The sequence below is a fragment of the Eucyclogobius newberryi genome, unplaced genomic scaffold (assembly GCF_026437365.1).
Source record: "Eucyclogobius newberryi isolate DKJ021-1_F unplaced genomic scaffold, fEucNew1.0.hap1 SCAF_12, whole genome shotgun sequence".
In the NCBI taxonomy this organism is placed as follows: Eukaryota; Metazoa; Chordata; class Actinopteri; order Gobiiformes; family Gobiidae; genus Eucyclogobius; species Eucyclogobius newberryi.
The window spans coordinates 36,347,267-36,491,445 of NW_027315746.1; the positions used below are offsets into that span (position 1 = coordinate 36,347,267).

At 43.6% G+C, this 144,179-nt stretch overlaps 2 protein-coding genes, 3 non-coding genes and 1 pseudogene across 5 annotated transcripts in view; 4 read left to right on the forward strand and 2 right to left on the reverse strand.

Moving 5' to 3' along the window:
* Positions 1–9,181: 9,181 nt before the first annotated feature.
* rab36 (RAB36, member RAS oncogene family) lies at positions 9,182–62,920 on the reverse strand. The gene is made up of 9 exons (XM_072440447.1): positions 62,856–62,920; positions 59,025–59,116; positions 58,880–58,954; positions 16,111–16,212; positions 15,935–15,999; positions 15,807–15,858; positions 11,399–11,480; positions 11,187–11,277; positions 9,182–9,363 (listed from the first exon to the last, which is right to left on the reverse strand). The coding sequence occupies exons 1-9, from the start codon at positions 62,907–62,909 to the stop codon at positions 9,182–9,184; spliced, it is 795 nt and encodes a 264-aa protein (XP_072296548.1). The 5' UTR covers positions 62,910–62,920.
* A 46,486-nt stretch (positions 62,921–109,406) lies between these two features.
* Positions 109,407–109,477, forward strand: trnag-gcc (transfer RNA glycine (anticodon GCC)). The gene has a single exon. It is a non-coding gene; the product is annotated as a tRNA-Gly (tRNA).
* Positions 109,478–113,747: 4,270 nt separating this feature from the next.
* Positions 113,748–113,821, forward strand: trnan-guu (transfer RNA asparagine (anticodon GUU)). The gene has a single exon. It is a non-coding gene; the product is annotated as a tRNA-Asn (tRNA).
* A 261-nt stretch (positions 113,822–114,082) lies between these two features.
* Positions 114,083–114,179, forward strand: LOC140356950 (U6 spliceosomal RNA; annotated as a pseudogene).
* Positions 114,180–114,710: 531 nt separating this feature from the next.
* On the forward strand, positions 114,711–114,816 carry LOC140356948 (U6 spliceosomal RNA). Its single transcript, XR_011926251.1, has one exon. It is a non-coding gene; the product is annotated as a U6 spliceosomal RNA (small nuclear RNA).
* Positions 114,817–128,325: 13,509 nt separating this feature from the next.
* Positions 128,326–144,179, reverse strand: part of lamc1 (laminin, gamma 1) — a 142,509-nt gene continuing 126,655 nt past the window's right edge. Inside the window, exons 19-28 of the mRNA XM_072441962.1 lie at positions 144,151–144,179; positions 143,926–144,005; positions 143,715–143,852; positions 143,504–143,648; positions 143,210–143,359; positions 142,737–142,851; positions 137,994–138,193; positions 137,572–137,730; positions 133,043–133,142; positions 128,326–131,279 (exon numbers count right to left, since the gene is read on the reverse strand). The exon at positions 144,151–144,179 is cut by the window's right edge and continues 177 nt beyond it. Coding sequence (XP_072298063.1) covers positions 131,023–131,279; positions 133,043–133,142; positions 137,572–137,730; positions 137,994–138,193; positions 142,737–142,851; positions 143,210–143,359; positions 143,504–143,648; positions 143,715–143,852; positions 143,926–144,005; positions 144,151–144,179 — 1,373 coding nt within the window. The 3' untranslated portion in view covers positions 128,326–131,022. The remainder of the gene's footprint in view (positions 131,280–133,042; positions 133,143–137,571; positions 137,731–137,993; positions 138,194–142,736; positions 142,852–143,209; positions 143,360–143,503; positions 143,649–143,714; positions 143,853–143,925; positions 144,006–144,150) is intronic.

Consider the following 144,179-nt stretch of genomic DNA (forward strand, 5'->3'; position numbering starts at 1 on the left):
TGTGGCTCTCTTTAGTCTCACTATGTGGCTCTTTAGTCTCACTATGTGGCTCTTTAGTCTCACTATGTGGCTCTTTAGTCTCACTATGTGGCTCTTTAGTCTCACTATGTGGCTCTTTAGTCTCACTATGTGGCTCTTTAGTCTCACTATGTGGCTCTTTAGTCTCACTATGTGGCTCTTTAGTCTCACTATGTGGCTCTTTAGTCCCACTATGTGGCTCTTTAGTCTCACTATGTGGCTCTCTTTAGTCTCACTATGTGGCTCTTTAGTCTCACTATGTGGCTCTTTAGTCTCACTATGTGGCTCTTTAGTCTCACTATGTGGCTCTTTAGTCTCACTTTGTGGCTCTTTAGTCTCACTATGTGGCTCTTTAGTCTCACTATGTGGCTCTTTAGTCTCACTTTGTGGCTCTTTAGTCTCACTTTGTGGCTCTTTAGTCTCACTATGTGGCTCTTTAGTCTCACTTTGTGGCTCTTTAGTCTCACTATGTGGCTCTTTAGTCTCACTATGTGGCTCTTTAGTCTCACTATGTGGCTCTCTTTAGTCTCACTATGTGGCTCTTTAGTCTCACTATGTGGCTCTTTAGTCTCACTATGTGGCTCTTTAGTCTGACTATGTGGCTCTCTTTAGTCTCACTATGTGGCTCTTTAGTCTCACTATGTGGCTCTTTAGTCTCACTATGTGGCTCACTTTAGTCTCACTTTGTGGCTCTTTAGTCTCACTATGTGGCTCTTTAGTCTCACTATGTGGCTCTCTTTAGTCTCACTTTGTGGCTCTTTAGTCTCACTATGTGGCTCTTTAGTCTCACTTTGTGGCTCTCTTTAGTCTCACTATGTGGCTCTTTAGTCTCACTATGTGGCTCTTTAGTCTCACTATGTGGCTCTTTAGTCTTACTTTGTGGCTCTTTAGTCTCACTATGTGGCTCTTTAGTCTCACTTTGTGGCTCTTTAGTCTCACTATGTGGCTCTTTAGTCTCACTTTGTGGCTCTCTTTAGTCTCACTATGTGGCTCTTTAGTCTCACTATGTAGCTCTTTAGTCTCACTATGTGGCTCTTTAGTCTCACTATGTGGCTCTTTAGTCTCACTTTGTGGCTCTTTAGTCTCACTATGTGGCTCTTTAGTCTCACTATGTGGCTCTTTAGTCTCACTATGTGGCTCTTTAGTCTCACTATGTGGCTCTTTAGTCTCACTATGTGGCTCTTTAGTCTCACTTTGTGGCTCTTTAGTCTCACTATGTGGCTCTTTAGTCTCACTATGTGGCTCTTTAGTCTCACTATGTGGCTCTTTAGTCTCACTATGTGGCTCTCTTTAGTCTCACTATGTGGCTCTTTAGTCTCACTATGTGGCTCTTTAGTCTCACTATGTGGCTCTTTAGTCTCACTATGTGGCTCTTTAGTCTCACTATGTGGCTCTTTAGTCTGACTTTGTGGCTCTTTAGTCTCACTATGTGGCTCTTTAGTCTCACTTTGTGGCTCTTTAGTCTCACTATGTGGCTCTTTAGTCTCACTATGTGGCTCTTTAGTCTCACTTTGTGGCTCTTTAGTCTCACTTTGTGGCTCTTTAGTCTCACTATGTGGCTCTTTAGTCTCACTATGTGGCTCTTTAGTCTCACTTTGTGGCTCTTTAGTCTCACTATGTGGCTCTTTAGTCTCACTATGTGGCTCTTTAGTCTCACTATGTGGCTCTCTTTAGTCTCACTATGTGGCTCTTTAGTCTCACTATGTGGCTCTTTAGTCTGACTATGTGGCTCTCTTTAGTCTCACTATGTGGCTCTTTAGTCTCACTTTGTGGCTCTTTAGTCTCACTATGTGGCTCTCTTTAGTCTCACTATGTGGCTCTTTAGTCTCACTTTGTTGCTCTCTTTAGTCTCACTATGTGGCTCTTTAGTCTCACTATGTGGCTCTTTAGTCTCACTATGTGGCTCTTTAGTCTCACTTTGTGGCTCTTTAGTCTCACTATGTGGCTCTTTAGTCTCACTATGTGGCTCTTTAGTCTCACTTTGTGGCTCTTTAGTCTCACTTTGTGGCTCTTTAGTCTCACTATGTGGCTCTTTAGTCTCACTTTGTGGCTCTTTAGTCTCACGATGTGGCTCTTTAGTCTCACTATGTGGCTCTTTAGTCTCACTTTGTGGCTCTTTAGTCTCACTATGTGGCTCTTTAGTCTCACTATGTGGCTCTCTTTAGTCTCACTATGTGGCTCTTTAGTCTCACTTTGTGGCTCTTAAGTCTCACTTTGTGGCTCTTTAGTCTCACTTTGTGGCTCTTTAGTCTCACTATGTGGCTCTTTAGTCTCACTTTGTGGCTCTTTAGTCTCACTTTGTGGCTCTTTAGTCTCACTATGTGGCTCTTTAGTCTCACTTTGTGGCTCTTTAGTCTCACTTTGTGGCTCTTTAGTCTCACTATGTGGCTCTTTAGTCTCACTATGTGGCTCTCTTTAGTCTCACTATGTGGCTCTCTTTAGTCTCACTATGTGGCTCTTTAGTCTCACTATGTGGCTCTCTTTAGTCTCACTATGTGGCTCTTTAGTCTCACTATGTGGCTCTTTAGTCTCACTATGTGGCTCTCTTTAGTCTCACTATGTGGCTCTCTTTAGTCTCACTATGTGGCTCTTTAGTCTCACTATGTGGCTCTCTTTAGTCTCACTATGTGGCTCTTTAGTCTCACTATGTGGCTCTTTAGTCTCACTATGTGGCTCTCTTTAGTCTCACTTTGTGGCTCTTTAGTTCACTATGTGGCTCTTTAGTCTCACTATGTGGCTCTTTAGTCTCACTATGTGGCTCTTTAGTCTCACTATGTGGCTCTTTAGTTTCACTATGTGGCTCTCTTTAGTCTCACTATGTGGCTCTTTAGTCTCACTATGTGGCTCTTTAGTTTCACTATGTGGCTCTCTTTAGTCTCACTATGTGGCTCTTTAGTCTCACTATGTGGCTCTCTTTAGTCTCACTATGTGGCTCTTTAGTCTCACTATGTGGCTCTCTTTAGTCTCACTATGTGCCTCTCTTTAGACTCACTATGTGGCTCTCTTTAGTCTCACTTTGTGGCTCTTTAGTCTCACTATGTGGCTCTTTAGTCTCACTTTGTGGCTCTTTAGTCTCACTATGTGGCTCTTTAGTCTCACTTTGTGGCTCTTTAGTCTCACTTTGTGGCTCTTTAGTCTGACTTTGTGGCTCTTTAGTCTCACTATGTGGCTCTTTAGTTTCACTATGTGGCTCTCTTTAGTCTCACTATGTGGCTCTTTAGTCTCACTATGTGGCTCTTTAGTTTCACTATGTGGCTCTTTAGTCTCACTATGTGGCTCTTTAGTCTCACTATGTGGCTCTCTTTAGTCTCACTATGTGGCTCTCTTTAGTCTCACTATGTGGCTCTTTAGTCTCACTATGTGGCTCTCTTTAGTCTCACTTTGTGGCTCTTTAGTCTCACTATGTGGCTCTTTAGTCTCACTTTGTGGCTCTTTAGTCTCACTTTGTGGCTCTCTTTAGTCTCACTATGTGGCTCTTTAGTCTCACTATGTGGCTCTTTAGTCTCACTATGTGGCTCTTTAGTCTCACTTTGTGGCTCTTTAGTCTCACTATGTGGCTCTTTAGTCTCACTATGTGGCTCTTTAGTCTCACTATGTGGCTCTTTAGTCTCACTATGTGGCTCTTTAGTCCCACTATGTGGCTCTTTAGTCTCACTATGTGGCTCTCTTTAGTCTCACTATGTGGCTCTTTAGTCTCACTATGTGGCTCTTTAGTCTCACTATGTGGCTCTTTAGTCTCACTATGTGGCTCTTTAGTCTCACTATGTGGCTCTTTAGTCTCACTATGTGGCTCTTTAGTCTCACTATGTGGCTCTTTAGTCTCACTATGTGGCTCTTTAGTCCCACTATGTGGCTCTTTAGTCTCACTATGTGGCTCTCTTTAGTCTCACTATGTGGCTCTTTAGTCTCACTATGTGGCTCTTTAGTCTCACTATGTGGCTCTTTAGTCTCACTATGTGGCTCTTTAGTCTCACTTTGTGGCTCTTTAGTCTCACTATGTGGCTCTTTAGTCTCACTATGTGGCTCTTTAGTCTCACTTTGTGGCTCTTTAGTCTCACTTTGTGGCTCTTTAGTCTCACTATGTGGCTCTTTAGTCTCACTTTGTGGCTCTTTAGTCTCACTATGTGGCTCTTTAGTCTCACTATGTGGCTCTTTAGTCTCACTATGTGGCTCTCTTTAGTCTCACTATGTGGCTCTTTAGTCTCACTATGTGGCTCTTTAGTCTCACTATGTGGCTCTTTAGTCTGACTATGTGGCTCTCTTTAGTCTCACTATGTGGCTCTTTAGTCTCACTATGTGGCTCTTTAGTCTCACTATGTGGCTCACTTTAGTCTCACTTTGTGGCTCTTTAGTCTCACTATGTGGCTCTTTAGTCTCACTATGTGGCTCTCTTTAGTCTCACTTTGTGGCTCTTTAGTCTCACTATGTGGCTCTTTAGTCTCACTTTGTGGCTCTCTTTAGTCTCACTATGTGGCTCTTTAGTCTCACTATGTGGCTCTTTAGTCTCACTATGTGGCTCTTTAGTCTCACTATGTGGCTCTTTAGTCTCACTTTGTGGCTCTTTAGTCTCACTATGTGGCTCTTTAGTCTCACTATGTGGCTCTTTAGTCTCACTTTGTGGCTCTTTAGTCTCACTATGTGGCTCTTTAGTCTCACTATGTGGCTCTTTAGTCTCACTTTGTGGCTCTTTAGTCTCACTATGTGGCTCTTTAGTCTCACTTTGTGGCTCTTTAGTCTCACTATGTGGCTCTTTAGTCTCACTATGTGGCTCTTTAGTCTCACTTTGTGGCTCTTTAGTCTCACTATGTGGCTCTTTAGTCTCACTATGTGGCTCTCTTTAGTCTCACTATGTGGCTCTTTAGTCTCACTTTGTGGCTCTTTAGTCTCACTATGTGGCTCTTAAGTCTCACTTTGTGGCTCTTTAGTCTCACTTTGTGGCTCTTTAGTCTCACTATGTGGCTCTTTAGTCTCACTTTGTGGCTCTTTAGTCTCACTATGTGGCTCTTTAGTCTCACTTTGTGGCTCTTTAGTCTCACTTTGTGGCTCTTTAGTCTCACTATGTGGCTCTTTAGTCTCACTTTGTGGCTCTTTAGTCTCACTATGTGGCTCTTTAGTCTCACTATGTGGCTCTCTTTAGTCTCACTATGTGGCTCTCTTTAGTCTCACTATGTGGCTCTCTTTAGTCTCACTATGTGGCTCTTTAGTCTCACTATGTGGCTCTCTTTAGTCTCACTATGTGGCTCTTTAGTCTCACTATGTGGCTCTTTAGTCTCACTATGTGGCTCTTTAGTCTCACTTTGTGGCTCTTTAGTCTCACTTTGTGGCTCTTTAGTCTCACTATGTGGCTCTTTAGTCTCACTATGTGGCTCTTTAGTCTCACTTTGTGGCTCTTTAGTCTCACTATGTGGCTCTTTAGTCTCACTATGTGGCTCTTTAGTCTCACTATGTGGCTCTCTTTAGTCTCACTATGTGGCTCTTTAGTCTCACTATGTGGCTCTTTAGTCTGACTATGTGGCTCTCTTTAGTCTCACTATGTGGCTCTTTAGTCTCACTTTGTGGCTCTTTAGTCTCACTATGTGGCTCTCTTTAGTCTCACTATGTGGCTCTTTAGTCTCACTTTGTGGCTCTCTTTAGTCTCACTATGTGGCTCTTTAGTCTCACTATGTGGCTCTTTAGTCTCACTATGTGGCTCTTTAGTCTCACTATGTGGCTCTTTAGTCTCACTTTGTGGCTCTTTAGTCTCACTATGTGGCTCTTTAGTCTCACTATGTGGCTCTTTAGTCTCACTTTGTGGCTCTTTAGTCTCACTATGTGGCTCTTTAGTCTCACTATGTGGCTCTTTAGTCTCACTTTGTGGCTCTTTAGTCTCACTTTGTGGCTCTTTAGTCTCACTATGTGGCTCTTTAGTCTCACTTTGTGGCTCTTTAGTCTCACTATGTGGCTCTTTAGTCTCACTATGTGGCTCTTTAGTCTCACTTTGTGGCTCTTTAGTCTCACTATGTGGCTCTTTAGTCTCACTATGTGGCTCTCTTTAGTCTCACTATGTGGCTCTTTAGTCTCACTTTGTGGCTCTTTAGTCTCACTATGTGGCTCTTTAGTCTCACTATGTGGCTCTCTTTAGTCTCACTTTGTGGCTCTTTAGTTTCACTATGTGGCTCTTTAGTCTCACTATGTGGCTCTTTAGTCTCACTATGTGGCTCTTTAGTCTCACTATGTGGCTCTTTAGTTTCACTATGTGGCTCTCTTTAGTCTCACTATGTGGCTCTTTAGTCTCACTATGTGGCTCTTTAGTCTCACTATGTGGCTCTTTAGTCTCACTTTGTGGCTCTTTAGTCTCACTATGTGGCTCTTTAGTCTCACTATGTGGCTCTTTAGTCTCACTATGTGGCTCTCTTTAGTCTCACTATGTGGCTCTTTAGTCTCACTATGTGGCTCTTTAGTCTGACTATGTGGCTCTCTTTAGTCTCACTACGTGGCTCTTTAGTCTCACTATGTGGCTCTTTAGTCTCACTATGTGGCTCTTTAGTCTCACTATGTGGCTCTTTAGTCTCACTTTGTGGCTCTTTAGTCTCACTATGTGGCTCTTTAGTCTCACTATGTGGCTCTTTAGTCTCACTTTGTGGCTCTTTAGTCTCACTATGTGGCTCTTTAGTCTCACTATGTGGCTCTTTAGTCTCACTTTGTGGCTCTTTAGTCTCACTTTGTGGCTCTTTAGTCTCACTATGTGGCTCTTTAGTCTCACTTTGTGGCTCTTTAGTCTCACTATGTGGCTCTTTAGTCTCACTATGTGGCTCTTTAGTCTCACTTTGTGGCTCTTTAGTCTCACTATGTGGCTCTTTAGTCTCACTATGTGGCTCTCTTTAGTCTCACTATGTGGCTCTTTAGTCTCACTTTGTGGCTCTTAAGTCTCACTTTGTGGCTCTTTAGTCTCACTTTGTGGCTCTTTAGTCTCACTATGTGGCTCTTTAGTCTCACTTTGTGGCTCTTTAGTCTCACTTTGTGGCTCTTTAGTCTCACTATGTGGCTCTTTAGTCTCACTTTGTGGCTCTTTAGTCTCACTATGTGGCTCTTTAGTCTCACTATGTGGCTCTCTTTAGTCTCACTATGTGGCTCTCTTTAGTCTCACTATGTGGCTCTTTAGTCTCACTATGTGGCTCTCTTTAGTCTCACTATGTGGCTCTTTAGTCTCACTATGTGGCTCTTTAGTCTCACTATGTGGCTCTCTTTAGTCTCACTATGTGGCTCTCTTTAGTCTCACTATGTGGCTCTTTAGTCTCACTATGTGGCTCTTTAGTCTCACTATGTGGCTCTCTTTAGTCTCACTTTGTGGCTCTTTAGTTTCACTATGTGGCTCTTTAGTCTCACTATGTGGCTCTTTAGTCTCACTATGTGGCTCTTTAGTCTCACTATGTGGCTCTTTAGTCTCACTATGTGGCTCTTTAGTTTCACTATGTGGCTCTCTTTAGTCTCACTATGTGGCTCTTTAGTCTCACTATGTGGCTCTTTAGTTTCACTATGTGGCTCTCTTTAGTCTCACTATGTGGCTCTTTAGTCTCACTATGTGGCTCTTTAGTCTCACTATGTGGCTCTCTTTAGTCTCACTATGTGGCTCTTTAGTCTCACTATGTGGCTCTCTTTAGTCTCACTTTGTGGCTCTTTAGTCTCACTATGTGGCTCTTTAGTCTCACTATGTGGCTCTTTAGTCTCACTATGTGGCTCTTTAGTCTCACTTTGTGGCTCTCTTTAGTCTCACTATGTGGCTCTTTAGTCTCACTATGTGGCTCTTTAGTCTCACTATGTGGCTCTTTAGTCTCACTATGTGGCTCTTTAGTCTCACTATGTGGCTCTCTTTAGTCTCACTTTGTGGCTCTTTAGTCTCACTATGTGGCTCTTTAGTCTCACTTTGTGGCTCTCTTTAGTCTCACTATGTGGCTCTTTAGTCTCACTATGTGGCTCTTTAGTCTCACTATGTGGCTCTTTAGTCTCACTATGTGGCTCTTTAGTCTCACTATGTGGCTCTTTAGTCTCACTATGTGGCTCTCTTTAGTCTCACTTTGTGGCTCTTTAGTCTCACTATGTGGCTCTTTAGTTTCACTATGTGGCTCTTTAGTCTCACTATGTGGCTCTTTAGTCTCACTATGTGGCTCTTTAGTCTCACTATGTGGCTCTTTAGTCTCACTTTGTGGCTCTTTAGTCTCACTTTGTGGCTCTTTAGTCTCACTTTGTGGCTCTTTAGTCTCACTATGTGGCTCTCTTTAGTCTCACTATGTGGCTCTTTAGTCTCACTATGTGGCTCTTTAGTCTCACTATGTGGCTCTCTTTAGTTTCACTATGTGGCTCTTTAGTCTCACTATGTGGCTCTTTAGTCTCACTTTGTGGCTCTTTAGTCTCACTTTGTGGCTCTTTAGTCTCACTTTGTGGCTCTTTAGTCTCACTATGTGGCTCTTTAGTCTCACTTTGTGGCTCTTTAGTCTCACTTTGTGGCTCTTTAGTCTCACTTTGTGGCTCTTTAGTCTCACTTTGTGGCTCTTTAGTCTCACTTTGTGGCTCTTTAGTCTCACTATGTGGCTCTTTAGTCTCACTATGTGGCTCTTTAGTCTCACTATGTTGCTCTTTAGTCTCACTATGTGGCTCTTTAGTCTCACTTTGTGGCTCTTTAGTCTCACTTTGTGGCTCTTTAGTCTCACTATGTGGCTCTTTAGTCTCACTTTGTGGCTCTTTAGTCTCACTTTGTGGCTCTTTAGTCTCACTATGTGGCTCTTTAGTCTCACTTTGTGGCTCTTTAGTCTCACTTTGTGGCTCTTTAGTCTCACTATGTGGCTCTTTAGTCTCACTTTGTGGCTCTTTAGTCTCACTATGTGGCTCTTTAGTCTCACTTTGTGGCTCTTTAGTCTCACTTTGTGGCTCTTTAGTCTCACTTTGTGGCTCTTTAGTCTCACTTTGTGGCTCTTTAGTCTCACTTTGTGGCTCTTTAGTCTTGCTTCAGGTTGAATTCATGTCTGAACTTTCTTCACTGATAATGATAAATAAGCTCTAGTTTCACTCATGTTCTGGTGCTTCATGCGTTTTATTAAAAACATGTCTGAGCGCTTTGGCGCGTTAGCGTTAGCGCTCAGTTAGCGCTCAGTTAGCTCCAGAACGCCTGCATGGTCTTCAGGCGTGGTCAGCAGCAGCTCGTCTTCAGATCGTGTGCTTCCTCCAGGTCGGTTCCATCTCGTCTGATCTGCTCACGTAAAGTGTGGCTCGGGCCGATGGCGAGCGGCGTCCCGTCCTCCAGCTCGCTCAGGACGCAGCGCTCAAAGGCCAGAGCAGCTGCGCGGAAGAAAAAGCCTTGCACATTTTCTCCTGGAACATAAAAAGAAACGTAATATGAGAATCAGAAAAAATCAGTGGTGGAAAGAGTACTGCACATGTGACATGGCTGTACTCTGTAGTACTCTGTGAACTCTGTAGTACTCTGTGTACTCTTTACTCTGTGTACTCTGTACTCTGTGTACTCTGTGCACTCTGTGTACTCTGTAGTACTCTGTGTACTCTGTACTCTGTGTACTCTGTGAACTCTGTAGTACTCTGTGTACTCTGTACTTTGTGTACTCTGTACTCTGTGTACTCTGTGTACTCTGGGTACTCTGTGTACTCTGTACACTCTGTACTGCTGCCAACATTGCATCTAAGTAAAAGCAAAAAATACACATCAAAGTGACTTTTAAAGCAATTTTAGGAACATTTTGAATCACTATTTTACGCAAAACTTGTTCAATGAAATAGTTTAAACTGAATTAAGTTAATTAAAAAACAATCCACTTAGAGCTGTGACCAATCAGAGCGGGCGATCACTTTTAAATGTAGTGAATGATTATAATTACATGAGTAGGATTTACTCAATTACAAACACAAGTTTAAACTAAAACTAAATATAGTGATTGTAGAACGTTGTGCCGTCCACCAGCTGCTGACCTCACCAGGTCAACTAGTGTTTTTATTGCAATAAGAAAGTCTTAAAGTCTTAAACTGCCCTTTGCACTGTGGTGTACCTCAGGGGTCCATCATAGGCCCAGTTCTCTTCAGTATTAGGATCAGTCTTTAGAAAACAGGATCTCTGGTTCTGTTGCTTTGCTGATGAAGTACAACTCTCTTTATTATGCTCTCCATCTGACCTCCATCTGACCTCCATCTGACCTCCATCTGACCTCCATCTGACCTCCATCTGACCTCCATCTGACCTCCATCTGACCGCTCTTAAACGCTTGCAGTTAGTGCAGAACGCGGCGGCGGCTGCTCACAGGTACAAGGCGTCACCGCACTGGCTCCTCTCGGCTCCTCCTCTCCTCGGCTCCTCCCCTCGGCTCTTCCTCTCGGCTCCTCCTCCTCTCGGCTCCCCCTCTCGGCTCCTCCTCCTCTCGGCTCCTCCTCTCGCCTCCTCCTCTCGCAAACTGTTCACCGCCTTCTTTTTCTTTTCTCACTCCTGAGGACCTGTGGACCCAGATGCCCCTCCCCTGGTGAAGTGGTCCCTGCCCTGTGTGGACGGTCCCTCATCTGCCTGAAGAGTGGGTCCAGCTCGCCTCCGACGGTCCCTCTTCTGCCTGAAGAGTGGGTCCAGCTCGACTCAGACGGTCCCTCATCTGCCTGAAGAGTGGGTCCAGCTCGCCTCCGACGGTCCCTCTTCTGCCTGAAGAGTGGGTCCAGCTCGACTCAGACGGTCCCTCATCTGCCTGAAGAGTGGGTCCAGCTCCAGTCTCCTTGTGTCCGTCTGTCCGTCTGTGAGAGTCGGATCTCTCCTTCACTGGAACTCCTCCAGGTTTCTACGCTTTTTTCCCAAAGAGGTTTTTTTTGTAGTTTTTCCTGGCCGAGAAGGAGAGTCTAAGGACAGAGGACCCTGGGACATCGTCCCTCGCCACCACAGACATTGTCTGACTTCATCACCACCACAGACATTGTTGATTCATTTCTCCCTGTGGCCCTCAGAGGCAACTGTTGTTGTGATTTTGGGCCTTACAAAAATAAATTGATTTGATGATTTGATTGGTGTAAAACTATCATCTATATTTATATATATCCCACCAAAATAATGGCAAAATGAGAAACTCAAACCCGTTATACGCACTTTAATATTGTGAATGCTCTTTGATAAGTGAAAATATTACAAGGTATTTGTTCTGATTCTTTACCAGTTTTGGATGAAACGGCCCAGAATTCTGCATTTATTTCAATTGCCATTTGACTAGCATCTCGTTCTGTTCTCCTCCTTTCTTCTGAGGACTGATCAGAAAAACAGAAAAACACAGCCCTTCTTGGTTTATTGCCTTTGCAAATAAAAGACGTTTCACAATTATATTATATTTGTGTATTTCTGTGACGTTACAGTCTCACTCTCACTCACCAGCAAATCGCTTTTGGTTCCAACTAAGAAGATGAAGCAGGAGCCGGGTTTGTTCTCCCTGAGGGCCTCCTCCAGCCACTGCCTGTGAACACAAGAGGACAAATAAGTCCTCTGCATTTGACCCATCGGCCCAAAAGAAACTGGAACTAACCCATGAATAAAAACCTAGTTTCAGCTCCGCTGCCCTAGGGGCAACTCTGGGGGAAGTCTGAGCTCTGTCCTCTGATAAACACTTATTCTATCAAACTGTATTTCATATTTAAATTCCCTCCCGTGGACCCTCCACCCGCAGGAGGCTCCATAAGGGGCCGGTGCAGAGAGATCTGGGCGGCAGTCGACGGCAGGGGCCTCGGCGACCAGATCTCCAGACACAGAGACTAACTCTGGGGACATGGAATGTCACCTCGCTGGGGGGGAAAGAGCCTGAGCTTGTGCAGGAGGTTGAGCGATACCGACTAGATATAGACGGCCTCACCTCCACGCACAGTTTGGGCTCTGGAACCATCTCCTCCAGAGGGGCTGGACGCTCCACTTCTCTGGTGTTGCCCGCGGGGAGAGGCAGGGCTGGTGTGGGCGGGGCTGGTGTGGGCTTATAACCCCTCAGCTCAGCCGTGTTGGAGTTTACCCCAGTGGACGAGAGGGTCGCGTCCCTTCGCCTTCGGGTGGGGGACAGGTCTCTCACTGTTGTGTCGGCCTACGGGCCGAACAGCAGTGCAGAGGACCTGACCTTCTTGGAGTCCTTGGGAGGGGAACTGGACAAAGCACCGACTCCGTTGTTCTACTGGGGGACTTCAACGCCCACGTGGACAATGACAGTGACACCTGGAGAGGGGTGATCGGGAAGAACGGCTTCCCCGATCTAGACCCGAGCGATGTTCAGTTATTGGACCAGGACACAGGCCGGAGGTCAATGATCGACTTTGTTGTCGTGTCATCTGACCTCCGGCCACGTGTCTTGGACACTCGGGTGAAGAGAGGGGCGGAGCTGTAGAGCAGTAGCAGTTTCTGTAAAGAAAGCCTGACAGACTTGGCAGACCCAAGTGCATTGAGGGTCTGTTGGGAACGTCTTGCAGAGCCCTCTGTCAGTAGGATATTCTCACACGTCCGGGAGAGCTTCTCCCATGTCCCGGGGGAGGTTGGGGACATTGAGTCCGAGTGGACCATGTTCTCCGCCTCCATTGTTGATGCGGTTGCTCGGAGCTGTGGTCGCAAGGTCTCCGGTGCCTGTTGTGGTGCGGGTGGAGACCTGCTGACCTCGACTGTGGATGTCGTCCGACGGTGGAAGGAATACTTTGAGGACCTCCTTAATTCCACTGTCCTGTCTTCCGAAGAGAAAGTAGAGACTGAGGACTCAGAGGCTGACTCGTCCATCACCCAAGCTGAAGTCACTGAGGTTGTTGGCAAACTCCTCAGTGACAGGGCTCCGGGGGTGGATGAGATCCTGAGGACCTAAAGTCTCTGGATGTTGTAGGACTGTCTTGGCTGACACGTCTCTAGAACAGGGCGTGGCGGTCGGGGGCAGTGCCTCTGGACTGGCAGACCGGGGTGGTGGTCCCTCTGTTCAAGAAGTGGGACCAGAGAGTGTGTTACAGCTACAGAGGGATCACACTCCTCAGCCTCCCATAAGGTCTATTCCAAGGTACTGGAGAGGAGAATCCGACCGATAGTCGAACCTCGGATTCAGGAGGAGCAGAGTGGTTTTCGTCCCGTTTGTGGAACACTGGACCAGCTCTATACCCTCCATCGGGTGCTCGAGGGCTCATGGGAGTTTGCCCAACCAGTCCACATGTGCTTTGTGGATCTGGAGAAGGCTTTCGCCCGTGTCCCTCGGGGTGTCCTTTGGGGGGTGCTCCGGGAGTACGGGGTCCGGGGCCCTTTGCTCAGGGCTGTCCGGTCCCTGTATGACCGGAGCAGGAGCTGTGTTCACTGCAGTAAGTCAGACCTGTTCCCATGAGGGACTCCTCAGGGCTGCCCTTTGTCACCGGTTCTGTTCATAGTGTTTATGGACAGAATTTCTTGGCTCAGTCAGGGGTCGGAGGGTGTGGTCAGGGGTCGGAGGGTGTCCGGTTTGGGGACCACAGGATCTCATCTCTGCTGTTTGCAGACGATGTTGTCCTGATGGCTCCATCAAACCCGGACCTGCAACATGCACTGGGACGGTTTGCAGCCGAGTGTGAAGCGTCTGGGATGAGAATCAGCTCCAAATCAGAGGTCATGGTTCTCGACCGGAAAAAGGTGTCTTGTCCTCTCCAGGTGGGTGGGGTGTCCTTGCCCCAAGTGGAGGAGTTCAAGTATCTCGGGGTCTCGTTCATGAGTGAGGGAAGGATAGAGCGTGAGATCGACAGGCGGATCGGTGCAGCAGCTGCAGTGATGCAGTCGCTGCATCGACTGTTGTGGTGAAGAAGGAGCTGAGTCCAAAGCTCTCGATTTACCGGTCACTCTACGTTCTACGACACCTCCTATGGTCATGAGCTTTGGGTAGTGACCGAAAGGAAAAGATTGTGGATACAAGCGGTCGAAATGAGTTTCCTCCTCCACGTGGCTGAGCGCTCCCTTAGAGATAAGGTGAGGAGCTCAGTCACACAAGGGGAGCTCAGAGTAGAGTTCTCCTCCTGGGTGCCTCCCTGGGGAGGTGTTTCAGGCATGTCCCACCGGGAAGAGGCCCCGTGGAAGACCCAGGACACGTTGGAGGGACTATGTCTCTCGGCTGGCCTGGGAACACCTCGGGATCCCCCCGGAGAACCCCCCAGATGATCCTCTCCTAGTGAAGCGGTAGTGAAGATCTGGTTCTCCTCCTGAAGAACTGGTTCTCCTCCTGAAGAACTGGTTCTTCTCTTGAGTGGCTCCAGCTCCACTGTCTCTCTCTCCTTCATGTGGAACTCCTCCAGGTTTATACTTTTCCCAAAGAGGTTTGGTAGTTTTTTCTGACCATCAGGAAAAACGACACGGGATGCTGGGACATTTATCTAAGGACAGGGAATGCTGGGACATTTGTCTAAGGACACGGGATGCTGGGACATTTGTCTAAGGGCAGGGGATGCTGGGAAATTTGTCTAAGGACAGGGAATGCTGGGACATTTGTCTAAGGACACGGGATGCTGGGACATTTGTCTGAGGACACGGGATGCTGGGACATTTGTCTAAGGGCAGGGGATGCTGGGACATTTGTCTAAGGACAGGGAATGCTGGGACATTTGTCTAAGGACACGGGATGCTGGGACATTTGTCTGAGGACACGGGATGCTGGGACATGTGTCTAAGGACACGGGATGCTGGGACATTGCCAAGTCCCTATGGACATGGTTTAATCTGTCCTGGAGGAAACTGCTGTTGTGATTTTGGGCGATAGAAAAAGAAATGGAATTGAATTGAAAGAATCAGACCCCAAACGGTTGGAGGTTTAGTTCATGGACTAAATGTTTGTCATAGTTTCACATAGGACTGGACATTTAGGACTGGACATTTAGGACTGGACATTTAGGACTGGACATTTAGGACTGGACATTTAGGACTGGAGACAGTTTGTGATGAAATGTAGAAAAAAAGTTGAAAATGACATGAAGTCATCAATAAACATTCAATCCAAAATGTAGGGGTCATTTTGTGACAGTTTAGAGCTTTATTGAGATTGAAGATGCTTTTAGTTGTCAAATTATAACGATTGTGTGAGTTAAGGAGGGTCTAAGGACAGAGGACCCTGGGACATCGTCCATCGCCACCACAGACATTGTTGATTCGGCCTCAGAGGCGACTGTTGTTGTGATTTTGGGCCTGACAAAAATAAATTGAATTGAAAATTTAATGGACAAGATTGAGCCCTTTTTCCTGCATATTCTGAACTCCTCCTCCTGTGAGCAGCAGGAGGCGTGGCACCAAGTTCCTCCAGGACACTCACTTTTCCCAGAATGCACCTGGCTCCTGTCTGGACATTGTAGGTCACAGATGAGGAAGAACACCTTTGTCCTGAGGGCTGTTACTCCCCTCACACTGATGGATCCAATGTTGTGACTTCACAATACACTTACTAATTATTATCATTATACTTACAATATAACTAATAAATGATGTTTGAATGTCACATGAATAAATGATGTTTCAATGCAAATGCGTTCTTTTGTCCTGTTTGTCGACATGGTTTGTTTTGTCTGTATTTTTTAAAATATGAATATGATTATTTAGTAAAGACAAACATGGCCTGACTCTTCATGAAGTGAATCACGTGCTGCTTTTGCTCTTAGGACTAAACGTGATTTGATGCTGGGCGACAGGTGATATTACCTCACATCACTGCCACGTCCAACCAGGAAGTCAAATGTGACTTTTAAACTAGCAAGATGTTAAATCAAATCTTAATGTCATGTGCCCTTTAAAGCTTTGTTGAACCAAGTGCATATGAAACAGGACTCACCGTGTATGATCCAGAGACTTAATGTCAGCCATGTCGAACACTGTGACGATCACTGGAAACATAAACTGGACGTCAACTTGAGCGTCAAATATTTGCCTCAAGGATAAAAAAAAATGGGAATAGCCGACCTCGTGCACCTCTGTAATACGCTGAGGCGATGCATTTGAACTTTTCCTGCCCGGCTGTGTCCCAACTGTTTAAAGAGAAGCCAATGTATATATATATATATATATATATATATATATATATAATATCTCCATGTTAGAGGAATGACTGTGGAGGAAAGTTTGATGTCAGAACTCACATCTGCAGAGAAAATGGAACTCCCGACATCTCAAAGCGCTCGATCTCAAAATCCACTCCTATCGTTGCTTTGTAGTCACGCTCAAATACATCTTTACAAAATCTGAAACAGTACATTGTATTAAAGTAGAGTACAATTATTTTCACATCTACAAAAGATGGTTTATCTTTAAAGACTTTCATGTTCTCTGTGCAGCCGACATTTAACAGTGACGTTTTTGGTCTGAAAAGGGGAAAAGAGCTGCAACAATTACAATTTGACAAATTGTGACTACTCACTGTTGTAAACGTTTTGTAATTGTATTTTGATCATTATTGTCTGGACAATACACAACAAACAAAAAATACCTTTTTACAACATATTCATTATTGACTTCAAACCCGGTTGTGGCCTTCGTGACAGAAGCATTACACCAGAAACAAGACTGTGAGAGGTGACTGAGCACACCTGAGGTAATGCTTCAGGAGCTGATGGTGTAAAACAGATGCTCTCACAAGCTAATGCTAATGCTAACGTGACTGACATGACTCACTTGGCTTTTGAGGGGACGGGCACACAGCCGAGCTCCGTCCCGGTGTGGACTGCCCCAGGCGCATTGCTGAGGCAGAGCAGTGTATCTCACACATTATGGATGGATTATGGGAGCTGTCCAGGTGCTGAAATGGTGAAGACTACGAAGAGCAAGATTCTGGATATGGACAATCACAGACAAGTATCTGGGACTGGAGTTGTGGTCACCCCCATTACTGTAGAGAGAGTGCACCGCACGGGTGATAAACCACGAGGCCTGAGAATGAGGTTTCTTAACGATCGTGTGAAGGAACGTGTCAAGAAGGCTGCAAGAGTTAAAGGAGACCTCCAGGGTTAAAGGAGACCTCCAGGGTTAAAGGAGACTTTCTGTACAAAGGCAAGTGCGTCTTCTTTGCTCCAGATGTTCCATACGAGGTTCTTCAACAACAGCAAAAGTTCCACCACATCTGTGAAGAGCTCAGGAGGAGCTGAGACATGGATTCTCTTTCCATGTGACTCTTCTGTGACTTTTGAAGGTAAAAAACACATGCTCAGGACACCAGGAGAAGCAGAGGTGCTCCTCAGAACACCAGGAGAAGCAGAGGTGCTCCTCACGACACCAGGAGAAGCAGAGGTGCTCCTCACGACACCAGGAGAAGCAGAGGTGCTCCTCACGACACCAGGAGAAGCAGAGGTGCTCCTCACGACACCAGGAGAAGCAGAGGTACTCCTCAGAACACCAGGAGAAGCAGAGGTACTCCTCAGAACACCAGGAGAAGCAGAGGTGCTCCTCAGAACATCAGGAGAAGCAGAGGTGCTCCTCAGAACACCAGGAGAAGCAGAGGTGCTCCTCAGGACATCAGGAGAAGCAGAGGTGCTCCTCAGAACACCAGGAGAAGCAGAGGTGCTCCTCAGAACACCGAGAGAAGCAGAGGTGCTCCTCAGAACACCAGGAGAAGCAGAGGTGCTCCTCAGAACACCAGGAGAAGCAGAGGTGCTCCTCAGAACACCAGGAGAAGCAGAGGTGCTCCTCAGAACACCAGGAGAAGCAGAGGTGCTCCTCAGAACACCAGGAGAAGCAGAGGTGCTCCTCAGAACACCAGGAGAAGCAGAGGTGCTCCTCAGAACACCAGGAGAAACATAGTTGTTCTGTAAAAATATTCAAGAGTTATCAACGGTACGATCAATACGATCAACCAAGTACGAGTCGTATCCTTCAATGTGAACACTTACTCCTTTCCTTTTGGCAACTTCTAACTGGACTTAATAAAACTCCTCCCTCCTCGTGTGAAAGAGTCCATCATGTCCCTGAGACCAAAAGAAATGAAGGAGCGACTGAACTGTGCCTCATAGAGACTATTTCTATTCTGAATGTGACGTTTATTCACCTCAATTATGTCCAAAAGAAATAAACTCCCAAACTGAATCCACAAAGATCAGACACAAGAGGACATAAGACCATCTTTACACACAATGAGACACACACAAGACGACATAAGACCATCTTTACACACAATGAGACACACACAAGACGACATAAGACCATCTTTACACACAATGAGACACACACAAGACGACATAAGACCATCTTTACACACAATGAGACACACACAAGACGACATAAGACCATCTTTACACACAATGAGACACACACAAGAGGACATAAGACCATCTTTACACACAATGAGACACACACAAGAGGACATGAGACCATCTTTACACACAATGAGACACACACAAGACGACATAAGACCATCTTTACACACAATGAGACACACACAAGACGACATAAGACCATCTTTACACACAATGAGACACACACAAGACGACATAAGACCATCTTTACACACAATGAGACACACACAAGACGACATAAGACCATCTTTACACACAATGAGACACACAAGACGACATAAGACCATCTTTACACACAATGAGACACACACAAGAGGACATAAGACCATCTTTACACACAATGAGACACACACAAGACGACATAAGACCATCGTTACACACAATGAGACACACAAGACGACATAAGACCATCTTTACACACAATGAGACACACACAAGACGACATAAGACCATCTTTACACACAATGAGACACACACAAGACGACATAAGACCATCTTTACACACAATGAGACACACACAAGACGACATAAGACCATCTTTACACACAATGAGACACACACAAGACGACATAAGACCATCTTTACACACAATGAGACACACACAAGAGGACATAAGACCATCTTTACACACAATGAGACACACACAAGAGGACATAAGACCATCTTTACACACAATGAGACACACACAAGACGATATAAGAGCATCTTTACACACAATGAGACACACACAAGACGACATAAGACCATCTTTACACACAATGAGACACACACAAGACGACATAAGACCATCTTTACACACAATGAGACACACACAAGAGGACATAAGACCATCTTTACACACAATGAGACACACACAAGACGACATAAGACCATCTTTACACACAATGAGACACACACAAGACGACATAAGACCATCTTTACACACAATGAGACACACACAAGAGGACATAAGACCATCTTTACACACAATGAGACACACACAAGACGACATAAGACCATCTTTACACACAATGAGACACACACAAGAGGACATAAGACCATCTTTACACACAATGAGACACACACAAGAGGACATAAGACCATCTTTACACACAATGAGTCACACACAAGAGGACATAAGACCATCTTTACACACAATGAGACACACACAAGACGACATAAGACCATCTTTACACACAATGAGACACACACAAGAGGACATAAGACCATCTTTACACACAATGAGACACACACAAGACGACATAAGACCATCTTTACACACAATGAGTCACACACAAGAGGACATAAGACCATCTTTACACACAATGAGACACACACAAGAGACATAAGACCATCTTTACACACAATGAGACACACACAAGACGACATAAGACCATCTTTACACACAATGAGACACACACAAGACGACATAAGAGCATCTTTACACACAATGAGACACACACAAGACGACATAAGACCATCTTTACACACAATGAGACACACACAAGAGGACATAAGACCATCTTTACACACAATGAGACACACACACGACGACATAAGACCATCGTTACACACAATGAGACACACACAAGACGACATAAGACCATCTTTACACACAATGAGACACACAAGAGGACATAAGACCATCTTTACACACAATGAGACACACACAAGAGGACATAAGATCATCTTTACACACAATGAGACACACACAAGACGACATAAGACCATCTTTACACACAATGAGACAAATAGGTCTTTCCTTCTGCTGCTGTCAGACTCTACAACAAACACTGATAGCCCTGAACATGTGTCATTCAGCTTCAGAATCATGTGCAATACTGTCATAGACATGTGCAATACTGTCATAGACATTTGCAATACTGTCATAGACATTTGCAATACTGTCATAGACATTTGCAATACTGTCATAGACATGTGCAATACTGTCATAGACATGTGCAATACTGCCATAGACATTTGCAATACTGTAATAGACATGTGCAATACTGTCATAGACATGTGCAATACTGACATACACATGTGCAATACTGTCATACACATGTGCAATACTGTCATAGACATTTGCAATACTGTCATAGACATTTGCAATACTGTCATAGACATTTGCAATACTGTCATAGACATTTGCAATACTGTCATAGACATGTGCAATACTGTCATAGACATGTGCAATACTGTCATAGACATTTGCAATACTGTAATAGACATGTGCAATACTGTCATAGACATGTGCAATACTGACATACACATGTGCAATACTGTCATACACATGTGCAATACTGTCATAGACATTTGCAATACTGTCATAGACATTTGCAATACTGTCATAGACATGTGCAATATTGTCATAGACATGTGCAATACTGTCATAGACATGTGCAATATTGTCATAGACATGTGCAATACTGTCATACACATGTGCAATACTGTCATACCCATGTGCAATACTGTCATACACATGTGCAATACTGTCATACACATGTGCAATACTGTCATACTCATGTGCAATACCGTCATACCCATGTGCAATACTGTCATACACATGTGCAATACTGTCATACACATGTGCAATACTGTCATAGACATGTGCAATACTGACATAGACATGTGCAATATTGTCATAGACATTTGCAATACTGTCATAGACATTTGCAATACTGTCATAGACATGTGCAATACTGTCATAGACATGTGCAATACTGTCATAGACATGTGCAATACTGTCATAGACATTTGCAATACTGTAATAGACATGTGCAATACTGTCATAGACATGTGCAATACTGACATACACATGTGCAATACTGTCATACACATGTGCAATACTGTCATAGACATTTGAAATACTGTCATAGACATTTGCAATACTGTCATAGACATGTGCAATACTGTCATAGACATTTGCAATACTGTCATAGACATTTGCAATACTGTCATAGACATTTGCAATACTGTCATAGACATGTGCAATACTGTCATAGACATGTGCAATACTGTCATAGACATTTGCAATACTGTAATAGACATGTGCAATACTGTCATAGACATGTGCAATACTGACATACACATGTGCAATACTGTCATACACATGTGCAATACTGTCATAGACATTTGCAATACTGTCATAGACATTTGCAATACTGTCATAGACATTTGCAATACTGTCATAGACATTTGCAATACTGTCATAGACATGTGCAATACTGTCATAGACATGTGCAATACTGTCATAGACATTTGCAATACTGTAATAGACATGTGCAATACTGTCATAGACATGTGCAATACTGACATACACATGTGCAATACTGTCATACACATGTGCAATACTGTCATAGACATTTGCAATACTGTCATAGACATTTGCAATACTGTCATAGACATGTGCAATATTGTCATAGACATGTGCAATACTGTCATAGACATGTGCAATATTGTCATAGACATGTGCAATACTGTCATACACATGTGCAATACTGTCATACCCATGTGCAATACTGTCATACACATGTGCAATACTGTCATACACATGTGCAATACTGTCATACTCATGTGCAATACCGTCATACCCATGTGCAATACTGTCATACACATGTGCAATACTGTCATACACATGTGCAATACTGTCATAGACATGTGCAATACTGACATAGACATGTGCAATATTGTCATAGACATTTGCAATACTGTCATAGACATTTGCAATACTGTCATAGACATGTGCAATACTGTCATAGACATGTGCAATACTGTCATAGACATGTGCAATACTGTCATAGACATTTGCAATACTGTAATAGACATGTGCAATACTGTCATAGACATGTGCAATACTGACATACACATGTGCAATACTGTCATACACATGTGCAATACTGTCATAGACATTTGCAATACTGTCATAGACATTTGCAATACTGTCATAGACATGTGCAATACTGTCATAGACATTTGCAATACTGTCATAGACATTTGCAATACTGTCATAGACATTTGCAATACTGTCATAGACATGTGCAATACTGTCATAGACATGTGCAATACTGTCATAGACATTTGCAATACTGTAATAGACATGTGCAATACTGTCATAGACATGTGCAATACTGACATACACATGTGCAATACTGTCATACACATGTGCAATACTGTCATAGACATTTGCAATACTGTCATAGACATTTGCAATACTGTCATAGACATGTGCAATATTGTCATAGACATGTGCAATACTGTCATAGACATGTGCAATATTGTCATAGACATGTGCAATACTGTCATACACATGTGCAATACTGTCATACCCATGTGCAATACTGTCATACACATGTGCAATACTGTCATAGACATGTGCAATACTGACATAGACATGTGCAATATTGTCATAGACATTTGCAATACTGTCATAGACATTTGCAATACTGTCATAGACATGTGCTATACTGTCATAGACATTTGCCATACTGTCATAGACATGTGCAATACTGTCATAGACATGTGCAATACTGTCATAGACATTTGCAATACTGTCATAGACATTTGCAATACTGTCATAGACATTTGCAATACTGTCATAGACATTTGCAATACTGTCATAGACATGTGCAATACTGTCATAGACATGTGCAATACTGTCATAGACATTTGCAATACTGTAATAGACATGTGCAATACTGTCATAGACATGTGCAATACTGACATACACATGTGCAATACTGTCATACACATGTGCAATACTGTCATAGACATTTGCAATACTGTCATAGACATTTGCAATACTGTCATAGACATGTGCAATATTGTCATAGACATGTGCAATACTGTCATAGACATGTGCAATATTGTCATAGACATGTGCAATACTGTCATACACATGTGCAATACTGTCATACCCATGTGCAATACTGTCATACACATGTGCAATACTGTCATACACATGTGCAATACTGTCATACACATGTGCAATACTGTCATACTCATGTGCAATACCGTCATACCCATGTGCAATACTGTCATACACATGTGCAATACTGTCATACACATGTGCAATACTGTCATAGACATGTGCAATACTGACATAGACATGTGCAATATTGTCATAGACATTTGCAATACTGTCATAGACATTTGCAATACTGTCATAGACATGTGCTATACTGTCATAGACATTTGCAATACTGTCATAGACATGTGCAATACTGTCATAGACATGTGCAATACTGTCATAGACATTTGCAATACTGTCATAGACATTTGCAATACTGTCATAGACATGTGCAATACTGTCATAGACATGTGCAATACTGTCATAGACATTTGAAATACTGTCATAGACATTTGCAATACTGTCATAGACATGTGCTATACTGTCATAGACATTTGCAATACTGTCATAGACATTTGCAATACTGTCATAGACATGTGCAATACTGTCATAGACATGTGCAATACTGTCATAGACATTTGCAATACTGTCATAGACATTTGCAATACTGTCATAGACATGTGCAATACTCTCATAGACATTTGCAATACTGTCATAGACATGTGCAATACTGTCATAGACATGTGCAATACTGTCATAGACATGTGCAACACTGTCATAGACATTTGAGATACTGTCATAGACATTTGCAATACTGTCATAGACATGTGCAATACTGTCATAGACATGTGCAATATTGTCATAGACATGTGCAATACCGTCATACCCATGTGCAATACCGTCATACACATGTGCAATACTGTCATACACATGTGCAATACTGTCAAACACATGTGCAATACTGTCTTACTCATGTGCAATACCGTCATACCCATGTGCAATACTGTCATACACATGTTTAATACTGTCATACACATGTTTAATACTGTCATACACATGTGCAATACTGACATAGACATGTGCAATATTGTCATAGACATTTGCAATAGTGTCATAGACATGTGCAATACTGTCATAGACATTTGCAATACTGTCATAGACATTTGCAATACTGTCATAGACATGTGCAATACTGTCATAGACATGTGCAATACTGTCATAGACATTTGCAATACTGTCATAGACATTTGCAATACTGTCATAGACATTTGCAATACTGTCATAGACATGTGCAATACTGTCATAGACATTTGCAATACTGTCATAGACATTTGCAATACTGTCATAGACATGTGCAATACTGTCATAGACATGTGCAATACTGTCATAGACATGTGCAATATTGTCATAGACATGTGCAATACTGTCATACGCATGTGCAATACTGTCGTACACATGTGCAATACTGTCATACCCATGTGCAATACTGTCATACACATGTGCAATACTGTCATACACATGTGCAATACTGTCATACACATGTGCAATACTGTCATAGACATTTGCAATACTGTCATAGACATTTGCAATACTGTCATAGACATGTGCAATATTGTCATAGATATGTGCAATACTGTCATACCCATGTGCAATACTGTCATACACATGTGCAATACTGACATAGACATTTGCAATACTGTCATAGACATGTGTAATACTGATATACACATGTGCAATATTGTCATAGACATGTGCAATACTGTCATAGACATGTGCAATATTGTCATAGACATGTGCAATACTGTCATACACATGTGCAATACTGTCATACCCATGTGCAATACTGTCATACACATGTGCAATACTGTCATACACATGTGCAATACTGTCATACACATGTGCAATACTGTCATACTCATGTGCAATACCGTCATGCCCATGTGCAATACTGTCATACACATGTGCAATACTGTCATACACATGTGCAATACTGTCATAGACATGTGCAATACTGACATAGACATGTGCAATATTGTCATAGACATTTGCAATACTGTCATAGACATTTGCAATACTGTCATAGACATGTGCTATACTGTCATAGACATTTGCAATACTGTCATAGACATGTGCAATACTGTCATAGACATGTGCAATACTGTCATAGACATGTGCAATACTGTCATAGACATTTGCAATACTGTCATAGACATTTGCAATACTGTCATAGACATGTGCAATACTGTCATAGACATGTGCAATACTGTCATAGACATTTGAAATACTGTCAAAGACATTTGCAATACTGTCATAGACATGTGCAATACTGTTATACGCATGTGCAATACTGTCATACACATGTGCAATACTGTCATACCCATGTGCAATACTGTCATACACATGTGCAATACTGTCATACACATGTGCAATACTGTCATACACATGTGCAATACTGTCATACTCATGCGCAATACCGTCATACACATGTGCAATACTGTCATACACATGTGCAATACTGTCATACCCATGTGCAATACTGTCATACACATGTGCAATACTGTCATACACATGTGCAATACTGTCATACACATGTGCAATACTGTCATACTCATGTGCAATACCGTCATACCCATGTGCAATACTGTCATACACATGTGCAATACTGTCATACACATGTGCAATACTGTCATACACATGTGCAATACTGTCATACACATGTGCAATACTGACATAGACATGTGCAATATTGTCATAGACATTTGCAATACTGTCATACACATGTGCAATACTGACATAGACATTTGCAATACTGTCATAGACATGTGCAATACTGATATACACATGTGCAATATTGTCATAGACATGTGCAATACTGTCATAGACATGTGCAATATTGTCATAGACATGTGCAATACTGTCATACGCATGTGCAATACTGTCATACACATGTGCAATACTGTCATACCCATGTGCAATACTGTCATACACATGTGCAATACTGTCATAGACATGTGCAATACTGACATAGACATGTGCAATATTGTCATAGATATTTGCAATACTGTCATAGACATTTGCAATACTGTCATAGACATGTGCTATACTGTCATAGACATTTGCAATACTGTCATAGACATGTGCAATACTGTCATAGACATGTGCAATACTGTCATAGACATGGGCAATACTGTCATAGACATTTGCAATACTATCATAGACATTTGCAATACTGTCATAGACATTTGCAATACTGTCATAGACATTTGCAATACTGTCATAGACATGTGCAATATTGTCATAGACATGTGCAATACTGATATACACATGTGCAATATTGTCATAGACATGTGCAATATTGTCATAGACATGTGCAATACTGTCATACGCATGTGCACTACTGTCATACACATGTGCAATACTGTCATACCCATGTGCAATACTGTCATACACATGTGCAATACTGTCATAGACATGTGCAATACTGACATAGACATGTGCAATATTGTCATAGATATTTGCAATACTGTCATAGACATTTGCAATACTGTCATAGACATGTGCTATACTGTCATAGACAATTGCAATACTGTCATAGACATTTGTAATACTGTCTTAGACATGTGCTATACTGTCATAGACATTTGCAATACTGTCATAGACATGTGCAATACTGTCATAGACATGTGCAATACTGTCATAGACATGTGCAATACTGTCATAGACATTTGCAATACTGTCATAGACATTTGCAATACTGTCATAGACATGTGCAATACTGTCATAGACATGTGCAATACTGTCATAGACATTTGAAATACTGTCATAGACATTTGCAATACTGTCATAGACATGTGCTATACTGTCATAGACATTTGCAATACTGTCATAGACATTTGCAATACTGTCATAGACATGTGCAATACTGTCATAGACATGTGCAATACTGTCATAGACATTTGCAATACTGTCATAGACATTTGCAATACTGTCATAGACATGTGCAATACTCTCATAGACATTTGCAATACTGTCATAGACATGTGCAATACTGTCATAGACATGTGCAATACTGTCATAGACATGTGCAACACTGTCATAGACATGTGCAATACTGTCATAGACATTTGCAATACTGTCATAGACATGTGCAATACTGTCATAGACATTTGCAATACTGTCATAGACATTTGCAATACTGTCATAGACATGTGCAATACTCTCATAGACATTTGCAATACTGTCATAGACATGTGCAATACTGTCATAGACATGTGCAATACTGTCATAGACATGTGCAACACTGTCATAGACATTTGAGATACTGTCATAGACATTTGCAATACTGTCATAGACATGTGCAATACTGTCATAGACATGTGCAATATTGTCATAGACATGTGCAATACCGTCATACCCATGTGCAATACTGTCATACACATGTTTAATACTGTCATACACATGTTTAATACTGTCATACACATGTGCAATACTGACATAGCCATGTGCAATATTGTCATAGACATTTGCAATACTGTCATAGACATGTGCAATACTGTCATAGACATTTGCAATACTGTCATAGACATTTGCAATACTGTCATAGACATTTGCAATACTGTCATAGACATGTGCAATACTGTCATAGACATTTGCAATACTGTCATAGACATTTGCAATACTGTCATAGACATGTGCAATACTGTCATAGACATGTGCAATACTGTCATAGACATTTGCAATACTGTCATAGACATTTGCAATACTGTCATAGACATGTGTAGTACTGTCATAGACATTTGCAATACTGTCATAGACATTTGCAATACTGTCATAGACATGTGCAATACTGTCATAGACATGTGCAATACTGTCATAGACATTTGCAATACTGTCATAGACATTTGCAATACTGTCATAGACATGTGCAATACTGTCATAGACATGTGCAATACTGTCATAGACATTTGCAACACTGTCATAGACATTTGCAATACTGTCATAGCCATGTGCAATACTCTCATAGACATTTGCAATATTGTCATAGACATGTGCAATACCGTCATACCCATGTGCAATACTGTCATACACATGTGCAATACTGTCATACAAATGTGCAATACTGTCAAACACATGTGCAATACTGTCATACACATGTGCAATACTGTCATACACATGTGCAATACTGTCTTACTCATGTGCAATACCGTCATACCCATGTGCAATACTGTCATACACATGTGCAATACTGTCTTACTCATGTGCAATACCGTCATACCCATGTGCAATACTGTCATACACATGTGCAATACTGTCATAGACATGTGCAATACTGACATAGACATGTGCAATATTGTCATAGATATTTGCAATACTGTCATAGACATTTGCAATACTGTCATAGACATGTGCTATACATTGTCATAGACATTTGCAATACTGTCATAGACATGTGCAATACTGTCATAGACATGTGCAATACTGTCATAGACATGTGCAATACTGTCATAGACATTTGCAATACTGTCATAGACATTTGCAATACTCTCATAGACATTTGCAATACTGTCATAGACATGTGCAATACTGTCATAGACATGTGCAACACTGTCATAGACATTTGCAATACTGTAATAGACATTTGCAATACTGTCATAGACATGTGCAATACTGTCTCAGACATGTGCAATATTGTCATAGACATGTGCAATACCGTCATACCCATGTGCAATACTGTCATACACATGTGCAATACTGTCATACACATGTGCAATACTGTCAAACACATGTGCAATACTGTCTTACTCATGTACAATACCGTCATACCCATGTGCAATACTGTCATACACATGTTTAATACTGTCATACACATGTGCAATACTGTCATACACATGTGCAATACTGTCATACACATGTGCAATACTGACATAGACATGTGCAATATTGTCATAGACATTTGCAATACTGTCATACACATGTGCAATACTGACATAGACATTTGCAATACTGTCATAGACATGTGCAATACTGATATACACATGTGCAATATTGTCATAGACATGTGCAATACTGTCATAGACATGTGCAATATTGTCATAGACATGTGCAATACTGTCATACGCATGTGCAATACTGTCATACACATGTGCAATACTGTCATACCCATGTGCAATACTGTCATACACATGTGCAATACTGTCATAGACATGTGCAATACTGACATAGACATGTGCAATATTGTCATAGATATTTGCAATACTGTCATAGACATTTGCAATACTGTCATAGACATGTGCTATACTGTCATAGACATTTGCAATACTGTCATAGACATGTGCAATACTGTCATAGACATGTGCAATACTGTCATAGACATGGGCAATACTGTCATAGACATTTGCAATACTATCATAGACATTTGCAATACTGTCATAGACATTTGCAATACTGTCATAGACATTTGCAATACTGTCATAGACATGTGCAATATTGTCATAGACATGTGCAATACTGTCATAGACATGTGCAATATTGTCATAGACATGTGCAATACTGTCATACACATGTGCAATACTGTCATACCCATGTGCAATACTGTCATACACATGTGCAATACTGTCATACACATGTGCAATACTGTCATACACATGTGCAATACTGTCATACTCATGTGCAATACCGTCATACCCATGTGCAATACTGTCATACACATGTGCAATACTGTCATACACATGTGCAATACTGTCATAGACATGTGCAATACTGACATAGACATGTGCAATATTGTCATAGACAATTGCAATACTGTCATAGACATTTGCAATACTGTCATAGACATGTGCTATACTGTCATAGACATTTGCAATACTGTCATAGACATGTGCAATACTGTCATAGACATGTGCAATACTGTCATAGACATGTGCAATACTGTCATAGACATTTGCAATACTGTCATAGACATTTGCAATACTGTCATAGACATGTGCAATACTGTCATAGACATGTGCAATACTGTCATAGACATTTGAAATACTGTCATAGACATTTGCAATACTGTCATAGACATGTGCTATACTGTCATAGACATTTGCAATACTGTCATAGACATTTGCAATACTGTCATAGACATGTGCAATACTGTCATAGACATGTGCAATACTGTCATAGACATTTGCAATACTGTCATAGACATTTGCAATACTGTCATAGACATGTGCAATACTCTCATAGACATTTGCAATACTGTCATAGACATGTGCAATACTGTCATAGACATGTGCAATACTGTCATAGACATGTGCAACACTGTCATAGACATTTGAGATACTGTCATAGACATTTGCAATACTGTCATAGACATGTGCAATACTGTCATAGACATGTGCAATATTGTCATAGACATGTGCAATACCGTCATACCCATGTGCAATACTGTCAAACACATGTGCAATACCGTCATACCCATGTGCAATACTGTCATACACATGTTTAATACTGTCATACACATGTTTAATACTGTCATACACATGTGCAATACTGACATAGCCATGTGCAATATTGTCATAGACATTTGCAATACTGTCATAGACATGTGCAATACTGTCATAGACATTTGCAATACTGTCATAGACATTTGCAATACTGTCATAGACATGTGCAATACTGTCATAGACATGTGCAATACTGTCATAGACATTTGCAATACTGTCATAGACATTTGCAATACTGTCATAGACATTTGCAATACTGTCATAGACATGTGCAATACTGTCATAGACATTTGCAATACTGTCATAGACATTTGCAATACTGTCATAGACATGTGCAATACTGTCATAGACATGTGCAATACTGTCATAGACATTTGCAATACTGTCATAGACATTTGCAATACTGTCATAGACATGTGTAGTACTGTCATAGACATTTGCAATACTGTCATAGACATTTGCAATACTGTCATAGACATGTGCAATACTGTCATAGACATGTGCAATACTGTCATAGACATTTGCAATACTGTCATAGACATTTGCAATACTGTCATAGACATGTGCAATACTGTCATAGACATGTGCAATACTGTCATAGACATTTGCAACACTGTCATAGACATTTGCAATACTGTCATAGACATGTGCAATACTCTCATAGACATTTGCAATATTGTCATAGACATGTGCAATACCGTCATACCCATGTGCAATACTGTCATACACATGTGCAATACTGTCATACAAATGTGCAATACTGTCAAACACATGTGCAATACTGTCATACACATGTGCAATACTGTCATACACATGTGCAATACTGTCTTACTCATGTGCAATACCGTCATACCCATGTGCAATACTGTCATACACATGTGCAATACTGTCTTACTCATGTGCAATACCGTCATACCCATGTGCAATACTGTCATACACATGTGCAATACTGTCATAGACATGTGCAATACTGACATAGACATGTGCAATATTGTCATAGATATTTGCAATACTGTCATAGACATTTGCAATACTGTCATAGACATGTGCTATACTGTCATAGACATTTGCAATACTGTCATAGACATGTGCAATACTGTCATAGACATGTGCAATACTGTCATAGACATGTGCAATACTGTCATAGACATTTGCAATACTGTCATAGACATTTGCAATACTCTGATAGACATTTGCAATACTGTCATAGACATGTGCAATACTGTCATAGACATGTGCAACACTGTCATAGACATTTGCAATACTGTCATAGACATTTGCAATACTGTCATAGACATGTGCAATACTGTCATAGACATGTGCAATATTGTCATAGACATGTGCAATACCGTCATACCCATGTGCAATACTGTCATACACATGTGCAATACTGTCATACACATGTGCAATACTGTCAAACACATGTGCAATACTGTCTTACTCATGTGCAATACCGTCATACCCATGTGCAATACTGTCTGACACATGTTTAATACTGTCATACACATGTGCAATACTGTCATACACATGTGCAATACTGTCATACACATGTGCAATACTGACATAGACATGTGCAATATTGTCATAGACATTTGCAATACTGTCATACACATGTGCAATACTGACATAGACATTTGCAATACGGTCATAGACATGTGCAATACTGATATACACATGTGCAATATTGTCATAGACATGTGCAATACTGTCATAGACATGTGCAATATTGTCATAGACATGTGCAATACTGTCATACGCATGTGCAATACTGTCATACACATGTGCAATACTGTCATACCCATGTGCAATACTGTCATACACATGTGCAATACTGTCATAGACATGTGCAATACTGACATAGACATGTGCAATATTGTCATAGATATTTGCAATACTGTCATAGACATTTGCAATACTGTCATAGACATGTGCTATACTGTCATAGACATTTGCAATACTGTCATAGACATGTGCAATACTGTCATAGACATGTGCAATACTGTCATAGACATGGGCAATACTGTCATAGACATTTGCAATACTATCATAGACATTTGCAATACTGTCATAGACATGTGCAATACTGTCATAGACATGTGCAATACTGTCATAGACATTTGCAATACTGTCATAGACATTTGCAATACTCTCATAGACATTTGCAATACTGTCATAGACATGTGCAATACTGTCATAGACATGTGCAATATTGTCATAGACATGTGCAATACCATCATACCCATGTGCAATACTGTCATACACATGTGCAATACTGTCATACACATGTGCAATACTGTCAAACACATGTGCAATACTGTCTTACTCATGTGCAATACCGTCATACCCATGTGCAATACTGTCATACACATGTTTAATACTGTCATACACATGTGCAATACTGTCATACACATGTGCAATACTGTCATACACATGTGCAATACTGACATAGACATGTGCAATATTGTCATAGACATTTGCAATACTGTCATAGACATGTGCAATACTGTCATAGACATTTGCAATACTGTCATAGACATGTGCAATACTGTCATAGACATTTGCAATACTGTCATAGACATGTGCAATATTGTCATAGACATGTGCAATACTGTCATACGCATGTGCAATACTGTCATACAAATGTGCAATAGGCTTACCCATGTGCAATACTGTCATACACATGTGCAATACTGTCATACACATGTGCAATACTGTCATACACATGTGCAATACTGTCATACTCATGCGCAATACCGTCATACCCATGTGCAATACTGTCATACACATGTGCAATACTGTCATACACATGTGCAATACTGTCATACACATGTGCAATACTGTCATAGACATGTGCAATACTGACATACACATGTGCAATACTGTCATACACATGTGCAATACTGTCATAGACATTTGCAATACTGTCATAGACATTTGCAATACTGTCATAGACATGTGCAATACTGTCATAGACATGTGCAATACTGTCATAGACATTTGCAATACTGTCATAGACATTTGCAATGATGTCATAGACATGTGCAATATTGTCATAGATATGTGCAATACCTTCATACCCATGTGCAATACTGTCATACACATGTGCAATACTGACATAGACATTTGCAATACTGTCATAGACATGTGCAATACTGATATACACATGTGCAATATTGTCATAGACATGTGCAATACTGTCATAGACATGTGCAATATTGTCATAGACATGTGCAATACTGTCATACGCATGTGCAATACTGTCATACACATGTGCAATACTGTCATACACATGTGCAATACTGTCATACATATGTGCAATACTGTCATACTCATGTGCAATACCGTCATACCCATGTGCAATACTGTCATACACATGTGCAATACTGTCATACACATGTGCAATACTGTCATAGACATGTGCAATACTGACATAGACATGTGCAATATTGTCATAGATATTTGCAATACTGTCATAGACATTTGCAATACTGTCATAGACATGTGCTATACTGTCATAGACATTTAGAATACTGTCATAGACATGTACAATACTGTCATAGACATGTGCAATACTGTCATAGACATGTGCAATACTGTCATAGACATTTGCAATACTGTCATAGACATTTGCAATACTGTCATAGACATGTGCAATACTGTCATAGACATTTGCAATACTGTCATAGACATTTGCAATACTCTCATAGACATGTGCAATACTGTCATAGACATGTGCAATACTGTCATAGACATGTGCAATACTGTCATAGACATGTGCAACACTGTCATAGACATTTGCAATACTGTCATAGACATTTGCAATACTGTCATAGACATGTGCAATACTGTCATAGACATGTGCAATATTGTCATAGACATGTGCAATACTGTCATACCCATGTGCAATACTGTCATACACATGTGCAATACTGTCATACACATGTGCAATACTGTCAAACACATGTGCAATACTGTCTTACTCATGTGCAATACCGTCATACCCATGTGCAATACTGTCATAGACATTTGCAATACTGTCATAGACATGTGCAATACTGTCATAGACATGTGCAATATTGTCATAGACATGTGCAATACCGTCATACCCATGTGCAATACTGTCATACACATGTGCAATATTGTCATAGACATGTACAATACTGTCATAGACATGTGCAATATTGTCATAGACATGTGCAATACTGTCATACGCATGTGCAATACTGTCATACACATGTTTAATACTGTCATACACATGTGCAATACTGTCATACACATGTGCAATACTGACATAGACATGTGCAATATTGTCATAGACATTTGCAATACTGTCATAGACATGTGCAATACTGTCATAGACATTTGCAATACTGTCATAGACATTTGCAATACTGTCATAGACATGTGCAATACTGTCATAGACATGTGCAATACTGTCATAGACATTTGCAATACTGTCATAGACATTTGCAATACTGTCATAGACATTTGCAATACTGTCATAGACATGTGCAATACTGTCATAGACATTTGCAATACTGTCATAGACATTTGCAATACTGTCATAGACATGTGCAATACTGTCATAGACATGTGCAATACTGTCATAGACATTTGCAACACTGTCATAGACATTTGCAATACTGTCATAGACATGTGTAATACTGTCATAGACATTTGCAATACTGTAATAGACATGTGCAATACTGTCATAGACATGTGCAATACTGACATACACATGTGCAATACTGTCATACACATGTGCAATACTGTCATAGACATTTGCAATACTGTCATAGACATTTGCAATACTGTCATAGACATGTGCAATACTGTCATAGACATGTGCAATACTGTCATAGACATGTGCAATACTGTCATAGACATTTGCAATACTGTCATATACATTTGCAATACTGTCATAGACATGTGCAATATTGTCATAGATATGTGCAATACCGTCATACCCATGTGCAATACTGTCATACACATGTGCAATACTGACATAGACATTTGCAATACTGTCATAGACATGTGCAATACTGATATACACATGTGCAATATTGTCATAGACATGTGCAATACTGTCATAGACATGTGCAATATTGTCATAGACATGTGCAATACTGTCATACGCATGTGCAATACTGTCATACACATGTGCAATACTGTCATACCCATGTGCAATACTGTCATACACATGTGCAATACTGTCATAGACATGTGCAATACTGACATAGACATGTGCAATATTGTCATAGATATTTGCAATACTGTCATAGACATTTGCAATACTGTCATAGACATGTGCTATACTGTCATAGACATTGCAATACTGTCATAGACATGTGCAATACTGTCATAGACATGTGCAATACTGTCATAGACATGTGCAATACTGTCATAGACATTTGCAATACTGTCATAGACATTTGCAATACTGTCATAGACATGTGCAATACTGTCATAGACATGTGCAATACTGTCATAGACATTTGCAATACTGTCATAGACATTTGCAATACTCTCATAGACATTTGCAATACTGTCATAGACATGTGCAATACTGTCATAGACATGTGCAATACTGTCATAGACATGTGCATCACTGTCATAGACATTTGCAATACTGTCATAGACATTTGCAATACTGTCATAGACATGTGCAATACTGTCATAGACATGTGCAATATTGTCATAGACATGTGCAATACCGTCATACCCATGTGCAATACTGTCATAGACATGTGCAACACTGTCATAGACATTTGCAATACTGTCATAGACATTTGCAATACTGTCATAGACATGTGCAATACTGTCATAGACATGTGCAATATTGTCATAGACATGTGCAATACCGTCATACCCATGTGCAATACTGTCATACACATGTGCAATACTGTCATACACATGTGCAATACTGTCAAACACATGTGCAATACTGTCTTACTCATGTGCAATACCGTCATACCCATGTGCAATACTGTCTGACACATGTTTAATACTGTCATACACATGTGCAATACTGTCATACACATGTGCAATACTGTCATACACATGTGCAATACTGTCATAGACATGTGCAATACTGTCATAGACATTTGCAATACTGTCATAGACATTTGCAATACTGTCATAGACATGTGTAATACTGTCATAGACATTTGCAATACTGTAATAGACATGTGCAATACTGTCATAGACATGTGCAATACTGACATACACATGTGCAATACTGTCATACACATGTGCAATACTGTCATAGACATTTGCAATACTGTCATAGACATTTGCAATACTGTCATAGACATGTGCAATACTGTCATAGACATGTGCAATACTGTCATAGACATGTGCAATACTGTCATAGACATTTGCAATACTGTCATATACATTTGCAATACTGTCATAGACATGTGCAATATTGTCATAGATATGTGCAATACCGTCATACCCATGTGCAATACTGTCATACACATGTGCAATACTGACATAGACATTTGCAATACTGTCATAGACATGTGCAATACTGATATACACATGTGCAATATTGTCATAGACATGTGCAATACTGTCATAGACATGTGCAATATTGTCATAGACATGTGCAATACTGTCATACGCATGTGCAATACTGTCATACACATGTGCAATACTGTCATACCCATGTGCAATACTGTCATACACATGTGCAATACTGTCATAGACATGTGCAATACTGACATAGACATGTGCAATATTGTCATAGATATTTGCAATACTGTCATAGACATTTGCAATACTGTCATAGACATGTGCTATACTGTCATAGACATTGCAATACTGTCATAGACATGTGCAATACTGTCATAGACATGTGCAATACTGTCATAGACATGTGCAATACTGTCATAGACATTTGCAATACTGTCATAGACATTTGCAATACTGTCATAGACATGTGCAATACTGTCATAGACATGTGCAATACTGTCATAGACATTTGCAATACTGTCATAGACATTTGCAATACTCTCATAGACATTTGCAATACTGTCATAGACATGTGCAATACTGTCATAGACATGTGCAATACTGTCATAGACATGTGCATCACTGTCATAGACATTTGCAATACTGTCATAGACATTTGCAATACTGTCATAGACATGTGCAATACTGTCATAGACATGTGCAATATTGTCATAGACATGTGCAATACCGTCATACCCATGTGCAATACTGTCATAGACATGTGCAACACTGTCATAGACATTTGCAATACTGTCATAGACATTTGCAATACTGTCATAGACATGTGCAATACTGTCATAGACATGTGCAATATTGTCATAGACATGTGCAATACCGTCATACCCATGTGCAATACTGTCATACACATGTGCAATACTGTCATACACATGTGCAATACTGTCAAACACATGTGCAATACTGTCTTACTCATGTGCAATACCGTCATACCCATGTGCAATACTGTCTGACACATGTTTAATACTGTCATACACATGTGCAATACTGTCATACACATGTGCAATACTGTCATACACATGTGCAATACTGACATAGACATGTGCAATATTGTCATAGACATTTGCAATACTGTCATACACATGTGCAATACTGACATAGACATTTGCAATACGGTCATAGACATGTGCAATACTGATATACACATGTGCAATATTGTCATAGACATGTGCAATACTGTCATAGACATGTGCAATATTGTCATAGACATGTGCAATACTGTCATACGCATGTGCAATACTGTCATACACATGTGCAATACTGTCATACCCATGTGCAATACTGTCATACACATGTGCAATACTGTCATAGACATGTGCAATACTGACATAGACATGTGCAATATTGTCATAGATATTTGCAATACTGTCATAGACATTTGCAATACTGTCATAGACATGTGCTATACTGTCATAGACATTTGCAATACTGTCATAGACATGTGCAATACTGTCATAGACATGTGCAATACTGTCATAGACATGGGCAATACTGTCATAGACATTTGCAATACTATCATAGACATTTGCAATACTGTCATAGACATGTGCAATACTGTCATAGACATGTGCAATACTGTCATAGACATTTGCAATACTGTCATAGACATTTGCAATACTCTCATAGACATTTGCAATACTGTCATAGACATGTGCAATACTGTCATAGACATGTGCAATATTGTCATAGACATGTGCAATACCATCATACCCATGTGCAATACTGTCATACACATGTGCAATACTGTCATACACATGTGCAATACTGTCAAACACATGTGCAATACTGTCTTACTCATGTGCAATACCGTCATACCCATGTGCAATACTGTCATACACATGTTTAATACTGTCATACACATGTGCAATACTGTCATACACATGTGCAATACTGTCATACACATGTGCAATACTGACATAGACATGTGCAATATTGTCATAGACATTTGCAATACTGTCATAGACATGTGCAATACTGTCATAGACATTTGCAATACTGTCATAGACATGTGCAATACTGTCATAGACATTTGCAATACTGTCATAGACATGTGCAATATTGTCATAGACATGTGCAATACTGTCATACGCATGTGCAATACTGTCATACAAATGTGCAATACTGTCTTACCCATGTGCAATACTGTCATACACATGTGCAATACTGTCATACACATGTGCAATACTGTCATACACATGTGCAATACTGTCATACTCATGCGCAATACCGTCATACCCATGTGCAATACTGTCATACACATGTGCAATACTGTCATACACATGTGCAATACTGTCATACACATGTGCAATACTGTCATAGACATGTGCAATACTGACATACACATGTGCAATACTGTCATACACATGTGCAATACTGTCATAGACATTTGCAATACTGTCATAGACATTTGCAATACTGTCATAGACATGTGCAATACTGTCATAGACATGTGCAATACTGTCATAGACATTTGCAATACTGTCATAGACATTTGCAATGATGTCATAGACATGTGCAATATTGTCATAGATATGTGCAATACCTTCATACCCATGTGCAATACTGTCATACACATGTGCAATACTGACATAGACATTTGCAATACTGTCATAGACATGTGCAATACTGATATACACATGTGCAATATTGTCATAGACATGTGCAATACTGTCATAGACATGTGCAATATTGTCATAGACATGTGCAATACTGTCATACGCATGTGCAATACTGTCATACACATGTGCAATACTGTCATACACATGTGCAATACTGTCATACATATGTGCAATACTGTCATACTCATGTGCAATACCGTCATACCCATGTGCAATACTGTCATACACATGTGCAATACTGTCATACACATGTGCAATACTGTCATAGACATGTGCAATACTGACATAGACATGTGCAATATTGTCATAGATATTTGCAATACTGTCATAGACATTTGCAATACTGTCATAGACATGTGCTATACTGTCATAGACATTTAGAATACTGTCATAGACATGTACAATACTGTCATAGACATGTGCAATACTGTCATAGACATGTGCAATACTGTCATAGACATTTGCAATACTGTCATAGACATTTGCAATACTGTCATAGACATGTGCAATACTGTCATAGACATTTGCAATACTGTCATAGACATTTGCAATACTCTCATAGACATGTGCAATACTGTCATAGACATGTGCAATACTGTCATAGACATGTGCAATACTGTCATAGACATGTGCAACACTGTCATAGACATTTGCAATACTGTCATAGACATTTGCAATACTGTCATAGACATGTGCAATACTGTCATAGACATGTGCAATATTGTCATAGACATGTGCAATACTGTCATACCCATGTGCAATACTGTCATACACATGTGCAATACTGTCATACACATGTGCAATACTGTCAAACACATGTGCAATACTGTCTTACTCATGTGCAATACCGTCATACCCATGTGCAATACTGTCATAGACATTTGCAATACTGTCATAGACATGTGCAATACTGTCATAGACATGTGCAATATTGTCATAGACATGTGCAATACCGTCATACCCATGTGCAATACTGTCATACACATGTGCAATATTGTCATAGACATGTACAATACTGTCATAGACATGTGCAATATTGTCATAGACATGTGCAATACTGTCATACGCATGTGCAATACTGTCATACACATGTTTAATACTGTCATACACATGTGCAATACTGTCATACACATGTGCAATACTGACATAGACATGTGCAATATTGTCATAGACATTTGCAATACTGTCATAGACATGTGCAATACTGTCATAGACATTTGCAATACTGTCATAGACATTTGCAATACTGTCATAGACATGTGCAATACTGTCATAGACATGTGCAATACTGTCATAGACATTTGCAATACTGTCATAGACATTTGCAATACTGTCATAGACATTTGCAATACTGTCATAGACATGTGCAATACTGTCATAGACATTTGCAATACTGTCATAGACATTTGCAATACTGTCATAGACATGTGCAATACTGTCATAGACATGTGCAATACTGTCATAGACATTTGCAATACTGTCATAGACATTTGCAATACTGTCATAGACATGTGTAATACTGTCATAGACATTTGCAATACTGTAATAGACATGTGCAATACTGTCATAGACATGTGCAATACTGACATACACATGTGCAATACTGTCATACACATGTGCAATACTGTCATAGACATTTGCAATACTGTCATAGACATTTGCAATACTGTCATAGACATGTGCAATACTGTCATAGACATGTGCAATACTGTCATAGACATGTGCAATACTGTCATAGACATTTGCAATACTGTCATATACATTTGCAATACTGTCATAGACATGTGCAATATTGTCATAGATATGTGCAATACCGTCATACCCATGTGCAATACTGTCATACACATGTGCAATACTGACATAGACATTTGCAATACTGTCATAGACATGTGCAATACTGATATACACATGTGCAATATTGTCATAGACATGTGCAATACTGTCATAGACATGTGCAATATTGTCATAGACATGTGCAATACTGTCATACGCATGTGCAATACTGTCATACACATGTGCAATACTGTCATACCCATGTGCAATACTGTCATACACATGTGCAATACTGTCATAGACATGTGCAATACTGACATAGACATGTGCAATATTGTCATAGATATTTGCAATACTGTCATAGACATTTGCAATACTGTCATAGACATGTGCTATACTGTCATAGACATTGCAATACTGTCATAGACATGTGCAATACTGTCATAGACATGTGCAATACTGTCATAGACATGTGCAATACTGTCATAGACATTTGCAATACTGTCATAGACATTTGCAATACTGTCATAGACATGTGCAATACTGTCATAGACATGTGCAATACTGTCATAGACATGTGCAATACTGTCATAGACATGTGCAACACTGTCATAGACATTTGCAATACTGTCATAGACATTTGCAATACTGTCATAGACATGTGCAATACTGTCATAGACATGTGCAATATTGTCATAGACATGTGCAATACTGTCATACCCATGTGCAATACTGTCATACACATGTGCAATACTGTCATACACATGTGCAATACTGTCAAACACATGTGCAATACTGTCTTACTCATGTGCAATACCGTCATACCCATGTGCAATACTGTCATAGACATTTGCAATACTGTCATAGACATGTGCAATACTGTCATAGACATGTGCAATATTGTCATAGACATGTGCAATACCGTCATACCCATGTGCAATACTGTCATACACATGTGCAATATTGTCATAGACATGTACAATACTGTCATAGACATGTGCAATATTGTCATAGACATGTGCAATACTGTCATACGCATGTGCAATACTGTCATACACATGTTTAATACTGTCATACACATGTGCAATACTGTCATACACATGTGCAATACTGACATAGACATGTGCAATATTGTCATAGACATTTGCAATACTGTCATAGACATGTGCAATACTGTCATAGACATTTGCAATACTGTCATAGACATTTGCAATACTGTCATAGACATGTGCAATACTGTCATAGACATGTGCAATACTGTCATAGACATTTGCAATACTGTCATAGACATTTGCAATACTGTCATAGACATTTGCAATACTGTCATAGACATGTGCAATACTGTCATAGACATTTGCAATACTGTCATAGACATTTGCAATACTGTCATAGACATGTGCAATACTGTCATAGACATGTGCAATACTGTCATAGACATTTGCAATACTGTCATAGACATTTGCAATACTGTCATAGACATGTGTAATACTGTCATAGACATTTGCAATACTGTAATAGACATGTGCAATACTGTCATAGACATGTGCAATACTGACATACACATGTGCAATACTGTCATACACATGTGCAATACTGTCATAGACATTTGCAATACTGTCATAGACATTTGCAATACTGTCATAGACATGTGCAATACTGTCATAGACATGTGCAATACTGTCATAGACATGTGCAATACTGTCATAGACATTTGCAATACTGTCATATACATTTGCAATACTGTCATAGACATGTGCAATATTGTCATAGATATGTGCAATACCGTCATACCCATGTGCAATACTGTCATACACATGTGCAATACTGACATAGACATTTGCAATACTGTCATAGACATGTGCAATACTGATATACACATGTGCAATATTGTCATAGACATGTGCAATACTGTCATAGACATGTGCAATATTGTCATAGACATGTGCAATACTGTCATACGCATGTGCAATACTGTCATACACATGTGCAATACTGTCATACCCATGTGCAATACTGTCATACACATGTGCAATACTGTCATAGACATGTGCAATACTGACATAGACATGTGCAATATTGTCATAGATATTTGCAATACTGTCATAGACATTTGCAATACTGTCATAGACATGTGCTATACTGTCATAGACATTGCAATACTGTCATAGACATGTGCAATACTGTCATAGACATGTGCAATACTGTCATAGACATGTGCAATACTGTCATAGACATTTGCAATACTGTCATAGACATTTGCAATACTGTCATAGACATGTGCAATACTGTCATAGACATGTGCAATACTGTCATAGACATTTGCAATACTGTCATAGACATTTGCAATACTCTCATAGACATTTGCAATACTGTCATAGACATGTGCAATACTGTCATAGACATGTGCAATACTGTCATAGACATGTGCATCACTGTCATAGACATTTGCAATACTGTCATAGACATTTGCAATACTGTCATAGACATGTGCAATACTGTCATAGACATGTGCAATATTGTCATAGACATGTGCAATACCGTCATACCCATGTGCAATACTGTCATACACATGTGCAATACTGTCATACACATGTGCAATACTGTCAAACACATGTGCAATACTGTCTTACTCATGTGCAATACCGTCATACCCATGTGCAATACTGTCATACACATGTTTAATACTGTCATACACATGTGCAATACTGTCATACACATGTGCAATACTGTCATACACATGTGCAATACTGACATAGACATGTGCAATATTGTCATAGACATTTGCAATACTGTCATAGACATGTGCAATACTGTCATAGACATTTGCAATACTGTCATAGACATGTGCAATACTGTCATAGACATTTGCAATACTGTCATAGACATGTGCAATATTGTCATAGACATGTGCAATACTGTCATACGCATGTGCAATACTGTCATACAAATGTGTAATACTGTCTTACCCATGTGCAATACTGTCATACACATGTGCAATACTGTCATACACATGTGCAATACTGTCATACACATGTGCAATACTGTCATACTCATGCGCAATACCGTCATACCCATGTGCAATACTGTCATACACATGTGCAATACTGTCATACACATGTGCAATACTGTCATACACATGTGCAATACTGTCATAGACATGTGCAATACTGACATACACATGTGCAATACTGTCATACACATGTGCAATACTGTCATAGACATTTGCAATACTGTCATAGACATTTGCAATACTGTCATAGACATGTGCAATACTGTCATAGACATGTGCAATACTGTCATAGACATTTGCAATACTGTCATAGACATTTGCAATGATGTCATAGACATGTGCAATATTGTCATAGATATGTGCAATACCTTCATACCCATGTGCAATACTGTCATACACATGTGCAATACTGACATAGACATTTGCAATACTGTCATAGACATGTGCAATACTGATATACACATGTGCAATATTGTCATAGACATGTGCAATACTGTCATAGACATGTGCAATATTGTCATAGACATGTGCAATACTGTCATACGCATGTGCAATACTGTCATACACATGTGCAATACTGTCATACACATGTGCAATACTGTCATACATATGTGCAATACTGTCATACTCATGTGCAATACCGTCATACCCATGTGCAATACTGTCATACACATGTGCAATACTGTCATACACATGTGCAATACTGTCATAGACATGTGCAATACTGACATAGACATGTGCAATATTGTCATAGATATTTGCAATACTGTCATAGACATTTGCAATACTGTCATAGACATGTGCTATACTGTCATAGACATTTAGAATACTGTCATAGACATGTACAATACTGTCATAGACATGTGCAATACTGTCATAGACATGTGCAATACTGTCATAGACATTTGCAATACTGTCATAGACATTTGCAATACTGTCATAGACATGTGCAATACTGTCATAGACATTTGCAATACTGTCATAGACATTTGCAATACTCTCATAGACATGTGCAATACTGTCATAGACATGTGCAATACTGTCATAGACATGTGCAATACTGTCATAGACATGTGCAACACTGTCATAGACATTTGCAATACTGTCATAGACATTTGCAATACTGTCATAGACATGTGCAATACTGTCATAGACATGTGCAATATTGTCATAGACATGTGCAATACTGTCATACCCATGTGCAATACTGTCATACACATGTGCAATACTGTCATACACATGTGCAATACTGTCAAACACATGTGCAATACTGTCTTACTCATGTGCAATACCGTCATACCCATGTGCAATACTGTCATAGACATTTGCAATACTGTCATAGACATGTGCAATACTGTCATAGACATGTGCAATATTGTCATAGACATGTGCAATACCGTCATACCCATGTGCAATACTGTCATACACATGTGCAATATTGTCATAGACATGTACAATACTGTCATAGACATGTGCAATATTGTCATAGACATGTGCAATACTGTCATACGCATGTGCAATACTGTCATACACATGTTTAATACTGTCATACACATGTGCAATACTGTCATACACATGTGCAATACTGACATAGACATGTGCAATATTGTCATAGACATTTGCAATACTGTCATAGACATGTGCAATACTGTCATAGACATTTGCAATACTGTCATAGACATTTGCAATACTGTCATAGACATGTGCAATACTGTCATAGACATGTGCAATACTGTCATAGACATTTGCAATACTGTCATAGACATTTGCAATACTGTCATAGACATTTGCAATACTGTCATAGACATGTGCAATACTGTCATAGACATTTGCAATACTGTCATAGACATTTGCAATACTGTCATAGACATGTGCAATACTGTCATAGACATGTGCAATACTGTCATAGACATTTGCAATACTGTCATAGACATTTGCAATACTGTCATAGACATGTGTAATACTGTCATAGACATTTGCAATACTGTAATAGACATGTGCAATACTGTCATAGACATGTGCAATACTGACATACACATGTGCAATACTGTCATACACATGTGCAATACTGTCATAGACATTTGCAATACTGTCATAGACATTTGCAATACTGTCATAGACATGTGCAATACTGTCATAGACATGTGCAATACTGTCATAGACATGTGCAATACTGTCATAGACATTTGCAATACTGTCATATACATTTGCAATACTGTCATAGACATGTGCAATATTGTCATAGATATGTGCAATACCGTCATACCCATGTGCAATACTGTCATACACATGTGCAATACTGACATAGACATTTGCAATACTGTCATAGACATGTGCAATACTGATATACACATGTGCAATATTGTCATAGACATGTGCAATACTGTCATAGACATGTGCAATATTGTCATAGACATGTGCAATACTGTCATACGCATGTGCAATACTGTCATACACATGTGCAATACTGTCATACCCATGTGCAATACTGTCATACACATGTGCAATACTGTCATAGACATGTGCAATACTGACATAGACATGTGCAATATTGTCATAGATATTTGCAATACTGTCATAGACATTTGCAATACTGTCATAGACATGTGCTATACTGTCATAGACATTGCAATACTGTCATAGACATGTGCAATACTGTCATAGACATGTGCAATACTGTCATAGACATGTGCAATACTGTCATAGACATTTGCAATACTGTCATAGACATTTGCAATACTGTCATAGACATGTGCAATACTGTCATAGACATGTGCAATACTGTCATAGACATTTGCAATACTGTCATAGACATTTGCAATACTCTCATAGACATTTGCAATACTGTCATAGACATGTGCAATACTGTCATAGACATGTGCAATACTGTCATAGACATGTGCATCACTGTCATAGACATTTGCAATACTGTCATAGACATTTGCAATACTGTCATAGACATGTGCAATACTGTCATAGACATGTGCAATATTGTCATAGACATGTGCAATACCGTCATACCCATGTGCAATACTGTCATACACATGTGCAATACTGTCATACACATGTGCAATACTGTCAAACACATGTGCAATACTGTCTTACTCATGTGCAATACCGTCATACCCATGTGCAATACTGTCATACACATGTTTAATACTGTCATACACATGTGCAATACTGTCATACACATGTGCAATACTGTCATACACATGTGCAATACTGACATAGACATGTGCAATATTGTCATAGACATTTGCAATACTGTCATAGACATGTGCAATACTGTCATAGACATTTGCAATACTGTCATAGACATGTGCAATACTGTCATATACATTTGCAATACTGTCATAGACATTTGAAATACTGTCATAGACATGTGCAATATTGTCATAGACATGTGCAATACTGTCATACGCATGTGCAATACTGTCATACACGTGCAATACTGTCATACCCATGTGCAATACTGTCATACACATGTGCAATACTGTCATACACATGTGCAATACTGTCATACTTATGCGCAATACCGTCATACCCATGTGCAATACTGTCATACACATGTGCAATACTGTCATACACATGTGCAATACTGTCATACACATGTGCAATACTGTCATAGACATGTGCAATACTGACATACACATGTGCAATACTGTCATACACATGTGCAATACTGTCATAGACATTTGCAATACTGTCATAGACATTTGCAATACTGTCATAGACATGTGCAATACTGCCATAGACATGTGCAATACTGTCATAGACATTTGCAATACTGTCATAGACATTTGCAATGCTGTCATAGACATGTGCAATATTGTCATAGATATGTGCAATACCGTCATACCCATGTGCAATACTGTCATACACATGTGCAATACTGACATAGACATTTGCAATACTGTCATAGACATGTGCAATACTGATATACACATGTGCAATATTGTCATAGACATGTGCAATACTGTCATAGACATGTGCAATATTGTCATAGACATGTGCAATACTGTCATACGCATGTGCAATACTGTCATACACATGTGCAATACTGTCATACCCATGTGCAATACTGTCATACACATGTGCAATACTGTCATCCACATGTGCAATACTGTCATACACATGTGCAATACTGTCATACTCATGTGCAATACCGTCATAACCATGTGCAATACTGTCATACACATGTGCAATACTGTCATACACATGTGCAATACTGTCATAGACATGTGCAATACTGACATAGACATGTGCAATATTGTCATAGATATTTGCAATACTGTCATAGACATTTGCAATACTGTCATAGACATGTGCTATACTGTCATAGACATTTGCAATACTGTCATAGACATGTGCAATACTGTCATAGACATGTGCAATACTGTCATAGACATTTGCAATACTGTCATAGACATTTGCAATACTGTCATAGACATGTGCAATACTGTCATAGACATTTGCAATACTGTCATAGACATTTGCAATACTCTCATAGACATGTGCAATACTGTCATAGACATGTGCAATACTGTCATAGACATGTGCAATACTGTCATACACATGTGCAACACTGTCATAGACATTTGCAATACTGTCATAGACATTTGCAATACTGTCATAGACATGTGCAATACTGTCATAGACATGTGCAATATTGTCATAGACATGTGCAATACCGTCATACCCATGTGCAATACTGTCATACACATGTGCAATACTGTCATACACATGTGCAATACTGTCAAACACATGTGCAATACTGTCTTACTCATGTGCAATACCGTCATACCCATGTGCAATACTGTCATACACATGTTTAATACTGTCATACACATGTGCAATACTGTCATACACATGTGCAATACTGTCATACACATGTGCAATACTGCCATAGACATGTGCAATACTGTCATAGACATGTGCAATACTGTCATAGACATTTGCAATACTGTCATAGACATTTGCAATACTGTCATACTTATGCGCAATACCGTCATACCCATGTGCAATACTGTCATACACATGTGCAATACTGTCATACACATGTGCAATACTGTCATACACATGTGCAATACTGTCATAGACATGTGCAATACTGACATACACATGTGCAATACTGTCATACACATGTGCAATACTGTCATAGACATTTGCAATACTGTCATAGACATTTGCAATACTGTCATAGACATGTGCAATACTGCCATAGACATGTGCAATACTGTCATAGACATTTGCAATACTGTCATAGACATTTGCAATGCTGTCATAGACATGTGCAATATTGTCATAGATATGTGCAATACCGTCATACCCATGTGCAATACTGTCATACACATGTGCAATACTGACATAGACATTTGCAATACTGTCATAGACATGTGCAATACTGATATACACATGTGCAATATTGTCATAGACATGTGCAATACTGTCATAGACATGTGCAATATTGTCATAGACATGTGCAATACTGTCATACGCATGTGCAATACTGTCATACACATGTGCAATACTGTCATACCCATGTGCAATACTGTCATACACATGTGCAATACTGTCATCCACATGTGCAATACTGTCATACACATGTGCAATACTGTCATACTCATGTGCAATACCGTCATAACCATGTGCAATACTGTCATACACATGTGCAATACTGTCATACACATGTGCAATACTGTCATAGACATGTGCAATACTGACATAGACATGTGCAATATTGTCATAGATATTTGCAATACTGTCATAGACATTTGCAATACTGTCATAGACATGTGCTATACTGTCATAGACATTTGCAATACTGTCATAGACATGTGCAATACTGTCATAGACATGTGCAATACTGTCATAGACATTTGCAATACTGTCATAGACATTTGCAATACTGTCATAGACATGTGCAATACTGTCATAGACATTTGCAATACTGTCATAGACATTTGCAATACTCTCATAGACATGTGCAATACTGTCATAGACATGTGCAATACTGTCATAGACATGTGCAATACTGTCATACACATGTGCAACACTGTCATAGACATTTGCAATACTGTCATAGACATTTGCAATACTGTCATAGACATGTGCAATACTGTCATAGACATGTGCAATATTGTCATAGACATGTGCAATACCGTCATACCCATGTGCAATACTGTCATACACATGTGCAATACTGTCATACACATGTGCAATACTGTCAAACACATGTGCAATACTGTCTTACTCATGTGCAATACCGTCATACCCATGTGCAATACTGTCATACACATGTTTAATACTGTCATACACATGTGCAATACTGTCATACACATGTGCAATACTGTCATACACATGTGCAATACTGACATAGACATGTGCAATATTGTCATAGACATTTGCAATACTGTCATAGACATGTGCAATACTGTCATAGACATTTGCAATACTGTCATAGACATGTGCAATACTGTCATAGACATTTGCAATACTGTCATAGACATTTGCAATACTGTCATAGACATGTGCAATACTGTCATAGACATGTGCAATACTGTCATAGACATTTGCAATACTGTCATACGCATGTGCAATACTGTCATACACATGTGCAATACTGTCATACACATGTGCAATACTGTCATACATATGTGCAATACTGTCATACTCATGTGCAATACCGTCATACCCATGTGCAATACTGTCATACACATGTGCAATACTGTCATACACATGTGCAATACTGTCATAGACATGTGCAATACTGACATAGACATGTGCAATATTGTCATAGATATTTGCAATACTGTCATAGACATTTGCAATACTGTCATAGACATGTGCTATACTGTCATAGACATTTAGAATACTGTCATAGACATGTACAATACTGTCATAGACATGTGCAATACTGTCATAGACATGTGCAATACTGTCATAGACATTTGCAATACTGTCATAGACATTTGCAATACTGTCATAGACATGTGCAATACTGTCATAGACATTTGCAATACTGTCATAGACATTTGCAATACTCTCATAGACATGTGCAATACTGTCATAGACATGTGCAATACTGTCATAGACATGTGCAATACTGTCATAGACATGTGCAACACTGTCATAGACATTTGCAATACTGTCATAGACATTTGCAATACTGTCATAGACATGTGCAATACTGTCATAGACATGTGCAATATTGTCATAGACATGTGCAATACTGTCATACCCATGTGCAATACTGTCATACACATGTGCAATACTGTCATACACATGTGCAATACTGTCAAACACATGTGCAATACTGTCTTACTCATGTGCAATACCGTCATACCCATGTGCAATACTGTCATAGACATTTGCAATACTGTCATAGACATGTGCAATACTGTCATAGACATGTGCAATATTGTCATAGACATGTGCAATACCGTCATACCCATGTGCAATACTGTCATACACATGTGCAATATTGTCATAGACATGTACAATACTGTCATAGACATGTGCAATATTGTCATAGACATGTGCAATACTGTCATACGCATGTGCAATACTGTCATACACATGTTTAATACTGTCATACACATGTGCAATACTGTCATACACATGTGCAATACTGACATAGACATGTGCAATATTGTCATAGACATTTGCAATACTGTCATAGACATGTGCAATACTGTCATAGACATTTGCAATACTGTCATAGACATTTGCAATACTGTCATAGACATGTGCAATACTGTCATAGACATGTGCAATACTGTCATAGACATTTGCAATACTGTCATAGACATTTGCAATACTGTCATAGACATTTGCAATACTGTCATAGACATGTGCAATACTGTCATAGACATTTGCAATACTGTCATAGACATTTGCAATACTGTCATAGACATGTGCAATACTGTCATAGACATGTGCAATACTGTCATAGACATTTGCAATACTGTCATAGACATTTGCAATACTGTCATAGACATGTGTAATACTGTCATAGACATTTGCAATACTGTAATAGACATGTGCAATACTGTCATAGACATGTGCAATACTGACATACACATGTGCAATACTGTCATACACATGTGCAATACTGTCATAGACATTTGCAATACTGTCATAGACATTTGCAATACTGTCATAGACATGTGCAATACTGTCATAGACATGTGCAATACTGTCATAGACATGTGCAATACTGTCATAGACATTTGCAATACTGTCATATACATTTGCAATACTGTCATAGACATGTGCAATATTGTCATAGATATGTGCAATACCGTCATACCCATGTGCAATACTGTCATACACATGTGCAATACTGACATAGACATTTGCAATACTGTCATAGACATGTGCAATACTGATATACACATGTGCAATATTGTCATAGACATGTGCAATACTGTCATAGACATGTGCAATATTGTCATAGACATGTGCAATACTGTCATACGCATGTGCAATACTGTCATACACATGTGCAATACTGTCATACCCATGTGCAATACTGTCATACACATGTGCAATACTGTCATAGACATGTGCAATACTGACATAGACATGTGCAATATTGTCATAGATATTTGCAATACTGTCATAGACATTTGCAATACTGTCATAGACATGTGCTATACTGTCATAGACATTGCAATACTGTCATAGACATGTGCAATACTGTCATAGACATGTGCAATACTGTCATAGACATGTGCAATACTGTCATAGACATTTGCAATACTGTCATAGACATTTGCAATACTGTCATAGACATGTGCAATACTGTCATAGACATGTGCAATACTGTCATAGACATTTGCAATACTGTCATAGACATTTGCAATACTCTCATAGACATTTGCAATACTGTCATAGACATGTGCAATACTGTCATAGACATGTGCAATACTGTCATAGACATGTGCATCACTGTCATAGACATTTGCAATACTGTCATAGACATTTGCAATACTGTCATAGACATGTGCAATACTGTCATAGACATGTGCAATATTGTCATAGACATGTGCAATACCGTCATACCCATGTGCAATACTGTCATACACATGTGCAATACTGTCATACACATGTGCAATACTGTCAAACACATGTGCAATACTGTCTTACTCATGTGCAATACCGTCATACCCATGTGCAATACTGTCATACACATGTTTAATACTGTCATACACATGTGCAATACTGTCATACACATGTGCAATACTGTCATACACATGTGCAATACTGACATAGACATGTGCAATATTGTCATAGACATTTGCAATACTGTCATAGACATGTGCAATACTGTCATAGACATTTGCAATACTGTCATAGACATGTGCAATACTGTCATATACATTTGCAATACTGTCATAGACATTTGAAATACTGTCATAGACATGTGCAATATTGTCATAGACATGTGCAATACTGTCATACGCATGTGCAATACTGTCATACACGTGCAATACTGTCATACCCATGTGCAATACTGTCATACACATGTGCAATACTGTCATACACATGTGCAATACTGTCATACTTATGCGCAATACCGTCATACCCATGTGCAATACTGTCATACACATGTGCAATACTGTCATACACATGTGCAATACTGTCATACACATGTGCAATACTGTCATAGACATGTGCAATACTGACATACACATGTGCAATACTGTCATACACATGTGCAATACTGTCATAGACATTTGCAATACTGTCATAGACATTTGCAATACTGTCATAGACATGTGCAATACTGCCATAGACATGTGCAATACTGTCATAGACATTTGCAATACTGTCATAGACATTTGCAATGCTGTCATAGACATGTGCAATATTGTCATAGATATGTGCAATACCGTCATACCCATGTGCAATACTGTCATACACATGTGCAATACTGACATAGACATTTGCAATACTGTCATAGACATGTGCAATACTGATATACACATGTGCAATATTGTCATAGACATGTGCAATACTGTCATAGACATGTGCAATATTGTCATAGACATGTGCAATACTGTCATACGCATGTGCAATACTGTCATACACATGTGCAATACTGTCATACCCATGTGCAATACTGTCATACACATGTGCAATACTGTCATCCACATGTGCAATACTGTCATACACATGTGCAATACTGTCATACTCATGTGCAATACCGTCATAACCATGTGCAATACTGTCATACACATGTGCAATACTGTCATACACATGTGCAATACTGTCATAGACATGTGCAATACTGACATAGACATGTGCAATATTGTCATAGATATTTGCAATACTGTCATAGACATTTGCAATACTGTCATAGACATGTGCTATACTGTCATAGACATTTGCAATACTGTCATAGACATGTGCAATACTGTCATAGACATGTGCAATACTGTCATAGACATTTGCAATACTGTCATAGACATTTGCAATACTGTCATAGACATGTGCAATACTGTCATAGACATTTGCAATACTGTCATAGACATTTGCAATACTCTCATAGACATGTGCAATACTGTCATAGACATGTGCAATACTGTCATAGACATGTGCAATACTGTCATACACATGTGCAACACTGTCATAGACATTTGCAATACTGTCATAGACATTTGCAATACTGTCATAGACATGTGCAATACTGTCATAGACATGTGCAATATTGTCATAGACATGTGCAATACCGTCATACCCATGTGCAATACTGTCATACACATGTGCAATACTGTCATACACATGTGCAATACTGTCAAACACATGTGCAATACTGTCTTACTCATGTGCAATACCGTCATACCCATGTGCAATACTGTCATACACATGTTTAATACTGTCATACACATGTGCAATACTGTCATACACATGTGCAATACTGTCATACACATGTGCAATACTGCCATAGACATGTGCAATACTGTCATAGACATGTGCAATACTGTCATAGACATTTGCAATACTGTCATAGACATTTGCAATACTGTCATACTTATGCGCAATACCGTCATACCCATGTGCAATACTGTCATACACATGTGCAATACTGTCATACACATGTGCAATACTGTCATACACATGTGCAATACTGTCATAGACATGTGCAATACTGACATACACATGTGCAATACTGTCATACACATGTGCAATACTGTCATAGACATTTGCAATACTGTCATAGACATTTGCAATACTGTCATAGACATGTGCAATACTGCCATAGACATGTGCAATACTGTCATAGACATTTGCAATACTGTCATAGACATTTGCAATGCTGTCATAGACATGTGCAATATTGTCATAGATATGTGCAATACCGTCATACCCATGTGCAATACTGTCATACACATGTGCAATACTGACATAGACATTTGCAATACTGTCATAGACATGTGCAATACTGATATACACATGTGCAATATTGTCATAGACATGTGCAATACTGTCATAGACATGTGCAATATTGTCATAGACATGTGCAATACTGTCATACGCATGTGCAATACTGTCATACACATGTGCAATACTGTCATACCCATGTGCAATACTGTCATACACATGTGCAATACTGTCATCCACATGTGCAATACTGTCATACACATGTGCAATACTGTCATACTCATGTGCAATACCGTCATAACCATGTGCAATACTGTCATACACATGTGCAATACTGTCATACACATGTGCAATACTGTCATAGACATGTGCAATACTGACATAGACATGTGCAATATTGTCATAGATATTTGCAATACTGTCATAGACATTTGCAATACTGTCATAGACATGTGCTATACTGTCATAGACATTTGCAATACTGTCATAGACATGTGCAATACTGTCATAGACATGTGCAATACTGTCATAGACATTTGCAATACTGTCATAGACATTTGCAATACTGTCATAGACATGTGCAATACTGTCATAGACATTTGCAATACTGTCATAGACATTTGCAATACTCTCATAGACATGTGCAATACTGTCATAGACATGTGCAATACTGTCATAGACATGTGCAATACTGTCATACACATGTGCAACACTGTCATAGACATTTGCAATACTGTCATAGACATTTGCAATACTGTCATAGACATGTGCAATACTGTCATAGACATGTGCAATATTGTCATAGACATGTGCAATACCGTCATACCCATGTGCAATACTGTCATACACATGTGCAATACTGTCATACACATGTGCAATACTGTCAAACACATGTGCAATACTGTCTTACTCATGTGCAATACCGTCATACCCATGTGCAATACTGTCATACACATGTTTAATACTGTCATACACATGTGCAATACTGTCATACACATGTGCAATACTGTCATACACATGTGCAATACTGACATAGACATGTGCAATATTGTCATAGACATTTGCAATACTGTCATAGACATGTGCAATACTGTCATAGACATTTGCAATACTGTCATAGACATGTGCAATACTGTCATAGACATTTGCAATACTGTCATAGACATTTGCAATACTGTCATAGACATGTGCAATACTGTCATAGACATGTGCAATATTGTCATAGACATGTGCAATACCGTCATACCCATGTGCAATACTGTCATACACATGTGCAATACTGACATAGACATTTGCAATACTGTCATAGACATGTGCAATACTGACATACACATGTGCAATATTGTCATAGACATGTGCAATACTGTCATAGACATGTGCAATATTGTCATAGACATGTGCAATACTGTCATACGCATGTGCAATACTGTCATACACATGTGCAATACTGTCATACCCATGTGCAATACTGTCATACACATGTGCAATACTGTCATACTCATGCGCAATACCGTCATACCCATGTGCAATACTGTCATACACATGTGCAATACTGTCATACACATGTGCAATACTGTCATACACATGTGCAATACTGTCATACACATGTGCAATATTGTCATAGACATGTGCAATACTGTGACCGAATGTCAATCATCCTGGTGCAATATTCTCTGTCCGTATAACAGCTGTAAATAAGAGTGTTACTATTGTTAATGTTATTTTATTTTTTATTAAGAGTACAAGAGGTAGTTATCTGTTTTTTATTATTTACTTCTGTACCTACTCTGTATTGCAACACTGGAATTTCCCCATCCTGCGACAAATAAAGGCTTATATTATCTTATACAAAAACAACAAAACAAAGCCGAAATAATGAGTTTGGACGCTGAGAAGGCTTTTGATTCTGTTATTTATTTAAGTGCTAAACACATTTCAAATCAACTATTTAAGTATTAAACAAATATATTGGGGCTCTTTACGATGGTCCAACATGAATAATTTAAATCTATAGTCATCTGACAGATTCACTGACTGACTCTTTCATAAAACACATTTTTTCTGTCAATGTAAATTTGAATGTCTCTGTAGATGCCCCTATTTAGCCTATTTGTTTGTTTGTTTTTTCACAATGAAAAAGTCCAAGCTTGAATGTTTAACAACTTATTTAAATTTGGTCCAAATTGGACTTGTTTTGCTCAAATGGGAGCAATTTTTAGATCAGTAAATTTCAAAATCATTGTCGAACTTTGCGGCTGCACCACACATAGACCGTGAAAGTTCCAAATCATTCTGATAACTTTAGATCCCCCACTTGTCTTGAGGACTCCGCTTGTTTTCATCTTTCATCAAGATGGAGGCCATATGGTTAGTCAGGGGGCGTGGCCACAATTATAGGATTTTTTGGACTGCATGTCCTGAATTTCGTAGCTCATCCCGTTAGGCTTTCCCATCCACTCCCATTAGTGTCTCGAGTGCAGCACGATGTCAGGAGTGTTTAGATGCTGCTGTTGTCAACAATGAGTGAATGGGCCACCACACATGAGCGGCGGAGGGCGTTAGCACGTGTTCGGAAGAGCCGCGCTTTGCACATCCTTACAGACCTCATAGGCCTCTCGCCGGCTTGTGGCGCTCGGGTCTAAATATAAGTGTATCGATGATTCAGGCAGCCACTCGACCAAGTATTGATATATAATGAAAATAGATAGAGAGGGTCATTTTAAATTTGACTAACGATGAATGGGAAAATATATAAGCTTCTCCTTTGGAACATCCTTTTGGCAGCAGGAAAAAGGCCAAAGACAAACCTCACCAATGATCAAGGACTGGACTGAGATAAGAACAGACATCAGACAAATGGAAGGAAAAAAATCACATTCGGACTTAATTTGGAAATGGACCAATTTGACAGACTTTGATTCTCGTTCTCTGGTGATGTTTTGTGTTTATTTCTTTTTTTAAATAGTCCATTTAAAAGCAGACTTGCCTGTTAATAAGACATGTTTTTCCTACATTTAGGTCTCCAACAACCACCACTTTGGACATCTTCTGCCTGTCCCATCTAAAATAACAACATATATTTATTTTGAATCCAAATATTAAAATAGAAATAGAAAAAGAGCAGTGCTCACGGTTGATGTCTGGATGCTCTGTTTTTACAGAAGGCTTCTGTCTGAGGGTTCCAGTCCTGTTTCAGCTGCAAACTGGCTTCAGGACAATAACACTGAAAACACAAGCACAATATTATTAATACTTGCCCTTGACACTCAAACTTGTTCCTTATTTTTTGTTAAAAAGACTTATGTTAAGACATCGCTTTGCGTTATTTGCAGCAGGTGCGTTTGAGAAGATGAACGTAATGCTCGTCAAAATATGAAACGTTTCATATAAAGACTGTTGAAAAGACTTAAAAGCATTTAGCATTTAGATCTGATGTCAGATTGTCAATAAAATTGTGCTAGAGTGCTGCCCAGTGGCCGAGTGGTTAAGGGGGCAGCACACATCACATGCCAGGCTCGCAGCCGGCTGCAGTGTTGTGAGTTTGTACCTGTAACATGCAATAAATTGTCCACGTCAGGATTAAGAGTGCTTCCTGAAGGAGGTGCTGAAACAGCGTGCTGCTCATCCGGGGGGAAGGATAGAGACTGTTCTCTAGCTAAAGCAGGAATCAATCAAAAAAACATTTTGGGCACATACAAGAGGTACTAATAGTACTGTAAGGAGGTGGACTTACAGAGATCACTTGTTTCAGGTCATTAGCAGCGAGCTAATGCTAGTTAGTTAATTGTGTGTCTGCGTGCTCTTACACCCGTGAAGAGCTCTTATCTATCAGAACCACAACTCCTACGGACACAGTAGAAATAGCTCTCATTTTGGCTAAAACCGTGAGACGCAGAAGAGGAAGACGGGCGGGCGATTGCCTTTACCTGGGATTTTCCTCTGCAATGTGAACTCTTTACCTAACAAACTGCACGAACTGGCGTTGCTGATGAGACGTAACAGAGACTTTTCCTCTTCCCCGTGTTGTGCTTCACGGAGACGTGGCTGAGCGAATTCGTCCCGGACAGCGCGGTGGAGCTACAGGGCTTCCAGCTGCACCGGGCGGAGCGGCATAGGCTCCTCTCCGGCGGGAAGCGCAGATCAGAAGCACGGAGAGAACCTTCCGGATTCCCTGTCTTTTATCCTCAGCGATTTTAACAAGGGAAATCTCAATCACGAACTACCAAAGTACAGAAAGTTTATTAAAGTCCTGACCAGAGAGCAGAACACACTGGATCACTGCTACACAACAGTCAGCCACGCCTTCTGCGCCGTGGGCGGAGCCACGCTGGGCGCATCAGACCACGTCATGGTTCATCTGATCCCCACACACAGACAGAGGCTGAAGCTCTGCAAACCTGTAGTGAGGACTTCTGAGAGGTGGAACAATGAGGCAGAGGAGGCGGAGCTACGTGTGTGTTTGGACGTTACAGACTGGGAGGAGCTACGTGTGTGTTTGGACATTACAGACTGGGAGGAGCTACGTGTGTGTTTGGACATTACAGACTGGGAGGAGCTACGTGTGTGTTTGGACATTACAGACTGATAGGAGCTACGTGTGTGTTTGGACGTTACAGACTGGGAGGAGCTACGTGTGTGTTTGGACATTACAGACTGGGAGGAGCTACGTGTGTGTTTGGACATTACAGACTGATAGGAGCTACGTGTGTGTTTGGACGTTACAGACTGGGAGGAGCTACGTGTGTGTTTGGACGTTACAGACTGGGAGGAGCTACGTGTGTGTTTGGACATTACAGACTGGGAGGTGTTCAGAGCTGCCAGAGACGGTTTGGATGAGGACACGGACACTGTGACGTCCTACATTCTGTGAGGACAACATTAAACATCACACACCAAAGTCACATCCAACAATGACAAACCCTGGTTCACACCCAAACTGAGGCTGAGCCAGAAGGAGGCGGAGCACAGGGCGGAGCAAGAGGGCGCTACCAAGAGGCAAAGTACAGGTTTAGCAGGAGGTGTCGAGAGCTAGAGCCCGTTACAATATGTGTCTGAAGCAGCAGTTCTCAAACAACAACCCGCCTCTGTGTGGAGTGGCCCCGCCTCTGTGTGGAGTGGCCCCGCCTCTGTGTGGAGTGGCCCCGCCTCTGTGTGGAGTGGCCCCGCCTCTGTGTGGAGTGGCCCCGCCTCTGTGTGGAGTGGGCTCCGGTTTCTCAAAAACTACAAAGCCCAGAGCCCCCCCCCTTCTGCAGATGACAGAAAACTGGCCAGACAACTCAATTCCTTCTACTGCAGATTTGACCCCCTCCCCCACTGTGGCCACCTCTGCCAACCCAACCCCGGTCCCACCCCCCCACCCCCCCACCCCCCTCTCACAGTCCAGGAACAGGAAGTAAACAGACTATTTTGCAAATCCAACCCACGAAAAGCTTCTGGACCAGACGGTGTCACCCCGGCCACCTTAAGACACTGCGCAGGCGAGCTGGCCCCTGTCTTCACTGGCATTTTAACACCTCCTGGAGTCATGCCATGTCCCAGCTTCAAGTCGTCCATCATCGTCCCTGTCCCCAAGAAGCCCCGGATCACTGGACTTAATGACTACAGACCTGTGGCACTGACGTCTGGAGTCATGAAGTCATTTGAGCGCCTGGTCCTCCCCCACCTCAAGTCCCTCACCTCCTCCCTGCTGGACCCCCTGCTGGACCTCCTGCTGGACCCCCTGCTGGACCCCCTGCTGGACCTCCTGCTGGACACCCTGCTGGACCCCCTGCTGGACCTCCTGCTGGACCCCCTGCTGGACCTCCTGCTGGACCCCCTGCTGGACCTCCTGCTGGACCCCCTGCTGGACCTCCTGCTGGACCCCCTGCTGGACCCCCTGCTGGACCTCCTGCTGGACCTCCTGCTGGACCCCCTGCTGGACCTCCTGCTGGACCCCCTGCAGTTCACCTACAGAACCAACAGGTCTGTGGACGACGCCATCAACCTGGCTCTCCACTTCACCTGCAGCACCTGGACTCCCCTGGAACCTACACCAGGATCCTGTTTGTGGACTTCAGCTCTGCATCAACACCACCTCCTGCTCTGCTCCAGGACAAGCTCTCCCAGCTCAACCTGCCTGACTCCACCTGCAGGGGGAGCGCCGACTCCACCTGCAGGGGGAGCGCCGACTCCACCTGCAGTTGGAGTGCTGACTCCACCTGCAGGGGGAGCACCGACTCCACCTGCAGGAGGAGCGCTGACTCCACCTGCAGGGGGAGCACCGACTCCACCTGCAGGGGGAGCACTGACTCCACCTGTAGGAGGAGCGCTGACTCCACCTGCAGGGGGAGCACTGACTCCACCTGCAGGGCACTGACTCCACCTGCAGGGGGAGCACTGACTCCACCTGCAGGGCACTGACTCCACCTGCAGGTGGAGCGCTGACTCCACCTGTAGGAGGAGTGCTGACTCCACCTGCAGGGGGAGCGCTGACTCCACCTGCAGGGGGAGCACTGACTCCACCTGTAGGAGGAGCACTGACTCCACCTGCAGGTGGAGCACTGACTCCACCTGCAGGTGGAGTCAGTGCTCCCCCTGCAGGGGGAGCACTGACTCCACCTGCAGGTGGAGCACTGACTCCACCTGCAGGAGGAGCGCTGACTCCACCTGTAGGAGGAGTGCTGACTCCACCTGCAGGGGGAGCGCTGACTCCACCTGCAGGGGGAGCACTGACTCCACCTGTAGGAGGAGCACTGACTCCACCTGCAGGGCACTGACTCCACCTGCAGGTGGAGCACTGACTCCACCTGTAGGAGGAGCACTGACTCCACCTGCAGGGGGAGCACTGACTGGCTAGTCCTGAATGAGTCCAGCTTTAGTCCTGGTCTAGTTCTTATGTAGACTTGCTTTAGTCTGGTTTTAGTCCTTTTGCACACAATAACAGGCTTAAACTCTCCATCTTTGTGTCATGAAGTGTGTTTTACCTTTGGAAAGTCCCAGATGGCTCTGTCTTTGCTGATGACCGGAGCAAAGGTCATCGTCCCGTCTGGACACGAGGACGCTGGAAATCACACACTGACCATCAGATCAAAGGCCTGTCTCATCCACGCAGGACACACTTTCCCCCCACGTGACAGAGACCCTATCACGTGACGTCATTCTCCGGGACAAACTACTGACGTGTCGGGACGCGTCTTATACACCACCGTAAGCACTGGCGCGGCGCGCTGCTGACGTCACCGCGAAACGCTCTTTAGCCGAGCTCTGGACAAAACGAACGTGTGGTAACCATGGTAACATCAGCGGGCGCTCGCGCCTCTTTCAAACAGGACGTCACGTGTGCACATCTACTATCGAACACCATATACACCATATACACACAATACACACAACATACATACGCGCTGAGAACGTGGATGAAAACAGGGCGTGTTCCTCGTGCTGCAGCTGCCGTGAACACTCTGCAGGACGTACTGAGGCTCGTCTCTATGGCAACACACAACTTCAGCGCGCATCACGTGACTTGCTACGTACTGAGCTGGAGTGAATATGATCAATGTCAAAGTGACTTTTGAATAAATGTGTCCAACAAACTTATAAAGTCCAAAATCTAAAGTGTGTTTATTTTTACCATTATTATTAGTATTATCTTGTCTCACAATAGCTGTTTTTTTTTATTTAATTTTATCTTTATTTTTCCCCTCCATTCCTTATTCAGAAATGAGAGGTTTTGTCTATAAGAGTTTTGTTTGTAAAAGTTCTTCAATTTAGAGTGTTTTTTAAACTTCCTGTAAGTTTTCTGTTCTTTTCCTCTGGATCTACTGTGTTGCAACAATGAAATTTCCCCATGTGGGACAATAAAGGATTATCTTATCTTATCGCTGATCTCACAAAGTTACACAGGTTTGACAGTCGCTCTTACATTTAAAAAAAAAATCTGAATTTTAGAACAATTAACAGAAAAGACAAAAACCTGAAATAACCAGAGACAGGCTCAGGACGTCTCTCATGGACACATTAAACACACTCAGGACGTCTCTCATGGACACATTAAACACGCTCAGGACGTCTCTCATGGACACATTAAACAGGCTCAGGACGTCTCTCATGGACACATTAAACAGGCTCAGGACGTCTCTCATGGACACATTAAACACACTCAGGACGTCTCTCATGGACACATTAAACACGCTCAGGACGTCTCTCATGGACACATTAAACAGGCTCAGGACGTCTCTCATGGACACATTAAACACGCTCAGGACGTCTCATGGACACATTAAACAGGCTCAGGACGTCTCTCATGGACACATTAAACAGGCTCAGGACGTCTCTCATGGACACATTAAACACGCTCAGGACGTCTCTCGTGGACACATTAAACACGCTCAGGACGTCTCTCATGGACACATTAAACACGCTCAGGACGTCTCTCATGGACACATTAAACACGCTCAGGACGTCTCTCGTGGACACATTAAACAGGCTCAGGACGTCTCTCGTGGACACATTAAACACGCTCAGGACGTCTCTCGTGGACACATTAAACACGCTCAGGACGTCTCTCATGGACACATTAAACACGCTCAGGACGTCTCTCATGGACACATTAAACACGCTCAGGTCGTCTCTCATGGACACATTAAACACGCTCAGGACGTCTCTCATGGACACATTAAACAGGCTCAGGACGTCTCTCATGGACACATTAAACACGCTCAGGACGTCTCTCATGGACACATTAAACACGCTCAGGACGTCTCTCATGGACACATTAAACAGGCTCAGGACGTCTCTCATGGACACATTAAACACGCTCAGGACGTCTCTCATGGACACATTAAACAGGCTCAGGACGTCTCTCATGGACACATTAAACACGCTCAGGACGTCTCTCATGGACACATTAAACACGCTCAGGACGTCTCTCATGGACACATTAAACAGGCTCAGGACGTCTCTCATGGACACATTAAACACGCTCAGGACGTCTCTCATGGACACATTAAACACGCTCAGAACGTCTCTCATGGACACATTAAACAGGCTCAGGACGTCTCTCATGGACACATTAAACACGCTCAGGACGTCTCATGGACACATTAAACACGCTCAGGACGTCTCTCATGGACACATTAAACAGGCTCAGGACGTCTCTCATGGACACATTAAACAGGCTCAGGACGTCTCTCATGGACACATTAAACAGGCTCAGGACGTCTCTCATGGACACATTAAACACGCTCAGGACGTCTCTCATGGACACATTAAACACGCTCAGGACGTCTCTCATGGACACATTAAACACGCTCAAGACGTCTCTCATGGACACATTAAACAGGCTCAGGACGTCTCTCATGGACACATTAAACACGCTCAAGACGTCTCTCATGGACACATTAAACACGCTCAGGACGTCTCTCATGGACACATTAAACACGCTCAGGACGTCTCTCATGGACACATTAAACAGGCTCAGGACGTCTCTCATGGACACATTAAACAGGCTCAGGACGTCTCTCATGGACACATTAAACACGCTCAGGACGTCTCTCATGGACACATTAAACACGCTCAGGACGTCTTTCATGGACACATTAAAAACGCTCAGGACGTCTCTCATGGACACATTAAACACGCTCAGGACGTCTCTCATGGACACATTAAACAGGCTCAGGACGTCTCTCATGGACACATTAAACACGCTCAGGACGTCTCTCATGGACACATTAAACACGCTCAGGACGTCTCTCATGGACACATTAAACAGGCTCAGGACGTCTCTCATGGACACATTAAACAGGCTCAGGACGTCTCTCATGGACACATTAAACACGCTCAGGACGTCTCTCATGGACACATTAAACACGCTCAGGACGTCTCTCATGGACACATTAAACAGGCTCAGGACGTCTCTCATGGACACATTAAACAGGCTCAGGACGTCTCTCATGGACACATTAAACACGCTCAGGACGTCTCTCATGGACACATTAAACACGCTCAGGACGTCTCTCATGGACACATTAAACAGGCTCAGGACGTCTCTCATGGACACATTAAACACGCTCAGGACGTCTCTCATGGACACATTAAACACGCTCAGGACGTCTCTCATGGACACATTAAACAGGCTCAGGACGTCTCTCATAGACACATTAAACAGGCTCAGGACGTCTCTCATGGACACATTAAACACGCTCAGGACGTCTCTCATGGACACATTAAACACGCTCAGGACGTCTCTCATGGACACATTAAACAGGCTCAGGACGTCTCTCATAGACACATTAAACAGGCTCAGGACGTCTCTCATGGACACATTAAACACGCTCAGGACGTCTCTCATGGACACATTAAACACGCTCAGGACGTCTCTCATGGACACATTAAACAGGCTCAGGACGTCTCTCATGGACACATTAAACACGCTCAGGACGTCTCTCATGGACACATTAAACACGCTCAGGACGTCTCTCATGGACACATTAAACACGCTCAGGACGTCTCTCATGGACACATTAAACATGCTCAGGACGTCTCTCATGGACACATTAAACACGCTCAGGACGTCTCTCATGGACACATTAAACACGCTCAGGACGTCTCTCATGGACACATTAAACAGGCTCAGGACGTCTCTCATAGACACATTAAACAGGCTCAGGACGTCTCTCATGGACACATTAAACACGCTCAGGACGTCTCTCATGGACACATTAAACACGCTCAGGACGTCTCTCATGGACACATTAAACACGCTCAGGACGTCTCTCATGGACACATTAAACAGGCTCAGGACGTCTCTCATAGACACATTAAACAGGCTCAGGACGTCTCTCATGGACACATTAAACACGCTCAGGACGTCTCTCATGGACACATTAAACACGCTCAGGACGTCTCTCATGGACACATTAAACACGCTCAGGACGTCTCTCATGGACACATTAAACACGCTCAGGACGTCTCTCATGGACACATTAAACAGGCTCAGGACGTCTCTCATAGACACATTAAACAGGCTCAGGACGTCTCTCATGGACACATTAAACACGCTCAGGACGTCTCTCATGGACACATTAAACACGCTCAGGACGTCTCTCATGGACACATTAAACAGGCTCAGGACGTCTCTCATGGACACATTAAACACGCTCAGGACGTCTCTCATGGACACATTAAACACGCTCAGGACGTCTCTCATGGACACATTAAAGAGGCTCAGGACGTCTCTCATGGACACATTAAACGACATTTGGACTTGATTTGAAAAGAGACACATTTGAAAGACGTGGACATAATGGATGTTTGGTTTGGACATGTCAGTCAGGAACATGGAGGGGGACCAGGCACAGCCCTGCCTGACCCTCTGTCCAGAGTCAGATGACCAATGATTTCAATTCTTGTTGTTGGACCATCGTAAAGAGCCCAATATTTTATATCATGATATTTTGTTTAGTCAAAAGTCTTCTTCATGATCGCGGCTTTATCCAGTTGCTTTTGTATTTGAAGCATTAAAAAAGTTAAATTAAAACTTGTTGACACAAAACTTAAAAGTAGTCAATAGTAAAGGAGTGAGTTTGTGCCTTTAGAGCTGAACCTCAGAGCATGTTTGTTGAAGGAGTTTATCATCCAGATACAAGTACTTGTAATAGAGTACTTGTGATAGAGTATTTGTAATAGAGTACTTATAATAGAGTACTTATAATAGAGTACTTGTGATAGAGTATTTGTAATAGAGTACTTATAATAAAGTACTTATAATAGAGTACTTGTGATAGAGTATTTGTAATAGAGTACTTATAATAGAGTACTTGTAATAGAGTACTTGTGATAGAGTATTTGTAATAGAGTACTTGTAATAAAGTACTTGTAACAGAGTATTTGTAATAGAGTATTTGTAATAGAGTATTTGTAATAGAGTACTTGTAATAGAGTACTTGTAATAGAGTACTTATAATAGAGTACTTGTAATGGAGTACTTGTGATAGAGTATTTGTAATAGAGTACTTGTAATAGAGTACTTGTGATAGAGTATTTGTAATAGAGTACTTGTAATAGAGTACTTGTAATAGAGTATTTGTAATAGAGTACTTGTGATAGAGTATTTGTAATGGAGTACTTGTAATAGAGTACTTGTAATAGAGTATTTGTAATAGAGTACTTGTAATAGAGCATTGTGATAGAGTATTTGTAATAGAGTACTTGTAATAGAGTACTTGTAATAGAGTATTTGTAATAGAGTACTATTACAAACTGTACTCTATTACAAGAGTACTATTTGTATGTTATGATCCCGGTGACAAAAACCCAAACACAGTCCAGATCAAGGCAAAGTTTATTTAACAAAGATTCAAAATTCCAAACAGGAAGCACCAACTTAGACAGGAGCAGGACAGGGGCAGGACAGGAGCAGGAGCAGAGCAGGAGCAGGAGCAGGAGCAGGAGCAGGAGCAGGAGCAGGAGCAGGGCAGGAGCAGAGCAGGAGCAGGAGCAGGAGCAGGAGCAGGGCAGGAGCAGGAGCAGGAGCAGGAGCAGGGCAGGAGCAGGAGCAGGAGCAGGGCAGGAGCAGGAGCAAGAGCAGGAGCAGGAGCAGGAGCAGGGCAGGAGCAGGAGCAGGGCAGGAGCAGGAGCAGGAGCAGGAGCAGGGCAGGAGCAGGAGCAGGAGCAGGAGCAGGAGCAGGAGCAGGGCAGGAGCAGGAGCAGGAGCAGGAGCAGGAGCAGCAGCAGGAGCAGGAGCAGGAGCAGGAGCAGGGCAGGAGCAGGAGCAGGAGCAGGGCAGGAGCAGGAGCAGGAGCAGCAGCAGGAGCAGGAGCAGGAGCAGGAGCAGGAGCAGGGCAGGAGCAGGAGCAGGAGCAGGGCAGGAGCAGGAGCAGGAGCAGCAGCAGGAGCAGGAGCAGGAGCAGGAGCAGGGCAGGAGCAGGAGCAGGAGCAGGAGCAGGAGCAGGAGCAGGAGCAGAAGCAGGGCAGGAGCAGGAGCAGGAGCAGCAGCAGGAGCAGGAGCAGGAGCAGGAGCAGGAGCAGGAGCAGGGCAGGAGCAGGAGCAGGAGCAGGAGCAGCAGCAGGAGCAGGAGCAGGAGCAGGAGCAGGAGCAGGAGCAGGAGCAGGGCAGGAGCAGGAGCAGGAGCAGGAGCAGGAGCAGGAGCAGGAGCAGGAGCAGGAGCAGGAGCAAGAGCAGGAGCAGGGGCAGGAGCAGGAGCAGGAGCAGGAGCAGGAGCAGGAGCAGGAGCAGGAGCAGGAGCAAGAGCAGGAGCAGGAGCAGGAGCAGGAGCAGGAGCAGGAGCAGGAGCAGGAGCAAGAGCAGGAGCAGGAGCAGGAGCAGGAGCAGGAGCAGGAGCAGGAGCAGGAGCAGGAGCAGGACAGACGTCAAACGACGAACTGACCCAGAACAAAGGGGAGACTGAGCTTAAATACACAGAGACATATCAAAGAATAAAGTCTAACATCAAAGGAGAGGAAGATGAAGAAGAGTCAGACCTGGAATAAAGCCGGTAACAAGAGTCTGAGCAGAGCTGATACTAACATTGTAATAGAGTACTTGTGATAGAGTACCTGTAATAGGCAAGGCAAGTTTATTTGTAGAGCACATTTCATACACAAGGCAATTCAAAGTGCTTCACAGCAGGAAAAATGCATTCAAATCACAAAGAAATTACAGAAATACAATAAAATTAACTAAATTAAAAATTATCAATCCAACTGATTTTCTAAACTAATAAAATCACAAACAAAAGAGAAGAGTGCAAAGAAAAAAAATTGTTTCAGTCACATGCGCAGCTAAACAAAACTGTTTTTAGCTTAGATTTGAACATTGTCAGAGTTGAACCTGTCTCACATCTTCAGGAAGACTGTTCCAGATTTTAGCTGCATAAAACTGAAACACAGATTCCCCATGTTTTGTCCTGACTCTGGCACCAGCAGGAGGCCGGTCCATGTTTAGTCCTCACTCTGGCACCAGCAGGAGGCCGGTCCATGTTTAGTCCTCACTCTGGCACCAGCAGGAGGCCGGTCCATGTTTAGTCCTGACTCTGGCACCAGCAGGAGGCCGCTCCATGTTTAGTCCTGACTCTGGCACCAGCAGGAGGCCGCTCCATGTTTAGTCCTGACTCTGGCACCAGCAGGAGGCCGCTCCATGTTTAGTCCTCACTCTGGCACCAGCAGGAGGCCGGTCCATGTTTAGTCCTCACTCTGGCACCAGCAGGAGGCCGGTCCATGTTTAGTCCTGACTCTGGCACCAGCAGGAGGCCGCTCCATGTTTAGTCCTGACTCTGGCACCAGCAGGAGGCCGCTCCATGTTTAGTCCTGACTCTGGCACCAGCAGGAGGCCGCTCCATGTTTAGTCCTGACTCTGGCACCAGCAGGAGGCCGCTCCATGTTTAGTCCTGACTCTGGCACCAGCAGGAGGCCGCTCCATGTTTAGTCCTGACTCTGGCACCAGCAGGAGGCCGCTCCATGTTTAGTCCTGACTCTGGCACCAGCAGGAGGCCGCTCCATGTTTAGTCCTGACTCTGGCACCAGCAGGAGGCCGGTCCATGTTTAGTCCTGACTCTGGGCACCAGCAGGAGGCCGGTCCATGTTTAGTCCTGACTCTGGCACCAGCAGGAGGCCGGTCCATGTTTAGTCCTGACTCTGGGCACCAGCAGGAGGCCGGTCCATGTTTAGTCCTGACTCTGGCACCAGCAGGAGGCCGGTCCATGTTTAGTCCTGACTCTGGCACCAGCAGGAGGCCGGTCCATGTTTAGTCCTGACTCTGGGCACCAGCAGGAGGCCGGTCCATGTTTAGTCCTGACTCTGGCACCAGCAGGAGGCCGGTCCATGTTTAGTCCTGACTCTGGGCACCAGCAGGAGGCCGGTCCCTGAGGTCCTCAGAGTCTGAGATGGTTCATATGGCACTAACATATCCAAGATGTACTTTGGTGCTAGGCCATGGAGAGACTTGTACACAAGCAGAGCTGCTTTAAAGTCTCTTCTCTGAGCCACAGGGGGCAGTGCAGAGACCTGAGAACAGGACTAATATGATGGTACTTCCTGGTTCTAGTCAGGACCCGAGCAGCAGCGTTCTGGATGAACTGCAGCTGTTTTACAGCTCGTTTGGAGAGACCAGTGAGCGGCCGTTACAGTCTAATCTACTGGAGACAAACACATGGATAAGTCTCTCTAAATCTGGTTTTGACACTATATTTTTGATTTTGGCAATGTTTTTTAGATGGTAAAAAGCTGCTGATGTTATTGATTTGACGTGGCTATTAAAGTTCAAGTCTGAGTCCATTATTACCCCCAGATTTATAATTTGGTTTGTAGGTTTTAGAGCGAGACTCTGGAGGTGACCGCTAACACTTTCTCTTTGTTTCTTTGGGCCAAAAACGATTATTTCAGTCTTGTCTGAGTTCAGCTGGAGAAAGTTGTTTTGCTCCACAAACTGATCTGTTGGATGCAGTGACAGAGTGAATCTACTGGTCCATAGTCACCTGTCGATAGTGAAACATAGATCTGAGTGTCGTCTGCATTATTGTGATAGGACACATTTTCACTGCGTATCAACTGACCTAACGGCAGCATGTAGAGGTTGAACAGAAGGGGACCCAGGACTGACCCTTGGGGCACTCCACAGGTCAGGGTCATGTGGTCTGAGACACAGCTACCAATTTCAACAAAGTACTTCTTGTCTTCCAGATAGGACCTTAACCAGTTTAGGGCAGTGCCAGTGATGCCCACCCAGTCCTCTAGTCTCTGTAAGAGGATCCCATGATCGACAGTGTCAAAAGCAGCACTCAGATCTAACAGAATTAAGACTGAGGCTTTGCCCGTGTCAGTGTTCAGGCGGATGTCATTTGTCACCTTGACAAGAGCAGTCTCAGTGCTGTGATGAGGTCTAAAACCTGACTGAAAAACATCAAATGAGTTGTTTATTAAGAGGAAATCTGTGAGCTGTTGGTAAACAACCTTTTCAAGGACTTTGCCCCAAAATGGCAGATTAGAGATGGGCTGGTAATGACTCAGTACTGCAGCATCAAGACTGCTCTTCTTTAGGAGAGGCTTTATGACCGCAGTTTTCAAAGCCATTGGGAATGTTCCAGATTGAAGCGACATGTTAACTATGTGAGTGAATGGTGCTAACAAACTGTTCAGCACAGACTTTAGAAATCTGGAGGCTCACATATCAAGGCAGCATGTAGATGAACTCAGACTGGTGATGATCTCATGGACAGTTTTGTCAGTTACTGGTGCAAAGTGAGTTAGCTCTAAGTGTCTTGGTGGTTTTAGGGTAATTTTTTGCATTGTGGGATTTATAGCATTTTTAATGCCCTGAACTTTGTCATTAAAGAATAATGCAAACTCATTACACTTGGATGTGGAAATGAGTTCTAACGGCAGCTGAGCTGGAGGGTTTTTTAATCTGTTTACTGTGGCAAACAGGACACGCGAGTTGTTACTGCAGCTTCCAATTATTTCAGAAAAATATCTTTCCCTAGTTCTACATAAAATGAGGTTGTACATGTTCAGCTTTTCTTTGTAAATCTCTTTTTGAACCTGGAGCTTTGACTTGCGCCATTTCCGTTCGGCCCTGCGGCACTCCCTTTTCTGTGCCCTGACCGAATCATCATTTCTCCACGGCGCCTTCTGCTTATTTTGAACCATTTTAGCCTTCAGAGGGGCGATGGTGTCCAGAACATTCAAAACACTAGATGTAACAGAGTTCAACAAATCATTTACATTAGAACATGAGACATTTTCAAAGTTGATCATTTCCATAAACAGTGCACCTGTGCCATCACTTATGTGTCTCCTCTGAACAACTGCAGGACCAACCGGAGGTTTGGGAGAAACAGACAGGTCAAAGAAGACACAGAAATGATCAGACAGAGCAACATCGATCACATTAACATTTGAAATATTTACCCCCTTTGTAATTATGAGATCTAGAGTGTGTCCTTTGCTGTGAGTGGGGCCTCTCACATGCTGAGTAAGACTGAAGGTTTCAAGGACAGCATCAAGCTCTTTAGCCTTTCTGTCACAACTATTATCAACATGCACATTGAAATCACCTGTAATGACCAACCCATCAAAGTCTGTGCATATGACTGAAAGCATCTCAGTAAAATCATCAATAAAACTTTGGCAGTGCTGGGGAGGCTTGTATAAAACAATGAAGAGAATGGATGGAGACCGTTTTAGCTCCATTTTAAAGGATACATACTCAAATGATGAAAACACCCCAAAAGACAACCTGCAGGTCATTATTTCATCTCTAAAGACAGCACAGACTCCACCCCCTTTTTTGTTTTCTCGTGTTTCAGATTCAAACTTAAAGTTGGGTGGAGCAGATTCTATCAGAACTACATTTCCTGTGTTTTTGTCAAGCCATGTTTCAGTTAAAAACATAAAATCAAGATTATAAGAAGAAATAAAATGATTAATTAAGAGTTATTTGTTACATAAGGATCTGACATTTAGCACAGCAAGTTTCAGACTAGTTTCAGTGGGACTGGGCTTTATCTTTTCACAGGGAATATGAATCACATTTCTCAGATTGGGCCTGACTCGCATTTTGTTTTTCCATCTGTGTGATGATGTGACTACAGAAATAGCACTAGGGGGGGCTCTTTTTACATAGGGCCTCGGGTTGGTTTGATTTTTAATGTGACAATAAGTCCCGGCAACGCTGAGACCCAGTGCATCCTAGCTATGGGAGATACCAGGTGAAAGGCGAGGTTGGATGGGTGGTGGGGCTTTTGTAGCCAAGGAGAGTTTGGAGAGGCGAGGGGGGATGGGTGGTGGGGCTTTTGTTGGTGTAGTCGGCTTGTGCAGGGAAGACATAGCCCTTGCTATATTGGGCGTGAGTGGAGCCATCTTCAGGCCTGATTTGATCAGACTTTCAAAATGGCTGGGAAGGCCCATGGGTGAGAGTGGAGATGAGAAGGAGAATGATGAATCTTTAGTGGGAGTAGATGTTGCAGGGGGAACCCAGGGCTGGTGTGAAGGCAGGGGCGATGACAGGGATGTTGTTGGGCTTGTCACAGATGGGTCCAAGGCCTTTGAAGATTGTTCCTTTGCTGGAGGCGGTGGAGGTGATTGTGGAGCAGCTGGAGCTGAATCCTTTGCTAGTGGTGGTGGAGCAGCTGCTAATGAATCCTTTGGTGGAGGCTGAGGTTGTGGTGCTTTTGATGTTGAAACATTGGCTCGGTCTCTGGCTGATGGAGCAGGAATTCTTCTCTCATTCCTCTCTTCTCTAACTATCTGCTCAGGACCCTGTCCAGGCCCAGTCCAATGCCTCAGAGCGTGGAGCAGGTTCTCTGTCAGCACCCTCACTCCACCTCTGCATAGGTGGGGGCCATTTCTCTTAAACAGGTCCTCTCGTTTCCAGAATAGATAGAAGTTCTCAATGTAGTGTAGTCCTCTCGGGGAACACTCTTTGGACAGCCATGTGTTCAGCTGAAGAAGCCGGCTAAACTTGTTTATCCTCCTGTCGATGTTTGGAAGAGGTCCACTTATGAATGTTTTGATTTCCATTTTATCAAGCACGTCGAATAACTTCAAGAAATCTTTTTTCAAAACTTCAGTCTGTTCCCGCCGCATGTCCACTGCACCCACGTGCACAATCAGATGTTTAGCTCCTCCATGCTTAGCCATAATATTTGGAAGGAGTGACGTTATCTCAGAAACAGTGGCGCTTGGAAAAGAATGTGTGTTTATCTTTTCATGCGTCACGTGACTTATCGCGCCGTCCCCAACTAAAACAATCTTGACCTTGGCTCCTGGCACAGATCCTCCTCGCTGTATTTTGGCCACGTCATCTTTCCATTTTTCATTTAATTCCATCTCTGAAAGTGGTAAAAATCTGTTGGTGAGCTGTATTTTAGGTGACTTCACGTTATCTTTGTATCGTTTAGGCTTTGCTCCAAGTTTGTTCCAAGAAACAGCCTGGTCTTTCTGGTCTTTAGACAGTTTTGGAAACGACACAGAGTCACTGCGGTTTAGGTTGAAAGTAGCAGTTTTTCTTGTAAAAAGTGTGCTCTTCTTACCGTCGGTTGACACAGGAATGGTATCGTGAAGAACTTTTTCAGATTCCAAAACAAATATCCGTGTTTTTAGCTCATTCATTTCTTGTTGATATTTCCGACAGCGTTCACAGTCTTTCTCACTTCTTCTCCCGGACATGTCGCTGGCGTCAGATATGTCGTTAAAACTGGAAAAATGTTCTTAAAATCCTTGGTTTACTTGAAAAAGTCTAAAGAAAAATGTTTGGAAGACAAAAACTGATTAAAAAGCAAAATAAATAAGGAAAGCAGCGATAGCAAGCGGAGCGAGCAAAAAAGCGTGTGCACTCTTCGGAAGCAGGACATAATGAGAGTACTTGTAATAGAGTATTTGTAATAGAGTATTTGTAATAGAGTATTTGTAATAGAGTACTTTTAATAGAGTACTTGTAATAGAGTATTTGTAATAGAGTACTTGTAATAGAGTATTTGTAATTGAGTACTTGTAATAGAGTATTTGTAATAGAGTATTTGTAATAGAGTACTTGTAATAGAGTATTTGTAATAGGGTACTTGTAATAGAGTACTTGTGATAGAGTACTTGTAATAGAGTACTTGTGATAGAGTATTTGTAATAGAGTACTTGTAATAGAGTATTTGTAATAGAGTACTTGTGATAGAGTATTTGTAATAGAGTACTTGTGATAGAGTATTTGTAATAGAGTATTTGTGATAGAGTATTTGTAATAGAGTACATGTGATAGAGTATTTTTAATAGAGTACTTGTAATAGAGTATTTGTGATAGAGTACTTGTGATAGAATATTTGTAATAGAGTACTTGTAATAGAGTATTTGTGATAGAGTACTTGTAATAGAGTACTTGTATTAGAGTATTTGTAATAGAGTATTTGTAATAGAGTACTTGTAATAGAGTACTTGTAATAGAGTACTTGTGATAGAGTATTTGTAATAGAGTACTTGTAATAGAGTACTTGTGATAGAGTATTTGTAATAGAGTATTTGTAATAGAGTATTTGTAATAGAGTACTTGTGATAGAGTATTTGTAATAGAGTACTTGTAATAGAGTATTTGTAATAGAGTATTTGTAATAGAGTACTTGTAATAGAGTATTTGTGATAGAGTACTTGTAATAGAGTACTTGTGATAGAGTATTTGTAATAGAGTACTTGTGATAGAGTATTTGTAATAGAGTACTTGTGATGGAGTACTTGTGATAGAGTATTTGTAATAGAGTATTTGTAATAGAGTATTTGTAATAGAGTACTTGTAATAGAGTATTTGTAATAGAGTATTTGTAATAGAGTACTTGTAATAGAGTATTTGTAATAGGGTACTTGTAATAGAGTACTTGTGATAGAGTACTTGTAATAGAGTACTTGTGATAGAGTATTTGTAATAGAGTACTTGTAATAGAGTATTTGTAATAGAGTACTTGTGATAGAGTATTTGTAATAGAGTACTTGTGATAGAGTATTTGTAATAGAGTATTTGTGATAGAGTATTTGTAATAGAGTACATGTGATAGAGTATTTTTAATAGAGTACTTGTAATAGAGTATTTGTGATAGAGTACTTGTGATAGAATATTTGTAATAGAGTACTTGTAATAGAGTATTTGTGATAGAGTACTTGTAATAGAGTACTTGTATTAGAGTATTTGTAATAGAGTATTTGTAATAGAGTACTTGTAATAGAGTACTTGTAATAGAGTACTTGTGATAGAGTATTTGTAATAGAGTACTTGTAATAGAGTACTTGTGATAGAGTATTTGTAATAGAGTATTTGTAATAGAGTATTTGTAATAGAGTACTTGTGATAGAGTATTTGTAATAGAGTACTTGTAATAGAGTATTTGTAATAGAGTATTTGTAATAGAGTACTTGTAATAGAGTATTTGTGATAGAGTACTTGTAATAGAGTACTTGTGATAGAGTATTTGTAATAGAGTACTTGTGATAGAGTATTTGTAATAGAGTACTTGTGATGGAGTACTTGTGATAGAGTATTTGTAATAGAGTACTTGTGATGGAGTATTTGTAATAGAGTATTTGTAACAGAGTACTTGTAATAGAGTACTTGTAATAGAGTACTTGTAATAGAGTATTTGTAATAGAGTACTTGTGATAGAGTATTTGTAATAGAGTACTTGTGATAGAGTATTTGTAATAGAGTATTTGTAATAGAGTACTTGTGATAGAGTATTTGTAATAGAGTATTTGTAATAGAGTACTTGTAATAGAGTACTTGTAATAGAGTATTTGTAATAGAGTATTTGTAATAGAGTACTATTACAAATAGTACTCTATTACAAGAGTGCTATTTGGAAAGTACTCTATTATCAGTGAGAGACTGATCCACCCTCGATGTGTGAAGGAAAGGTTCCGTAGGTCTTTCCTTCCTGCTGCTGTCAGACTTTATAACAAACACTGTTAGTCCTGAACACTCGCAATACTGACCTAACCTAATACTGATGTGCAATTCTGTCATATGTGCAATTACTGTTGGAATTCATGTGCAATCTATGTGCTGTCGTGACACATATTCATGTGCAATTACTGTCGTGATCACATGCAATGGTATTTATGTATTTATTTATTTATTTGTCTATGGGAGTTTTTGTTTATTTATAGGAGATCTTCTACTGAAAGTGTTTTTCAGACTTCCTATAAGTGATCTGTTCTTCTGTATCTACCTCTGTATCTACCTGCGTTGCACCAATGAAATTTCCCCATGTGGGACAATAAAGGAATATCTTATCTTATCTTATTACAGTATTTTGTGATGGAGTACCCCCCTTCTCTCCTCCTCCCTCCCCCCTCTCTCGCCAGGTGTGTTCGAACCTGGCTCACCTGCCAGGCACACCCTGGCACACCCTGGCTCACCTGCCAGGCACACACTGGCTCACCCTGGCTCACCTGCCAGGCACACACTGGCTCACCCTGGCTCACCTGCCAGGCACACACTGGCTCACCCTGGCACACCGTGAGTGACGTGTGGCTGGCGCAGGCGCGTGGGCTACAGTTCATTGTCATGACGCGCTGCTCATGCGCAGTTGGGGTCAAAGTTGCACGCGGAGCCCACGCGCCCACGAGCTCAGGACGGACCCGCGGAGCTGCGGTCACGACATGGACGTGTTATATTATCGTGTCACGAGCACCGCGGCTGTTGTTGGCGCCATGTTTGAGACGATTGTGACGCGGCGCAGCGCGGGAGCCACCGGGAGCCGCACGTGTGGAGGTGAGGCCCAAAGCTGCGCGCGCACTCACGCGGCGCTTGTTCTGCGCTTTTGTCGCATCATTTATGATTTTCAAGTAATAATCCTGCGTGTGGTTTGTCCAGGTGATGAGGAGACAGAGGGTCAGAGGAAAGCGCGCGGACGGAGGCGGCGCCTGTGTCCAGAGGCAAACAGGTCTGACCTTGGGTCCGATGTTATTCATGTTTTATTACTTTAATTCTGTCACAAGCTGTTTAATGTTTCCAGTGTACATTTTACATGTGTCTTAAGTACTTTGATAGTCAGAACACAAGTCATGTATGCTCTATGACAGGCCTTTAGCTGCTAACAGGCCTTTAGCTGCTAACAGGCCTTTAGCTGCTAACAGGGAGGAGGGGCTACAGAGCGCGTGGATCGGGCCACGTGGGGGCCAAGCGTGGCCTGTTTGAGCTTTTATTCTTTCACTAGCGTTACTGTGGAAGATGTCATTCTTGCTCTACAATTATTCTGATAACGATATAGTTTTGTGCTTTGAATGCAGTTATTGAAGCACAGTTTTCCTTCGCTGCTGATAGCCAAGGTCTGTGCGCTTTCACGCTCTTGGCACAGGAAGCACAAAGGTTTTACTCACCAATTTAAATTTGTGCAAATGTGTGAAAATTTGTATTTTGCGCACTGATTGGTCGACGACATTTGTGTGCTTGGCTCTGACTGGCTGTCGAGCCATATTCCAGAGATTTCCGAAGTTCCGCGTTTCCCGAAGCTCCACGTTTTTTTCGCGCACTTTGACAGAATTTCATCGACACTGCATTAAATTGACGAAGATCGCCGAAACAAGGTAAGGCATGCTGGATTTGCATAGGTTATTTTAATCTGTAAATTGACACACTTCAACTCAAGAAGGAACCAATGGCTCCCTTTCACGGCATGGCATAACGTCAGACGGCGCTAAAAGCGCTGCTTTATTTAGTTAGAACGTTGGAAAATACGGCGTGACACGCCGCTCCTAAGTGGCGGAGTGTGATCATAAAATTAAATTTAACTTACATTTTTTAAGTACATTTTGCAGACAAATTTATTTGGACGGGGTGTTTTCTAATCCTATCTAAAAGCCTGGCGGCAACTTAGCCTCATTTAGCTCCCAATGCTCCTTCTTTTGTTCTGACACCGCTACTGCTAACACAGCTTTTTGTTGCTCATTCCCTTTTGGAGTAAATGTGCGTAGACTTTTTAATTTACCGAGAGGACGAACACTCCGTGGGAGGTGGCCGGAGTTTATTTCTGGAGTTTTTTTTTGCGAACTCTCGAGACGCTTCTAGAACTACAGTCACTTTGAAGCTGGACTTACTACACACGGGTGCTATTCCCATGATAAGAGGAGACGATGGAGCACCTAGAGCTGTAAGTAGCACATTACCTCAAGTCAATGTAACCATGAACTGTAACTAGTGTATCCTGAGTTTTATTTACGACGAGTGATGTATTATGACAGCTAGTACACGATCTATCATTTATAGTTGTTATTTCCACTCTGAGGTGAGGGTTAACGTTAGGCCTGGGCTTGGGTTAAAGCGATTGAATGATACAATGGGGGGATTTAGAAAAGCCCAACCAGGGACAGAAGTTTAACATTAGCTCTGGCTATAAACTTTGTGTGCATCACATAAGCTGCAAGCTCTGTGTGTAACTATGTATGAAGCATTGTCCCTGTCCAATAAATAACAGTTTTGGTAACGGGCTGACCCATCGACCGTACGGTTCAGCCTAAATAACAAGTGATTAATATGACAAAATAACGTTTTAATACAATGTCTTATATTTTCCAGTTCATGATGCTATAATACACATTCATATATCATATTTTCACATTCATATATAACTGTTGCACTACAATGTTACAGCACAGAAACATCTAATAAGGATAAATGGAATGATTCAATTATTGTTATTTTGTATTAATAAGGCCTTCAATTCATTCGGCCTTTTTACTGTACATGTGATTGTAGAAGCCCTCTATGATGACAACACGAACAAGGCAGATTACGTCGCCCGGATCGGCGTCACCGGGGCCCCATCCTGGAGCCAGGCCTGGGATGGGTGCTCCATGGCGAGCGCCTGGTGGCCGGGTCTTACCCCACGGGGCCCGGCCGGGCACAGCCCGAAAGAGCGACGTGGGGCCGCCCTCCCGTGGGCCCACCACCCGCTGGAGGATCCATAAGGGGCCGGTGCAGAGAGATCTGGGCGGCAGTCGACGGCAGGGGCCTCGGCGACCAGATCTCCAGACACAGAGACTAACTCTGGGGACATGGAATGTCACCTCGCTGGGGGGAAAGAGCCTGAGCTTGTGCGGGAGGTTGAGCGATACCGACTAGATATAGTCGGCCTCACCTCCACGCACAGTTTGGGCTCTGGAACCCATCTCCTCGAGAGGGGCTGGACGCTCCACTTCTCTGGTGTTGCCCGCGGGGAGAGGCGGCGGGCTGGTGTGGGCTTGCTGATAGCCCCTCAGCTCAGCCGCCACGTGTTGGAGTTTACCCCGGTGAACGAGAGGGTCGCGTCCCTCCGCCTTCGGGTGGGGGACAGGTCTCTCACTGTTGTGGCGGCCTACGGGCCGAACAGCAGTGCAGAGTACTCGGCCTTCTTGGAGTCCTTGGGAGGGGTACTGGACAGTGCACCGACCGGGGACTCCGTTGTTCTACTGGGGGACTTTAACGCCCACGTGGGCAATGACAGTGACACCTGGAGAGGGGTGATCGGGAAGAACGGCTTCCCCGATTTGAACCCGAGCGGTGTTCAGTTATTGGACTTCTGTGCTAGCCACGGATTGTCCATAACGAACACCATGTTCAAGCACAAGGGTGTCCATCAGTGCACATGGCACCAGGACACCCTAGGCCGGAGGTCAATGATCGACTTTGTTGTCGTGTCATCAGACCTCCGGCCGCGTGTCTTGGACACTCGGGTGAAGAGAGGGGCAGAGTTGTCAACCGATCACCACCTGGTGGTGAGTTGGATCCGCTGGCGGAGGAGGAAGCCGGACAGACTTGGCAGACCCAAGCGCATTGTGAGGGTCTGTTGGGAACGTCTAGTGGAGCCCTCTGTCAGTAGGGTATTCAACTCGCACCTCCGGAAGAGCTTCTCCCATGTCCCGGGGGAGGTTGGGGACATTGAGTCCGAGTGGACCATGTTCTCCGCCTCCATTGTTGATGCGGCTGCTCGGAGCTGTGGTCGCAAGGTCTCCGGTGCCTGTCGTGGCGGCAACCCCCGAACCCGGTGGTGGACACCGGAAGTAAGGGATGCCGTCAGACTGAAGAAGGAGGCCTATCAGGCCACTCTGGCTTGTAGGTCTCCTGAGGTCATCGACAGGTATCGGCAGGCCAAGTGAGCCGCGGCTCGTGCTGTCGCAGAGGCAAAAACCCGGGCCTGGGAGGAGTTCGGGGAGGCCATGGAGGAGGACTATCGGTCGGCACCAAAGAAATTCTGGCAAACCGTCCGGCGCCTCAGGAGGGGGAAGCAGTGTCTCACCAACACCGTTTACGGTGCGGGTGGAGGCCTGCTGACCACGACTGGGGATGTCGTCGGACGGTGGAAGGAATACTTTGAGGATCTCCTTAATCCCTCAGTCATGTCTTCCGAAGAGGAAGTAGAGACCGGGGTCTCGGAGGCTGGCTCATCCATCACCCAAGCTGAAGTCACTGAGGTTGTTCGCAAACTCCTCGGTGGCAGGGCTCCGGGGGTGGATGAGATCCTGAGGACCTAAAGTCTCTGGATGCTGTAGGACTGTCTTGGCTGACACGTCTCTGCAACAGGGCGTGGCGGTCGGGGACAGTGCCTCTGGACTGGCAGACCGGGGTGGGGGTCCCTCTGTTCAAGAAGGGGGACCGGAGGGTGTGTTCCAACTACAGAGGGATCACACTCCTCAGCCTCCCGGGTAAGGTCTATTCCAAGGTACTGGAGAGGAGAATCCGACCGATAGTCGAACCTCGGATTCAGGAGGAGCAGAGTGGTTTTCGTCCCGGTCGTGGAACACTGGACCAGCTCTATACCCTCCATCGGGTGCTCGAGGGCTCATGGGAGTTTGCCCAACCAGTCCACATGTGCTTTGTGGATCTGGAGAAGGCTTTCGACCGTGTCCCTCGGGGTGTCCTTTGGGGGGTGCTCCGGGAGTACGGGGTCCGGGGCCCTTTGCTCAGGGCTGTCCGGTCCCTGTATGACCGGAGCAGGAGCTGTGTTCGCATTGCCGGCAGTAAGTCAGACCTGTTCCCAGTGCATGTTGGACTCCGCCAGGGCTGCCCTTTGTCACCGGTTCTGTTCATAATTTTTATGGACAGAATTTCTAGGCGCAGTCAGGGGTCGGAGGGTGTCCGGTTTGGGGACCACAGGATCTCATCTCTGCTGTTTGCAGACGATGTTGTCCTGATGGCTCCATCAAACCCGGACCTGCAACATGCACTGGGACGGTTTGCAGCCGAGTGTGAAGCGGCTGGGATGAGAATCAGCACCTCCAAATCCGAGGCCATGGTTCTCGACCGGAAAAAGGTGGCTTGCCCTCTCCAGGTGGGTGGGGTGTCCTTGCCCCAAGTGGAGGAGTTCAAGTATCTTGGGGTCTTGTTCATGAGTGAGGGAAGGATGGAGCGTGAGATCGACAGGCGGATCGGTGCAGCGGCTGCAGTGATGCAGTCGCTGCATCGGACCGTTGTGGTGAAGAGGGAGCTGAGCCGAAAGGCAAAGCTCTCTGTTTACCGGTCGGTCTACGTTCTGACCTCACCTATGGTCATGAGCTTTGGGTAATGACCAAAAGAACAAGATAGCGGATACAAGCGGTCGAAATGAGTTTCCTCCGCCGTGTGGCTGGGCGCTCCCTTAGAGATAAGGTGAGGAGCTCGGCCACACGGGGGGAGCTCGGAGTAGAGCCGCTGCTCCTCCACGTCGAGAGGAGCCAGCTGAGGTGGCTCGGGCATCTGTTCCGGATGCCTCCTGGGCGCCTCCCTCAGGAGGTGTTTCAGGCATGTCCCACCGGGAAGAGGCCCCGGGGAAGACCCAGGACACGCTGGAGAGACTATGTCTCTCGGCTGGCCTGGGAACGCCTCGGGATCCCCCCGGAGGAGTTAGAGAAAGTGTCTGGGGAGAAGGAAGTCTGGGAGTCCCTGCTCAGACGGCTGCCCCCGCGACCCGGCCCCGGATAAAGCGGCAGAAGATGGATGGATGGATGGATGATTGTAGCGTCTTCTTTGGTAACTTTGTCAGATGCTCACTATATTGTATGATGCTTTTTAAGGCACATCTCACACTGACCTGCGTGTGCACCTCCTCCTGCCTCATCCCTGGACACAAACGCCCTCATCATCAGTGTCCATTTGAACAGTGTCCACACAGTTCTGCTGGTACCCTGAAGATACAACATGTTAGGAGTGAAGGTTTGTTTTTACACAATGAATATATGATTTATATTCACACATGTTTTCACAGAGCAATTAAGTGCCTTTCACATCTTGTCCTGCATTAATACAAATTAGTAACGCTTTTTTAAATTTTGAATTCTGTTCCTATTTCTTGTGTATTTTAGTTTACTCATGTAATTTCAAAAGTAATATTCATCAGGCTTTTAGCAGTCATGTTTTTTTATATAATCAGTGACATAATGATTTAGTCATTTTTGTTTCTTGATTGTAGTACAGTGACAGCTTGAGTTGTCCTCAACACCGGAGCCTCTTTAACACATGTTGGGTCGCATCCGCCTCCAAATCAGGACCAGAGAAAGAGGCAAAGTGGACGTCCCACATTAAAGATGTCCAACACACCAGGACCCAGACTTTCAGTGTTTCCATCCTGTGGAAGTCTTCAAAGACCTGAGCAAGTGGTTACAGCCAGGTTTGTAATGGTTCACAATTACACAACTGACAAACAAACTAGTCATATATATCATTATGGGGTTTATTTACAAAGGGAATGTGTCTGAAAACTAGTTGTGAACAAGACAGTAGTTTGAGGTGTACAAAAACTCAGCTCGGATCACCACCCTGATCCTGATGTTTTTGCTGGATCTGCTCAAGTCATTCCTCCAGTTTGGGGGTCACTACGGGCACCACCGATACCTTCACGCTCCAGACCTTCTCCAGCTCCTCTCTGAGGCCTTGGTATTTCACCAGTTTCTCATGTTCCTTTTTCCGGATGTTTCCATCCCATGTACTGCAATGTCCACCACCACAGCTTTCCTCTGACCCTTGAGACCACCACTATGTCCCATTTACCCATCGGCCCACTGGGAAAATGTCTTGTCTGTCACTAACTGAATCACATACTTTTTTATGTGTTTAGTTTACTTTTAATTGAGGTTTTTATTTTGTGCGCAGTGCAGATTTTCTGTGCGTGGAGACCTTTGAAGCAGTGCACTAATGTGCACGCGCACAGCTTAGAGGGAATGTTTGTCTGGTGTGAATCGCCCTCTTGAGGTCATGCCACAGCATCTCAATTGGATTGAGGTCAGGACTCTGGGCCACTCTTCTGTTGAAGCCATTCTGTTGATTTACTTCTATGCTTAGGGTCATTGTCCTGTTGCATCCTCCATCCTCTGTTGAGCTTCAGTGGTCGAACAGACGGTCTTAAGTTTTCCTGCAAAATGTCTTCATAAACTTTGGAATTCCCTTTTCCATCAATAAAGGCAATCTGTCCAGGCCGTGAGGCAGCACAGCAGCCCCAAACCATGATGCCCCTCCAAACCATGATATCCCTCCAAACCATGATGCCCCTCCAAACCATGATATCCCTCCAAACCACGATACCCCTCCAAACCACGATACCCCTCCAAACCATGATACCCTTCCAAACCACGATATCCCTCCAAACCACGATACCCCTCCAAACCACGAGGCCCCTCCAAACCATGATGCCCCTCCAAACCATGATATCCCTCCAAACCATGAAATTCCTCCAAACCATGAAATCCCTCCAAACCATGAAATCCCTCCAAACCATGATATCCCTCCAAACCATGAAATTCCTCCAAACCATGAAATCCCTCCAAACCATGAAATTCCTCCAAACCATGAAATCCCTCCAAACCATGAAATTCCTCCAAACCATGATACCCATCCAAACCATGATGCCCCTCCAAACCATGATGCCCCTCCAAACCATGATATCCCTCCAAACCATGATATCCCTCCAAACCATGATGCCCCTCCAAACAATAAAATTCCTCCAAACCATGATATCCCTCCAAACCATGATGCCCCTCCAAACCATGATGCCCCTCCAAACCATGATATCCCTCCAAACCATGATATCCCTCCAAACCATGATATCCCTCCAAACCATGATATCCCTCCAAACCATGAAATTCCTCCAAACCATCAAATCCCTCAAAACCATGAAATTCCTCCAAACCATGAAATCCCTCCAAACCATGAAATCCCTCCAAACAATGATATCCCTCCAAACCATGAAATTCCTCCAAACCATGAAATCCCTCCAAACCATGATATCCCTCCAAACCATGATACCCCTCCAAACCATGAAATCCCTCCAAACCATGAAATCCCTCCAAACCATGAAATTCCTCCAAACCATGAAATCCCTCCAAACCATGAAATCCCTCTAAACCATGATGCCCCTCCAAACCATGATACCCCTCCAAACCATGATACCCCTCCAAACCATGATATCCCTCCAAACCATGATATCCCTCCAATCCATGATATCCCTCCAAACCATGATATCCCTCCAAACCATGAGGCCCCTCCAAACCATGAGGCCCCTCCAAACCATGATGCCCCTCCAAACCATGATATCCCTCCAAACCATGATATCCCTCCAAACCATGATACCCCTCCAAACCATGATATCCCTCCAAACCATGATGCCCCTCCAAACCATGATATCCCTCCAAACCATGATATCCCTCCAAACCATGATACCCCTCCAAACCATGATACCCCTCCAAACCATGATACCCCTCCAAACCATGATATCCCTCCAAACCATGATGCCCCTCCAAACCATGATGCCCCTCCAAACCATGATATCCCTCCAAACCATGATACCCCTCCAAACCATGATATCCCTCCAAACCATGATATCCCTCCAAACCATGATGCCCCTCCAAACCATGATATCCCTCCAAACCATGATGCCCCTCCAAACCATGATATCCCTCCAAACCATGATATCCCTCCAAACCATGAAATCCCTCCAAACCATGAAATCCCTCCAAACCATGAAATCCCTCCAAACCATGATGCCCCTCCAAACCATGATGCCCCTCCAAACCATGATACCCCTCCAAACCACGATATCCCTCCAAACCATGAGGCCCCTCCAAACCATGATATCCCTCCAAACCATGATATCCCTCCAAACCATGATGCCCCTCCAAACCATGATGCCCCTCCAAACCATGATACCCCTCCAAACCACGATATCCCTCCAAACCACGATATCCCTCCAAACCATGATATCCCTCCAAACCATGATGCCCCTCCAAACCATGATATCCCTCCAAACCATGAAATCCCTCCAAACCATGATATCCCTCCAAACCATGAAATTCCTCCAAACCATGAAATCCCTCCAAACCATGAAATTCCTCCAAACCATGAAATCCCTCCAAACCATGAAATCCCTCCAAACCATGAAATCCCTCCAAACCATGATACCCCTCCAAACCATGAAATCCCTCCAAACCATGAAATCCCTCCAAACCATGAAATTCCTCCAAACCATGAAATCCCTCCAAACCATGATACCCCTCCAAACCATGATATCCCTCCAAACCATGATGCCCCTCCAAACCATGATATCCCTCCAAACCATGATATCCCTCCAATCCATGATATCCCTCCAAACCATGATATCCCTCCAAACCATGAGGCCCCTCCAAACCATGAGGCCCCTCCAAACCATGAGGCCCCTCCAAACCATGATATCCCTCCAAACCATGATATCCCTCCAAACCATGATACCCCTCCAAACCATGATATCCCTCCAAACCATGATGCCCCTCCAAACCATGATATCCCTCCAAACCATGATATCCCTCCAAACCATGATACCCCTCCAAACCATGATACCCCTCCAAACCATGATACCCCTCCAAACCATGATATCCCTCCAAACCATGATGCCCCTCCAAACCATGATGCCCCTCCAAACCATGATATCCCTCCAAACCATGATATCCCTCCAAACCATGAAATCCCTCCAAACCATGAAATCCCTCCAAACCATGAAATCCCTCCAAACCATGATGCCCCTCCAAACCATGATGCCCCTCCAAACCATGATACCCCTCCAAACCACGATATCCCTCCAAACCATGAGGCCCCTCCAAACCATGATATCCCTCCAAACCATGATATCCCTCCAAACCATGATGCCCCTCCAAACCATGATGCCCCTCCAAACCATGATACCCCTCCAAACCACGATATCCCTCCAAACCACGATATCCCTCCAAACCATGATATCCCTCCAAACCATGATGCCCCTCCAAACCATGATATCCCTCCAAACCATGAAATCCCTCCAAACCATGATATCCCTCCAAACCATGAAATTCCTCCAAACCATGAAATCCCTCCAAACCATGAAATTCCTCCAAACCATGAAATCCCTCCAAACCATGAAATCCCTCCAAACCATGAAATCCCTCCAAACCATGATACCCCTCCAAACCATGAAATCCCTCCAAACCATGAAATCCCTCCAAACCATGAAATTCCTCCAAACCATGAAATCCCTCCAAACCATGAAATCCCTCTAAACCATGATGCCCCTCCAAACCATGATACCCCTCCAAACCATGATACCCCTCCAAACCATGATATCCCTCCAAACCATGATGCCCCTCCAAACCATGATATCCCTCCAAACCATGATATCCCTCCAATCCATGATATCCCTCCAAACCATGAGGCCCCTCCAAACCATGAGGCCCCTCCAAACCATGAGGCCCCTCCAAACCATGATGCCCCTCCAAACCATGATATCCCTCCAAACCATGATATCCCTCCAAACCATGATACCCCTCCAAACCATGATATCCCTCCAAACCATGATGCCCCTCCAAACCATGATATCCCTCCAAACCATGATATCCCTCCAAACCATGATACCCCTCCAAACCATGATACCCCTCCAAACCATGATACCCCTCCAAACCACGATATCCCTCCAAACCATGAGGCCCCTCCAAACCATGATATCCCTCCAAACCATGATATTCCTCCAAACCATGATGCCCCTCCAAACCATGATGCCCCTCCAAACCATGATACCCCTCCAAACCACGATATCCCTCCAAACCATGAGGCCCCTCCAAACCATGATATCCCTCCAAACCATGATATCCCTCCAAACCATGATGCCCCTCCAAACCATGATACCCCTCCAAACCACGATATCCCTCCAAACCACGATATCCCTCCAAACCATGATATCCCTCCAAACCATGATGCCCCTCCAAACCATGATATCCCTCCAAACCATGAAATCCCTCCAAACCATGATATCCCTCCAAACCATGAAATTCCTCCAAACCATGAAATCCCTCCAAACCATGAAATTCCTCCAAACCATGAAATCCCTCCAAACCATGAAATCCCTCCAAACCATGAAATTCCTCCAAACCATGAAATCCCTCCAAACCATGAAATTCCTCCAAACCATGAAATCCCTCCAAACCATGAAATTCCTCCAAACCATGATACCCATCCAAACCATGATGCCCCTCCAAACCATGATGCCCCTCCAAACCATGATATCCCTCCAAACCATGATGCCCCTCCAAACCATAAAATTCCTCCAAACCATGATATCCCTCCAAACCATGATATCCCTCCAAACCATGATGCCCCTCCAAACCATGATGCCCCTCCAAACCATGATATCCCTCCAAACCATGATGCCCCTCCAAACCATGATATCCCTCCAAACCATGATATCCCTCCAAACCATGATATCCCTCCAAACCATGAAATCCCTCCAAACCATGATACCCCTCCAAACCATGATATCCCTCCAAACCATGAGCCCCCTCCAAACCATGAGGCCCCTCCAAACCATGAGGCCCCTCCAAACCATGAGGCCCCTCCAAACCATGAGGCCCCTCCAAACCATGAGGCCCCTCCAAACCATGATATCCCTCCAAACCATGATATCCCTCCAAACCATGATACCCCTCCAAACCATGATATCCCTCCAAACCATGATGCCCCTCCAAACCATGATATCCCTCCAAACCATGATATCCCTCCAAACCATGATACCCCTCCAAACCATGATACCCCTCCAAACCATGAAATCCCTCCAAACCACGATACCCCTCCAAACCACGATATCCCTCCAAACCATGATGCCCCTCCAAACCATGATGCCCCTCCAAACCATGATGCCCCTCCAAACCATGATACCCCTCCAAACCATGAAATTCCTCCAAACCATGAAATTCCTCCAAACCATGAAATTCCTCCAAACCATGATGCCCCTCCAAACCTTGATGCCCCTCCAAACCATGATATCCCTCCAAACCATGATGCCCCTCCAAACCATGATGCCCCTCCAAACCATGATGCCCCTCCAAACCATGATATCCCTCCAAACCATGATGCCCCTCCAAACCATGAAATTCCTCCAAACCATGATATCCCTCCAAACCATGATATCCCTCCAAACCATGATATCCCTCCAAACCATGATGCCCCTCCAAACCATGATATCCCTCCAAACCATGAAATCCCTCCAAACAATGATATCCCTCCAAACCATGAAATTCCTCCAAACCATGAAATCCCTCCAAACCATGAAATCCCTCCAAACCATGAAATTCCTCCAAACCATGAAATCCCTCCAAACCATGAAATTCCTCCAAACCATGAAATCCCTCCAAACCATGAAATCCCTCCAAACCATGAAATCCCTCCAAACCATGAAATCCCTCCAAACCATGAAATCCCTCCAAACCATGAAATTCCTCCAAACCATGAAATTCCTCCAAACCATGAAATCCCTCCAAACCATGAAATTCCTCCAAACCATGATATCCCTCCAAACCATGATGCCCCTCCAAACCATGATGCCCCTCCAAACCATGATATCCCTCCAAACCATGATGCCCCTCCAAACCATGAAATTCCTCCAAACCATGATATCCCTCCAAACCATGAAATCCCTCCAAACCATGATATCCCTCCAAACCATGAAATCCCTCCAAACCATGAAATTCCTCCAAACCATGATATCCCTCCAAACCATGATGCCCCTCCAAACCATGATGCCCCTCCAAACCATGATATCCCTCCAAACCATGATGCCCCTCCAAACCATGATATCCCTCCAAACCATGAAATCCCTCCAAACCATGAAATTCCTCCAAACCATGATATCCCTCCAAACCATGATGCCCCTCCAAACCATGATATCCCTCCAAACCATGAAATCCCTCCAAACAATGATATCCCTCCAAACCATGAAATTCCTCCAAACCATGAAATTCCTCCAAACCATGAAATCCCTCCAAACCATGAAATCCCTCCAAACCATGAAATCCCTCCAAACCATGATATCCCTCCAAACCATGAAATCCCTCCAAACCATGATATCCCTCCAAACCATGAAATCCCTCCAAACCATGAAATTCCTCCAAACCATGATATCCCTCCAAACCATGATGCCCCTCCAAACCATGATATCCCTCCAAACCATGAAATCCCTCCAAACAATGATATCCCTCCAAACCATGAAATTCCTCCAAACCATGAAATTCCTCCAAACCATGAAATCCCTCCAAACCATGAAATCCCTCCAAACCATGAAATCCCTCCAAACCATGAAATTCCTCCAAACCATGAAATTCCTCCAAACCATGATACCCCTCCAAACCATGAGGCCCCTCCAAACCATGAGGCCCCTCCAAACCATGAGGCCCCTCCAAACCATGAGGCCCCTCCAAACCATGAGGCCCCTCCAAACCATGATATCCCTCCAAACCATGATATCCCTCCAAACCATGATACCCCTCCAAACCATGATATCCCTCCAAACCATGATGCCCCTCCAAACCATGATATCCCTCCAAACCATGATATCCCTCCAAACCATGATACCCCTCCAAACCATGATACCCCTCCAAACCATGAAATCCCTCCAAACCACGATACCCCTCCAAACCACGATATCCCTCCAAACCATGATGCCCCTCCAAACCATGATGCCCCTCCAAACCATGATGCCCCTCCAAACCATGATACCCCTCCAAACCATGAAATTCCTCCAAACCATGAAATTCCTCCAAACCATGAAATTCCTCCAAACCATGATGCCCCTCCAAACCTTGATGCCCCTCCAAACCATGATATCCCTCCAAACCATGATGCCCCTCCAAACCATGATGCCCCTCCAAACCATGATGCCCCTCCAAACCATGATATCCCTCCAAACCATGATGCCCCTCCAAACCATGAAATTCCTCCAAACCATGATATCCCTCCAAACCATGATATCCCTCCAAACCATGATATCCCTCCAAACCATGATGCCCCTCCAAACCATGATATCCCTCCAAACCATGAAATCCCTCCAAACAATGATATCCCTCCAAACCATGAAATTCCTCCAAACCATGAAATCCCTCCAAACCATGAAATCCCTCCAAACCATGAAATTCCTCCAAACCATGAAATCCCTCCAAACCATGAAATTCCTCCAAACCATGAAATCCCTCCAAACCATGAAATCCCTCCAAACCATGAAATCCCTCCAAACCATGAAATCCCTCCAAACCATGAAATCCCTCCAAACCATGAAATTCCTCCAAACCATGAAATTCCTCCAAACCATGAAATCCCTCCAAACCATGAAATTCCTCCAAACCATGATATCCCTCCAAACCATGATGCCCCTCCAAACCATGATGCCCCTCCAAACCATGATATCCCTCCAAACCATGATGCCCCTCCAAACCATGAAATTCCTCCAAACCATGATATCCCTCCAAACCATGAAATCCCTCCAAACCATGATATCCCTCCAAACCATGAAATCCCTCCAAACCATGAAATTCCTCCAAACCATGATATCCCTCCAAACCATGATGCCCCTCCAAACCATGATGCCCCTCCAAACCATGATATCCCTCCAAACCATGATGCCCCTCCAAACCATGATATCCCTCCAAACCATGAAATCCCTCCAAACAATGATATCCCTCCAAACCATGAAATTCCTCCAAACCATGAAATCCCTCCAAACCATGATATCCCTCCAAACCATGATGCCCCTCCAAACCATGATATCCCTCCAAACCATGATATCCCTCCAAACCATGAAATCCCTCCAAACCATGAAATCCCTCCAAACCATGAAATCCCTCCAAACCATGATGCCCCTCCAAACCATGATGCCCCTCCAAACCATGATACCCCTCCAAACCACGATATCCCTCCAAACCATGAGGCCCCTCCAAACCATGATATCCCTCCAAACCATGATATCCCTCCAAACCATGATGCCCCTCCAAACCATGATGCCCCTCCAAACCATGATACCCCTCCAAACCACGATATCCCTCCAAACCACGATATCCCTCCAAACCATGATATCCCTCCAAACCATGATGCCCCTCCAAACCATGATATCCCTCCAAACCATGAAATCCCTCCAAACCATGATATCCCTCCAAACCATGAAATTCCTCCAAACCATGAAATCCCTCCAAACCATGAAATTCCTCCAAACCATGAAATCCCTCCAAACCATGAAATCCCTCCAAACCATGAAATCCCTCCAAACCATGAAATCCCTCCAAACCATGAAATTCCTCCAAACCATGAAATCCCTCCAAACCATGATACCCCTCCAAACCATGATATCCCTCCAAACCATGATGCCCCTCCAAACCATGATATCCCTCCAAACCATGATATCCCTCCAATCCATGATATCCCTCCAAACCATGATATCCCTCCAAACCATGAGGCCCCTCCAAACCATGAGGCCCCTCCAAACCATGAGGCCCCTCCAAACCATGATATCCCTCCAAACCATGATATCCCTCCAAACCATGATACCCCTCCAAACCATGATATCCCTCCAAACCATGATGCCCCTCCAAACCATGATATCCCTCCAAACCATGATATCCCTCCAAACCATGATACCCCTCCAAACCATGATACCCCTCCAAACCATGATACCCCTCCAAACCATGATATCCCTCCAAACCATGATGCCCCTCCAAACCATGATGCCCCTCCAAACCATGATATCCCTCCAAACCATGATATCCCTCCAAACCATGAAATCCCTCCAAACCATGAAATCCCTCCAAACCATGAAATCCCTCCAAACCATGATGCCCCTCCAAACCATGATGCCCCTCCAAACCATGATACCCCTCCAAACCACGATATCCCTCCAAACCATGAGGCCCCTCCAAACCATGATATCCCTCCAAACCATGATATCCCTCCAAACCATGATGCCCCTCCAAACCATGATGCCCCTCCAAACCATGATACCCCTCCAAACCACGATATCCCTCCAAACCACGATATCCCTCCAAACCATGATATCCCTCCAAACCATGATGCCCCTCCAAACCATGATATCCCTCCAAACCATGAAATCCCTCCAAACCATGATATCCCTCCAAACCATGAAATTCCTCCAAACCATGAAATCCCTCCAAACCATGAAATTCCTCCAAACCATGAAATCCCTCCAAACCATGAAATCCCTCCAAACCATGAAATCCCTCCAAACCATGATACCCCTCCAAACCATGAAATCCCTCCAAACCATGAAATCCCTCCAAACCATGAAATTCCTCCAAACCATGAAATCCCTCCAAACCATGAAATCCCTCTAAACCATGATGCCCCTCCAAACCATGATACCCCTCCAAACCATGATACCCCTCCAAACCATGATATCCCTCCAAACCATGATGCCCCTCCAAACCATGATATCCCTCCAAACCATGATATCCCTCCAATCCATGATATCCCTCCAAACCATGAGGCCCCTCCAAACCATGAGGCCCCTCCAAACCATGAGGCCCCTCCAAACCATGATGCCCCTCCAAACCATGATATCCCTCCAAACCATGATATCCCTCCAAACCATGATACCCCTCCAAACCATGATATCCCTCCAAACCATGATGCCCCTCCAAACCATGATATCCCTCCAAACCATGATATCCCTCCAAACCATGATACCCCTCCAAACCATGATACCCCTCCAAACCATGATACCCCTCCAAACCACGATATCCCTCCAAACCATGAGGCCCCTCCAAACCATGATATCCCTCCAAACCATGATATTCCTCCAAACCATGATGCCCCTCCAAACCATGATGCCCCTCCAAACCATGATACCCCTCCAAACCACGATATCCCTCCAAACCATGAGGCCCCTCCAAACCATGATATCCCTCCAAACCATGATATCCCTCCAAACCATGATGCCCCTCCAAACCATGATACCCCTCCAAACCACGATATCCCTCCAAACCACGATATCCCTCCAAACCATGATATCCCTCCAAACCATGATGCCCCTCCAAACCATGATATCCCTCCAAACCATGAAATCCCTCCAAACCATGATATCCCTCCAAACCATGAAATTCCTCCAAACCATGAAATCCCTCCAAACCATGAAATTCCTCCAAACCATGAAATCCCTCCAAACCATGAAATCCCTCCAAACCATGAAATTCCTCCAAACCATGAAATCCCTCCAAACCATGAAATTCCTCCAAACCATGAAATCCCTCCAAACCATGAAATTCCTCCAAACCATGATACCCATCCAAACCATGATGCCCCTCCAAACCATGATGCCCCTCCAAACCATGATATCCCTCCAAACCATGATGCCCCTCCAAACCATAAAATTCCTCCAAACCATGATATCCCTCCAAACCATGATATCCCTCCAAACCATGATGCCCCTCCAAACCATGATGCCCCTCCAAACCATGATATCCCTCCAAACCATGATGCCCCTCCAAACCATGATATCCCTCCAAACCATGATATCCCTCCAAACCATGATATCCCTCCAAACCATGAAATCCCTCCAAACCATGATACCCCTCCAAACCATGATATCCCTCCAAACCATGAGCCCCCTCCAAACCATGAGGCCCCTCCAAACCATGAGGCCCCTCCAAACCATGAGGCCCCTCCAAACCATGAGGCCCCTCCAAACCATGAGGCCCCTCCAAACCATGATATCCCTCCAAACCATGATATCCCTCCAAACCATGATACCCCTCCAAACCATGATATCCCTCCAAACCATGATGCCCCTCCAAACCATGATATCCCTCCAAACCATGATATCCCTCCAAACCATGATACCCCTCCAAACCATGATACCCCTCCAAACCATGAAATCCCTCCAAACCACGATACCCCTCCAAACCACGATATCCCTCCAAACCATGATGCCCCTCCAAACCATGATGCCCCTCCAAACCATGATGCCCCTCCAAACCATGATACCCCTCCAAACCATGAAATTCCTCCAAACCATGAAATTCCTCCAAACCATGAAATTCCTCCAAACCATGATGCCCCTCCAAACCTTGATGCCCCTCCAAACCATGATATCCCTCCAAACCATGATGCCCCTCCAAACCATGATGCCCCTCCAAACCATGATGCCCCTCCAAACCATGATATCCCTCCAAACCATGATGCCCCTCCAAACCATGAAATTCCTCCAAACCATGATATCCCTCCAAACCATGATATCCCTCCAAACCATGATATCCCTCCAAACCATGATGCCCCTCCAAACCATGATATCCCTCCAAACCATGAAATCCCTCCAAACAATGATATCCCTCCAAACCATGAAATTCCTCCAAACCATGAAATCCCTCCAAACCATGAAATCCCTCCAAACCATGAAATTCCTCCAAACCATGAAATCCCTCCAAACCATGAAATTCCTCCAAACCATGAAATCCCTCCAAACCATGAAATCCCTCCAAACCATGAAATCCCTCCAAACCATGAAATCCCTCCAAACCATGAAATCCCTCCAAACCATGAAATTCCTCCAAACCATGAAATTCCTCCAAACCATGAAATCCCTCCAAACCATGAAATTCCTCCAAACCATGATATCCCTCCAAACCATGATGCCCCTCCAAACCATGATGCCCCTCCAAACCATGATATCCCTCCAAACCATGATGCCCCTCCAAACCATGAAATTCCTCCAAACCATGATATCCCTCCAAACCATGAAATCCCTCCAAACCATGATATCCCTCCAAACCATGAAATCCCTCCAAACCATGAAATTCCTCCAAACCATGATATCCCTCCAAACCATGATGCCCCTCCAAACCATGATGCCCCTCCAAACCATGATATCCCTCCAAACCATGATGCCCCTCCAAACCATGATATCCCTCCAAACCATGAAATCCCTCCAAACCATGAAATTCCTCCAAACCATGATATCCCTCCAAACCATGATGCCCCTCCAAACCATGATATCCCTCCAAACCATGAAATCCCTCCAAACAATGATATCCCTCCAAACCATGAAATTCCTCCAAACCATGAAATTCCTCCAAACCATGAAATCCCTCCAAACCATGAAATCCCTCCAAACCATGAAATCCCTCCAAACCATGATATCCCTCCAAACCATGAAATCCCTCCAAACCATGATATCCCTCCAAACCATGAAATCCCTCCAAACCATGAAATTCCTCCAAACCATGATATCCCTCCAAACCATGATGCCCCTCCAAACCATGATATCCCTCCAAACCATGAAATCCCTCCAAACAATGATATCCCTCCAAACCATGAAATTCCTCCAAACCATGAAATTCCTCCAAACCATGAAATCCCTCCAAACCATGAAATCCCTCCAAACCATGAAATCCCTCCAAACCATGAAATTCCTCCAAACCATGAAATTCCTCCAAACCATGATACCCCTCCAAACCATGAGGCCCCTCCAAACCATGAGGCCCCTCCAAACCATGAGGCCCCTCCAAACCATGAGGCCCCTCCAAACCATGAGGCCCCTCCAAACCATGATATCCCTCCAAACCATGATATCCCTCCAAACCATGATACCCCTCCAAACCATGATATCCCTCCAAACCATGATGCCCCTCCAAACCATGATATCCCTCCAAACCATGATATCCCTCCAAACCATGATACCCCTCCAAACCATGATACCCCTCCAAACCATGAAATCCCTCCAAACCACGATACCCCTCCAAACCACGATATCCCTCCAAACCATGATGCCCCTCCAAACCATGATGCCCCTCCAAACCATGATGCCCCTCCAAACCATGATACCCCTCCAAACCATGAAATTCCTCCAAACCATGAAATTCCTCCAAACCATGAAATTCCTCCAAACCATGATGCCCCTCCAAACCTTGATGCCCCTCCAAACCATGATATCCCTCCAAACCATGATGCCCCTCCAAACCATGATGCCCCTCCAAACCATGATGCCCCTCCAAACCATGATATCCCTCCAAACCATGATGCCCCTCCAAACCATGAAATTCCTCCAAACCATGATATCCCTCCAAACCATGATATCCCTCCAAACCATGATATCCCTCCAAACCATGATGCCCCTCCAAACCATGATATCCCTCCAAACCATGAAATCCCTCCAAACAATGATATCCCTCCAAACCATGAAATTCCTCCAAACCATGAAATCCCTCCAAACCATGAAATCCCTCCAAACCATGAAATTCCTCCAAACCATGAAATCCCTCCAAACCATGAAATTCCTCCAAACCATGAAATCCCTCCAAACCATGAAATCCCTCCAAACCATGAAATCCCTCCAAACCATGAAATCCCTCCAAACCATGAAATCCCTCCAAACCATGAAATTCCTCCAAACCATGAAATTCCTCCAAACCATGAAATCCCTCCAAACCATGAAATTCCTCCAAACCATGATATCCCTCCAAACCATGATGCCCCTCCAAACCATGATGCCCCTCCAAACCATGATATCCCTCCAAACCATGATGCCCCTCCAAACCATGAAATTCCTCCAAACCATGATATCCCTCCAAACCATGAAATCCCTCCAAACCATGATATCCCTCCAAACCATGAAATCCCTCCAAACCATGAAATTCCTCCAAACCATGATATCCCTCCAAACCATGATGCCCCTCCAAACCATGATGCCCCTCCAAACCATGATATCCCTCCAAACCATGATGCCCCTCCAAACCATGATATCCCTCCAAACCATGAAATCCCTCCAAACAATGATATCCCTCCAAACCATGAAATTCCTCCAAACCATGAAATCCCTCCAAACCATGAAATCCCTCCAAACCATGAAATTCCTCCAAACCATGAAATCCCTCCAAACCATGAAATCCCTCCAAACCATGAAATCCCTCCAAACCATGAAATCCCTCCAAACCATGAAATTCCTCCAAACCATGAAATTCCTCCAAACCATGATACCCCTCCAAACCATGATGCCCCTCCAAACCATGATGCCCCTCCAAACCATGATGCCCCTCCAAACCATGATGCCCCTCCAAACCATGATGCCCCTCCAAACCATGATATCCCTCCAAACCATGATATCCCTCCAAACCATGATGCCCCTCCAAACCATGATGCCCCTCCAAACCATGAAATTCCTCCAAACCATGATATCCCTCCAAACCATGAAATTCCTCAAAACCATGATATCCCTCCAAACCATGATATCCCTCCAAACCATGAAATTCCTCCAAACCATGAAATTCCTCCAAACCATGAAATCCCTCCAAACCATGATATCCCTCCAAACCATGATACCCCTCCAAACCATGAAATCCCTCCAAACCATGAAATTCCTCCAAACCATGAAATCTCCAAACCATGATATCCCTCCAAACCATGAAATCCCTCCAAACCATGAAATCCCTCTAAACCATGATGCCCCTCCAAACCATGATGCCCCTCCAAACCATGATATCCCTCCAAACCATGATATCCCTCCAAACCATGATATCCCTCCAAACCATGATATCCCTCCAAACCATGAAATTCCTCCAAACCATGAAATCCCTCCAAACCATGATATCCCTCCAAACCATGAAATCCCTCCAAACCATGAAATCCCTCTAAACCATGATGCCCCTCCAAACCATGATGCCCCTCCAAACCATGATATCCCTCCAAACCATGATATCCCTCCAAACCATGATGCCCCTCCAAACCATGATATCCCTCCAAACCATGAAATCCCTCCAAACCATGAAATCCCTCCAAACCATGAAATTCCTCCAAACCATGAAATCCCTCCAAACCATGAAATTCCTCCAAACCATGATATCCCTCCAAACCATGATGCCCCTCCAAACCATGATATCCCTCCAAACCATGATGCCCCTCCAAACCATGAAATTCCTCCAAACCATGATATCCCTCCAAACCATGATGCCCCTCCAAACCATGATATCCCTCCAAACCATGAAATCCCTCCAAACAATGATATCCCTCCAAACCATGAAATTCCTCCAAACCATGAAATCCCTCCAAACCATGAAATCCCTCCAAACCATGAAATTCCTCCAAACCATGAAATCCCTCCAAACCATGAAATTCCTCCAAACCATGAAATCCCTCCAAACCATGAAATCCCTCCAAACCATGAAATCCCTCCAAACCATGATACCCCTCCAAACCATGATATCCCTCCAAACCATGATGCCCCTCCAAACCATGATATCCCTCCAAACCATGATATCCCTCCAAACCATGATACCCCTCCAAACCATGATACCCCTCCAAACCATGATACCCCTCCAAACCATGATATCCCTCCAAACCATGATGCCCCTCCAAACCATGATGCCCCTCCAAACCATGATATCCCTCCAAACCATGATGCCCCTCCAAACCATGATATCCCTCCAAACCATGATATCCCTCCAAACCATGAAATCCCTCCAAACCATGAAATCCCTCCAAACCATGAAATCCCTCCAAACCATGATGCCCCTCCAAACCATGATGCCCCTCCAAACCATGATACCCCTCCAAACCACGATATCCCTCCAAACCATGAGGCCCCTCCAAACCATGATATCCCTCCAAACCATGATATCCCTCCAAACCATGATGCCCCTCCAAACCATGATGCCCCTCCAAACCATGATACCCCTCCAAACCACGATATCCCTCCAAACCACGATATCCCTCCAAACCATGATATCCCTCCAAACCATGATGCCCCTCCAAACCATGATATCCCTCCAAACCATGAAATCCCTCCAAACCATGATATCCCTCCAAACCATGAAATTCCTCCAAACCATGAAATCCCTCCAAACCATGAAATCCCTCCAAACCATGAAATTCCTCCAAACCATGAAATCCCTCCAAACCATGAAATCCCTCTAAACCATGATGCCCCTCCAAACCATGATACCCCTCCAAACCATGATACCCCTCCAAACCATGATATCCCTCCAAACCATGATGCCCCTCCAAACCATGATATCCCTCCAAACCATGATATCCCTCCAATCCATGATATCCCTCCAAACCATGATATCCCTCCAAACCATGAGGCCCCTCCAAACCATGAGGCCCCTCCAAACCATGATGCCCCTCCAAACCATGATATCCCTTCAAACCATGATATCCCTCCAAACCATGATACCCCTCCAAACCATGATATCCCTCCAAACCATGATGCCCCTCCAAACCATGATATCCCTCCAAACCATGATATCCCTCCAAACCATGATACCCCTCCAAACCATGATACCCCTCCAAACCATGATACCCCTCCAAACCACGATATCCCTCCAAACCATGAGGCCCCTCCAAACCATGATATCCCTCCAAACCATGATATCCCTCCAAACCATGATGCCCCTCCAAACCATGATGCCCCTCCAAACCATGATACCCCTCCAAACCACGATATCCCTCCAAACCATGAGGCCCCTCCAAACCATGATATCCCTCCAAACCATGATATCCCTCCAAACCATGATGCCCCTCCAAACCATGATGCCCCTCCAAACCATGATACCCCTCCAAACCACGATATCCCTCCAAACCACGATATCCCTCCAAACCATGATATCCCTCCAAACCATGATGCCCCTCCAAACCATGATATCCCTCCAAACCATGAAATCCCTCCAAACCATGATATCCCTCCAAACCATGAAATTCCTCCAAACCATGAAATCCCTCCAAACCATGATGCCCCTCCAAACCATGAAATCCCTCCAAACCATGAAATTCCTCCAAACCATGAAATCCCTCCAAACCATGAAATCCCTCCAAACCATGAAATTCCTCCAAACCATGAAATCCCTCCAAACCATGAAATTCCTCCAAACCATGAAATCCCTCCAAACCATGAAATTCCTCCAAACCATGATACCCATCCAAACCATGATGCCCCTCCAAACCATGATGCCCCTCCAAACCATGATATCCCTCCAAACCATGATGCCCCTCCAAACCATAAAATTCCTCCAAACCATGATATCCCTCCAAACCATGATATCCCTCCAAACCATGATGCCCCTCCAAACCATGATGCCCCTCCAAACCATGATATCCCTCCAAACCATGATGCCCCTCCAAACCATGATATCCCTCCAAACCATGATATCCCTCCAAACCATGATATCCCTCCAAACCATGAAATCCCTCCAAACCATGATACCCCTCCAAACCATGATATCCCTCCAAACCATGAGCCCCCTCCAAACCATGAGGCCCCTCCAAACCATGAGGCCCCTCCAAACCATGAGGCCCCTCCAAACCATGAGGCCCCTCCAAACCATGAGGCCCCTCCAAACCATGATATCCCTCCAAACCATGATATCCCTCCAAACCATGATACCCCTCCAAACCATGATATCCCTCCAAACCATGATGCCCCTCCAAACCATGATATCCCTCCAAACCATGATATCCCTCCAAACCATGATACCCCTCCAAACCATGATACCCCTCCAAACCATGAAATCCCTCCAAACCACGATATCCCTCCAAACCATGATATCCCTCCAAACCATGATGCCCCTCCAAACCATGATATCCCTCCAAACCATGAAATCCCTCCAAACCATGATATCCCTCCAAACCATGAAATTCCTCCAAACCATGAAATCCCTCCAAACCATGATGCCCCTCCAAACCATGAAATCCCTCCAAACCATGAAATTCCTCCAAACCATGAAATCCCTCCAAACCATGAAATCCCTCCAAACCATGAAATTCCTCCAAACCATGAAATCCCTCCAAACCATGAAATTCCTCCAAACCATGAAATCCCTCCAAACCATGAAATTCCTCCAAACCATGATACCCATCCAAACCATGATGCCCCTCCAAACCATGATGCCCCTCCAAACCATGATATCCCTCCAAACCATGATGCCCCTCCAAACCATAAAATTCCTCCAAACCATGATATCCCTCCAAACCATGATGCCCCTCCAAACCATGATGCCCCTCCAAACCATGATATCCCTCCAAACCATGATGCCCCTCCAAACCATGATATCCCTCCAAACCATGATATCCCTCCAAACCATGAAATCCCTCCAAACCATGATACCCCTCCAAACCATGATATCCCTCCAAACCATGAGCCCCCTCCAAACCATGAGGCCCCTCCAAACCATGAGGCCCCTCCAAACCATGAGGCCCCTCCAAACCATGAGGCCCCTCCAAACCATGAGGCCCCTCCAAACCATGATATCCCTCCAAACCATGATATCCCTCCAAACCATGATACCCCTCCAAACCATGATATCCCTCCAAACCATGATGCCCCTCCAAACCATGATATCCCTCCAAACCATGATATCCCTCCAAACCATGATACCCCTCCAAACCATGATACCCCTCCAAACCATGAAATCCCTCCAAACCACGATACCCCTCCAAACCACGATATCCCTCCAAACCATGATGCCCCTCCAAACCATGATGCCCCTCCAAACCATGATGCCCCTCCAAACCATGATACCCCTCCAAACCATGAAATTCCTCCAAACCATGAAATTCCTCCAAACCATGAAATTCCTCCAAACCATGATGCCCCTCCAAACCATGATGCCCCTCCAAACCATGATATCCCTCCAAACCATGATGCCCCTCCAAACCATGATGCCCCTCCAAACCATGATGCCCCTCCAAACCATGATATCCCTCCAAACCATGATGCCCCTCCAAACCATGAAATTCCTCCAAACCATGATATCCCTCCAAACCATGATATCCCTCCAAACCATGATATCCCTCCAAACCATGATGCCCCTCCAAACCATGATATCCCTCCAAACCATGAAATCCCTCCAAACAATGATATCCCTCCAAACCATGAAATTCCTCCAAACCATGAAATCCCTCCAAACCATGAAATCCCTCCAAACCATGAAATTCCTCCAAACCATGAAATCCCTCCAAACCATGAAATCCCTCCAAACCATGAAATCCCTCCAAACCATGAAATCCCTCCAAACCATGAAATCCCTCCAAACCATGAAATTCCTCCAAACCATGAAATTCCTCCAAACCATGAAATCCCTCCAAACCATGAAATTCCTCCAAACCATGATATCCCTCCAAACCATGATGCCCCTCCAAACCATGATGCCCCTCCAAACCATGATATCCCTCCAAACCATGATGCCCCTCCAAACCATGAAATTCCTCCAAACCATGACATCCCTCCAAACCATGAAATCCCTCCAAACCATGATATCCCTCCAAACCATGAAATCCCTCCAAACCATGAAATTCCTCCAAACCATGATATCCCTCCAAACCATGATGCCCCTCCAAACCATGATATCCCTCCAAACCATGATATCCCTCCAAACCATGATGCCCCTCCAAACCATGATATCCCTCCAAACCATGAAATCCCTCCAAACAATGATATCCCTCCAAACCATGAAATTCCTCCAAACCATGAAATCCCTCCAAACCATGAAATCCCTCCAAACCATGAAATTCCTCCAAACCATGAAATCCCTCCAAACCATGAAATCCCTCCAAACCATGAAATCCCTCCAAACCATGAAATCCCTCCAAACCATGTGAAATTCCTCCAAACCATGATACCCCTCCAAACCATGATACCCCTCCAAACCATGATGCCCCTCCAAACCATGATGCCCCTCCAAACCATGATGCCCCTCCAAACCATGATGCCCCTCCAAACCATGATATCCCTCCAAACCATGATATCCCTCCAAACCATGATGCCCCTCCAAACCATGATGCCCCTCCAAACCATGAAATTCCTCCAAACCATGATATCCCTCCAAACCATGAAATTCCTCAAAACCATGATATCCCTCCAAACCATGATATCCCTCCAAACCATGAAATTCCTCCAAACCATGAAATTCCTCCAAACCATGAAATCCCTCCAAACCATGATATCCCTCCAAACCATGATACCCCTCCAAACCATGAAATCCCTCCAAACCATGAAATTCCTCCAAACCATGAAATCTCCAAACCATGATATCCCTCCAAACCATGAAATCCCTCCAAACCATGAAATCCCTCTAAACCATGATGCCCCTCCAAACCATGATGCCCCTCCAAACCATGATATCCCTCCAAACCATGATATCCCTCCAAACCATGATATCCCTCCAAACCATGATATCCCTCCAAACCATGAAATTCCTCCAAACCATGAAATCCCTCCAAACCATGATATCCCTCCAAACCATGAAATCCCTCCAAACCATGAAATCCCTCTAAACCATGATGCCCCTCCAAACCATGAAATCCCTCCAAACCATGATATCCCTCCAAACCATGAGGCCCCTCCAAACCATGATATCCCTCCAAACCATGATATCCCTCCAAACCATGATGCCCCTCCAAACCATGATATCCCTCCAAACCATGAAATCCCTCCAAACCATGAAATCCCTCCAAACCATGAAATTCCTCCAAACCATGAAATCCCTCCAAACCATGAAATTCCTCCAAACCATGATATCCCTCCAAACCATGATGCCCCTCCAAACCATGATATCCCTCCAAACCATGATGCCCCTCCAAACCATGAAATTCCTCCAAACCATGATATCCCTCCAAACCATGATGCCCCTCCAAACCATGATATCCCTCCAAACCATGAAATCCCTCCAAACAATGATATCCCTCCAAACCATGAAATTCCTCCAAACCATGAAATCCCTCCAAACCATGAAATCCCTCCAAACCATGAAATTCCTCCAAACCATGAAATCCCTCCAAACCATGAAATTCCTCCAAACCATGAAATCCCTCCAAACCATGAAATCCCTCCAAACCATGAAATCCCTCCAAACCATGAAATCCCTCCAAACCATGAAATTCCTCCAAACCATGAAATCCCTCCAAACCATGATATCCCTCCAAACCATGATGCCCCTCCAAACCATGATGCCCCTCCAAACCATGATGCCCCTCCAAACCATGAAATTCCTCAAAACCATGATATCCCTCCAAACCATGATGCCCCTCCAAACCATGATGCCCCTCCAAACCATGATGCCCCTCCAAACCATGATATCCCTCCAAACCATGATGCCCCTCCAAACCATGATGCCCCTCCAAACCATGAAATTCCTCAAAACCATGATATCCCTCCAAACCATGATGCCCCTCCAAACCATGAAATTCCTCAAAACCATGATATCCCTCCAAACCATGATATCCCTCCAAACCATGAAATTCCTCCAAACCATGAAATTCCTCCAAACCATGATATCCCTCCAAACCATGATACCCCTCCAAACCATGAAATCCCTCCAAACCATGATATCCCTCCAAACCATGATATCCCTCCAAACCATATAATACATAGTAATAAACAAATAACCAATAAGGAGTTTCTGCTTAAAATAACACAGATGCTATGAATTCATTTCAAGAAACTTGTTTAACATAATGTTGAGTGAGACCAGTGATCCCTGGTGTTTTGAGCGGTCACTGCTTTTTGCTGCATTAGCTCTGTGTGCTTCACTTAAGCTTCTGTGTCTGTTTTACTTTCTGTTCATAATTGCAACCATCTGTGTTTCCATGGATGTATCGGATGTTTCAAAGCACAACAGAGGAGAGAGTGGCAGATTTTAAACTCACAAGTGTGACTGGGAAGCAGAGTTTTCATGTGCTTAAGTTGCCGCAGGTCCGAGCGGAACAAGCTCTGTGAAACAAAAGCGCTACAACTTGTTCTGTATGCTCCGCGCACTACAGTTTCACATGTTTTAATAAAGATGTTAAACAAATCATTGAGGCAATAAAATAATGATGGAAGCTTTCTTGTAATCGAAATACTCGCTTTACTTGAAAAAATTTTGCCGCCCTGTGCTGGCCGCAGTGAGGATTGCTGTGGTGCTGTTGCTGATGAATCCTTTGGTGGAGGCTTTTTCAGGAGGAGAACTAGTTCTTGAAAATTTGAATATTCTTGATGTCTCACTTCTGAAAATGAGTCTCATTCAATTTTAGGTTAATTGGGATAATGCCCTAAGAGTAAATGTGACTGACCACAGGCCACAAGTCGGCCCCGACAAAACTGAGATAAAGCCAAAATAAGATTTTTTTTTTCTTCAAATGTGTGATTTTCATTTAGTTGCAGAATCTGCTAGTTGAAGTTATGAATAAGCCCCTCTGTGCTTCAGATAACACTATTGGTTGTCTTAAACGTATACATTCAGCTGTTAAAAATGGGTAGTTTTCGGGTCTTTTTCCAGCGCTCCTCGGGGGCGTCACCTTTTTCCAGCCAGTGCATTGTTGATCTTTTTCCACCAATCAGCTGCCAACCACATGGCTACTGATTCAGCAGCAGCTGCGTTCTCCTGGAGACATTATTCATTACTCTAGACTGTCTCCAGAGCTTACATTCCCTGGACTGCATTGCAACGGAACTGAGGTACTTTTACTCTAAAGTATTGCTTTAACGCTGTGTTTTAAGGTGGTTTTGTGATGTCACTTTAGCCTCGTCACTTTTGCCTCGGGCACCGGAGCAGAGACAGCAATGCTAAGCTAACACGCTGCTTCAGTGCACGCTACGTTATAAATACGGGCTTGAATTTAATGTAACATCACGTAGTCTCTTGAAACTTGCTGTTTTGGGATGGTATAATGTCTGTATCTTCGTGTTTTTACTGCTAGCCGCGTTAGCCGCTTTAGCTCGCTACATTCCAAGCTAGCACCGGCCGTGTATTTCTTTTTTCTCGGCTTCTGCATAATAAATACGGGCTTGAATTTAATGTGACTACTTGATGAATAATTAACATCACGTAGTCTCTTGAAACTAGCTGTTTTGGGACGGTGTAATGTCTGTATCTTTGTGTTTTTTACTGTTTTTTACTGTAGCCGGCGTTAGCTGGTTTAACTTGTTAAATTCCAAACTTTTGTTTCCCTTTTTAAAAAATCAGGCCTTTCGGTGCTGACGAGACAAAAGACATGACATGCCCAGCGCCAAGAGTCACAGCACAGAAGAGTGCACAGACGAATGTGCAGAAGAGGATGAGGATGTGATCTCTGATGTAATTGGACTCTGATGGTGTACATATCATATCTATTATCTCATATATTCAATGTTTTGTTGTTTGTGTTGCATTGAATCACCTGTGAATTCTGTTTATCGACAAATGGCAATAAACCCTATTCTGATTCCGATTTTGATTCTAATTCTTTGATTCTATTCAGGGCCTTTTGTAATCCAAGTATTTCCATCTTAATATAGTAACTTCTAATTCTGATTCAAGTCCAGTTACCATCAATAACACTCCTCTTGAGTCTTTAGTGACAGCTGTAGGGGGAGGGGCTGTCAGTGTGACAGGGGGGAGGGCTTATCTCAATGAGATGCAAATGAGCCCCGCCCCCCTGTGACTTTGGGCTCACTCCGGTGAAAAACTTTGAGCCCCGTTTTCTCAGTGAATGGGTTTGAGAGTTGTTTACATTCAAATGACCACAACTTACTCAAATATGATCAGATCTACATGAGTGAGACATCATTGTAAAGCTTTGAATTCACACTTTCAGAATCCGTGAATAACTATACACACACATTTACACACACTTACACACACATGTAAACACACATGTACACACACACTTACACACACATGTAAACACACATGTACACACACATTTACACACACATGTATTCACTTTTGTACACACATTTACACACATGTACGCACACATTTACACACTCAAATCTATACACATTTACACATAAATGTAAACATACATTTACACACACTTTCACACACATTTACACACACCTTTACAGACAAATTTACATACATTTACACACACATTTAAACACATTTGCACACACATTTACACACATGTACACACACATATAAACACACATGTACACACACATTTACGCACACATGTATTCACATTTGTACACACACATTTACAGACAAATTTACACACATTTACACACATGTACACACAGTTACAAACACATTTACATTCAGTTATACACATTTACACACATTTACACACACACGTACACAGATTTACAGACACACACACACACACACACACACACACTTAGACACACTTACACACACATGTACACACATATTTACTTACACTCTTAGACACACACACTTACACACACGTGTACACACACATGTCACACATGTACACACACATTTACACACACATTTACACACACTTAGACACACACATTTACACACACGTACACACATGTACACACATTTACAAACACACTTACACACACATTTACAACACTTTGTACACACACTTACACACTTGTACACAAACATTTACACACACTTATACACTTGGACACACATTTACACACACATTTACTTACACACTTAGACACACACACTTACACACACACGTACCCACACATGTACACACACATTTACACACACACACTTGGACACACACATTTGCACACATTTTCACACACACTTACACACATTTACACACAAATTTACCCACATGTACACACTCATTTACACACACATTTACACAGACATTCACACACAAGTGTACACACACATTTACACACACACTAACACACACACATTTACAAATAGCTTCAGCCTTTGCACATCATCTAGTTATGATTTCTTCTCTTCTCCCCTTGTAGCTCCTCAACAGTAGAGTCATTCTCAATCTGCAGATCGAGCTTTGTATAGATATGCAGATCGAGCTGCAGATTTCATCCTCATTTCATGCAGTTGTATGAAAGCTGTACAAAAGCCTGAGGCTTAAATAAGCTTTAGCGGACAGTGTTTAACATGCATTGGTGGTTCAGTGGTAGAATTCTCGCCTGCCACGCGGGAGGCCCGGGTTCGATTCCCGGCCAATGCAATATCCTTTTCCTCTGCATACTTCAATCTGTTTATCCACGGAAGGATGTTCAGAAGTATATTAACTTTCAATTTCCATTCATATTTTTTATTATATATACATATTGACACGCTACATTTTTACATTGACAGTACATTCTATTGTCTCCCTGCCTCCACCTTGCATTGCCCTTTAAGTGCTTGACCAAATTACCTAGTGGATTCATCTTTGACAAGATGTGTTCGTGGCCTTATCAGTCATCGTGGAATACACGGCACATAACGGATGAACGTGGAATACACGGCACATAACGGATGAACGTGGAATACACGGCACATAACGGATGAACGTGGAATACACGGCACATAACGGATGAACGTGGAATACACGGCACATAACGGATGAACGTGGAATACACGGCACATAACGGATGAACGTGGAATACACGGCACATAACGGATGAACGTGGAATACACGGCACATAACGGATGAACGTGGAATACACGGCACATAACGAATAAACGTGGCATACACGGCACATAACGGATAAACGTGGCATACACGGCACATAACGGATAAACGTGGAATACACGGCACATAACGAATAAACGTGGCATACACGGCACATAACGGATAAACGTGGAATACACGGCACATAACGGATGAACGTGGAATACACGGCACATAACGGATGAACGTGGAATACACGGCACATAACGGATGAACGTGGAATACACGGCACATAACGGATGAACGTGGAATACACGGCACATAACGGATGAACGTGGAATACACGGCACATAACGAATAAACGTGGCATACACGGCACATAACGGATAAACGTGGAATACACGGCACATAACGAATAAACGTGGCATACACGGCACATAACGGATAAACGTGGAATACACGGCACATAACGAATAAACGTGGCATACACGGCACATAACGGATAAACGTGGAATACACGGCACATAACGGATAAACGTGGAATACACGGCACATAACGGATGAACGTGGAATACACGGCACATAACGGATGAACGTGGAATACACGGCACATAACGGATGAACGTGGAATACACGGCACATAACGGATGAACGTGGAATACACGGCACATAACGGATGAACGTGGAATACACGGCACATAACGGATGAACGTGGAATACACGGCACATAACGGATGAACGTGGAATACACGGCACATAACGGATGAACGTGGAATACACGGCACATAACGGATGAACGTGGAATACACGGCACATAACGAATAAACGTGGCATACACGGCACATAACGGATAAACGTGGCATACACGGCACATAACGGATAAACGTGGAATACACGGCACATAACGAATAAACGTGGCATACACGGCACATAACGGATAAACGTGGAATACACGGCACATAACGGATGAACGTGGAATACACGGCACATAACGGATGAACGTGGAATACACGGCACATAACGGATGAACGTGGAATACACGGCACATAACGGATGAACGTGGAATACACGGCACATAACGGATGAACGTGGAATACACGGCACATAACGAATAAACGTGGCATACACGGCACATAACGGATAAACGTGGAATACACGGCACATAACGAATAAACGTGGCATACACGGCACATAACGGATAAACGTGGAATACACGGCACATAACGAATAAACGTGGCATACACGGCACATAACGGATAAACGTGGAATACACGGCACATAACGGATAAACGTGGAATACACGGCACATAACGGATGAACGTGGAATACACGGCACATAACGGATGAACGTGGAATACACGGCACATAACGGATGAACGTGGAATACACGGCACATAACGGATGAACGTGGAATACACGGCACATAACGGATGAACGTGGAATACACGGCACATAACGGATGAACGTGGAATACACGGCACATAACGGATGAACGTGGAATACACGGCACATAACGGATGAACGTGGAATACACGGCACATAACGAATAAACGTGGCATACACGGCACATAACGGATAAACGTGGAATACACGGCACATAACGAATAAACGTGGCATACACGGCACATAACGGATAAACGTGGAATACACGGCACATAACGAATAAACGTGGCATACACGGCACATAACGGATAAACGTGGAATACACGGCACATAACGGATAAACGTGGAATACACGGCACATAACGGATGAACGTGGAATACACGGCACATAACGGATGAACGTGGAATACACGGCACATAACGGATGAACGTGGAATACACGGCACATAACGGATGAACGTGGAATACACGGCACATAACGGATGAACGTGGAATACACGGCACATAACGGATGAACGTGGAATACACGGCACATAACGGATAAACGTGGAATACACGGCACATAACGGATGAACGTGGAATACACGGCACATAACGGATAAACGTGGAATACACGGCACATAACGGATGAACGTGGAATACACGGCACATAACGGATGAACGTGGAATACACGGCACATAACGGATGAACGTGGAATACACGGCACATAACGGATAAACGTGGAATACACGGCACATAACGGATAAACGTGGCATACACGGCACATAACGGATAAACGTGGCATACACGGCACATAACGAATGAACGTGGAATACACGGCACATAACGGATAAACGTGGAATACACGGCACATAACGGATAAACGTGGAATACACGGCACATAACGGATGAACGTGGAATACACGGCACATAACGGATGAACGTGGAATACACGGCACATAACGGATGAACGTGGAATACACGGCACATAACGGATGAACGTGGAATACACGGCACATAACGGATGAACGTGGAATACACGGCACATAACGGATGAACGTGGAATACACGGCACATAACGGATGAACGTGGAATACACGGCACATAACGGATGAACGTGGAATACACGGCACATAACGGATAAACGTGGAATACACGGCACATAACGGATAAACGTGGAATACACGGCACATAACGGATAAACGTGGCATACACGGCACATAACGGATAAACGTGGAATACACGGCACATAACGAATAAACGTGGCATACACGGCACATAACGGATAAACGTGGAATACACGGCACATAACGGATAAACGTGGAATACACGGCACATAACGGATGAACGTGGAATACACGGCACATAACGGATGAACGTGGAATACACGGCACATAACGGATGAACGTGGAATACACGGCACATAACGGATGAACGTGGAATACACGGCACATAACGGATGAACGTGGAATACACGGCACATAACGGATAAACGTGGAATACACGGCACATAACGGATGAACGTGGAATACACGGCACATAACGGATAAACGTGGAATACACGGCACATAACGGATGAACGTGGAATACACGGCACATAACGGATGAACGTGGAATACACGGCACATAACGGATGAACGTGGAATACACGGCACATAACGGATAAACGTGGAATACACGGCACATAACGAATAAACGTGGCATACACGGCACATAACGGATAAACGTGGCATACACGGCACATAACGGATAAACGTGGCATACACGGCACATAACGGATAAACGTGGCATACACGGCACATAACGGATAAACGTGGAATACACGGCACATAACGGATAAACGTGGAATACACGGCACATAACGGATGAACGTGGAATACACGGCACATAACGGATGAACGTGGAATACACGGCACATAACGGATGAACGTGGAATACACGGCACATAACGGATGAACGTGGAATACACGGCACATAACGGATGAACGTGGAATACACGGCACATAACGGATGAACGTGGAATACACGGCACATAACGGATGAACGTGGAATACACGGCACATAACGGATGAACGTGGAATACACGGCACATAACGGATGAACGTGGAATACACGGCACATAACGGATGAACGTGGAATACACGGCACATAACGGATGAACGTGGAATACACGGCACATAACGGATGAACGTGGAATACACGGCACATAACGGATGAACGTGGAATACACGGCACATAACGGATGAACGTGGAATACACGGCACATAACGGATGAACGTGGAATACACGGCACATAACGGATAAACGTGGAATACACGGCACATAACGGATAAACGTGGAATACACGGCACATAACGGATAAACGTGGAATGCACGGCACATAACGGATAAACGTGGAATACACGGCACATAACGGATAAACGTGGAATACACGGCACATAACGGATAAACTCCTTTTTTCCAACAGTTCAGACCATGGTCTCTGTGGCGCAATCGGTTAGCGCGTTCGGCTGTTAACCGAAAGGTTGGTGGTTCGAGCCCACCCAGGGACGATTCCTTTTAGGATTCTGCTGTCTCAGTTATGTGAATAAGTTCTTGTTGTCAGGAAATAATTATTATTCAGGATTATGTGTACTAGTAGCCCTAAATCAAATGAATATGTGCTGGAAACAACACTATTTGTAGACAGTTTGAGTTAAACCTACTGCAAATATTAAAAACATTGTTCAAGAGCTTATTTTTACATGGTTTATCGCTTCATGTGTCCTACTGGTCAGAATTATTATACAAAATGCATGGTGCTAAATGAGTGTGAAAGTACTACTTCTGTTTCTAAAATTGTAACGATACAGAGAGGATTGCCCCTGCACAAGGATGACATGCAAACGTTCTCATTTAGAGTACTTTTATATTTTCTTTTGTCTTTTGTTTATGTGTTTTGAGTGAGGAAAGGTGTTTTAAAAGAAATCTAATGGTATGAATTGCAGAAAAAGATTCAGTTGTAGTCATCTTGACTGTTTTCAAACCCCTCCCCCCGGCTGACTCTTTCAGTCCTTTCACAAGAGCTGTTTGTCTTCCCTTCCCCCACCCATTTACACAAGCATGTGGGCGTGTGCCGCGGCGTGTGACGCAGCGTGGCCTCTCGCTCTCGTGCAGAGAGTAACGCTGCAGAAATATATGCTGCGTTTCCCTCGAGTAAATACTAGTATACAAGCAGTGAACAACATTGTACTTATTGTGGTCATTTACCTTGTTTAAGGAAAATACCTAATAAATGGAGAAAACTAGGCTTTTCCCTTCTCTTTTCCTATTAGAGGAAGGAATGAAGGCTCTGCTCTGATTGGATCATCTGCGAGGCGGCGTTTGAAGCGGTGACAACCATGAGCGAGCGGGTAGTGCTTGGTTAGCCCTTTATAAACCACACGCTAACCTCTTACTCTTGTGTTAGTTCGCTAACACATATACTAAAATTGGAACGATACAGAGAAGATTAGCATGGCCCCTGCGCAAGGATGACACGCAAATTCGTGAAGCGTTCCTCATTTTGAAATTTAACTAATAGTTATGATTTTTTATTACAGAAATACACAATGAAACAAGACTAAAGTATTTAAAGAGAAAAATTAAAAAAAAAATCCAATTTTGAAACGTGCCACATTTTAGTTTACAACCAAAATGTGTCTAAAGCCCTTTATGTCTAATGTCTAACCCTCGCCTTGTTCTTAATTGCAATTTTTATGAATTATTTAATGTCCTATGTTTGAAGTTAAGTTAGCATTAAGGCACAAACTAAGATATCATCCAGTAAAGTTATGTCTTCAGTTAGACTCAAAACTTTGATTATCCTATTATCGTTGTCTGTTGCATTATCTTGATTATATGAGATCAGCACAGACTCAAGATTTAAAGTTTGAACAACAAAAGTACAACTGAACCTTATTCTACAATGGAACACTCTTGGACGAATGAGGGATTACACCGACATATTTCCGAACAACAAAAGGTTTAAAGGTCGAACAAATTGACCAACAATCATTCTTCAGTCGTTTTCTGCTGCATCTTGATTATTTTAGTTGAAGTGAAAAACCCCTTGTATGAACCCAGACCCTAAGGTAAGTGCATTTAATACCTGTTCTGAGCATTATAGCATGCAATCCTCGTTAGTATAGTGGTGAGTATCCCCGCCTGTCACGTGGGAGACCGGGGTTCAATTCCCCGACGGGGAGGCTGCTTTTTTTTTTGCCAGCGTTAGTGAACCAAAAAACTTGCTTTACTTGTTGAAGCTCCACAGTCTACATACGGCGTGGCTGCAAAGTTGGACAATGCATTTTGAAATTTTACAAATCTAAAAATTGCTCCTGTAAGAAAGAAAGACCCATTTAACCTGTTCCCATCCATCTATTTCGCCCTGTGCACAATAGTTTGACCCAAATGGCATTGCTTATTAAAAGAGGATCTTATGTTCCACATGTGAGTGTGATGCATCATTAGAAAGCTTAGGCCTTCTAGTTTCTGCAGATGTGCACATGTCACACTGTCAGGGCTTCAGAACTTACACTACAGAAGCACAAACATGAACAAAACATCCTTTTTTAGTCTCTCCTGAATATTGTCTATTTGTAATGGTCCTGAGCAGGACATACTTCATTGTGTGTTTATGCTGTTCACTGTACATGCTGTTGTCATGACAACAACTGTGTAAAGTTTCAGATCTCTAGGAACAGGCATTTTGGTGCTGTTGACCTTTTTGTATCAAAAAGTAAGTGATCCAAATATGTGCCAACTGTGCCAAACTAATACCTCTTATAACTGCTAAAAGCAATGTCTGTGAAAATGTGTAAATATGAGTTTACCATGAATTTCCTATAAGAGGAGAAAAATAAATAAATGAAACATTTTTATTTTATTTTTGTATTGGTATAATAATACACATAGCTAACAAAATGCGCGTCCAAAAGGCTAATAAAATCAGAAAACGCGATGCGTAAAATCTAATCGCCTCCTGCCGAAAAATCTAGGCTCTGAATGTCTTTAGCACGTGAATAGAGACGATGTTGTGTGAAGAAGCCCTAAGTCCCACCCATCTTTCGAAAGCTATTCTCATAGGCTAGAATAATATGTCAATCAAAGTCTTCTACGTCACCGTGAGCATGCGCATTCTCAATGTAAACAGAGGAGCCTCGTGCGTCGGAAGCGGCGCATTTATTTTTTGCGGAGGCTGTAAAAAACAAACCCTTGGACAGAAAAATTGGTGGATGGTCTCATTCTGTAGCTAAGTCAAACAGGTCATTTGTTATGGACAGAGAAATGCGCTGGACAAGCCTTCATCGTGAATATTTTCAGAGAAGAAAACTTTGTTTACTTGAGAATATCGAAATCGGAAAACTTCAGGACAGACTGAGTACAAGAATGTACAGATTGAAAGCCGTTTCGTCCGTCATAAACAGAAAACAGGACATGTGTTTGTAAAAGTTGAACAAACTATTGGCAATTGCTTATTTGGTCATATTATTCAATATAAATCAATGACATATTCGTTTTGTTGAGAAAATAACCTTTAAAATTATGTAGTACTTGCTGGTATTGACCATGAAAATAAAATTGCAAGAGAACTTTTCTAATTTGGAAAATGCGCGCTGGCCACAGGAGGATGAAACAGGTAAATGGAATCCCTTAAATGTTTACGTGCAGGGTTTAGAATAAGCGGTATTGCATCGCTAAATGCGACGCAATTTCTCTCAAATGCGTTGCATTCGTCAGAAAAAAGTGTGTTTGTATCGCAGCTTTTGCGATACAAACGTGTGTTCAATTGTAAAACCAAATTGCCTAAAAGTACCAATCACTCATCAAATTGATCATCAACAATGGCATGACACAATGTAGGACATTGTGTTGACATGACGAGTCCTGCTGCTGTCTCAGATCGCGAGTCTGAGCGAGAGGAGTCACGTGCGGTAAAGTTAGCGTCATATTCACCGATTCGGACATCCGAGGTCAATAGCTCCTAAAAGCAAAAGTCTTTGCAGATCATTCACATGCCAAAATACACATATTTACACTGCCAAGTGGCTATAACCTCGTTTTTAAAAATTAGATGCGTATTTTGGGCGCAGCGAATTACACTGATCCGAATGTGCAGCCGGAGCTAAGACGAGTGCTTAGGGACCGTCATCAAATGTTCAGCCGGAGCTGAGACGAGTGCTTAGGGACGTCATCAAACGTGCAGCCGGAGCCAAGACGAGTGCTTAGGGACCGTCATCAAATGTTCAGCTGGAGCTGAGACGAGTGCTTAGGGACGTCATCAAACGTGCAGCCGGAGCCGAGACGAGTGCTTAGGGACCGTCATCAAATGTTCAGCCGGAGCTGAGACGAGTGCTTAGGGACCGTCATCAAACGTGCAGCCGGAGCCGAGACGAGTGCTTAGGGACCGTCATCAAATGTTCAGCCGGAGCTGAGACGAGTGCTTAGGGACGTCATCAAACGTGCAGCCGGAGCCAAGACGAGTGCTTAGGGACCGTCATCAAATGTTCAGCTGGAGCTGAGACGAGTGCTTAGGGACGTCATCAAACGTGCAGCCGGAGCCGAGACGAGTGCTTAGGGACCGTCATCAAATGTTCAGCCGGAGCTGAGACGAGTGCTTAGGGACCGTCATCAAACGTGCAGCCGGAGCCGAGACGAGTGCTTAGGGACCGTCATCAAATGTTCAGCCGGAGCTGAGACGAGTGCTTAGGGACCGTCATCAAACGTGCAGCCGGAGCCGAGACGAGTGCTTAGGGACCGTCATCAAATGTTCAACCGGAGCCGAGACGAGTGGTTGGGGACCGTCATCGAATGTGCAGCTGGAGCCGAGACGAGCGCTTAGGGACCGTCATCAAATGTTTAGCCGGAGTCGAGGAAACGTTTTAGCTGGAATGAAACAATTTGAATAACACAATAAATACACCATGATGGTCGCCACAGTAACCTTTATTTTTCCATCAGAAGCTTAATACATATTTTTTGGGAGTGTAAATACAATTAATATTTAAATGAGACTCCTGCAAATAGTCATCTGATGATGATGATGATGATGTGGAAGAAAGTTGTAAATAAGGCCATCTGACTTGTGTCACACTAATGTTAAACAACTAATTTTATTTGCAAGAAAAAAATGTTTTAAATGTTAATTTGTTAGTTTTTTTATAGAATGTTTACAAATACATTTGAAATAATTAATGGAAAATATTGATTGTTATACACTTTCGTGTTTTGCTATGCAATTATCAAATTGCTAGACAATTTTAATAAATTAACGGATTGTTTACTAGCTGCTGCTATAAAGAGAAAATCTTTAATTGAGCCCTGAGGTGTGGTCCTACATAAAGACCAATCAACAATCTTAGAAAAAAACTTATTTTCTGCTTTGTAAATAAAGATATCGAAAAATGTAATCTTAACTCCGCGAGCTGCCCCAACGGTTAAGGGCTTAAGGACTCAACTTGAAAATGCCCTCTCAGACACCACAGCCATTTGAGATATACTTTAACAAAAAACAATACAACAATTATCATAATGCTCTGGATTCATATAAAAACTCCCTTTGTCATCAGTTTATTTAATGTGTTTCTGTATAAAAGACTGATTTAAAACTATGCCATGTTAAAAAAAAAGCTCTGATTAGTTTTTTCCATGTGTACTTTTTACTTTTACTTAAGTACAATTTTGGCAGCAGAACTTGTACTTGTGATTGAGTACACGTTTAGCCATGTAACAGTCTTTTTTACTTAAGTACAAATACTCAGCACTTTTACTCTGATTTGTACAACTGTTGGCCACGCACTGTGCGCCACATTTTTCATCTTTTTGTCAAAAACTAGAGCAGGGTTTCGATTCAAATTTCAAGAATCGATTCCGATTTTTACGTTTCAAAATCGTTTTTTTTTTTCGATTTTCTCAGATTCCATCCGATTTGATCTGATTTTGATTGGATCCGGGGGTAAATGTTATTAAAAATGAAAAATGTATTTGAACCGTTTCCTTCACTTCATGACTGTGTAGAGAAGCAACATATTCAAACTAGTATTATATCAATATTAAACAGCAAATCTTACAAGTCTTGGTAGTTACTGCTGGAAGACTGATGAAAAGGTCAAGGGTCAATCTACCTTCAAGAAAGAGAATTCAGGACAATAAATGGAGGACATCATTGAGGTGACGACATCTGCAACAGTGGATTCTACTGCGACATGAACCACTGCAGTATTATTATGATTGAAAATAATGAAGAATTCACCCAAAAGCGGTTGCTACCAAAAGCATTTTTATTTTAAAACTGCTCACACACTGCCAGCACTGAAACTGGAAGTATCAAATGTAAACGTTGAGCATTTTTCAATTTTTTAAAATAAAAAAATAAAAATCTTTAAAATTTATTTTATTTATATTTCTTTAATAAAAAAACAAACAAAAACAATCTTTGTACGCACGAATCAATAATCGGTCATTAATGTGCGAATCTATTAAAAATCGGAAAATCGTTTTTTTCAACCCAGCTCTAACTTTAACTGATACATATTATAATGCCCTTATTATAACAGCGTGTGCAAATCATTATGTGGCGAAATATCTCAAAACTTAACTGAATAAAACATTTACATGTGTAATTTTTACTAAAGCAATGTCCACTAAATAATTATTCACTAAGTTACGGTCATAAAACCTCTCCAAACGTGTCTTATTCAACAGTGAACAACTTCCCAAAAGCACAGATTATTACGGACGCATTACTACGTGAATTTAGTGTCACGTTTCACCAAAATCATGAACATTAACAAGCAATATTATTATAGTAATTGTCTTTAAACAGTAACAATAGCTTCAACTCTTTTTTTTGTACACTTGTCATCAACAATGTCACTGCAAAATGATGTTTGAAGTGGCGCACAAAGTTGGTAATATGTGTAAGTTTGCAGTGAATTATCCGTTTCTAATAAAGTGAATCGCCGTACATAAAGTGGTAATAACATGGTAATATCAAGTTCCAAAATGTTCTTTTCTTTACAACGAACACGTGCTAACGACTCGCTCCTTGCTAACAACAAAACGCTGTAGTTCAAGTCAATTCAGCCACAAAAAACATCATCAACTTAAACTCACCGCTCGTAGAGTAAGATGTCCAGACAGATCCGAGGGTTTTTAAGAGAATCCATGATGTAACGGGATTTAGGCTGAGCTCCGTGTGCTCTGACGCTGATTGGCTGTTGTGGGCCGACTTTGGGGCCGACCTTGGGGCTGACCTTGGGGTATCACGAGAGGTAGTGGAATTGATGCCCACATTTTTCAAACCATTTTGTATTTCCTGCATGATAAGCAGTGCTTTTTATAATCAGAAGGGTGAAATAGTGGCCCCTTCCAAAACAATCCCTCCCCGTATTCCTACACACTTCTATTAGCCTCTCCCTTAAGGTTCTACTAGACTCCCTGAAGCTTCTTCTAGCCTCTCCCTGAAGCTTCTACTAGCCTCTCCCTGAAGCTTCTACTAGCCTCTCCCTTAAGGCTCTACTAGACTATCCCTGAAGCTTCTCACGCTCCTTCACAGCCGAGTGGAGGTGCCTTGGTTATTGTGCGCTGAGCTCATCAAATGCACACCACACCCCAAGCTTGAATGGAGTAGACATTATTTCTTAATCATCCCAATGAAAATAGATGATTTGCTTAGACATTTTTTTGATTTAGACATAAAAAGAAGGAGGTATCAACATGTACTTTGCCCCTTTTCTACTTTGTATGTCTACCTTTATTTTGCTTGTATAAATAAGTGAGTAATACCAGTTTAATTAGAAGACAAATATGTAAACAAATCTACTCTTAAATTACTTTTACTCAAGCAAAAGCAGCTCATAAGAACTATTCATGGGATGTAGGCATAAGGATTCCTTAACTTGAAGGATTGGCAGGGCTTTCTTATAAAAATCGACCAATTTCAACCAAAATATATATTTTGAATGTCGAAAGATCCTCTCAAAATTGAATCATTTACCTGAAAGCCATGAATACATTTTATATTAAACAAAAACAGTTAATCAAAACATCATGCACATTGGATTTAGGATTACATTTTTATAGTCCTCCCTATAAAGAAAATGCCAGGGGTTTGTCATTAGCGTGGACGCACTAGGAAAAATACAGTTTACCCACTAAGTCCCAAGAAACACGGAGCAAAAGATGAGCAAACAATAATGGAGACCTCCAGTACCAAGGCAAACGTGAGATTTGTCAACAGCAGGAACATTTTCACATCATCTGTGAGGAATTCAGAATTCCCCGTGATTCTTCTGTGACTTTCGAAGGTAAAAAGCACATGCTCCTCAGAACACCAGGAGAAGCAGAGGTGCTCCTCAGAACACCAGGAGAAGCAGAGGTGCTCCTCAGAACACCAGGAGAAGCAGAGGTGCTCCTCAGAACACCAGGAGAAGCAGAGGTGCTCCTCACGACACCAGGAGAAGCAGAGGTGCTCCTCAGAACACCAGGAGAAGCAGAGGTGCTCCTCAGAACACCAGGAGAAGCAGAGGTGCTCCTCAGAACACCAGGAGAAGCAGAGGTGCTCCTCAGAACACCAGGAGAAGCAGAGGTGCTCCTCACGACACCAGGAGAAGCAGAGGTGCTCCTCAGAACACCAGGAGAAGCAGAGGTGCTCCTCAGAACACCAGGAGAAGCAGAGGTGCTCCTCAGAACACCAGGAGAAGCAGAGGTGCTCCTCAGAACACCAGGAGAAGCAGAGGTGCTCCTCAGAACACCAGGAGAAGCAGAGGTGCTCCTCAGGATGATGCAGAACACAGAGAACTGAACAGCAACAAGAGTTGGAGCCACCAATGTGGAGTATGTGAGTTCAGACTGTGGTCACATGATGATACATTTCTGTTCATTTGAATACATTATAGTGATGGGCCCTGCGACGAGGTGGCCACTGTCCAGGGTGTACCCCGCCTAAGGCCCAAAGTCACTGGGATAGGCTCCAGTCACCCGTGACCCCGAAAGGGAACAAGCGGTAGAAAATGAATAGTGATGTGTTTGTTTTTTGACTTCAGACTTTGTCGAATGTGGGAGATTGGATTTGTGGGAAAACTGGAGAATACATGTTGAGGGCAGCAGGGTTGACGTGGTGGACTGGGGAGGTGGTGTGTCCAGTTCTTTGTGGATTGGAGCCAGGGGGAGCTCTCAGGGGCCCTTCATCAGGTCTGGTCTCTCCTTGGATTCAGTGCATGTCTTAAGCATGAACCCGTTTGTTTTCTCTGTTATTCATTCATCTGTCTCGTGTTTTTATAGTTCCTGAATAAGTTGTGTTTGACCAGAAAGTTTAAAGACACTCAAAAAATGGCTAATCAATATAATTAACACAATGGCAAAATAAATAAATACATGGGAAATAGAGGGTATTTTTGCTTTGACTAACAAAGAATTAGAGAATATAGGTACATCAAAGTGGAGAACCATAAGATAATGTTGGAGAAACTGTGGATGATGGAAAGCATGCCGTTTACATGTGTTTGGGGACTGTTCTGTTGCTCAGAATTGTTTTACTGAGATCAGAACTATACATTTGGGTCCTAAAGCACCTTCCATGGACACAATCACAATAGTTAGAGACTTGAAGCTACCAGCTACTGCTAGCGTCAGGTGCTACGCAGGGGCCAGAATGGGTGACATCAAAGAAAACCTTAGACTTTTAACCTGTTCCCATCCGCCTCTTTAGCCCTGTGCACACTGGTCAGACCCAAATGGCATTGCTTATTAAAAGAGGATCTTATGTTCCACATGTGAGTGTGATGCATCATTAGAAAGCTTAGGCCTTCTAGTTTCTGCAGATGTGCACATGTCACACTGTCAGGGCTTCAGAACTTACACTACAGAAGCACAAACATGAACAAAACATCCTTTTTTAGTCTCTCCTGAATATTGTCTATTTGTAATGGTCCTGAGCAGGACATACTTCATTGTGTTTATGCTGTTCACTGTACATGCTGTTGTCATGACAACAACTGTGTCAAGTTTCAGATCTCTAGAACAGAAGCATTTTGGTGCTGTTGACCTTTTTGTATCAAAAAGTATATTGTTTGATCCAAATATGTGCCAACTGTGCCAAACTGTTTTACTACTTAAACAATGTATGCCCCCCCAACTCAGGATCTCGCTTCTTCAACTACAAGGGGGATCATTCCCTTGTCCTCCTGGCCGTGATCGATGCTCGGTATCGGTTCCGAGTAATCGATGTGGGGGGATACATGAGGACGAGTGACGGGGGGATCTTAGCCAACTCTGCATTTGGTCAGGCCCTGCGTGAAGGCACTCTCCAGCTGCCCCCTGACCAGAACCTGCCTGGGGCTGAACACAAAGGCCCACAGCCGCATGTTTTTGTAGCGGATGAGGCCTTCCCACTGCAACAACACATGATGAGACCCTTCCCTGGACGTGGGCGCCTCCTCATAGAAGAGCGGGTCTTCAACTACCTTCTCTTTGGGCACGGCTGGTTGTCGAACAGTGGAGGATGTTACTGCAGCGCCTGGAAATCCAACCTGAACTCGCAGAGAAGTGTGTGAAGAAGACTTGTCTCCTTCACAACTTCATGCGAGCCACAGCGCCGGAGCATGTGCCTGGAGCGTGGGGAGGTCTCACAAGAGGAGCCAGTTCCAGGTGTAGGGTGGATCAGGGCAAGCAACGCATCCCAAGAGGCCTCAAGGGTGAGGGAGGTGTTTAAGGCCCATTTCACTGAAGAGGGAGCAGTGCCATGGCAGCCACAAAGAGCCACCCACTAAACAATAAAGAGCTTAATTTGACATTTAAGTTTTAGTCAAAAAACTGTCCCTTTAGGTAAATTTTTCTACAGTCTGTTTTTTATAATAGGCAACGTCTGCAAAGACCACATGCTCACTCTAGATTGAGACCAAATGCCAGGCTGTTTACACAGAATGAGATGAAGTTAAATGAATAAAACAGTGATAAGCTTCTCAGCTTTTATCCTTGTTTGTTTTTGTTTATGATTAAATTTTGGTAAATGAAATAAGTACATCTGTAAATAGTCACTGATATTCCCACAAACTACCCAGTATTATGTATATGAAAAAAGGTGCATGTATACACGACACACGTTTTATAATATAACATGTAATTTATTTTGTGGAAAAATAGAAATACTTACAATAAATCACTATATACAGAACAGGAACAGGAACAAGACGGACCATGGCCTGGAGTTGGAGAAGAGTGTGAGGGACACATGGAGAGGGAAAAGGAGACTAGTTCCTCTCCAGCTCATTCATCTAATCTTCATGCTCCAATGGTTCCAGATTCCAGTCAAATATGCTATTATACTATTATCATAAAACATTTGGTATACTTTAATTAAAAGTATGCTCTTTTAAATGAGAAGGAACCCTCTGCAGGAGAGGAAGCAGACAAGAGGAAGTGCTCATCTGCAGATGGAACAGGAGCAGGAGGTCCTGGAGCTGCTGGAGGGCTCTGGCTCCAGGGACCTCTCCCTCCCCCATGGTGGGCCTACAAAACACATATTGCAATTTAGAGAACACAGGCTGAAAAAACAAAATGTATTTGTCTCCAACCAAATGCTTTAACACACCTGTGGGTGCAGCAGAAGGACCAGCAGCCCCTGAAGAAGAAGAAGAAGAAGAAGAAGAAGAAGAAGAAGAAGAAGAAGAAGAAGAAGAAGAAGAAGAAGAAGAAGAAGAAGAAGAAGAAGAAGAAGAAGAAGAAGAAGAAGAAGAAGAAGAAGAAGAAGAAGAAGAAGAAGAAGAAGAAGAAGAAGAAGAAGAAGAAGAAGAAGAAGAAGAAGAAGAAGAAGAAGAAGAAGAAGAAGAAGAAGAAGAAGAAGAAGAAGAAGAAGAAGAAGAAGAAGAAGAAGAAGAAGAAGAAGAAGAAGAAGAAGAAGAAGAAGAAGAAGAAGAAGAAGAAGAAGAAGAAGAAGAAGAAGAAGAAGAAGAAGAAGAAGAAGAAGAAGAAGAAGAAGAAGAAGAAGAAGAAGAAGAAGAAGAAGAAGAAGAAGAAGAAGAAGAAGTAGTTATATTTCAGCCCAGTACATTTATTGCAATATCATTCAAACTTTTTCAAGCCAATATCATTTTTCAGTTTCATAACAACAACAAACCTGATTCGGACGTCCCTGCTGCTGCTTCTTCAGGCTCTTCTGGGTCCTCTGTGGCCTCCTTCTCTCCATGTTCCCACTTGTTTCACGGGGAGTGATGAAGGGGTTGAGGAAGGACATGACCCTAGAGAACTGCCACTTTGCTGCTGACCCACTCTTCCTCTTTTACTTCTCTTTTCTTCATGTAGGAGTACGTACGTCACTGGAGCGTCATCTCTAATTGGCTGCTGTGTCGCGTCACCTCGAAAAAGTTGAGCTCTGACCAACTTTTCTGCGTTGGACGTGTGCCCAAAGCGTCCGACGCTCAAAACGCAGGATTCACGCCGCAAAAAAGCCACATAGACTTTGAATGTAAACAGGCCATTAGTCGCCTAAAGTGAGCACCCAGGGATGAGCCCCGGGCGCAGAGCAGCAATGTAAGACGCTCCTCTGTCGCTGAGCTCCTGCCCGCTCTGTCACATGTGAAGTGTTCAGATTCAAGGCAGATAGAGACTGTGTGTCCCTCGTGCAAATAATGCCAAAAAGTCTAATCTACACAAAGTTAATGCACAAGTTTCCATCTCAACCACCAGTTGAAATGTTTTCCTCTCCTCTGATTTTCTGCTGTGGCTGATGGATACGTTTTTGTCTAACATCGTCCAACACCATTTCGTTTCTGTAGCTGTAGTTGACGTGGTTGGTGCGGTTGGGTGAGTTGTAAGATGCTAACTGCTGTGCTCCACCTGTATCTTTGCATTATCCTTGCAGTGCGATAGACTCATTTCTCAGGGAACATGTGTCGGATTGTAATAAAACTGAGCGTTTTGAAGCTTAACACACAGAACATGTCTGAGCACGGATTTCTCTTGCTCTTGTCAACAGCTAACACCCTTCAGGTACTTTTTCACACTGAATAAAAACTGTGGTCCACATTAGACTGCATTTCAAAATGTAACCTCTTTAATGGGCTCGAAGCGGGTTGAACAGAGTTGATGCCGGTGTGAACTGCGTGGGTCAGAGAATGCAGAACGTGCAGGTTAGAAAAAAACAGCTCGGGTATCACTAACATGTGCCTCGTGGAGCGACTGCAGCTCATGTCTCTGGTCCTCGTAGGGGTCAAGTCTAGAGCAGACCACAGCCCACAGAACTGCTCATCATCACCGTCTCCGTGGGCTGGTTAGGTCAGATGCAAGACTTATTGAAAGTTGTTCAGCAGTCTTCATTCTCAGGATCAGGACAGGCCTGTGGTGTCGCTCAAGTCCAAATGCATCAACAAAAGCACATTTTCTATATATCTTAACTTGTGCAGTGAGATTCAGCCATGAGCACAACGCACATGTTAACCTGTTACCATCCACCATATCTCAAATATTCTCTTACATCATCACTTTTATTTCCGTGGTCAATACCATAAGTTATACATCATTTTAAAGCTTATTTTCTCAACAAAACGAATATGTCATTGATTTACAGTGAATAATTTGCCCCAAGAAGCAATTGCCAATAGTTTGTGAGAAAGTCTCAACTTTTACAAAGGCATGTCCTGTTTGCTGTTTATGACGGACGAAACGTCTTTAATTCTGTCCATCCTTGTGCTCAGTCTGTCCGTAAGGAATCATTGAACAACAATATACACTTGTATTTTTTACTGAAGTTTTCCGATTTCCAGATATTGTCAAGTAAACAAAGTTTTCTTCTCTGACGATGGTCAGGATTAAGGCTCGTCCTGCCCTGTTTGACTTATAAGATGGTGTTTGGTATCGATCTTTTCTTCAGACTGTTTCCTACAGAATGAGACCATCCACCATCTGTCACCGGTTTGTTCTCTACAGCCTCCGGAGGAAAAAATGCGCCACTTCCGACGCGCAAAGCTAATGTGTTTTTAGCCACATATCTAACGTTAGCAGTGACTTAGCGGACTTTCTAGCCAATAAAAATAGCTTTCGAATGGGGGGCGGGACTTAGAACTTATTCACACAGAATAGTCCCTGTTCTCGTGCGTAAGGCTGTAAAGAGGAGGAGAGGAGGGGACTAGATTTTACGCATCACGTTTTCTGATTTTATTAGCCTTTTGAACACGCATTTTGTTAGATATATGTATTATATCAATACAAAAATAAAATAAAAATATATATTTATATATTTTTTCACCTTTTATATGGGAAATTCATGGGTAAACTCATATACACATTTTCACATTCATTGTTTTTAGCAGTTATAATTGCTATTAGTGGCCTACAAAACATCAAAATGTATGTTTTATGATCATAGAGGAGCTAAAATTGTAATAAAACAGTTTGGCACAGTTGGCACATATTTGGATCACTTGTTCCAAATATACTTTTTGATACAACACCGAACCCTAACAGCACCAAAATGCCTGTTCCTAGAGATGTGAAACTTGACACAGTTGTTGTCATGACAACAGCATGTGCAGTGAACAGCATAAACACAATGAAGTATGTCCTGCTCAGGACCATTACAAATTGACAATATTCAGGCGAGACTAAAAAAGGATGTTTTGTTCATGTTTGTGCTTCTGTAGTGTAAGTTCTGAAGCCCTGACAGTGTGACATGTGCACATCTGCAGAAGGCCTAAGCTTTCCCATGATGCATCACACTCACATGTGGAACATAAGATCCTCTTTTAATAAGCAATGCCATTTGGGTCCAACCATTGTGCACAGGGCCAAATAGGTGGGTGATAAGCACCCACCCACTGTAAAGAGCTAATATACGTCCGATTATAACTTATTTTTTTCAAGGGGTAGATCCATTACAATAATTAGGCTAATAATACATTAATATGGGCCACGAATCCCTGGGCCCCTCTGCACCACTGGCCCCTCTGCCATCAGCAGGGACAGTTTGTAGTACAGCTGGTACTCATGAGTTCCCTCAACTGTTGGAAAATAATAATTTATGAATAAAAGGCAAGCAATATTTGTGATAGCTCTTGAGCATTTTTTATTAAAAATAGAGACGCCATAATGGACTTGGCTCAAAGTCTTAGACAATGTCCAGATTTTTGTCTTAACTTTTGACTTGAACACACAAACAATAGAAATACATCAGAGTAAAAGACGTGAGAACACAGTGAAGCTCATTCAAATTGCATGAAAACATTAGAAACAAGTGGTTACCTACTTTAGCAGACCGCAATAGAACTTATAATCCAGTGATAATTACACTACATAGTGATCCCATCCCTCACACACTCCAAAAAGAAAGACAAATACACTGTGCCATCTGTGTACACAGCAGCATATTATATAGTACATACCATAAACATACAATCAGCACATAAAATGAAAAGCCAGTTCAAGAGAGTCTGTTTGAGGATGAGCACTTCTCTCACAGATACACACTATAGACTGAGCGTGAATACACTGCACGACGATGGAAGAACTTCATGTCTGTAAATATGATCGTTAGAACCGTTTGGTGCCTCGTTTGAAACCTGGGATTTAACTTTCACTGCATTAAATACATAATCTGAACATGGCTTAAGATGATTGGGGAATACAAAGTAATTAGCCATCCTTATTTAAGCGTATATTTACACAATTATAGTCTGATCACAGTATAAAAAAACTTTCACACAAAAAAAACTATTGCAATAATAATTAATAGCACCAGTGTATCAGTTCGATTTTGCTAGGAAAATGTACAAAGTTGCATAGCGTTTGGCTGAAGCTCCGGTCAGGGGTGGCACGGTCAGTTCTGGGTGTGGCACGGTCAGTTCTGGGTGTGGCACGGTCAGTTCTGGGTGTGGCACGGTCAGTTCTGGGTGTGGCACGGTCAGTTCTGGGTGTGGCACGGTCAGTTCTGGGTGTGGCACGGTCAGTTCTGGGTGTGGCACGGTCAGTTCTGGGTGTGGCACGGTCAGTTCTGGGTGTGGCACGGTCAGTTCTGGGTGTGGCACGGTCAGTTCTTGAAGATAGATTTAGTGGCAGCAGGTTTACTAATTGTACTTTAATTCAGTATTTCTTCTTCAAGCTCAGATTTTGAAGTTTCAAACTAAATAATTGAAAACACACGTGTGTGTGTCATGTCACATGTGTGTGTGTCATGTCACATGTGTGTGTCATGTCACATGTGTGTGTCATGTCACGTGTGTGTGTCATGTCACATGTGTGTGTGTCATGTCACATGTGTGTGTGTCATGTCACATGTGTGTGTGTCATGTCACATGTGTGTGTCATGTCACATGTGTGTGTGTCATGTCACATGTGTGTGTCATGTCACGTGTGTGTGTCATGTCACGTGTGTGTGTCATGTCACATGTGTGTGTCATGTCACATGTGTGTGTCATGTCACATGTGTGTGTCATGTCACGTGTGTGTGTCATGTCACGTGTGTGTGTCATGTCACGTGTGTGTGTCATGTCACGTGTGTGTGTCATGTCACGTGTGTGTGTCATGTCACATGTGTGTCATGTCACATGTGTGTGTGTCATGTCACATGTGTGTGTCATGTCATGTGTGTGTGTCATGTCACGTGTGTGTGTCATGTCACGTGTGTGTGTCATGTCACGTGTGTGTGTCATGTCACGTGTGTGTGTCATGTCACGTGTGTGTGTCATGTCACATGTGTGTGTGTCATGTCACATGTGTGTGTGTCATGTCACATGTGTGTGTCATGTCACATGTGTGTGTCATGTCACATGTGTGTGTCATGTCACATGTGTGTGTGTCATGTCACGTGTGTGTGTCATGTCACGTGTGTGTGTCATGTCACGTGTGTGTGTCATGTCACGTGTGTGTGTCATGTCACATGTGTGTGTCATGTCACGTGTGTGTGTCATGTCACGTGTGTGTGTCATGTCACGTGTGTGTGTCATGTCACGTGTGTGTGTCATGTCACATGTGTGTCATGTCACGTGTGTGTGTCATGTCACGTGTGTGTGTCATGTCACGTGTGTGTGTCATGTCACATGTGTGTGTCATGTCACATGTGTGTGTCATGTCACATGTGTGTGTCATGTCACATGTGTGTGTGTCATGTCACATGTGTGTGTGTCATGTCACATGTGTGTGTCATGTCACATGTGTGTGTCATGTCACATGTGTGTGTCATGTCACATGTGTGTGTCATGTCATGTGTGTGTGTCATGTCACATGTGTGTGTCATGTCACATGTGTGTGTCATGTCATGTGTGTGTGTCATGTCACATGTGTGTGTGTCATGTCACATGTGCGGATGACCTAAGCATGTGGAAGTCCTACGTCAGAGGGAAAATATATACACTCTTTGGAGGACAACACAAAATGTACTGCTTAATGAAGAAAAGGCTTTAAGAAACAAATACTTGATTAGTACATTACACTATTTTCATTTTTTTAAATAATATTGTTAATGAATAAACTGTTCCAGTTTAATTCCGTAGAATGGGAGGTACCAGTGCTAACGGCTAAGCTTGCATTAAACTTCATTGATTTAGAGGCAGAGGACGAGAATAGCTGAACACACGTTACCACGGTTACATCGTGCATTGTGTGTTTTTGTGTTTGAGGAGACGGCAAATTACTTTCAAGATCTTTAGTAGTATTAAAGCCAGAAGAGCGTGCAGAAGGCTTGCATGGTGCGTGGAGTGTGTTAGTTTGAGCAGAGTCCAGCCTTGGGGCCTTGGGGCCACGCTCATGGCTTCTCTATGGAGGGAGTGTTGAAGCAGCCGTCTGGAAGTGTCCTCTTGATGTCTTCCAGGTTGAGGATGTCGGTGCGGATCTGGCGGATCTGGCGGTCGTAGTCAGTGATCATGTCCTCTTGTGTCCGAGCCACATCGTTGAGCTCCGTGAGCTTCCTGTCCAGGTCACTGTCGGCCATTTTGCCCTTAGCACGCTTCAGAGACTCATCAATCTGGTTTAGTTTGCTTAGATCCACTTTGTCAATGTTTCCTGAAAAACACACAGGATATTACAATAAATAATTATAATAAAACACTTTATATGTTAATACAATTATTAAATCATGTTACTATTTTTATTATAAGTCACAGGGTTCAAATGAAGGATTTTCTCTATAGCAGTGCTGCTAAACAGTCCATTCATTTTTTTCAAATTTGTATAACAGCTCAATGGTAAGAACAAGTCCCGGGCAATAGCCACGCCCTGCCAGTGATCAGACCCTGCCACGCCCTGCCAGTGATCAGACCCTGCCACGCCCTGTCAGTGATCAGACCCTGCCACACCCCGTCAGTGATCAGACCCTGCAGGAATTATCAGTTGGCCAAAGGAGGAGATACAGACCACAGATGTTATGACACAAAAGCTCCTGATCATGGAGGGTTCCATGCAAAATCCAGCACCTGAGACTGGACACTAGCACCCTGAGACTGGACACTAGCACCCTGAGACTGGACACTAGCACCCTGAGACTGGACACTAGCACCCCGAGACTGCACACTAGCACCCCGAGACTGCACACTAGCACCCCGAGACTGGACATTAGCACCCTGAGACTGGACACTAGCACCCTGAGACTAGACACTAGCACCCTGAGACTGGACACTAGCACCCCGAGACTGCACACTAGCACCCCGAGACTGCACACTAGCACCCCGAGACTGCACACTAGCACCCCGAGACTGGACATTAGCACCCTGAGACTGTACACTAGCCGTAAGGAAGGAGGCGGGGACTAGTGAGTGTGAGAGCCACTATCCAGGACGAAACGTCCAAGATCCATAAGTACATCAAGGACAAGGCTCCTACAGAGGACGTGCTCAGTGAATGTCTCAGACAATGAGGAACAGAGGACGATGAGGTGCTGGAGGGACCATCATGGAAGGACACGCCCCTACATGGGGAGGACACGCCCCTACATGGGGAGGATACGCCCCTACATGGGGAGGACACACCCCTACATGGGGAGGACACGCCCCTACATGGGGAGGACACGCCCCTACATGGGGAGGACACATGGGATTTACCACCAGAACATAACTGAAGTGGCCGATATCACAAAATCCTACCAATGGCTAGAAAGAGCCGGTCTGAAGGACAGAGGCCCTGATCTACCACACCAGACAAGACCTAAGACCAAGACCCAAGGTGTAGGCTGTGCAAAGGGGCCCCTGAGACAAGACCCAAGGTGTAGGCTGTGCAAAGGGGCCCTGAGACAAGACCCAAGGTGTAAGCTGTGCAAAGGGGCCCCTGAGACAAGACCCAAGGTGTAGGCTGTGCAAAGGGGCCCCTGAGACCATCCCGCACATAACTGCAGGTGCAGATGCTGCAGGGACAGCACACATGGAGCTCCATCACCAGGAGCTGACATAGTGTAAGAAACATCTGTGCAGAGCACGAGCTGGAGACCCCAAGGACAAAGTGGAAACACCTCCAAAGGTGGAGAACGACCGAGACAAGGTCCTCTGGGACCAATTCTGTTGTTACAGGTCAAGGTTGGTGTTTATAAAGTGAAACTAGAGGTGAGATGTATGAAAGTGATGACATCACAATAGTTGTTCTGGAGATATGACTCACATTTAGGTGCGACACAAGGGGGCGCTCTGGGACAGTTCATTTGATCATTTCCTGTGAAGTTTGGTTAATCTTTTGTTGAATGTCTGATTTTCTAACTTAAGTTGGTTGAATAAACATTTGTGTGAATCCTGCAAAATCATTTGATATTGAATAAATGTAATCCGCAAAATAAAACTCACCAAGTTGATCCAGCAGTGCAGCGATGGTGCCCAGGACCGTTTTCACGGCGTTCTTGGCTTTACGTGCGTTGTCCTCGGCCTCCTTGGCGTTATCTGATGCCTGAGACACAAACACAAGGTCATATAGAGGCCATCATCTGACCTCGTTATAAAACGCTAAGAAAATAAGGAACCAAGGAAGCACCATGTCCACTTTGGGTTCAATCCACTCAGAAGTGTCCGAAAAGGAAACTGGACACACCTGGATCACTTTGGACTACACCGGCTCAGACTACCGTCGCACTCGCACTCGCACTCGCGCACGCGCACGCACACGCACACGCACACGCACACGCACACGCACACACACACACACACTCTCACACACACACACACACACACACTCTCTCACACACACACACACACACACACACACACACACACTCTCTCACACACACACACACTCTCACACACACACACACACACACACACACACACTCTCTCACACACACACACACACACCAGGAATATCTTATCTTTCACACACACTTGTCATTCTCTTAATGAGCTTCAAGAGGTCAGAAGTCGTCACCTGAAATGCTCTTCTTCAGTCTTGAAGGAGTTCCAGATGCTGAGCTCTTTAGGCCCTTTTGCATTCACTCTGCAGTGTGTCCAAACATTTGATTTGTACTGTATATGTTTTATACATGTTTTATACATGTTTTACATATACACCAGGTGGAGCGAGGTCTTTGACTCCCAGGTGGCGTGGAGCCTCTGTGTGGAGCGTCCTTGTTCTCCCTGTGTAGGTTTTCTCCGGGTGCTCTGGTTTACCCACTAAAACCATCTACAACAGGCTCCTCCCCTCTGAAAATACCATGTGACCGCCATCTTTTTGATCAGTTTGGTCACTGCAGTGAGAAGCTTTTACACAAGGGCAAGGACACGGGACAAGATGTGGAAAGATGAACTGTTGTCCTGATTCAGGGTCGGATTAGGGGGGGTCATAGCAGGGGGGTCATAGTAGGGGGGGGTCATAGTAGTGGGGTCATAGCAGGGGGGTCATAGTAGGGGGGGGTCATAGTAGTGGGGTCATAGCAGGGGGGTCATAGTAGTGGGGTCATAGCAGGGGGGTCATAGTAGGGGGGGTCATAGTAGTGGGGTCATAGCAGGGGGGTCATAGCAGGGGGGTCATAGCAGGGGGGCCATAGTAGTGGGGTCATAGTAGTGGGGTCATAGCAGGGGGGTCATAGTAGGGGGGGTCATAGTAGTGGGGTCATAGCAGGGGGGTCATAGTAGGGGGGGGTCATAGTAGTGGGGTCATAGCAGGGGGGTCATAGTAGTGGGGTCATAGCAGGGGGGTCATAGTAGGGGGGGTCATAGTAGTGGGGTCATAGCAGGGGGGGTTGGAGTTGGGAGAAAGAGCCTTAACAGAGCCAAATGATGAATCCCTTTCTAAGGCTCATGTGAGTCACACCCAAAGTAAGCCTGGACTTGTTAAGCAACTTTGATGGAATACTTTTTCTATTTGCTTTTTAGTTTTGCACCATTGTTCAGAATACATACACAAATACTGTTCATCATATTTAGACTCGAGTGCCACAAGCTGGCGAGAGGCCTTTTAGTTCCATAAGGAACTAAGGTCCAAAAGTGCAGACGCCCGCTTCAGAAAACTCACTAACGCACTCCTCCACTCATGCACGCCCCGTGCAGACTAATGAGCAGTAGGACACTTGAACATTACCGTTGTAAACGTGCAAAGCCCGTGCAAAAGTGCGCACTAAACACGGTCGTCATCCCCGTGTAAAGCGCTCGTTTGCGCTAAGTAGCTCATGAATACGTTCCCCAACTCATGTACGATGGGTGCATATAAACATGTAATGCAAAAATGTTACGTTAATATTGTAAAGAGGGCCATTAACAGAGTGGGCGGAGCCGTCAGTGACCAGGGACCCACAACATGACGTAGGAAAGCGAGCGCTTTCCGAAAATGTATAGTTTATGATATTTGAAAAATGGGAAACATTTGCATCGGAATCTTCTTCTTTCTTCTCAGGACCACACCCCCATTTTCACCCAGTGAACATTGACGATAATTGTGCACACCTCTAAAAATCGTGCCTCTCTACATTCTACATTTTCTAAAATTAATTAAAATGGCGCGTCAGCGCCCTCAAATGTACAAAAAATTAGATAGGAAATGGCCCCCCAAAAAAATCGGATCATAGAATCATGAAATTTGGTGCAGGGGTAGATGGTGACTAGAGATGTAAAAAATATCACTGCAACGCCGTCTGCCCAACCAAATGTCGGCCATATTGGATCAAAATTTGCTAAGCATGACAGAGTTTTTCCAAATGTTGTACTTGTACAAACTCCTTCCAGGGCGTTGGCTCTAAAAAGCTGAAATAACTTTGAGATCTGTCACAGTCTCTGCGGCGAAGGCGCAAACTGTAGCTACAATTTCTAAATTTGCACAAATATTAAATTTGCTGTTTGTGCAGACAAATTCCGAATTGAGTCATATCTGAATAATAATAATAATAAATCTTTTATATAGCGCTTTTCAGGGACCCAAAGACGCTGGACATATACAAAAGGGGGGAGGACAGAACGTACAAGACAGGAGAGAGAGAAAATGATGGGGATGTAACGGGGGGTAGAAATGTAGACAGTGGGGTAGAGGAGGCTGAGTCAGTTGTTAAACCTACTTGAAGTGAAACAAAATAATTTGGCAAGACAGCGCCCTCTACAGAGCGAAATTTAATTTTATATGGAGATTAAAATATTTCGTTTTGGCAAATTTTAATAAATTTGGCCCAAAATTCAATTTTAGCAACTTAGAGACCCATGTCATATTGTTACGGCGTGACAGAAACCTCCCATGTTTATTCCAATGGGAATCTTTGAAATGTGAACATGCTTATGCCCAGTTCACGCCGCAGCGTCAATTCAAGCCCGACGCAGAAGTTGGACGCCTGCACATCTGTAAAATACACTCAGCAGCAGACGTGCGTCCGAGGCGTCCGCACATGCTCAGTGGAGTCGAGGCGTCTGCACATGCTCAGTGGAGTCGAGGCGTCTGCACATGCTCAGTGGAGTCGAGGCGTCTGCACATGCTCAGTGGAGTCGAGGCGTCTGCACATGCTCAGTGGAGTCGAGGCGTCTGCACATGCTCAGTGGAGTCGAGGCGTCTGCACATGCTCAGTGGAGTCGAGGCGTCTGCACATGCTCAGTGGAGTCGAGGCGTCTGCACATGCTCAGTGGAGTCGAGGCGTCTGCACATGCTCAGTGGAGTCGAGGCGTCTGCACATGCTCAGTGGAGTCGAGGCGTCTGCACATGCTCAGTGGAGTCGAGGCGTCTGCACATGCTCAGTGGAGTCGAGGCGTCTGCACATGCTCAGTGGAGTCGAGGCGTCTGCACATGCTCAGTGGAGTCGAGGCGTCTGCACATGCTCAGTGGAGTCGAGGCGTCTGCACATGCTCAGTGGAGTCGAGGCGTCTGCACATGCTGCACATGCTCAGTGGAGTCGAGGCGTCTGCACATGCTCAGTGGAGTCGAGGCGTCTGCACATGCTCAGTGGAGTCGAGGCGTCTGCACATGCTCAGTGGAGTCGAGGCGTCTGCACATGCTCAGTGGAGTCGAGGCGTCTGCACATGCTCAGTGGAGTCGAGGCGTCTGCACATGCTCAGTGGAGTCGAGGCGTCTGCACATGCTCAGTGGAGTCGAGGCGTCTGCACATGCTCAGTGGAGTCGAGGCGTCTGCACATGCTCAGTGGAGGAGTTGTGCTGTGGTGCTTTTCTGGTGTAAATGAAGTTTAATGTTGGATCATGGCTTTGCTTTATTAACTTTACAAAGTCCAAAAACGGAGGCGATGGACTTTGAATGCAAACTGGACACTTTAGATGCGGCGGTTTGAACACACTATTACACTTTATACTTTTACAAACTCCAAGGGCCAGATGAACCTCAAATTTGTTTTCCAAGTTTTTCTTTTGAGGCAAGTTTATTTGTAGAGAAAACTTTTCCCTTTATTAGTGAAGTAAAGGGAAGAAGACGCGACAGCGTCTCGGATTCAGCAGCGCGTTGCCGCCCCCTCCTCTTGCGTTGCCGCCCCCTCCTCTTGGGTTAGCGCCCCCTCCTCTTGCGTTGCCGCCCCCTCCTCCTGCGTTGCCGCCCCCTCCTCTTGCGTTGCCGCCCCCTCCTCTTGCGTTGCCGCCCCCTCCTCTTGCGTTGCCGCCCCCTCCTCTTGCGTTGCCGCCCCCTCCTCTTGCGTTGCCGCCCCCTCCTCTTGCGTTGCCGCCCCCTCCTCCTGCGTTGCCGGGCGGCGTGGCGAGGGCTGATCATTGCCGTATGTGGCTATATTTTATACTATTATTGTTTTATGTTGCATCACATAGAATAATAGTACATTTTCTTCACTTAAAGGGTAAACGGTTTAGCTGGCTTGTGCCTTGTGCTCTGATGTGGTGACTAAACACTGCTCAATACTTAGAATATGGATTAACTCGACATGAACATCTTTATATATTATAATCTTTTGCATACCATTGCAGCCATCATCATGTCATTGTCTGCTTCAGCTTTCTTCTTGTTCAGCTCCTCCTCAGCTGCACTCAGCTGCCCCATCATGTCAGTCACCTCCACGTCCAGCTTCTGAGTCTCTGCAAACGCCATTTCTGCTTCCTCTTTGGTCTTGGCTGAGCCCTGGCACAAAGTTTACAGCACAGGAAGCAGTGATTCTCAAACTGTGTCAGTACACAGCTGCTACTTGACTGATAAAGGTATTATCCACCAAATAAAGTCATTCCAGACAAAAAACCCATAAACCTGTCATGCACTTCAAGCCATGATAGTTCTATTTTACACCTGTGAACCCTTGTGGAGGTCAAACTCGATATGTTGCTGGGTGGTAGAAGGACACCACATGCAGTATTTAGTGCTGTAGTTTTCACATGAAGAACACATACTTTCTGAACATTGCTGGCGATCCTCTCGGCCTCCTCAGCCTTATGGGTGGCCTCTTTGGCGTCAGAGGCGGCATTACCCAGAGCAGCTTCTGCCTGGTGCGTCTTCTCATTGGCAGCGTTGATGGTGGCGTTGATCACAGGAATCCTCTGCAAAGCCTCCTCAGCTGCAGTCTTGTTGTCATTCACCCTCTTATCAAAGTCTGGAAGCAAATACCATATTTTTCATAGTTTGGCTGTTCATATGTTACGTTAACATACCAGACACTTACCACAGTCGTCTGCTTCATGTAGCAGAAGGTGCTACGTTAGCATACGTACACCTACTCACCATGTTCTCTAATCTGTTATTATAAATTGCATTTTAAGATGAAATATATATACTTCGAAAAAAATGGAAACAGTTCAGCTAGATCTGTACTGTTCACTTATTTTTGAATCAAAACACAAATAGACATCAACTAAACAACAAAAGAAACACATTCTGAGCAGCTCGGACCACAACCTTGTACATCTGAGGCCTGTGTATGAACCCATCGTGCGCAGGCAGCCTGTGGTGTCCCGTGAGGTGAGGATGTGCTCTGCTGAGAGCGAGGAGGCTCTGAGGGACTGCTTCAGCACCACTGTCTGGACTGAGCTTTATGACCCACATGGGGAGGACATCAACACCATCACAGAGTGCAACACGGACTACATCAACTTCTGTTTTGAGAACATTGTTCCCTCCCGGACGGTGCGGTGTTTTCCAAACAACAAGCCATGGATTAACCGTGAACTGAAGGCTCTGCTGAAGGAGAAGAAGAGAGCCTTCAGGTCAAGGAACAAGGAGGAGCTGAGGACTGTGCAGAAGGAGCTGAGGAGGAAGATCAGGCAGGCTGAGGCCGGCTACAAGAGGAGGATGGAGGAGCAGCTGCAGCAGAAGAACATTCAGGGAGTGTGGAGGAGCCTGAAAACCATCTCGGGCTTCAAAATCCCCCCTGCCCAGACAGAGGGGGATCTACAGTGGGTGAATGATTTAAATGCTCACTTCTTGATGTTTGATCAATCTGAAGACCTCCTGTCTGGTACCTGTGCCTAAGACACCGCGCCCGAAAGACCTCAACAGCTTCAGGCCAGTGGCTCTCACGTCCTGATGAAGACACTGGAGCGGCTGGTCCTGGACCACCTCCGCTCCACCGTGAGCTCAGCCATGGACCCGCTGCAGTTTGCATATCGGTCTGGCATCGGAGTGGAGGACGCCGTCATCTCCTGCTGCACCGCTCTCTCTCTCACCTGGAAAAGCCTGGCAGCTCTGTGAGGATCCTGTTCTTCGATCTTTCTAGCGCCTTCAACACCATCAGCTCCTGAGGGACAAGCTGGAGACGGCTGGTGTGGAGTATGACCTGCAGAGTGGATCCTGGACTACCTCACAGACCGACCCCAGTTTGTGAGAGCCCGGGACTGTGTGTCTGACACTCGGACCTGCAGTGTGGGGGCGCCCCAGGGCACTGTCCTCGCGCCCTTTCTCTTCACCCTCTACACTGCAGACTTCAGACATGACATGGACAGCTGTGTCCTGCAGAAGTTCTCTGACGACTCTGCCATCATCGGACTCATCACGGACGACAATGATGACGCGGAGCACAGAGGACTGGAGCAGGACTCAACACGGGGCCACGCCCCCCTCACCAGAGAACATCCAGGGACGGGACATTGAGAGAGTGACTCATACAAGTACCTGGTGTTCATCTGAACCACAAACTGGACTGGACTCACAAAACATGGTGCATCAGCTCCTGTAGGTGTGGTCATCACAGAGGGAGAGGAAGAAGCTGGACAAAGCTCCGTCCTGGACTGTCCTCTGGACTCGGTGCAGGAGGTGGGGGACAGAAGGGTCCTGTCTAAACTCACATCTATGCTGGACCATGAGTGTCGCCCCCTGCAGGACACTCTGTCCCCTGCAGGACACTGTCCGCTCTGGAGAGACACTTCAGTGAGAGACTGATCCACCCTCGCTGTGTTTCAGTCTTTCCTTCTGCTGCTGTCAGACTCTACAACAAATACTGTCATGTTCATGTGCATATAACTGATGAAAATTGTGTTTATTTTGCCATTGTTATTGTTATTAGTATTATCTTGTCTTACGCTAAGCTGTTTTTATTATATTTTATATTTATCTTAATTTATTTTTCCCCTCCATTCCTTATTAGGAAATGAGAGGTTTTGTCTATAGGAGTTTTTGTTTATAAGAGTTCTTCTATTTAGAGTGTTTTTGAAACTTCCTATAAGTGATCTGTCCTTTTCCTCTGGATCTACCTCTGTATCTTCCTGCGTTGCAACAATGAAATTTCCCCATGTGGGACAATAAAGGATTATCTTATCTTATCTTACATTCCTTGGCGCAAGTCCTGTTTGGACCAGTCTTAATGCCATTTGTCTGATGTCTGTCCCTATCTCAGTCCAGTCCTTGCTCGTTGGTGCAGTTTGTTTCATCCATTTCTTTGTGATGGCCTTTTTTCCTGTCACCACAGTATGTCCGTATCACCGTTACTAAGAACACTGGGACACAGTTCCCTTCCCATTGTGCGCTCCCTCAGGTCCAGTATGCAGAGTGTGAGAGTGGCAGCTAAATTCAGCGGTTTGGACCAGTTTCCTGGTCCAGCACGTTAAATCCGTGGGTCACTGGGCCTCAGGTTGGCTTAATCTGACGCGCCCCCAGTGTCTGCGCACACTGCTGTGTGTCTGCGCACACTGCTGTGTGTCTGCGCACACTGCTGTGTGTCTGCGCACACTGCTGTGTGTCTGCGCACACTGCTGTGTGTCTGTGTGACTGGATGTAAAGCCTTTGCCTTGACGGGAGAAAAGCGCTGTATAAATGAGACCTTTTTTTTTTTTTTTTACAGGTGACCGGCCAAACAGAGCACATACTAGTTTGTGGACGACACCGCCCTCATCGCCATGACGACACCGCCCTCATCGCCATGACGACACCGCCCTCATCGCCATGACGACACCGCCCTCATCACCATGACGACACCGCCCTCATCGCCATGACGACACCGCCCTCATCGCCATGACGACACCGCCCTCATCGCCATGACGACACCGCCCTCATCGCCATGACGACACCGGCCTCATCGCCATGACGACACCGCCCTCATCGCCATGACGACACCGGCCTCATCGCCATGACGACACCGCCCTCATCACCATGACGACACCGCCCTCATCGCCATCGCCATGACGACACCGCCCTCATCAGGCTCATCTCAGAGCAGCTGCTGGTGTCCTGGTGCAGCTGCTGCTGGTGTCCTGGTGCAGCTGGTGTCCTGGTGCAGCTGCTGCTGGTGTCCTGGTGCAGCAGCTGCTGGTGTCCTGGTGTAGCTGCTGGTGTCCTGGTGCAGCTGCTGCTGGTGTCCTGGTGCAGCTGGTGTCCTGGTGCAGCTGCTGCTGGTGTCCTGGTGCAGCTGGTGTCCTGGTGCAGCTGCTGCTGGTGTCCTGGTGCAGCTGCTGCTGGTGTCCTGGTGCAGCTGCTGCTGGTGTCCTGGTGCAGCTGGTGTCCTGGTGCAGCTGCTGCTGGTGTCCTGGTGCAGCAGCTGCTGGTGTCCTGGTGTAGCTGCTGGTGTCTTGGTGCAGCTGCTGCTGGTGTCCTGGTGCAGCTGGTGTCCTGGTGCAGCTGCTGCTGGTGTCCTGGTGCAGCTGCTGCTGGTGTCCTGGTGCAGCTGGTGTCCTGGTGCAGCTGCTGCTGGTGTCCTGGTGCAGCTGCTGGTGTCCTGGTGCAGCTGCTGCTGGTGTCCTGGCGCAGCTGCTGGTGTCCTGGTGTAGCTGCTGGTGTCCTGGTGCAGCTGCTGCTGGTGTCCTGGTGCAGCTGGTGTCCTGGTGCAGCTGCTGCTGGTGTCCTGGTGCAGCAGCTGCTGGTGTCCTGGTGTAGCTGCTGGTGTCTTGGTGCAGCTGCTGCTGGTGTCCTGGTGCAGCTGGTGTCCTGGTGCAGCTGCTGCTGGTGTCCTGGTGCAGCTGGTGTCCTGGTGCAGCTGCTGCTGGTGTCCTGGTGCAGCTGCTGGTGTCCTGGTGCAGCTGCTGCTGGTGTCCTGGCGCAGCTGCTGGTGTCCTGGTGTAGCTGCTGGTGTCCTGGTGCAGCTGCTGCTGGTGTCCTGGTGCAGCTGGTGTCCTGGTGCAGCTGCTGTCCTGGTGCAGATGCTGATGTCCTGGTGCAGATGCTGATGTCCTGGTGCAGATGCTGATGTCCTGGTGCAGATGCTGATGTCCTGGTGCAGGTGCTGATGTCCTGGTGCAGGTGCTGCTGGTGTCCTGGTGCAGCTGCTGGTGTCCTGGTGCAGCGGTAACAACCTGGAGCTCAACGCCCAGGAGACACAGCCTCACTTGTAGGGCAGTAACCATCTCTTTCAATCAGAGATCTCAGTTCTTTCTCCTTCCTGATCTGCAGATCCGGAGCGCGGGTGGAGCTGTATCTGGCCTGGTTGTTGCTACCGTAGGATCACCACTAATGACCTGCTACGTGAGGGAGACACTGCAGGATCAGGTTGAGTCCTGGGGCTAACATGCTACAAGCGGCAAAACGAACCCAAATGTTGTGGAAACAGCAATATATTAGTATCGTCTCCTGCCACCACAGACATCGCTTGATTCGTTTTTCACTGTGGCCCTCAGAGGAAACTGTGGGCTCTACCTCCTGAGGAGACTCAGGTCTTCAGGAATGGCCCTGTCACTCCACCCCTTCATTCATTCTAGTTCAAAAAGGTCATTTACCTCTGAGGTCATCCAAGATGTTCTCTGCTTCTCTGAAGGTGGACTGGCCTTTTTTTGCTGCTTCTTCAGCCAGAGCTTTAGCTGCGTCAGCACGAGCGAGGAGCTGGTCAGCCGTCTGCACAAGAGACACACTTCAAACGACCACACAAACCACACTCTCTGCTCCAGAAGTCACTGGAACTCACAATATGTATCTGGATTTAAGTAATCAATAAACCTGAAACACATACAGTGAAGCAGCCAGAATATACAGTCAAATACAAAGAAAACATTTCATTCTAAAAGATCCGTTCCATTCACTTATTACATTACATCACCATTTCATTCAACTTGACACAAATTAAAAAAAAACTAGAGCAACAAAGAGAAATAAAGAGAAACTAGAGAAACGTACCAAAAACTATTTTCACAATATTCAGAATACAAGCAAAGTTTGACCCAGGCTGGGCGGGGCCAGGTCGGGCGGGGCTTACCTGCTGCTCACTCTTGCCCTTGTCCAGTAGTTTGCGCACTTCCTGCTCTTTTCCTCTCAGATCGTCCCGAAGGTCGTTGTAATCCTTCTCAGTTTTATCGATCAGTTTGTCCAGGTCAGATGCCTCTTTTTTTATCTTGCTCGCTTCATCCTTGAACACAGTGAGAACGTCGTCAGCACAATTCACTAAAGCGATGGGTTTGTGGATACAGTCATGAACTTGTGGATCATACGATCTCTCGAACAGGTCAACACAGCCGTTTGGCAGGATGTCAGGTTTCTAGGGTGGACTTGCCTCCAGGGCCTTGGTGTCAAAGGGTGGCAGGCTGGTCAGGTTGGCAAAGATCCTCAGGGCCCGATCAGAGGCCTCCTCGGCCTCAGCCTGGACCTTGGTGGCTTGCTTCTCCAGGTTTTTGGCCATTTCCTTGGCATCATTATACCTTGCAAAATAAAAGTAGAGTTTCAGTACTGCAGTTATAATTCAAGTGAATGATGTGTGCCAGTACTTCTTGTTGAGCTGGTCAATCTCCTGACTAGTTTTGGTTTCTCCATCCAGTGTTTTAAGCAGCAGGTTGTGGGCTTTGGTTGACGTGTCGTTTGCTTCCTTAGCAATCTTCTCTATCTGATCGGCAGCCATTTTGTGCCTAAGAAAGTCATTAATCAATGTAAGATCTGTTCAATAATAAACACAGGTTGACTTTTGAGCTAGTTTCTCACTTTTCAGCCAAGGTGCGTGCTTCTTCAGCCAATAGAGTCATGTTATTGGGGTCTCCTCCTCCACTGGGGGGCTTAATGTCCTGCACAGAGCATCTATTACTACCCAGTACACAACATCAGCCTCTGCAGTTTTTCTCTGCTCATTTTATGATTATTATGATTATTATGGCTTTATTTGATTGTGATTTTGACAAAGAATGAAAGGAATTGCTTTGTTGCATTTACCACTTTGATGATGGCATCCTTGGCTTTGT

Excerpts from the sequence above, each read along its gene's own strand:
- rab36 (XM_072440447.1), bottom strand. The coding sequence starts at position 62,909 with ATGACCTTTGCTCCGGTCATCAGCAAAGACAGAGCCATCTGGGACTTT. Across the intron at positions 15,859-15,934 it reads GTATTACAGAGGTGCACGAG|TGATCGTCACAGTGTTCGAC; the intron begins GTCGGCTATTCC and ends TTATGTTTCCAG. Across the intron at positions 11,278-11,398 it reads GAACCAAAAGCGATTTGCTG|TCCTCAGAAGAAAGGAGGAG; the intron begins GTGAGTGAGAGT and ends TTTTCTGATCAG.